Here is a 121,649-nt window from a genome sequence, read left to right as displayed (position 1 = left end):
AGTGAATTAGGATATTTGTTCCACAATATCAAACCATTCATTTCAGTGATCACAGAGAAGATACATGTGAAAACACAGTGAAAGTCAAAGAGAAGTAGGCTAATAATAAGCTGGAGGATGACTTCAATAATACGCTTGGAAATAAAGCACACACTCATGAGGGGGATATTTCGAGTAAAATCTCGGGTAGAGATGCTCTCTCTTCCCAGTTCAGTTGTGTGTTTTGTGGTCACCCCTCCTCCTCGTCCGTCAGCCAGACACACCTTTCCTCTGTGGTCCTCCAGCGTTTCTTACCTTCTTGTCGCTTCACTCAGCCTCGTTGTCTGGCGGTGAACTCTCACCCCAGCTGCTTGGGAAATGTCATACAGGCAGAGGCCCGTGCTGCAGTAGGGGGGCGTAAAAGGAGGAAAAAATAACAACATTTTTTACTGCCCTCACTGCATCTTTTATCCGCGTCTCTGCCGTGCGAGAGCCACATGCCGCTACCAGCAGCAGCAGCAGCCGCCGCCGACAACTAATCGCAGTCTCAAAAGCTTATTTCGCATTAGGGCTGATATATATATATATTTATATATTTATATATATATATATGTATATATATATATATATATAAAATAATCCGTGCCAGACATGTGAGTATATCAAACCATCGCTGTCGTCCTGACTGCTATGTGTTCACGCTGTTGTATCCTCTCACCAATGAGAACAAATGGTCATTGAACCGTGTCGTTGTGCATTCAGAGTCAGTGTGCTGGTTTCACGGTGGCTGAGCTGAAGTCTCTGCACACTGACGGGGCAGATGAAGCCTCGCTGTCGGCTTGTTTTTGGGAGCTCTGCGTCGGCTTGGCTAATTGAGCAAAAAAAAAAGAAAAGGCTGTGATTTTCCTGCTGTAAACAGCCCAGATGTAGGGGAAAGCCCATTCAGTCAATGGGATGTATGACAAGTGTCTGTAAAGTAGCCTAGCCTTCTTCTTGTTGTCTTTCTTTTACAGACTAGCTGTGAATTGGTGGTGTGTAGTCCAGCCTGGCATCTCCAGTCAGATGTGGAGGCCCGGGTTACAGTACACAGAATGCGGAGGTGTTGATCTGAGATCGGTTTGTAGGGATATGTGAGGGTGACATGGAGCAGAAATCACAGGAGCAGATGTGAGCAGCAAAAACAGGAGATGTTGCTGTGTGTTATTGTCTAATGTGTTATTGTCCAGAGCTCAAAGCACAGATGTCTAAGATTGTTTTAGAAGTGTTGTTTTTTACATTCCTGATTTAAAGATACACAGTTTGTGATTTCCAGTAAGAACTTTACAGAAAACTCTGTACTGTAAGAAAAAAAGCATAGTATTATTTTAATAATTTATAATATTTGGTCTGGTTTGTTTGTGATTGTACATACGGATGCACTGGTCAGCTATTTCTATCCCGATCCGGCGATGCTTGAACTCAGGCTATTAGCCATGTTCAGTTTAAAATCTGGTTACCATGTTTTTTATTTATAGCAACATGTTGTGGGACTTAATCTAAGCCAGCAGGCCACTGGGAATGTAAAAATGAAATGATTGATTTCATAATAAAATTGACAAATCAACTGAATACATGCCATGGCTGGTACACAATCTGCTAGGTAAGGTCAGAGTTGTTGGTGAGAGAGCATCCTTCCTTTTAACCACATCTCACGGTCTTCATCGTGGAATGAAGACATTAACTCTATTATTTAGTTGTGGGGCGTATTTCATTATGTTGACAGATGGGGAGAAACTCAAAAGCTCCCAACTGTCACTGTAACTTTGTTATTTTTGTCAAAAAGTAATATTGCTAGATGATTTGCAATCATGATTTTAAATGTGAGGCTTTTTCGGACATTTTATATTGACATTGAATAATAGAGAGGTGACAGGAAATGAGGGAAGAAAGCGGAAGGATGACACGCAGCAGGTTCAGGCCCCCGGGATGCCCCGAGTCCACGTATATTTACTGCTAAAAATGATATTTGGTGCTTGCTTGTAGGGGAGATTTATGTGCATAAAAGTTGTAAACCTGAATGTTGTTAACGGTTTCAGGGGGGAGAACATGATGCTTCTCTTGAAGATGTCAGTCCAACAAACTAACAGGCTTGTGACGACGATGCCCAGTCGAAGATCCTGGGATTGATACGTGAATCCCTTTACGCCGATGGCCTGGGCTGAGTAAGAAGTTTGTGTGTGTCTGTTCTTTGAAGCTGGACGATCAATGTTGTGTTGTCCGAGTTGGATAACTGCCATTCAAATGCTGATATTGTTCATGGCAGTGGGTGATGATGGTTGCTTCCATGACAGGTTTCAGCTGGCCTACTGAAGCTATGGGGAGCTGTTGGAGCTGTTTGTACAGAGACTCCATCCAAGACAACCATCTCACCAAATTTAAGGTAAATAATCCCACATTTACTTTAAATTCAACACATTTATTTGGATCTTTGGGCTAGTGTATCCCCACTAAGTGTATTGCAATAATCTGCACTTAAAATTCCTTCTCTCCATGTAATATATTTCTTCTCCCTGTGCCAGGTCACCAATGTGGACGATGAGGGCAACGAGCTGGGCTCTGGGATCATGGAGCTCACCCAGACCGAGCTCATTCTTCACACGCGTAAGAGAGACGCCATCCGGTGGCCGTATCTCTGCCTGCGCCGCTACGGCTACGACTCCAACCTGTTTTCTTTTGAGAGCGGCCGTCGCTGTCAGACTGGGCAGGGTAAGCAACTGTTTCTCTGCTTCAGTGCCACAACCGTGGAGTCATGATTAGAGCTGGGCCATATGGATGAAATCAAATATCACGGCATTTTTGACCCAATACCTCTATATCTATATTTAGACGATCTAAATAATCATCAGTAAAGTGGATATGGAGAATAAGTGGGTAAAGGTACAACAGTTTAAGCTCATGAAATAAGAAAATCACTTTACTGTAATGCAGCCTTTAAAACTAGGAAAAAACAACTTACTAAATCACGATGTCCAAAATCTAAGAGGATATCTAGTCTCACAATCACAATATCAATATTCCAGAATATATTGCCCGGCCCTGGTCATGATGATGTTTTTCTATTTTCTAGTTACAGGGATGTTGTCTGAATTCAGTTTCAGGGTCCTGTTATTGTGCACGCTGGCACACCGTCATGACTTACCGGGACACTTTAATAGAACAGAGCACACATGTTATTAGTGAGACCTGTGCTTTTTCTACTGTGACTAATCAAAATAACTGCTGTGAAAAAAGACTCGCAAATGTCTGAATCTTTTTACTTTCTCTCGTCCTGTTTGACAACTTTCATCATGAGTTCTGCGACGTTGACCCACAGGAGCATGAAGCGGGCTTTCGTGTACAGCAGAGTGCTGCAGGGATGACGTATTTTTGAAGGCCAACCCCAGAAGTTACCATCGCACTGGTCCCCTTGACAAAAAGCCAATGGGACAAAAAGCCAATGGGACATGAAGCCAATGGGACATAAAGCCAATGGGATTCATTTGAGATTTTTGCAGAAAATAAGCTTTCATGGCAAATGCAAATTTATGACACTTACAAGTTTTGTTCAGCAAGATAATCTTATCTTACACCACTTATTATGATTTTTTTAATCACAAATGCAATCGGCAGAATTAAAAAGCCAACGTTCGGCTAGCTAAACCACGGTCACATGAGCGTGAGTATACACAACGAGGTTATAAAGGTGAAGTCATGTTTGGCGTGTTTAGTAGTCTAATTTAGCCACTTGTACCCAGCTGCCTTTTTTGAGACATGTAAAAGCTCAACAATTCTCTAGAGGGGTATTTACTGATGTGTTTTATATCGTAGAACAAAACGTTATAAAATCTCGCACACATCCCCCCCAAATGGGAGGAAGGGTTTTCTAAAGCTTTTCGTCCGTCCAATAAGCAGTTCTAACCGAGTATACTGGCCCCTTTAACACGGGGAAGGGGAGGAGGAATGATGGTACATTTTATTACACAAGTGTTACACATCGCTCGTGTTTACCCATGTAGTGTTACTGGACAGCAGCATGGGTGGATTACCGAAGGGGCCTACCGGGCCCAATAGCTCAGGGGGCCCCAAAAGGATTCGTTGTCATTTCTTATAATAACAGGGCCCTAAAAGTCCTTCTGAAAAACTGAAGAAATAGCCCAAACATTCAATTTGAAGATGTAACAAGAAATAAACCATCACGATACATTTATTTTTGGCAAATTACATTATTTTGTAATGCGCCTATGGAGAGGAGGCATCCCATGTGTGCTTGTAACCACCTTGTAATGTAAACAGTACAAGATGTTAAGATGTTAAACCTTTTTTTGAGGGTTAGAAGGACAAAATATTACCTTGTAAACAAAGTGACATTTTCAGTATGGTGTGTTATCAGCATTTAAAAAATATTTTTTGTGACAATTGATAACTGACAATGTTAATTTGCCGCTTTGATTAGGAATCTTTGCATTCAAGTGTTCCCGGGCAGAAGAGATCTTCAATCTGCTTCAGGAGCTGATGCAATGTAACAGCATCAACGTGGTGGAAGAGTCTATGATGATGAGTCGCAGTGGTCACACACCAGAGATGGAAATGTCTCGCACACCACAGACTCCCAACAGTGAGTCTCACACACACACACACACACACACACACACACACACACACACACACACACACACACACACACACACACACACACACACGCACACACACACACACTCAAGTACAGCTAATTATACAGTTTAGGTTAATTGTAGAACTTGCATGCAGCAATAGAGCAGTACATTTAGAAGATTGTTTGAGTTACTAATAGACACTGAGTCACAGGTACAAAGGTATCCAAATATACCAAGTAAAGCCGAGACACAGACTGCAGCCCTAAACCCTTCATATGGCTAGTCAGAGCTGGGTGAGAAGTTGCTATTATGCCGCTTATATCCAGCTGAAAGATTGTGGCTCAAAGCACACCTGTTTAAATGAATATTAAGTTGAATTGTACCCGGTACGGTATCAAATTCAGATTGTTTTTGGATGATTTACCGGTATATTAATATTGGTCTCAAAAACCATTGCCAAGAAGCTACACTGATGTGATCCGTCGTGTTCAGAGCATCTATATCGAGTCTTAAGACAACAAAGGTGACATCTAAAATATTCTCACAGATATGGGAGTTTCGCCGTAAACAAAGTAAAGCGGGTGAACAGTTGGGTTAGAATTATAGGACTGATGTCATTTGTAATTACATCGGTTATGTCAGAATTCGTGATTTTATTTCTTCAGAGAACATGATCATTATTGTTAACGAGGTAAAGTATTTGCAGTTAAAAGATTCGCTAACATAGGAACTGAGACGTTCATCATGTATATTTGGCATATATGACCAACCTGATGAAGGCAGGATGGCTGGGAATATTTGGGGATTAAAAACCCCTTATTGTTCCATTTGAGAGGACCTGTTTTTATTTTCCGTAGCCACAATACATCTTTTTAACTATGCCAGGGTTTGGCTACATTTATAAAGCAAAAATATTTGAATAATGCTTCATGAAATTACAATAAATTGAGTAATTCAAACAAGAGAACATAAGAACTGGAGTGTAGATGACTAAATACGTTGATTGAAAGACAGTATTTACTTCAACTTCTCTGTGCCCTTTTTAAAGCTTGATACGATTCATTACATCATTTTCTCTGGGTTCTCTGAGCACGTTTGTCGGGCCATCTTGCATTTCATTTCTCTCTGTCGTCATATTGTTGTATAAATGTGTTTGCAGCTCCAGCGTTCCCTGTCCAGGCTTTTCCCAATGGATACCCTGGTTATCCAGTCAGAGGAGATTCCTCCCAACCCTCTGTTGCTGATGATCATGGACATGGCCTCATGGGTTTGGAAGACCAGGTAAGACTGATTCACGCTACTTACGGTTCACTGTATCTGTGCTAGTTCACAATGTGACTCTATTTTTGTTGTCCCCAACAGACCCACACCTATGTAAATACTGTTAGTATGGAGGGGGATCTCTCTATGCGTCACTGTGTGCACTCCTTGCCCGAGGTGCGGCCCGGCTCTTTCCCTGAACCAACACGAGGAGCCATGCCTGTCGTGGGTCAAGGAAATCCCCCGTCCAACGTGCGGTGCTGTCCCCTGGAGGAGCACAACGATCCTCAGGTGTTCTTGCAGCCGTCCTCGCAGGAGGTCAAATTCATGCTGGGCCCCACTCCGGCACAACGCCATCTGCTGGAGAGAGAGAGGGAGAGAGAGAGGGAGAGGCACAATCCTCACAACCTTCAGCCAGTAGAGGGTGCAACAGGCTCGGAGACGGAGGGAGACGAGCCCTCTATGCACCTCTGCAACTCTCACTCCTACCACCATTTCCATCACCACGCGCATCGGCACCCGGGCCTTGAGCACTCGGACAGCTGCCAGAGCGGCGAACTCACCTACGAGAACATCAACGGGCTGAGGAGCGGCCGTAAGCAGCGGCTGAGTCCCAGCAGCGTGTCGCAGTCTCTGGGTTCAAGCAGCAGTAGCAGCACTGGGGACAGTCACACCCACTCCCTCCTGCACCCACACGCCCTCGGCCCGTCTTCTCTTCCCCCGCAGGGCTACGCCTGCGAGAGGGGCATGGGTGGAGGTCATCGTCGGACAGCTCTGCTTAACTACGAGAACCTGCCCTCTCTGCCGCCGGTGTGGGAGTACAGCGCTCTGCAGCGGGACGACGAGCAGGAAGAGGAGGATGATGAGCAGGATGAGGAGGAATACGAGGAAGAGGAGGAAGACTTTGATGAGTATGAGTTCTCAGAGGGCCCTGGGACACCCAACGGGTATCACCAGGATGGTCGGGGCATCCACAGAGATGCCCTGCAGAACTATGTCAACACAGAGCAGGTCCAGCCGCCCCGGCTCCGACACGCCTGCCCCCCGCATCCACGGCCCTGTCAGCCAGACAGAGGGGGGCGAATATTTAGCTTTGATTTCCGCGGACGATCGAGGTCAGGGGTCGGCGGCTGTGAGCACGGCCACATGCCTCCATCCCGGCAGCTGAATTACATCCAGGTGGACCTAGAGGGAGAACCTCCCTGCCAAGCCCTCAGCAGCGGGTGTGCCCAGACCCAGCCACAGCACCAGCGCCTACCACCCAAAAAATGTGGCCCACAGGCACCCCGGCGCAGTGAATGCTACGCAGTCATCGACCTAAAGAAGACCGCTGCCATGTCCAACCTGCAGAAAGCTCTGCCCAGGGATGATGGGACTTCCAGAAAGACTCGCCACAACAGCACAGACCTGCCTCTGTAAACGCTGTTCAAACTGAAGAGGAACGATGAAGACAGACCAAGGCTTATCCTCATTTTAGCACACCGGACCCTTCACTGTCATCCATCCATTCAACTGTCGGGCTGACTAATACAGTGCAGGTACCTAATTAGAAACTTACTGAAACCTATCTGTGCGTATAAAAGGAAATGAGGAATCTCTGAGGAGAATTTGCCATTTTATTCTGTGTTATTTATTAGATATGTGTGTTTGCAGTGTTTACTGCAAAGCTGTTTGCTGGATATATGAATATTTATATATATAAAAGCATAAAATCATATAGATATATATGTGTATATATATATATATAAATAAGATTTTATGCTTTGCTATGACTTAGAGCAGAGACCTCTGTTTTCAGTGGAAGCTGTCATTGCCATACTGTATCAGCAGATTTTAATTCATAAATCCATCTCCACTCACACATAGTATTGTTCCTATCATTTAGTTATTCGACATCAACGGGGCTTTTTACTCAAATACTACGAGAGTCAAAAATGTGACTCTCACTACAATAGAAGTAGAGTAGTTGTTGACATGACGGACGGTTAATGGTTCCTCCAAGATACTGGCCAATATTCATACCTCACCACAAGCATTTACAGTCTGATAATGAGGCTAGTCGTAGAGACCATTATTTGTTACTATATGCCTGTAGAGCATTTTGCACACAATCCTATGGAATTGTATTTTATCATATTTTAGGGAATGGTTTCGTCCAGTCCAAGAATGAAATGAACAGAAGAGATGGTGATATTAGCAGAAGTATACTAAACTGAATGATGGTAAAAGTAGCACACATGGATTAAACGAGCTCCGCTCCCTCCTATCCACATGCAGCAAATTGAAAAAGTAGCATATCATCTTCGATCGCACCTCCTGCACATCATCCCGGACCTGCAGGAGGTCCACGCAGTTTACGCTTGTCACGTTGCACTTTTGACCCTGGGCCAGTGAAACGCTCTTTGTCTCTACTCCCACTCCGCTGGAGAGCCACAGGTTCGACCGTGTCCTTTTTACCAAAAGCAGGGGGCCAAATATTTCATGGACATTCGTAGTCGGCATCGCAGATAGGATTTATTTACATGTTTTGATGGAGACATCAACAACCTCAAATAGTGGCATTAAGCTATAACCTCACATAAAAAGTGCTGAATCTATAATTTGTCGGCTATCGGGTGCGAATGGTCTGGTTTGGTCTTAAAGGGGAATCAAGTATGTCACAAAGCCCTGCAGTGACGATTTATGTGAGGCTATTTATCAATCGTAGTCAGATATTTATCTATTTATTTATTTATGAATTTGTTTATTTCTAATTGTAATAATTTAGTTTTCCATTTGATGACCAGCGTTTTGTAATCCAGTTGGTAATATGGAGACCAAAGTTTCACCTCAAATGATCACTGGACTCTGGTGTGTTACTGTTATAACTGTGCTTGATTATATTTTCAAAAGGAAAGAAAAAAAAACAAAGACTGTATTTATATTTGAAGTGCCAAAACTTATTAGCAAACTGTGTGATGAATCAAATCAAACGTGCCATTGGGACTTGTAGGAAAGCACGAGGCGATAACGGTCAGGACACAAACTTTTTAGAAGAATCCAACTTTTTAAGAATAGATTAACGACACATTCCACCTCATCCACATTGACAGCCATTTGGGAGCGAGATATAAGAATGGTGATCTTGTAGTCTGATAATCACAGCCAGGGTGGTTTTATGCTGCTACATGTACATACTATCAGTAGCCCGTGTAAGCTACAGGTACTTGTCAAAATGAAAACGTACGTATTTTAACCTATGCGATGTCAGATCTTTCACCATATGTTTCATTGCTAATAGAAGTAGCATTGTTGTGTTCTTCTGAGATCATTTCTGAGCAGTAGAGATATTTAATGTACCATTTCAGAGAATATTTCATTTGGCCAATACTTCATTTCATTGAGTGTTTTCTTGACATGGCTGTCTGATAGGAGAGGTAACGGAAGCACAGGCCCACTGATGCTTTCGTCTTTTTGTTGAGCGCTCACATCAAGGTGATATTTTCAGCTGACGTAGGATCGTCAAATGTTCGGGAGTTACAGATGGCAGTGGCATTCAGCTGTTGATCAATAAGGGACGCAAATACAAACTCAAATTCTGATGAGGAGGGTTTTTTTGGCTTCTGTGTGACATGAGGTGCAAATCAAAGATGCTTTCTTTCAATTCATTCGAGCAAAACCAAACCGCTTCAAGTTTGTGATTGTTGCTTCTGATCGGTGCTTTATGGATATTTATTTTACATTTCAAACATTTTACTGAGATGTTTAATTACGAATGAAAGCTGAAAAGCAGTCAGATTAAAGCTAGATTCAGTGAAAGTTTGGCATCAGATGGTTCCCATCTCACACAGTCTATTATTATGTTATGTTCAGATGTGATACATTTTAATGTTCTCACATTTGGGGGGCCCATCTCATTTTGTCCAGAATTCAAAGAGATTCAATTTCCAATTACATACAACTGAAAAAGTGCACATAATTAAGCAAATGTTTGGCATTTTTGGTTTCAAAAAAATCGAAATGACTATTTTGTTCACAGAGAAAAGCAAGAAAGTGGTAATAAATGTCAGTTCCACTGGTTAGATGGAAGGAATAATGTGAGAGTTTTAGTTTCTAATCAACATTCCCAACACAGAATCTTAAAAAAAAAAAAACCCAAATCAAAAGTTGATGGTTTGTATTTTTGCTTGATCATCATACTTTAATATGACATTTAAAAAAAGAAGTATATTCCATAAAAGACAGGCCAACTTTTAGAGGACATGCTTGACTGTATTTGCAAAGATATTGTCATGATACATTGAAAGGATGTTTACATTTTTGCAATAATAGGTGAATTCTTTTTTTGTCAATCTAATTCAGACCAATGTGTGAAGTGTGAAATTTAAATAGTAGTCTATAGAGCTGTGGGCTTAGTGTATTTAACCGCCTGTTCTCCTGTGAATCAGCATTCTTATTCTTATTTCAGGTACAATGTTTACTTTTCAATCTTCATAGTACAATTCCAGCTAGTAAAAAAAAAAAAAAACTTAAAAAAAGATGCCTGTTTTCTTGATTGTCTGACACTGTGTTTGCTTGAACTCACATTAACGGTGCCATACAGTAGGTGGCCGTTGCCGGTAATTAAATTGAATTTCATTGTATTAATCTTTGCAAACCATGTTTCATACAGGAATCAGAAAGTGTTTCATCTAATTTCTCAGAATATTGTTACATGTGGTTTTATGGTCATTTGAAAAAAAATATCCATGTTGAAATATGTTAACTATCTTTGTTATAACGCAGTAACCTCACCACCACCCACACCAGTTAACAGTGATTACGGCATAATTAACACATACTCCTCTGTTTACTGATTAATAATCAAAATAAATAGATGTGTTTAGTCGTTGCTTTTCAAAAATACGCTCATGTGATCTCAGTGCACTTGAGTTCAAATGAAGTGCTGCTCCCACCCCATAACTTATTGGCTTGTTATTGCCTCGGAGTTGATGCTATCTCACAAACGTCTAGTTTTCATCACCTTCAGTGTTCATGCTCAAGGCGTTATTCACACAGGTGTCTGGGAAATTTAGATCGCACCTCTCACAGGTGTGATTCGTTCTGCAAGGCAAGGGGCCAAAGGTCGAGGTGACATCTATCTTTAAGTTCCCCAAACTGAATTTATTGAATGGGTTGTTCAACAAAAGGGCTTGCTCTGTGTTTACTGTACAAACATGAATGCTATTTAGTCCATTTAAAAAAACTCACTGTGCCTTTAATTTTCAAGCTGGAGTATTATTTCCTTTGCTGTTTGAAGAGGGCGACCTGTTGTGGAAACAAAGTGTGACAAAGTTGGAAGGGGCTTTACTCAAAGTGGTTTCATACTTCAAGTTGTAGTTGAAAAAAGGGCCCTCTCCTGATTGTTTTACACCATGCTGTTTTGTTTTTTAAATTGCCTGTTTAATTAAAGGAAGGTTTTACAATTTTGGGAAACGCATTTCTTGCGGAGTAAGAGTAGAAGATCGATGCCACTCTCATGTGTGTGCGCTTCATATAATGCTACAGCTCACAGATGGTTCCTTTAGCTTAGCATAAACACTGGAATCAGGGGGAAACGACTAGCCTGACTCCAAATCTGCCCACCAGCCCCTCGAAAGCTGTTAGGTCTCCTTTCTTTATTCCATTTAATATATAACAAAATGTAAAAACAATAAGTTGTGATTTTAGAGGAAGGGGTCAACAGTTAGCAGACAGCAGAAACTCCAGAAAGTCACGAATGAAATAATTTGGCACGAAGCTGTGATGCTTGGAGCCCTAACAGAGGTTCCTGTTCCCACAAGATTAATTCTCATTAATTGCGATACAATTAATGAGAATTAATTGTATCGATTGATTCTCATTTAATCGATACAAGATGAGAGTGGTATCAACCGACTCATCGAACTCTTTGCCAAGAACGTGAATATCTGAAAAACCTTTCCTTCAGCGTTGTCATTGAAGTTGAATGAGTCGTTGTTTTTTGAGATGAGTCATGATTTTAATAATCTGTTTAATGGTTTAGGAGATGCAATGAAAATAGCCAAACTCAGTGTGACTGAAAAGGTGTTAAAAAAAAGAATGTCATGTAGCATATGATGCTAAATATGAGTTAAGATTGCCATTGTGTTTGTCATTATAACGTCATGTGGCTACGGTGCACTCCACGATTCCTCATCAGCTGCCATTTCTTCTCATAGTGCTGAAGAATGTGAAAATAAAAGTCCCCTGAGACATTTCTTTTTCGATACTTTTCCAATTTGTAACCACTGAAAATGTGTAACGTACGTCAGATGAAACGAACATAATAAGAGCAGAAAGAAAAAAGGCCAGCGACACGGTGTGCACCTTCATCGGTGGTTTGTCATCAGCAACTCTTAAGTGATTCTGTATCATCTTTAAATTGACAGAACATCACAAATGACATCTTGTAAAACCTCAACTTCCTGTCCACGCTATGAGATAGATCTCTGTCAAAATACTGTATCAGATAATAAGTATCAGAAAACTGTAATATCTCTGTAATATTATTATTATGTTTGTTTTTTTAATCTTGTTGTTTTTGTCTGGTACAAGGGTGTGATCGCCACCAGAGGGTGATGTACATGTACGGGTCTGAGCTGTACATTTGTGTGTGTTTGCACACAGGTTGCATTGGCTGAACTTTGTCACTATTATATCAATTTACAAATTGACTGAGTGCCAAATATGCTTGAGCATGTCAAAAGCCGGTACCTATGAGGAACAGCAGGTACTTTCTGACTCATCGAATGAGACTCCAGTGACTCGCTGCTGTTGTAGACTCTACTTGTGATACGAATGCACAGCTGAAGGTTTTACCATGCTAAATATTTTTGTTGAAAGAGGGGTAAATTTCATATATTTGTTGTATGTTTCTATCCATGGCTTATAAATGAGTATGCAGTGATGGTCTTATCATCTTGTTATTAGAAGTGGATACAAAAAGCTGATTTGCTTCTATTGTTGGACTGTCAAAAAGAAGTATTTGGGTCATTTTCATTCCTGAATAATTCCAGACAACAGATGTACTGTATGTTATCTGACCTCCTCTTCATCCCACCCTGTCCCAAAACAAAGTGAGCCTGACGTTTGGTGGATTTTACCCTAAATTATAGTGTGGATTTCTCCAAGATGTAAAAGTAAACGTAATTCTAATATTAAAATGAAGCTATGAAAATATCCCATTGCGCACTAAACAGTCTATTTTTTCTTTCTTTACGTCAAACCTTTAATGTCTCAAAGAATCAATAAATGTATTTGAGTAAAACGAAGCGTTTTCTCTCCAGGATCACGTACCTCTTCAGTTTATTACATGTACAAATTTTAACATTACAACATTTACTAGATATTTTTTAAGGTATTCCTAGAATATTTTTATAAAATATACCTGAACAGTCTGCGCAACAATCAGAACCGTACAAAACTTAAAAAAAAAAAAAAAAAATCTTTTTTTAAGAGAGAAAGAAACGAGTCTGGTCGACACAACTTGTGTGAACACCGAACCTTTTTGAGCTGATCAAACCTGATCACTTTTGGAGGTGAAATGTTTTGTTTGCTCTATTTATTGTTTTCTGGAAAAACATTGAAGACGGACATAAAACGGTTTGACCGTGTGTAATACAATACTCAAACCATTGTGTGGATATAATCCTTCATCCTCCAGCCCGACAGCTGCGTAATAGATGTCTGTAACCCGAGGGGAGGAATTATGTGAACTGTGTGAACTCCATTCAGTAAAAGTAGATTTCCTTTTTGTTAAGAATATGTACAGCTATCCAACTCAGCAACCCGCCCAGGATAGAATACTTATTATCCAAGTTTTTCCTTTTTCCCATTTTTGCTCAAACCAGAAATGAAATCATGATTTTATTCCACAATTGTTTTTGCAGTTGAACATTAACTTATTTTCAGCATGTAATTAGTGTCTGCCAATGTGTAAATCATTTTAATAATTTGATGTACAGAGAGCATGGTCCTTGTTGGCTCTCGCGATTCACAGCGAACTGTAAATATATGCCTTAAATAGCAGCTGTCTTGTGTTTGTATGTCTGTCTTGTTTTATGGTTATTGAATCATTGTATCAAAAGAGGAGCCTCACAAATAAAGCAGAGCTTTTATTGTTTCTACTCTACTTGGTGTCACTAATGTTAAGTCTCAGCTAAAGCGCTCAAAAATTCATTTTGTTATAACAGAACACCGGTAGATAGACAATGCCTGCGCATGGCGTCATCAACCTCCATGAGAACACTACAGGTTGTCATTTGAGTGTTGGATTTCTTTCGACGACTGCATGTAGGCTATTCATGAAATATGATCAGCTGTTTCAGACATTTCCAGTTTCTCCCTGAGAGTTTTCACAACAAACAGTTCAGCCTCGCCACTGTGTAACAAACAGTGGCAGGTTCTTATGTTTGCACATGTGTGACAGGACATTTGGGGCAGGGCTGCCCAAATAAAGGAAAAGAGATTTAAGATACAAAACATACGTTCTGGTAGCTTCTGAACCGTAGATAGGCCAACTGAAATGTAAATTGCTGTAATTAGTCAAATGCAACTTAACTGATTGCCCTTATCCACAAATGATGTCAATAAAATAATCCTTTATTAGTCCCGCAGCGGTGACATTTACAGGATTACAGCAGCAGAGTGGATAGTGCAAACATGTGAATGTGGCAGACTGCAACATTGTTCATGCAAATGTTCATGCAAAATCCTGCTTCTCAGCCAGGTGTTCAGCCTCCTCTGTTCAGAGCACTGAAGCTGCCCTGCTTCAACAGAGGCTGCAGGTCATTCAGTGATACATTTTTCCAGAGCAGAATCAGCAGCTCGATCGACGTTCTAAACCCAAAATGTGACTGCTGGCCAAGGGATAGGCCTTAGCATATTCAGCACGATTTGAGAGGTTAAAAAAAATATATACCATTTTGAAAGTGTGTGTTTGAGGGGCGGACATGTTCGCATTTCCCCACTGGAAATTACGCCTCAGCTTTGAAGAGACCTCACACTTATGTGGTCTAAACATTGTGGATTTAATCATGCAGACCACAACAAGTAAGGAGTCAAAATGCTCCCAGTTCAGTGGAAGTGGTTGATCTTTTGCTGCCATATCACCGCCCTTATTTAGCAGAGAAACAACATTTGTGCTGCGCCTGTCACTGAAGAGAGAGCTTTAATTCGGCATAACATGAGCTGGGTTTTTCAGTCCAACCCTCTCACTCAATATAGAAGCTGTTTGTTTCATCTATCCACACATATCCATCATCAGATTGAGTGAGTTACATTATAGCTTTACACTGTAAACAATGTATTTTAAATATAGTTTAAATGCATCACTATGTTGTCTCACTACAACCAACCACCGAAAAAGTGTATACATATTTCAATAGCACATTACAGACTCAATATCAGATGTTATTTATAACGTTGAGATAAGATACACTTTATTGATGTAGTACAGTAAAGTTGACGACTATAACAGTTTAAGAAGGAAGTCAGTAAATATAGTATAGTATAGTAGAGATCAAGAAGACAACAATACAAAGAAGCATCAATTTTATGAATGGAAAAAACGACAGATATAAAGCCGTGCTTGTATTAAATAAGTCATTGGTATTTCACCGATTTATGCCCCTAAACAAATTCCCAAATTGGCAGATAACTGCAGCCTGTATGAGCACTGACATAACAGAAACGGCTCAGCTGATTTGGTTTAGTTGTAAGCAACTAATCGCAATGACTCACGCTGCTCTATCTCAGTGGAAAAATACAGCGAGGAAGTGGTATACCGTGGACCTTTGTCAAAGCGAAACACTTGGTGTGCAGACCGGTTCAACAGATAATCAGAGCGGAGACAAAATAAACCAGTTCATTTTTTTCCCCCTCACTCATGACATGTTTGTGTAGAGATCCTGTGGTGCACCCAGCTGAGAGGAATACTGATCAGTTTGCTGAAGCTGTAAGCAACTCTTGGGGGAGGGTGCTTTGTGATGGAGGGGTAAGTACCTTCTTGTTTTACACTTGGCTGCTAAATGCATCGCTTTAATTCTAAAATGTGCTTCAATAAGTGCAGCTTTCTGATAAACAGTTTCCGGTGAAAACTTTCCATTCCTGGTAATCCCACAAGCTCAAATTCAAAAAAATTAAAAAACAAAGCTCATAGGCAGTGCCAAACAATCAGTTGAGTAGTTTTGTCTCTGTACATATCCCCGGGCTACAACAGTTTCGCTGTACTTTCCATGAATGAGGAAACATTGGTGGCAGGTGTGCCAGCTGGGAGAGTGGAAAGATATTTCAGTTCAGATTCCGTCATTGCATTTGCTTATCTGCTGCTTTTCCTGCACGTCAAGACAATTCGTCAAAGGAAACAGCCTTGAGATGGCCGGCCAGGATAAAAGTCTGGTGAAGAAGACACAACTGTTGGATCGAGGCCAGTGGGGCAACAAGTTGGAATTTCTGTTTGCTGTAGCAGGAACCCTGGTTGGGCTGGGAAACCTCTGGAGGTTCCCCTATTTGTGCTACAAAAATGGGGGAGGTAAGCATGATTCCCATGCAACAACAAAAAAACATACAATGCTTTTACTATTCTGCAGCTGCACTTAATAAAAATGTAATAAGTCAACAATGACGAAAAAGAACTGTGGCGGCATTAATGGATTTAAGAGACAAGGCGACAGAGTAAAGCGACAATAAAAACATTACAAGTTATATTGATCAGAAAGTCATTCTATGTCTTGCTTTACTCTGCAGGCATTTCATCAGGTGTTTGATCTGTTTTAAGGATACAGATAGAGGTGTTTGATGTTTTACCAGTTCTTTAGAATTTACGGGATACATTCTATAAGAAGAACCCATGTGGGTTTTTACCGTATCCAGATGTTTAAAAAAAAAAAAAAAGACATGAACAACAATCTTCTTGTATAATCTCTACAAACAGAAATTCCCATGTGTGACGTTGGTCTTCATCAGATTTACAGAAGTGTTTTGATATGCTTGTCATGTTTCTCTCAGGTGCATTCCTGATTCCTTACGTCTTGTTTCTGCTCTCCTGTGGCATACCGATGTTCCTCCTGGAGACGGCCATGGGACAGTTCACATCTCAAGGATGCATTACCTGCTGGAGGCACTTCTGCCCCTTGTTTGAAGGTCAGTGTATTAAAAATAAATGCATCATGTGACTAGTTTGGAGAATCATCATCATTGACATATTTCACAATTACATGTGTATTATATAAAAAAAAACATTTCTAAAAGGAAATGTGTCACCCGTAAAGGGTTAAACTTGTACTTCCCTTTTATCTATACAAATGCTGGATGCACAGGTACATGGCATCTCATGTCATTTACACACACACACACACATATATATATATATATATATATATATATAACTTTACAGATACATAAAGACAGACTAATCTGCTTCAGCTGATTAAAAACAAACATTAGCAGGCACAAGATTGTGACAAACATTCTAAAGACTCCAGATTTCAAATTGTAAGGTCAGTGGGTTTCTTCAGGAGAGACATCGTTGAAGGTGCTGACATCGTGGATGGCTACAGATATTTTGGGTATTGTTCTGGATGACAAACTATGCTTTGAATCCCATGTTGATGCTGACTCAAAAAAGGTCCAGGGTTAGGGTTAGGACATCGTTTCAGGATACCTTTAGGAGAACTATAAGATTCCACTCTCTTTCATCCAAAAACGCTATCAATATGCTCAATAGCATATTCATGCTTTCATTCGTTCATGCGTTGTTGAGATCGACATATTGTAAAATTTGTATGGATTGATTATACTCTTGTGTTCTAAGGGACGCATTTGGCTCATCCAACTTGTCCATAGTACAGAGCCAACTGAGCCAACGTTTCACCAACTGAATGACGCTCTGTGTGCACACACGTGTCTGTTGCTGCGCCCTACTTGGCAAAATGTCCGACCTAATGTGACCGAGAGATTAGTACAGACTCTGAGACACGCCCAAAGATCTAGAATATAAAAATATAACGGACACATAAGGAAGTGTTAAAATCTTGATTCCCACGAATGAATGAATGAATGAATTTTATTTATATAGCGCTTGTCACAGACAGTAGTATCACAAAGTGCTGAACAGATCAGACATTTAAAAGCATAAAAAAACACAATGTGACCCAAGGGTCAATAAATTATATACACAGAGAAAATTAAAAAATAAAATAAAAAATAATAAAAAATAAAATAAAAATGTAAAACATATTTTAAGAGCAGGTCTAGGACATGGGTTTACTTTTACACAAACGCCAGCCTAAACAGGTGTGTTTTGAGCTGGCTTTTAAAAGTATCCACAGTATCTGCGAGGCGCAGAGTTGCAGGCAGAGCATTCCAGAGCCTCGGGGCCACTGCCTCAAAGGCTCGGTCACCACGGCTCTTAAATCATGTGCGTGGGACAGAAGACCGAGAGCGTTTGACCTGAGAGTGCGGGCGGGTGAATAGGGGCGAAGTAGATCAGCTACATAAGCCGGAGCCTGACCGTGAAGTGCTCTGTAAGTGATGGTGAGAATGTTAAAGTGTATCCTAGATGCTACAGGAAGCCAGTGGAGAGAAGCGACCCAAGTGACAAAAAAACATAAATTCATTAAACTTGGGTGTAAACTTGGGAAATCACAATTTCTATTTATTTATCTTTCTTAGTCGAGTTACACTACTACCGGTACTCTCTAAGTACTCCCTGGGGTACAAGTACTCCTGGCTGGGAATCACTGCTCCGGTGAGTTTACAGCAGCAGGATGTGGGATCGACTCAAAATAAACTACAGTGCACATGAAGTGCAAAATAAAGGAACATGTCGCCCAGAGCAACAGTGTGTCGGATTGATGTGTTTTAGCTTTTAGACAACAATGGAGGCCTATGGCTCAGATGATTAAGATCATGCAACACTCGTTAGTAGAATCAATTCATTGTTGGTTTTGGTCTTTTCATGGAATTTGTCGACAACAAGAAAAATATAGAGTAAAAACAAACAAACAAACACAGATTGGCAGCGTTTGCCTCCGTGACACACCTCTCACTTGGTTTCTCTTTCTGGACGTCTCCTTGCCATGCATGACAAAAAAAATCGGTCACTTAACTCTGGTTGTGGTGGCAGGTGTGCCAGCTGGCAGAGTGGAAAGAAACTCTGCACCTACAACACAACTTTCTTTAGGTATGACGATGCTATACGCCAGGGATCATTTCGTCATCAGGATCAGCAGCATGGGATGCCATTTTAAAGTGTTGTTGTTGATCAGTGTGCCTTATCAATGTTAAGTTAAAGCATGACACCACATCAAAAAAACGGATTTGTACTCTTATCCCATCACTATAAAGTGCATAGAAAAAAAATCTCCCATAATCAAGACTTTGTAGTTAAATATGAGATCACTTTACAAGAAGGCTGCCATCCTTATGAAAACATCCACATTGATCTGAGTTGACATCATTAACCGACCAACCTTCCACCAACCATGTACATCAGAAAAGCGGAGGCGTAGTCGTGTGTTTTTCCATTGAAAGCGGATGTGAGGAAAACAACATTCAAACTGCCATAAATAACAGGCCATGTCTTGTTGAATTGTGAGTGTGTTATTTGTTAAGCTGCTGTATTCATTCCACAGAAATAACCCATGTGGCCTTTTTACGGTATCCAAACGTATCTACGGCTGCCTACCCCTGCTCTAGACCTACATCCTTTATTATTTTGCCCGTCATTATTAATAATCTACATTGTCCACACCTTGTCTGTGTTTTCAGGGATTGGCTACGCTACCCAGCTTGTGATTGCATATGCTGCCGTGTCATACATTGTCATCCAGGCATGGGCCTTCTTTTACCTCTTCTCATCCTTCAGCGCTGAGATCCCATGGGCCAGCTGTGGAAACACCTGGAACACAGGTAGACATGCAGACAGGAGCAGAAATGAACTATGTGCATGACAGATGTCTGTGTCGACGTGTTCTTCATCATGGAAAACAAATCGCATATCTTTATAACAGCAGCAATAGAGAAACTGGCCCACACGCTTGGAAAATGGCTAGAGAAATACCAGATTCTCCAGAAAATTGCTTGAATTCTTGATTGCTTGATTGATTAATGAAGCTATTGGTTTCATAGAAGCCCTGTAGCTAACAAAAGGTACAGTTAGTTAACTAAAACTGCCACAGTGGAGGATCCTGCACAGCTAAAATGACTATTAAATGGTTGAGGATAATTTTGTATTTGGTGAGTAGAACTGTATCTGTCTTTATGTTTTCAAATATTCATCTACACTTTGATCGATGAAAAGATCTCCTCCTGTTTCTTTCCCAGAGTTTTGTATTGACTTTGATAAAACAAATGCGTCATCCAATTGGACAGCAAATGTAACAACGCCTGCAACAGAATTCTGGGAGTAAGTTTAATTCACACCTGTCTATCTTTATAGCCTATGTCACATGTTTTTAGAAGCTGAATCACGAACGGTGCATTGGCCCCCTGTTGTTTTGCGCGTTTGTCTTTGTCTTTCCTCTTTCTGTAAACAGAGTCTATTTGCCTGTTGAACCAATTCGTCAAATTACTACCAAGTGCCAAATTAGTCAATTCACTGAGGACTCACACAACTAATGACACTGACTACTCACGTGACAAAATGTCAACTTTAGTCTCCTGGATGCATCCACTCCCACCTGCCCTGTGTGGATTATATATATCTCTCTTCATACTACGTCAGTTGCTCTGACTAGTCTAATAATGACGTGGGTGGGTTTACATTAGAGTCAGTTGAAAGCGTGGCGCGTCGGGATCAGACGTTGAGGGGAACTGACCAAGCGTCGGCATGTGACGAGTTGGGAGTGAGACCAGGTCGACAAAGATTGAAATAAGTACAAATAAAAAGAGAATTTAAAAATACAAAATGAAATATGAAGTATATGCAACTAAAATAAGGGTAGAAAGTTTGCATAACGATACAAGAATGAACACGAGAAATAAACAGGAGACACCCCAGTATTAGAAAAACCTAATTTTGAGAAAACGGCCTTAAAGGTGCAATATACGGGATTCAGAGTATTCACAACTATGCCTACATTTAGCTCAAAGTACAGCTAAATGTAAATGTAAGCGTCACAGAGCTGTTAGCAAGGCTGTGGTCTTGTTTCATAATTCCAAGTTTCCAAACTTTACAATATTCTCTGTGATCGAAACAGAATTCTACAAGGAATCGTTGCCAATGCTTTCAAATATTATTTGGCAGCAAATACATAAAAACAGGGTGTGAATATGTTATTCCATTTATTTTGCAATGTCATGGTCAACCTTTATCAGTAGATAACATGTAGAACATTCAGTACTCTGCGAATGTAGCTAAGGCAAGAAAAACACTTTCAGTAATACGCCACATGAACAACTGTGTCCCTGCAGGAGGTTTTCCTATCCCCGAACCATTTATGATTTATTAGGTTGACTTAAGTTAGGTGATACTGTTTGAGAAACAGACTGTTTGATACTCTAAACTTGCTGGCAAAGCTACACATGGACAAACAAAGTACTAATCCATCCTTCCTCCATGTCACATGCTGAGCTGAAAATGAAATAATGTAAAAGTGAATTACCGGTAACACAGGGGCCAGATAAAAAAATGATACAAAATAATAATTGTACTGAGCTGATGGGTGTGCAGAGCCTCTCTAATGTTAAGTAGCATAATTAGTGGTTCGTTTTTAAGCAGCATTACTGTTTTAGTGTTGCCAAAAATAGCTTGATTACTCATTTCCACCTGAAACTGAAAATGTACTTCTGCAAGGCAAAAGATATTTGCTCATTTTCAACATGAATGTGGTGCAATGCAGCAATAACACCATGTGATCAGTCCCATTGATTCTTCACTGTCATAATAACCTTATTTATTTTATGAATGAATTATAGTCGTGAACAATGTTCCAAGGATTGTTGACTCCACACTGACTCTTTTGTTGACAATGTTATGTGTTTCTTTTCAGGAGACGAGTGTTGGGTATATCTGAAGGGATTGATGAGATTGGTAGCCTGAGGTGGGAGTTGGCCTTGTGTCTCTTACTGGCGTGGATCCTTTGCTACTTCTGTGTTTGGAAAGGAGTGAGATCCACTGGAAAGGTACTAAGTAGAGGCAACACCTCAATAAATGAAACAATAGTCATGCAGACGCCTGCATAGAGGGCTGACTGTACAGTGCAAAGTCTATTTATGCTTCGCACTGTGAACTGTTTCACATTTCTTAGACAATCTTTGCACTTTTCTGCACAAAACGATCACTCTTAAAAATTGCTCTGATCTTTTTTTAAAGGCAATTTTATTGAAGATGTATTTTACATATTTTCATAGTATGTTTCTTGTAATTGTTCTTCTATATTTGTTTCTTGGTTTTGTACTTACTTTTATTTTTTATTCTTTTTCCTCCTTACTATGTTTATGTTATGCACCAACACACAAAAAGAAAATAGCTGAAAACCTATTATGAACACGAAACTGGATTCTGCATCTGATTACATTATGTGAGAGAGTGAAGTACAAAAGTACAGTTAGCCGGTATTTAGCGTAGTGTTTGACTCAAGCGGCAACTTGCATGTGCTACCATGTTACATTACTTGGGGGTGTGTTCACAGCGTATCCACAATGTAACCAGGCGCCGCCTATTCGAGATAATCTCGTGCATAACCTACCATTTGAACATTAATATGATCCTGTACATAACTTAGGCTAGCCCTTTCAGATTGCATTGCTATCTGTTTAATTAAGCTCTGATGGATAATGTGTAGTTCGTTCTCAGGTAAAGGTAAAAAGGTTTATACGTTTTCATGACATTTTACTCTCATTTTTCATGTGTTTTCAATGACAGTGGGAATAAGTTATGAGAAGGAACAAGGGGAAATAATATTTCACAAATATTTCCTTTGATGGGATAATAATCAACCAATAATAATTGTGATTTAAAACAACATTTGAAAACTGCCTTTGTCTCATTTTGACAGGTGGTTTACTTTACAGCAACTTTCCCTTATGTGATGCTGGTGGTTTTGTTGGTTCGTGGAGTCACTTTACCAGGAGCTATGGATGGCATAGCATTCTATCTGTATCCTGACCCGACAAGGTTGGTGGACCCTCAAGTAAGTAATAAACTTAAGACGAGCTGTCTGCTCAATCGCCTCCCACTGAAAGCCCAAATACTGTAAAATACTTAAATTGCACGATATATGCCCTCTTACATTAGTGGTGAACGTTTAAAATATGTATGTTTTGACATCTGCTTAGGTTTGGATTGATGCAGGAGCACAAGTTCTTTTCTCGTTTGGGATTTGTCAGGGGAGTTTGACAGCTCTGGGCAGTTACAATCAATTTAATAATGATTGCTTCAAGTAAGTGCTCTCTGCTTTCCTTCTGCTTTTTTATCTAAATGCATCATTAAAACCTTTTTTAACCTGAGATTGTCGCAAAAAAATATGTATTTCTTGCTTTCTCTCACATAGTATTATGACTTATGCCTTAACTGTTACTGTCATTAAATGATATGCTGATTTGCTCTAAAAAAGATCAGAAATCATGAAATGTGAAGAATACATTTTCCAATCCAACATATTTGAATTGCTTGATTTGTCCATTTAACAGTCAAATCTTATCGTGCTGTGTTGTTCTATCTTAATGTATAATTTCCAACCTTTGGTCTCATTTGCTACCTAAAGTTGTGATACAATGTTTTTTTTTTGAAAACTTGAAAAAGATGCAAAGAGTCAGGTGCTCGATAAAGGATAGGAGGAAGGAGATCTCTAATGGAATTCTTCACTATGTAGAAGTATAAGGTGATCTCTCGGTGTAACCTGATGCACTCTATGTCTTGCTTTCAGCATGTTTCGCTCTCCACCACAGTGTCTTTTTTGAATGCGGCCATGGGGGGGGCACCAAAGTTAGAAATGTTGAGAGGGAAAGAGGTACAGTAAAGGAAAAGCCTTTTTTCAGTTAGGCATGTTAATCAAGCTGCATGCTCTTCATCGAGGCAGAGTTAATGAAAGGCAGATAATAACGGCTGGTTTCATATGAAGACGATCATCCACCGCATTACCGTTAAAACTCATCATCCCCGTATATATCTAGATAAACGTGAATATATCATTATAATAACTGTCGTCTTGAGCAGCCACTGTGTTCACTTTCACCATTATCTCCATCATGCTCTATTGTTTTCTTCTCATTGTAAAATGTTGACACAATTCCACTAATTTGTAAAACAGAGAACAATATTACCAAAGAATCATTCCTTAGCGAAACACTTCTTTGTTTTGTTGTTTCTCCAGGGACACGTTTATTCTGTGTTTGGTGAATGGAGGGTCAAGCTTTGTGGCAGGATTTGCCATCTTTTCAGTTTTGGGCTTTATGTCCTACGAACAAGGACTGCCAATATCTGAAGTGGCTGCTTCCGGTAAGACCACCACTACACCCCTTCTGTTACAGTATTTAATGATCTGTTTGGGTAAAGAGCTCCCACCAGAAATAATGATATACACAGGGTTGAGAGTTTAGCTGTTGCTTGAATATGGAGCCTGTAACTGGCTGAAAAATGTGTGTTAGTGTGGTTTTAATAGAAGTTCTCAAACTTGTATAACGTAAGGCCCACTACTGATTGTTAACAGATTTACTAGGTCCTCCTTTAAAAATAAATGAGGAAAAAAAACACAACATGACAAAACAGGTAGGAAGAATGAACTGGGCTGTACATATGTGTTATGCCACTGTCGGCTTTAATAACCAAAATGTGAGACAGGAGAATGGCATTGTTTGTAGATGCCTCCAGTCACTCACTGTGTCGCTGCATCCAAGGGCACGTTTGCTAGCTAACAGTGGCACAACTCGTTTGTCTCTTCATGATGATGTGAGTGATTGGTGTTGTGACATTCAAACGCAACTGATCATAGAAATTAAAATGCGAATTTTTGACCACATTTAGATTAAAAAATAATGAGCTTTGTAAACGACAAATTAAAATGAAGCTATTTCAAAGGCCAAAAGAGATTGTTTGTGGTAGTTGGAGTACAATAGCAACTGTACTTTGTCTTTGTTACATTATTACACAAGAAGATGAATATTGCCTCCCTTCAAAGTATATCGTCAAATCAAAAATTTGACTCTGCATGTTCTCAATTACAGGACCTGGCTTGGCATTTATTGCCTATCCACGTGCAGTAGCCATGATGCCTTTTCCTCAGTTATGGTCGATATGTTTCTTCGTTATGGTCATCTTGTTGGGTGCAGATACACAGGTGAGATAAAAAACAAACACTTGCATTAAGCAGATTTAAAAGTAGTTTTCCGATTTAACCTGTGTCGATTGCAGACAGCAGCTTTTTGTCTCCAAGCGTTTCCGTTTACTCATCGCTCTGTGTCTCTGGCAGTTTGTGAGTCTGGAGTGCCTGATGACCACCGTGACAGACATGTTCCCCACCGTGTTTCGACGAGCTTATCGTCGAGAATTGCTGCTGCTCTGCCTCTGCTCCGTCTGCTTCTTCCTCGGCCTCCTTCTCGTCACAGAGGTGAGAACTCGTGTTTGTGGTGTGTTCACACAATGAATAAAAGCAAGACTGTGCACCGTCCAAAAACAGGCCAATGCAATCTCTCCTGGACCTGCAGCGTGCTGAATCGCTTTAGTCATCTAATTTAAGCAACGCAAAAATGTTCAGCATCTGAACATTTCAGCAAAATTGTTGTGTTGTTTTTGTGTTTGATGTGCAGTAAAAATCTACCCTCTATCTTCCTGCAGGGAGGCTTGTATTTCCTTCAGCTTTTTGACCATTACGTTTGTAGTGGCAACAATCTTCTCCTTCTTTCAATGTGTCAGTCGATAGCAATCGGATGGATATACGGTGAGTCTTTAAGGTGATCCCGCATTAATCGTATAATGTTCTTGTTACAGCTTTTGTTGTTGTGCCTATTGAAATGATCTTCGGCCAAATTATTAGAAGTTGTAAAAGGTTCTGATCAAAAAGCTTCTCATACCGAGGTAGTTATTCTTTGAGGCAGATGATTTAAAAGCCTTCATTCAGTGGTTGGTCCTACTTTTGGACTGTAGTGAAGTCAAACTAAAAATTAAAAAGCACAAAAATAGTGAAGTGATTCTGTTGATTAAGTTACTCTTTTTTTGTTTACATTAGGGATGTCTGTAAACAGCAGCAGAGAAAACAGGCCCAATACATCAGTATCTGTGTATTTGTCGGCATAAAAGTAATAAGAAATGGCATTAAAAAAAGATTAGTTTGAGGTCATTTAGAATCAGTGGCTCTATTGCAGATTTAGTCAACAAACTAATTTGAGAGATTCTTATTTAAAAGATTATGGTCTGGTGTTGGTCCAAAATATCGATCGCAGACTCAAAAATCTTAATTTATATGCTGGGTTGGGGCTTAAAAGTACCATTGAATCAGGTTTAAGTTCAGGCTGGTTAAACAAAAGGTTAAACAACACTTAAATTACAGTGAAAACATTTGACTGTTGAAGTTCCCAGAGTTTTAAACCTACAAGTTGTTTGTTCATTACTGACTGAGTTGAGTGTTCACGCTCCGGGCCTTGCATAACTTACATTCTGTTGCCGCTATTGTGGTTTTACAACGAGGATTGCACTTCTACTTAATGCCCACCCCTGTGGTCAGATTTACTAGATATTTTGTGCACACCTAAATTCCTCTGGTCTCCTTCAGCTTTCGCTCCTGTTGGAGCTTGTTTAAGCCTGATAGACATCTGATCCTCTTGAGGTGGGCCGTTTCATCTCTTTGACTGTGAAAGATTACAAAAGATCGAGGAGAGCTTGATGCATTCACTCTATAAGACAAGTCCTTCGCACTGCCTCCTTGTCAACTGGGATTTAAATGCTAAATATTTTATATACAAATAAAACTATTGATAATAACAGATAAAATAGATACATTTTGTAACACCAGCACCCACAATAGGTTCTCTTAAATACCACCATTAACCATTTACATGCATGTGTGATTTGGAGCCACTGTCGGTTGTCAATATATTACATCATGCATTTGTTTGTGTTGTAACTTGTGTTTTGGGCGACTGTGCAGAATTTTTTTTCATATCTCAAGACTTTAGGTCAAAACAGGCTGTTTGTTTTCCTTTTCATTACCAGGTGCAGATCGTCTCTTTGACGACATTGAAGCAATGGTAGGTTATCGTCCATGGTCCATAATGAAGTACTGCTGGCTTTACATTACCCCCACCGTTTGTCTGGTGAGTAAAATACTTTCTTTAAATCTCTGAAAATCTGACCTGATTTCACTGAAAATGGTTGAAAATAATAGTTTTTTTTCCTTGACAGGCTACATTCATCTTTTCATTGGTGAGATACAAGCCTCTCAAGTTCAACAAAACCTACATCTATCCGACCTGGGCTTATGCTTTGGGCTGGTGCCTTGGACTGTGCTGCGTTCTCCTGGTTCCTCTGTGGATCATCTTTAAACTTACGCAGATGAAAGGCACTATAGGGCAGGTATGTACTCAATAAAGAATGATTCAATAAATAAAATAGTATCATTACCAAAAAACATGCAATATAAATATTTACGTGATCTAGGGCTAAAGCAATTAGTCGATCAACAGATAATTGCCAAAAAATGCTCCTCTAATGTGAATATTTGCTTGTTTTCTTGGTCTTATACAATAATGAACTGAATATATTTAGATTTTGACCTGTTGGTAGGACAAAAACATGCAATTGAAATGTGTCAATTTGAGCTCTGGGAAATTCTTAGGTGCGGTTTTTCACTATTTTTAGACATTTAATGATTAATTGTGAAATATAACAGCAGATTAATCGATAATGAAAACAGTCTGTAGTTGCAGCCCCAATGGGATCATTCCAATATTAGATCAGTTTGTGAATGCTTAGGCTTACATACAACCCGACTGATCTAATAGTTTGATTTTGTTCTCATTTTAGTAATCATTTTCAAGTGTACTTTCCATTTCATTGCTTTAATTCTTGCTTATCGTAATTACTTAGACTTTGTTAGAGAAGAAGGGAGAACAGTAGGTGATAAGACTGTGTGGTAATAACCTATGTACCTTTACGACTGAAACAATGGAGCATCGAAGGATTTTAACAGTACTTTAATACCATTTAATACCATGTACCGTAAATAGATTTTATGGTTGATTTGAGGCAGTGAAGAACTTTTATTGTCCTTCAATAATCTGAATCATAGTGAGGTAACAGTTCGCTCCTACAGTGCAGAAAATACAAGGCTGGTTACTTAATTACAAAATATTCCAACATTGAGAAGTATTTACTGCAAGAATTACAGTACAAGTGCTGTTGTACAACACGCAGAGTCCACTGACTGACATATAGAAGCTTTAAAGGTTTTCAAAAGGAACAGCAGTGGTTCAACGAGGCCCTTCAGCCAAACGTGCATGTCAAGGAGATGCAGCTGCACATACCGACAAAAATACTCAACATGACACTAATGAAGTGTAGAAGTGTGACAAATTAGAGGTGAGAGGCTTTCTTATGTAGCCTCGGTTTGTATATTGTACAGCTTCTGAGTGCTACATACAGGCTCATATTGTTGTCTCACCATTTTATTTGTCAGGTAAGTCTGTTGACAATAACAATAAGTCATTATCGGTTAGACAGTTATATTTTCTTCTGATTGCTTGTTTTTTTTAAACTACAATAGTTGCTGATTCATTTTTTGCCGTTCTCATCTTTTCAGCTCTACTAAAACCATCTCAAACTAATCGTCGACATACACTTTGACAGCACCACTTAAAGAATTTAAAAACCTCACCCTCGTCATCATTTCAATGTCAACACTGCATTGGCACAGCGAGGGTATGGGTGCAAAGCAACTTTTGCTGAAAAACTCAATGCAACATCATCCAGCAACGCACTGCGACCATAAAATACCTGCAAATTCCTGGCAGATTAAACCTCAGCCAGGACAGCTAAACTCTGACCATTAGATTTGACTGGTTGAAGGACAGGTCAATGGACTGAGATCATCATGTAGTTCAAAGCAAACAACAACATTTTGTTAAACAGACATATTTTACACTTGTACAGTTTGTTACAAATGTAGCAATACTTTAACAAATAGGAAGCCTTGATTCGGTTTGTGTTCATTTCCTCCTTTTCTGTATGTGTCTCTACTGACCATGTTGGGAAACCTACTGCACTGTAACTCAACAACTCCACTAACATGAACCGACTGATTTTGTTTCTACAGAACCTCAGGCAGCTTTGTCGCCCTGAAATCAAGACGCACGGCAAAGCAAAGCAACCTGAGCAATGCCCTCTGCACCCAGACAACTCTCTTACTGCTGCTGCCAATGAATACAAAGCAAATGGTGGAGCTGAGATGGAGATGCAAATGTGAGACCATGAACATTTTTGACAATGTTTCAAATGTGACATTCTGATTTTAAACTCCAGGTTTCACAAGTGAAGCATTTTGAAGAAATGATGATGAGGAATGACTTCTGAAGAGCAGCAGCTCTGTTGGGTTACTATATACCAAGTCTGCAACCTGCACAATAAGTGTCACTGTAAAATGTCTTTACTGTCTGTATATATCTATTTTTAGTTAAAGCAAACCTTTAATGTGTCAGATCAAGTTATAATTTTCATGTTGCAGTATGCCAGAGGATCAAGAGATGCCAATCTTGAACATTACTAACATGCACCATCACCCATCCCACAATATTAGATAGATAGTTAGATAACTTTTAAAAACATGTTAAGTACTTTAAAGATTTTGGATTAATTCAACAATGACACTGAAGTAGTCTTGTAGCAGTCTTGCAGTAGTTGATCTTTATTGCAACAACAAAGCACTCAGAACTTGTAACAATTGTGATTCAAGCCTCTGTGTGGATGATTTCCCCATAGCATAGGTGCTGAGGCTCATGGGAACTGTAGTACTTGGAACAATTATCTATACTAAACTGACAGAAAAGCAACAGTATACATTAAGTGGAAATGTTTATAACCAACAGCGTTAACGCTTTTGTATAATTCAATTCCTAGACCGCAGTGTTTCTGTGTTGAAGAACATTTAAGTTATCATCAAAATTACCTTCAAATATGATTGAAAACATGTGTATAGGAATTTAGAAATATTTCTGCCCACAGGAAATGCCTCCTTTGACACATGTTTTAAAAGGTCTTCAGTTAATGTTGTGCAAACAATATATTCAGCAGTGGCGGCTGGTCAATAGAGGGCCATGGGGCATGGCCCCATCATGAGCCACACAAAAACAATTTATTTTTATTTTTTTTATAATAATCATAAATTATACAAATTGTCAATATTTGTGTTTTTGAACTATGGAATGTACCCAGTAATGTGTGTAAAATATGATATCTGCGCAAAATATATGTTTTTCCTGCTCGTCCTCTCAGCCTGTGTGCTCTCTGCTCGTCCTCTCTCTCTGTGTGCTCGTCACTCTGAGAACGCGCAGCTTGGGGGGCCTGATCGTTTTGGCCCAAAAGAGACGGGTCTATGAAGCAGTTTAGCCAATTGCTGATTCAAGATATAAATGAGTGACATACAATTTAGCCAATCAGCGCCCTCAAATAGATTCAGCTTGGGGCCAGAACGATCAGGCCCCCTTGCTGCGCGTTCTCGTCAGGAGAGAAGTCTCTACAGGCGCCCGCGCCAGCGCGAGCACTCCTCGTGTCACTACCCCATCTTTTTTGTATTTCTATCTTTCTCATGTCAGACATACACGCTCATCTCACTCCGACACATCATTTTAGTCACACAGGACCTCACATTCACCAGTCTTGTACCATCCGTTCGCTCACTGCTCAGTCTCTCGGATTTTGGCTCCCGGTCCTCCATCATAGCTACTGTATTCTGCATTTACTCCCCGGTTCTGCTCACTGCGTCAGGAATCAGCAGCAGACTGAGGTGGGTGTTTTGAAGAGCATCATTGCTAGGTCTGAGGCTACATTGCTTTAGTATCTCTCTTCCTCGCTCACTGCTTTCTCCTCCTGCCTTCTTTTCACATCGCTCCATCAGTGAGTCGGGATGATCGTACTTGTCTGTTCCACCACCATGGATTGATAATTTCCATACTAGGCTAGCCTCATACAATTAAAAAACATGACATCGAAACATTTAACAAACATTTATTGAATAAAAAAAACAACAAATCGGTGTAAAAAAAAGAATCTGTATTTTGTTTATTTACTTTTGACGATTTTTATGTCATCGACTGGCCGATCTTGACCGTTAGTTTCTACCATCCCAATTCGGTTCAGCACTCCCATTCCCTGGGCTACTCTTCCAAAAATAGTGTGCTTTCCATCCAACCACTGAGTGGGGCCGAGAGTGAAGAAGAACTGGCTCCCGTTTGTGTCTGGTCCTGCATTGGCCATCGCCAAAATACCAGCACCTAATAGACGCACAAATGAAATTACAATTTCGTGACTTTTTGCTGTTAAACGTAGTATCACACAAATAATAAATGTCAGGAATCTGAAACAATAAATTGGTCCATTTAAATCAGATTTCAAATAAAGAATTTATTGAGGCAAAAATACAACTTTTGCTCAAATTTGGTACATCGACTTTAATAAATGTGTTAATTATTTTTATCATTAATTATGATTTGCTTGGATGTACCTCGCTAACAAATTCAGTTTAATACAACAGCCCTGCAACAATTCCTACCTTAATTTTTTGTCTTAAAAAATAACATCAAAGACTCAGATACTAATTCATGACTTAATTAAATAATTATAAAGGGTGCAGGAGCCTTTTCTTTGTTTACCAGCCTATATTTGCCTCCTCCACATCTACCACCTTGTATTTAATTAAGAGTGTTCCACTGCGATTACCTGTGAATTTCAGTTCTGGGTGCAGCTCATCTTCAAACTGTTTACCAAATATGGAGGCACCACCGCGACCTGTTGGAAGAACAAAGATCAGTAAAACACAGATTTATTATCAAGTGAGGTCACGGAACAAGACAATATTCAAGTATGAACATTTAACTGTGAGTTACATAAATAAAGAACCCCCCCCCACACACACAGGTACTGGTAAGGTCAGACATTTTAAGAACAACTGAGCAAGCACTTGATCCCATTCAGTTTGCTTACAGGCCACACAGAGTAGTAGAAGACGCCACAGTCACTTTGTTTGAATTTCAGCTTCTTCCTTCTAAACGGCGGTATAGGGTCCCACGGTGCAGAACAAAGCCGTATAAAAACAGCTTTGTTCCAGCAGCCATCACGCAGGTGAACAAATCATAGCATAGTGCACAGATGCTATAGAAACGTGTGTGTACTTATTTATTTACTTGTTGATTGATTTTTAGCCTTGTGTACTTTCATCATGTTTGTCTTGTTGTCTGTGCTGATTGTAATGTCTGTCGAGATGGATGCCTCTCTCTCTACATGATTGAACACAAGGCCTACAAAATGTACAGAGGTTTGATTGAGACACAAGCCAATAGATACACTACATATCCAAAATATATATGTCGAAGATTGCACATACAGGAAACACGGCTGCATCAGTGAGGTGGGGCACTGATGTTGGGCAATAAAGCCTGGCTTACAGTTTGTTAAACAGGTCTCTGTGCAGGCCAGTCTAGTTATTTCAAACTTGTGACACAATTTGTATATTTCTTTAAGTTTCACTTCAAAATGAGAAAGGACCTTCCCAAAACTGTTGCTATACATTTGGAGCCACACTATTATAAACAAATATCGTGTGATGTAGCACAGGATTTACCAGTAGCGCTATATTTTATGGGGCCCAATATTTCATTGTTAACAACTATGTTATTTAGTACAAATTTAAGGAAAAATAGAGACTAAGTTTTTGAGTTTAGTTTATGACCAGTAGTTGATTTCTAGACAAACTTCCTTGGGAGAAGTGCTCCATTTAAACCAAAATGAACATATGTTTGCCTGTGAATGTCACAATAATAATTGAACACTTTGACCTACCGGTATGACCCTAGTGCCAGTTTGTAGTTCTTTCCAGTAAACTATCGCTAGCACAAACCTTGAAAAACAGACCAAAATAACTCCAAAAGTACGTGGACACCCCACTGTCTGGATAATAGTGTTTGTGATTAACCCACCTGTTCCTGTAGGGTCTCCTCCCTGCACCATGAAGTCTTTGATTGTTCGATGAAACTTTGTGTTGATGTAGTAGCCTCTTCTGGCCAGCTCTGCGAAGTTCTTGCAGGTTTTTGGCGCATGTCTCCAGTACAGCTCCACCACAATCGGTCCCATCCTGCAATGCATGGTCAGTGTTAGTAGTTGTGTATTTCAACGGAACAGGCAGAACCCTGACGGTGTGTTAAGGATTACCACAAAGCCCTACAATCTGTTTTAGTATCAAGCCCAACGCTTAACTAACATCACCAAACCACCAACGTTACTGAGAGCTAGCTTAGCTGAACTAGCATTCAGCGGTTTTAATAAAAACTTACGTTGTGTCCAAAACCACTGTTGGCGGCTGCCATGTGTCTGCAGGTATCCCCGACATTATCACTCCAAACCAGTACCCTTCGATAGACTTCAAACAAACGTATTTGAATAAAAACTACGGGATTTATCAGACTAGCACGTTCTTTCGATTCATTTCAGGGTGCAGTTTCTTCTTCTGTGGTTGTCGTTCCTCTGCATGTGAGTGGTAGGAAGTCGGCATCAGTTTACCGCCCTCTAGTGAACACAATACGGCAGTTGGCATCTTTTACAATTACAATAATATTAATGTCCTTTTTTTACTGTCGTGTAATTAGTCCAGTAGTTTTTTTTAACTTCATTACATTGGCCTCCACTCGCCCTATTTTTGTTCTATTTTAGTCTTTATAAGTAGTTCCCCTATGTCTTGTTTTGTCAGTTATTTAATATCATATAAGAGTAGGAAAAGCAGGAAGTCTTCACATATGGAAAGCTGGAACTATTAAAAGTATGTCATTTTCATTTCATACAATGACAAACAATTAATAGATTATGAATAAATAATAGATTATCAACATAGCTATAGTTCATTTTGTCCTTCAACTATTTTTTTAATCATTTAATCGTTTCAGCTCTATTTATCAGTCTATTTTTAAAAGAATGAAAGGGAAGTGTGTTCCTATCAAATTCAGTCGCCACTGAGTTTATCTAAATAGTTAATGGTTCTATTAACTTGTCTTTGATCTGAAGTGAATTAAGTGAATCTATTTGCTCCTGAGTGATTAGGCCTGTCTTGTCTGCATCAGCAGTTTTATGGTTGACATGTTATTGTAATCAAAATATCATTGTGACTCCATGCTAGATATTAAATATACATTTTACTGCATTAACACAGGTTAGTTGTAGCTGCCAGCTTAACCGAGACCGATGCAGCAATTTCTACTTCCTCACTGCCATGTGATTAATCAGATGAGAAGGTCTAATCCAATTAGGAAAGTAGCATGCCTGTTAGCACTCCTAAGCTTGCAGCTAGGTCAGGGTATTTTTGTGAGTAAGCCACAAGGATGAAAGAGAGTAAAAGAGGTGTGCCAGTAGTGACAGAAAAATAGACCTCTAGACAGCGTTGAGTTTTAATTTGCATTATTCTTTTTTTGTCAGAGGATCGTCAGAGTTCAGACAGTAACAAGTTCATCTTTTTTGTCTCATCTCAAGTTCCTACACCATGTCAATTGTCAAGATCCACGCCCGAGAGATCTTTGATTCTCGTGGAAACCCCACCGTAGAGGTGGACCTTCACACTGACAGAGGTAGGCAACAACATGACTTATTATAAAATGTATAAAGGTATTGCCCATGTGCCGCTATAATAATATGTATTACATCATATTTAGTGACAGTCATGTCACCACTTGTGTGTCCTCTCTTTGCGCCCATGTACATTTCACAGGCTTGTTTAGGGCAGCTGTACCCAGCGGAGCGTCAACTGGGATCTACGAAGCCCTGGAGCTCAGGGACAATGACAAGTCTCGCTACCTTGGAAAAGGTGTGTATGCCATTTCATTGTTTTATTCTTGAAAAGATAAAAGTTGTTAAATGACAGGTGTGGTTTTGATATTTACCACCAAATATAAACAACCCTTATTGCCTTTGCAGTTCAAAGCAAATTAAATTTCAAGGAAAAAAACAATTTTATACATTTGTCATTTTCTCTATCTTTCTGTGTTGCCTCTCTTTCTCTTTGCCAGATGTGAAAGGGTTAGTGAGTTTCCATTGCCTGTCCCTCTCAATTAAAAACTAAAATTTGTCCATTCGACGGAAGAGAAAAATGAATGAGATGGTCATTTACACAACAACATAACAACTCATCATTGAATGCTTTTGGCAATCAACCAGATCTGATGTGCATGGTGATTTGTCACGAAAGCATGCTCTCACTGCATAAGTGATGTTTAGCCTGTTGATTGATGGACTGTGAAATAAAACATCATTGATTCGTTAAATTAGAGCAATTATTTTTGAATTGTTTGTTTATCTAAAACAAATTCTAAAAGAATTACTGTTGCATGTGTCTCTGTAAATGTGAACTAAAACTTGCATGTGCCCATGTTTGTATTATTGGCTTTACAATAATTGCCCATAATGCTGTGAAAGAATGATCACACGAATATTTCTGCTGCAGGAGTCTCACAGGCTGTAGAACACATCAATTCGACTATTGCACCTGCGCTTGTTGGCCAAGTAAGAAGATAATTCTCCCTCTCTGTCTGTGTTTTGTTTCTCAAATCTTATACAAACTAAGTTTTCACTGTTCATTGCTGTGTTGATTTTGTCTCCTCAGGATGTATCTGTGGTTGAGCAGGAGAGAATTGACCAGATGATGATTGATTTGGACGGCACAGAGAACAAATGTAAGTGACAATTAATCACACTGGTGTGTTTAATCTAAAACAACCATGCACATTGCAATGCAGTCTTCATAACTATCTGGATTACGGCAGATTTCTGTTCAGGGTCTGAAATTAATTAGTTTTTACTACGTCCAGCTGTGACAGGAAAGCTTTTTTTCACATCATTTAATGTGTCAAATGCTGGAATTCAATGTTTGATCTATTTACACAAAAACATTACATGCATGGTAAATTCCAGTGTACAAATTACATCGTGGCTTTCAATAAAACACAAACTAAACTTGCTTTTTTGGGGTCGGAGGGTACTATACACATGCATGTGCATACATGAATGCGCCTGTCTCCGTACAAAAATATTAAGCCTCTGGGTCAACAAAGAAACAGAAAACAATATTAACCTTTTATAATGTTTTGAAGCAAGACACAGGAAGTTAACCTTCTTGTGGAACTGCAGTGTTTATTCATGGACAAACTGAAACCTACACAGTTCCACTTGACAGCCTTACTGTTTATTCTCCACTCCGATTGCCAACAGCTATTCTTTCAGATAGTGTGATACACGAGGTTGAAACAGTAACGAGTGGCTGTGTATGTTTGTGTGCATCTTTTAATATATGGTTATTGATTAGAATAATAATTGTTGATGTTTTTTCTGTTCTCAAACAGCCAAATTTGGAGCGAATGCCATCCTGGGTGTTTCCCTGGCTGTTTGCAAAGCTGGTGCAGCAGAGAAAGGTGTCCCCCTGTATCGTCATATTGCTGACCTGGCAGGAAACTCTGAGGTCATCTTGCCTGTGCCGGTGAGGTTCTGTGTGCCAAATTACATGTCTCACAATAACCGTTTTTTATTCCACATTATTCAGTTCCCCTTCCAGTTCATTGTGAACTCACAGCTCTTGTCCCCCCCCCCTCCACCAGGCCTTCAATGTGATCAACGGTGGCTCCCATGCAGGCAACAAGCTCGCCATGCAGGAGTTCATGATCCTGCCCATCGGCGCGAGCACCTTCAAAGAAGCCATGCGCATTGGAGCCGAGGTCTACCACAATCTCAAGAACGTCATCAAGAAGAAATATGGTCAGGATGCCACCAATGTGGGGGATGAAGGTGGCTTTGCTCCAAACATCCTAGAGAACCAGGAAGGTATGCAAGAGGAATGCTGATCAATAAAAGTCTCTTACAACTGCAAAATTAGCACAGCTTTCAGGTTCCTTTTGGAAAAAAAAAGTTGCGCAGTGTGAAGTCAAACTACTTTTATCACATTGCTGTAAACCAAATGTGCAGCTAGTAAAAACAACTCTACTGATAAATTATGCACACGGTTCTACTTACTGTGCAGCTGTAAGAGAAACCTTGACTCTATATGTTGCATTTGTCTCACAGGCCAAAGCTGTTGTTGCACTTAGAGGAAACCGGCTATAAATAGTGGCGAAAATGTGGAAACAGGCTATTTTGTGAGCCTGTGTGCCAACATCAATGAGCATGACTACAAGGAAAGTTCTACGAGTTGCTTGAACTGAAACAAAAACCTGTCTCGTGCACGGTAATACGCCGTTTACCGCGTCACATTTTGCGTTTGTTTTTGTGACAAAAACGTAGTTTTGGAGACCGAGATACTCATCAGGGATTCCTCCCTGTGAAAGAGCTTATAATGCATGACCCCCTGTCTTCAAGTCTTTCTTTTTGTTAAGACTTTCTATGGTGCACGTTGAGAATGCAGTTGGTGTTTTAATGTTCTCTTGAAAGGCATTTCTAATATTTGGTCCTCTTCATTTACATGCATGGTGGAGCAAAAATATTAGACCTTAGAAAATACTGCAAAACACATACAAGATAAATATTGAATAATGTTAAAACAACATTGTTCTGACACAGAGTCAACAGATAAGATGTATGTTTCGTTGGTAGAATTTGTTTCAGGACTGTTGGATTGCATTTCAGTGTTCGAGTCAGTGTGGAAATCATCATCGTTCATTGTTTTCGGTGGTGCTCCATGCAAGCGTAAATCATACTCAATACTCGATTGTTTAACTCTGCAGCGCTGGAGTTAGTAAAGGAGGCCATCGCCAAAGCAGGATACACAGACGAGGTTGTGATCGCCATGGATGTGGCAGCCTCTGAATTCTACAGGGAGGGAAAATACGACCTGGACTTCAAGTCTCCCGACGACCCGAGCCGTTACATCACTCCCGACGAGCTGGCTGATCTCTACAAGAGCTTTGTGAAGGATTATCCAGGTAACCTTCAGACGTTTTCTCATTTTACACTCTATGTAGCAGGCGAAGAGCAGGACACAGTATAATAGTAATGTCGGCTCCAACATAATCTCACAAGGGAGATTCAGCTCATGGCTGTTCTGTAACTATCGGGTACCTTTCTTATCTTTAATCTGCTCACTCTCCAAACTAATTGATTGTGTTTTAGTATACACTGGTTTACTACACCAAACATTTGTTTCATCCTTGGAATGCTTTAAAAAAACAGCAATTTTCAGAGATCATCTCTGCTTTTTGGATCTTCAAATAGATCATAGAAAGCATTGATCATTGAGAAAGCTCAAGTCTAACAGATATAACTTTTTTTTTGAATTGAAGGAAAGCAAAGGCTGAAAGTCATCTTATTTTTGAAGCAAGTAAAACCGAATCAAAGCACTTGCTAAAATGTAGATCAGACAGATTTGTGCTTTGACTCATCAAGGCAAGCGCCTGTGAATTTCAACAGGAGCTTCAATTCAATCTTTGTCACAACAATCTTCTCTGTTTGTACAACAGTATTCAGTGCTCCAATGACGTGATCGTAGCTTGATATTTTTGACAAAATACAGCTTTCAATATTGCAATGATATTGTGGGGTTGATCATTGTTGCGACGAGACAAGATTGTAATAAATAATCATCAGTGTGTGATCTATAATAATAGAACACTCTGGTACGTTCAGAAGATTGTACTCGCTGTAATGCAACCAGGAAAAGACAACACTTTTGTCATATTATGATATGACCAGATCCAACACCTACAATATCTAGTCTCGGATCACAATATCGATATAACATTGATATATTGCCCAGCTCTAGTTAAATATTTACAGATGTATTTATGTACATTAATAAATGACCCTTTTATAGCATGTTTGTACCTATAAAGAGTTTACAGTCTAATGTAAATACACTGTGATGTTCCAATTTCTCCATGATCCTTTGAGAATGAAAGGATATTTTGGTTTTGTTTCGGTCTTATTTTCCTAATTTTGGCCGTGATGCCTATCGGTGGTAATAACATTGTCTGAGCAGGTTACCTGCAGGGAGTTCTGCGGGAACATGAGCGTTCAGACGATCGCACGGGTTTTCAATAAACCCTGAGGTTTGGCAAACACATTTGGAAAGCTGAAATTGTGAACATCCATCACAGTTCATAGATGAATTTCTTGGTTCAACTTTGAGATACAGTACTTGGCCTGGCACAGTTGTCCTGTGTAGTGGGGGACTTAACAGACATTGTTGGGTGTGCTCACTTTCAGTTTTACCTTGAAATAAAATGGTTTACTCCAGATAAGCTGGTTAAACTGTTGACCTCCTTATGACCCTGTTGAATTGTCCGATTGTCTCATCGTTCATGTTTCCTGCCATGTTGGATCAAGAATATAATTCAATGTTTGATTACAAACTGTAATTGGTTAATCTGTTTGAAGGATCTTTTGAAACATCAGTTGAACGTCATCAGAAATATTTCACTCTAAGCCATATTGATCATCTGTTTCACTATCCAATGAGGAATGCCTGCATATTTACACTTGCAGTGGTTTCCATCGAGGATCCCTTTGACCAGGACGACTGGGCGGCCTGGACCAAGTTCACAGGAAGCACGGACCTCCAGGTTGTTGGAGACGATCTCACAGTGACCAACCCTCGTCGCATCAGCAAGGCTGTGGAGGAGAAGGCCTGCAACTGCCTGCTGCTTAAAGTAAATCAGATTGGCACAGTTACTGAGTCCATGCGAGCGTAAGTCAATGCACCCAGGTTCATTTTAAATTCAGACTTGATGCATACGATGACATGTAATGTCTAGAAGTTGATGGTCTCCCATTTGTCTTCCTCACAGCTGTAAGATGGCTCAGGAGAGTGGCTGGGGTGTGATGGTCAGCCATCGCTCTGGTGAAACTGAAGACACCTTCATCGCTGATTTGGTGGTCGGCTTGTGCACTGGACAGGTAAAATCAGATAATAAAACTGTTTATTGTAGAAGTGTGTCTTTTGAAAAAATGATATATTAGACTTTTATGACAAAAATATTGATTAATCTCCTCTGTTCACATTGGGAAATTGTTGCCACTCTATAAACTACTTTGCTGAAAGTCAGATTTACAATGACTTGGATAAAGTTGAATGGAGACATTAAATCCCTTTGGTTGAAATCATTGTACACATTTTGTCCCTTTCAGATCAAGACTGGGGCACCCTGTCGTTCTGAGCGTTTGGCCAAATACAATCAGATTCTGAGGTAAGTCTCGTTCTTATACAAAATAAGGATTTTTTTTTTATCCATTTGTGCAATTTTTAAAAGTATAAAATGTGATCTTGCCTGTTATGTTCTTTCATTTTTCAAATATCCCCCAATGCCTTTCTGCTTAACTACAACTACTTACTTGTGGTGTATGAATGGAAAACTACATACATTATACTGTTTTAGTAGTTTGTGCATTAATCTCAGTTTGTATCGTTTCTGATCTGTTAAACAGCTTTGTGTCTGTACTTTGCTCAAATCTTTGATGGAGATGTTGAGTTAAACCTGTAATGTAATTAGATACAGGGGGAAAGACCTACTTGTTGTAAAAGATAAATGCATACATTATAAAGAGGAAATTAACTTTTAACTTTTCTTTCCTGTAGGATCGAAGAGGAGCTGGGAGACAAGGCTCTTTTTGCTGGAAAAAACTTCAGAAAACCATTGACGGAGTAAATGATGATGAAGCATTTACTTCACATAGAAATGGATTCATGCATGCAAATCCATAATGATGCATTGGATAACATATCAAAACAATAATGGATAATGTAGAGCTACTTGTGATGGTGTAATTTATAGAGAGAACTTACTGTAGTCACTGAAATTGTAACACTTGACTATCAAGTCTTCGACTGTATTCTGCCATGCTTTTTCATGTGGAGTAAAATAATAGATCTCACAAACGCTGCACTTGGAGACGGTTAATAAAGTTTTCTTAGTGACCGAATTGATTGTGATTATTTCTCCCATGTTTCATTTTATTTTGCTGTGGTGGTAGATGCTTTGGTGACTGGAGATTGACGTCCCACATCTTTTGATGATTTCGCCAGTTTAAATAGATGTATAATAAAGTGAAGCAACGGGACAATTCAATCTGATTATTAAAGAGAGGGACCTGCGGAGCCCTAAATAAACCCCAAATATGGAAAAAGATGAAAACTATCCCAATCTGCAAATGTCTTAACAGACATTATTACAGTAATGCAGTGTTATTCAGATGATGTTTGTTCCTGTGTTAACAGCATACTATATAATACTAACTACTTAAGTCTTAAAACCTTGTGGTAAATCAATGATAAACTTGTTTATCTTGGGGAATTATTTTGTTGCATTTTCACTGAACTCCAGCACCTGATGCTCTTTTCTATCTCTTACTCGTCTCATTCGCACACACTCATCATTTTAAAGTCCTCTGCACCTTTGCAAGGAGATTCATAATATTCAAGCTTGTTGTATGCTGCTACATGGATATATATATTTATATGTGTATATATATATATGTATATATAAGTGTATATATATATAGTGTGTGTGTGTGTGTGTGTGTGTGTGTGTATATATATATATATATATATACACACACAGACTATACACATTTACATATATACACACAGTCGGGCTGTAAATACGAGAAATAACGTGATATTATTAGTCAGTGTTTTTCCTACACCACAGTGTCACATGAACAGCACTGTTCCGGTCGGTGGTAGATTAATGTCATATCTTACATAATAATGTGTATTAACCTCAGCACACACACAGTGTGATACGTTGTTTGATTCATGGAGGCCCGTGTGTGTGTGTGTGCAGCAGCTGATGATGAGCAGGCTCCGTGGTTCCTGCTCCTGCTGCTGATCCGCGGCACATGCTCAGTTATGTACACCCAGACAACTTTGAAGGCTTAGCTGTGGCTGCTGAGGTCATTGCACTGGGAGAAAAAAAAATAGACTGACTCGCTCCACTACACCGCCTCCATTTTGAATAGCCATGTAATAGGGGATTCGCATAGTTTTTGTGTGTATCGCCCACTGCGCTACGCAGTGTCAACAAGCCACATCCAAACATCCCTCGACATGGACGACCTGTTCAGTCCGCGGAGGTAACTTGATCAACTTAACCGTGTTTTAGTTATTTATTGAATACGTCTCGAAGTGCTTTGTAGCGTGACTTTAAGAACCGTTTGTATCAAACAGTCGGAGTGTCAGTGGTCACGAAGTTCGTGCCTGGCTAACCAGCTAACGTTAGCCAAATACCAGCGTAACGTTACTGTCTGATAGCAGCTAGTAGCTCCTGTTAATAATGGATATCTGTGCGCTTTGGTGTTAGCTTACAGCTCTGGTCTGCAGCTTTTATTTTAAATAATGTCAGTAAAGCAGATTCACGTTGTGCATCCTTTTAATACATCTGTTCGTCCCTCTGGGCTTGACGTGTTGACACTGGTCGTTGTCGGTATTTGTGTGTCAACGACATGTTGTGGGACGCTAACGTTGATATTTATTATCGATCGCATACTTTAGCTGAACAGTTAGCCACGAGACGGAGTCAGCCAGCTTCTGTCAACCTGTTAGGATCTCCTAAAGTAGCACACACTGTTCTCGTAATGGTGACCGGAGAGAATTAGCGGCTCGTGTATGATTGATTGACAGTCTTTAGCGGTAGCTGGCGTCGGGTTTCATTCATGTAATAAAAGGAAACGGCGCAGGTCACAGCTGAGATTGGCTCGCAGTGATGGAGGGGCGGGATGTTATTCTGCTGAAATCACTGTGCAGTGGGAGGTGAAGCTGCTCTGACAGCCAACTCATACACATATCGATCATGCGTGTGTGTGTGCGTGTGTGTGTGTGTGCACGCACGCACGCACACCGTGCGGCGTTAATCACCTGATAATTCACGCTTCATACATGGCCGACTGCCATTAATTAAACTGAGTTTACTTTCCCTTGACTCTAAAGACTTTGCCAAAGTCTAAACTGTGCGTTCAAACGAGTTATTAATGCATATGATGCAGCGTGTGATGCTTTTTTTTTTTTACCATTTCAGGAGCCTGAACAGCACACAGGGCGAGATAAGAGTGGGACCGAGTCATCAGGTGAACTGATTTATGTCTAGGACTATGTTAAAGAAGTGTGCCTGCTGAGTGTCTTCGTGTCCTATTAGGCTCATTATAAAACCGGTCAGACCTGCCTGTTCAGTTTGAAACAGATTCTAGCAGGTACTCTTACGAAACAGCAGCAATATCTGTTTGATGATAATAAAATATTGTATTCATTTAATTATAATTCATTACACATTGCAATACGGCACATTATTGACTCTTAAAATGACTTTTTCCCCCCCCAAAAGGGAGTCTTGAAAACCTCGTGAATATGTGTGATTTAGCCCTGTAATTCTCCCCTTGTTAAACATAAATCTTTGCAGGATGTTCTGTTGCAGTTCTTCAGCTGGTCTAATACGTTTTTGATGGTTTCACTGCAGGCCAAACTTCCAGAGATGCAGCCGCGGTCTGCTCCTGGTTTACAGACGCAGACGGAGGTTGAGGAGCTGATGTGGATGCCTGGAGTCAATGACTGTGACCTACTCATGTACCTCAGAGCTGCCAGGTCAGTGTTTGCACTACACTGGTACTGGTACTGGTGAAATAACAAGTGTTACTATCTTTTTGACAGTCCTTAGAAATACACCCTCAATATATATTTTGCCCTTTTTGTTTTTTAAGGAGCATGGCAGCGTTTGCGGGGATGTGTGATGGCGGATCCACGGAGGATGGATGTTTAGCAGCCTCCCGTGATGACACCACGCTCAACGCACTCAACATGGTGCGGTGCACAACTTAAATTATACTCATCAGTATCCAGTAAAGTCAAGGAACTCCAATAATGCCTTGCAGATTTACAAACTTCTTTTGTTTTTTTTCTCAATTGTAGCTACATGCAAGTCATTATGATGCAGCCAAAGCTCTCCAGCGTCTGGTGAAGAAGCCTCTGCCGAAACTGATCGAGAAGTGCTGGTCGGAGGATGATGTGGTGAGACGCCTTTAGCTAGTAGTGCCGGTACTGCTGTTAGTCCTGAACAGTGTTTCTGCAGGCTGATAAAAAGGATGCAAACTGTTGATGCATTATATGCTTATCATATTGAGTGAGTGTAAAAATATAGTTCTCTGATCAGAAATATGCAGTTTACTCATCTTTGTACACTAAAATGTGATACAAGCCTGCACTAAAAGTTTTTTTTAACCCGCTACCTTAGTTTTAAATGGCAGGTCAGTCTAGTACTTGTTTAACAACTGCTGCTATACATCACAACATGCACATGATCTATACTGGAGCCTTTTGACTGGCAACTGTATATCATTTAATCTGATCCACTACCCTCCCTCATGTTTCCCTCCAGAAACGCTTCATCAAAGGTCTGAGACAGTATGGAAAGAATTTCTTTCGGATCCGGAAGGACTTTCTGCCCAGCAAAAAGACTGTAATTTAACACCGCTTTTGCAATGCAGTGCTGTGATTTGCTGTGATTTTATGAAGGCTGTATTGTTCTTGGATTGCTCCTAAAAGTTGTGGTATCTTCTCATCAGGGGGAACTGATCACCTTCTATTACCACTGGAAGAAAACTCCCGAGGCTGCAGGCACGAGAGCTTATCGACAGCAACGCCGACAGCCGTCCTCTCGCAAAGCCAAGACCCGCTCTGCTGCCGTTCCGGTCACCCCATCGCGAAATTATTCAGGTGAGCTCCAAGTGTTCCCCATTTTTCATACAAAGTGTGGCAGTCGTGTGAGCTGGACGTCTTCATCGAACCTGATCTTTTCCTTTGCAGTGGATGCGAGTTCTGCGAGTGAGGATGATCTGGACAGTGAAGACAGTGAACAGGAAATCAAGAGCTGCAGCCACTGTGGTACAACAAGTAAGGGCATGTCTTTATTTGCGATTTACTTTTTGGAATACTAATGTTTGGCAGGTTTCTGTAAAAGACTCTTTCCTATGTTGAAAAAAAATACCTGATAGTGCATTAAAATGTTTGGAAAACTTGTGTCTCACGTGTTTGTTTTTTTTTCCCCGATTCAGATTTGAAGGATTTGCACCAGGGGCGAAGAGACAACCCATTGCTGTGCACTACTTGTCGCACACATGAAAATAAACATAGATGTCTGCTGCCAGCACCAAAATCCGCAGGCGCCCCATTCTTGTTTAAACCTGTCAAAGAGGAAGAAGAGGTGAACAGCAAGCATGGCATGAGGACACGAAGGAGCAGAGCACCTGTAAGCCTGAGGCTAGCAGAGCAGTCACACTGTTTACTTCCAGTAATGAACATTCACAAGAAAACGTCTGTGCAAATGCAATTTTGCACTTCAGATGTCATTATGATGAACAACAGATTTCACACCCTTATTGAATCTGTCAAAAGTTTTCACTGTGACTCTTTAGCTAGGAACATACCTCGTACATTCGGGCAGTTATTCCCAAACACTGGTGTCCAAACGACGGGTGGGTCGCAGGGGATTTAATTAGGGTCGCTCAGTAAATGGGCAGAATTTATTGCAGTCTTTTATTTAACATTTATATCTGCAGTACACCTTTGAGCCGCATGAATGTTTGCATTGTGAAAATTGTAAAAAAAAAAAAAAAATGTCTGGTTTACTTTTTGATGTTAATATAAGTTGGTTGGGGATCGGCAGTAGAAATGATCAGGAATTCGCTCTTCTCATAATTTATAGATCTGGCCTATTGTGAAATTTAAAAAGTGAATCTCCAGAAAAATTGTTTTGTAAACTCTGCATTCATGTTATTCTTACATGTGTTTTAACAACATTAACTAGTGAATGTTATTTTACAGCAGCTGTCATCTTTAAGAAGTGGCCACAGGAGGCTCACAGGTTCCCCCACCAGTGAGGATCATCAGTCCAGTAGCCAGCCCTCCCCGAGTGTGACCACCTCTAATTCTTTGAGATCGTCTTCCACAGATATTAAGAATGAATCCAGCAAGAAGACCAACAAGGTAGACATAATCTACACATTTCATATACATTTTGCACTTGTATGACGTCTCACCAGACCAGCAGGGTTGTTTGCATACTATCGTCTGATGAGGAATTTTTCAAAGAAACAACACACGCACATTATATGTAATATAAAAAATGTGTCTCTTGAGAATTCATGTAATACTGCTGCAGCCGTGGATGCTTGTCGTTCACTTCCTGAGGTTTTTGTGTCCGTAATTAACACCACTGTGTGTAAATGTCATGCTGTGTCCACAGAAGATAAAAGAGGAGGTAACGTCACCAAAGACAACAAAACGTGTCCGGGAGAGTCCTGCTCAGGAGCCTGACGAGGCTGAGAAAGTTGCACCCAAAAGGCCGAAGACACGGGTGAGAGGGAACACTTAATGTCAAACACCATTTGTGTAAAAACGTATTTTTGCAACATTTACATTCTGCAAAATGATGGCGGTCAGCTGAATTGTTTACATCATGTATTTGTTTGTTCCTCCAGGATCCCCGGAGCTCACGGTCAGATGGAGAGGCCGAGGTGGAGGAGGAAAGCTCTTCAGAAAGCCGCAGTGCTCAGGACGACGGCAGCAGTGACACCAAAGACATCGATCAGGACAACCGCAGCTCCTCTCCCAGCATTCCCAGCCCTCAGCAGGGCAACGAGAGCGACTCCGACTCCTCCGCCCAGCCGAACGGCGTCCCACCAGAGCCTGTTGCTCCGGCTGCAGTGTTGGCTGACGCGCCAATCCCACCGGCCCTCCCCTCTCAGGGCCATCCCATCGCTCCTCAGCCAATGCAAAGCAGCCCTCCAGCTGGTCCTGCTCAGAGCCCTCCTCCTTCTCCAGACCCCCGTCAGTCAGCTGCCACAGCGGGCTCAAACAGCCGACCCCAGCCCGCTCCTCACTCTCTTTCTGGTCCACCATCTCTTCCATCAGCACTGGGTCAGGACTCTCCTCTTTCTACAGCGTTTCAGCTCCCACCTGTTCTTAACTCTGCACAGCCTCTGCAGCCTCATGGCCCGTCACCTCAGGCCCCCCAGCGACCCACACCCTTCTTTAGGGAGTCTCAGCTCCCCCAGCCTCCTCCATCTGGCCCACAAGTCAAGCCTCCTCCCACCACTCCCATTCCACCTTCACACAAACAGATGCCCCACCAGTCTGCTACACCTTTCCCTCAGATGCCCTCTAACCTGCCCCCTCCTCCTGCTTTAAAGCCGCTCAATATTCTGCCCAACCAGCATCCTCCGGGTGCTCCCCCTCCCCCCCTTCAGCTCATGCCACAGCTTTTGCCAATGCAGTCACTCCCGACCCAACTTCCAGTGATCTCTCAGGTGCAGACCCACCCTGGAAAAAGCTTGGCTTCCTCTCATCCACCTGCTGCAGCCTCACACCCTCTCACCTCTGCAACATCCTCCGCTATTGGCCCTGTCCCGAGCCTCCAGCCGTCATTCCCGCCCCTTCCTCCGAGACCCTCGGCGAGCCCCATGGCAGGAGGATGCCAAATTCAGATTAAAGAAGAGCCACTGGATGAGATGGAAGAGGCTGAGAGCTCACCGTCTCCTCCTCGGAGTCCCTCGCCAGAGCCCACCATAGTCAGCGTGGCAAGCCATGCCAGCCAGTCTGCACGGTACGCCCGGAGACATTCTTTCTCAGGAGAAGGTTTTTACGTTCCTGTGTATTGTTGTGAACGCAGATAGAACCGTGTTTGAATGCAGATTATGCCCGTTTTATTTACTTTTATTGAGAATCCAATTTGAAGAAAAATTCCACCAGTTATGGTGCCATTTTACTTACAGTATGGAAAGCAACACAAGTGGTCAGACAACCGGACGTTTCAAACAAATCCCTCAGTTTCAATCTGCGATAACTGAATCGTTTTTGGCCACTTGGGGGGGCAGTGAAACCAAGCTGACATATTATCACTTAATAAGTGGATAAGGGGAACTTGTTAGCAGACAGTTGCCTATTTACACATCCAGCAGATTAAGAGCAACACTAGATTACATTGGGAGGTACTGTGACAAATATAAGTGTCCAATATTTGTTATTGCATAACTACATTCATTGTGGTTGACTGAGTTGAAACTGTTTGCACCAGCAGGTTTGGAGCCTGAAATGTCCTTATAGCTGCCAGGAATATCACCCAAAACTACCATTGAATGAATCATGTTGCTATTTTTATCAATCACACTAAAAATAATGGCCATCTTCTATTCCTTTCAGGTTCATCAAACATTTGGATCGCGGTTACAACTCCTGTGCCAGAACAGACCTGTTCTTCACTCCACTTTCAGCCTCCAAGCTGGCCAAGAAAAGGGAGGAGGCTGTTGAAAAGTCCAGGAGAGAAGCGGAGCTCAGTGCCCGACAAGAACGCGAAAGAGAGAAAGAGAGAGAAAGGGAGGCAGATAGAAATGCTGTGAGTCATTCATTCTGTTATTAAACATCGTCTCTGTCATAATCATGTTTGAGTTGTCTCACACGCTGTCTTTGCTTCCAGAGAGCCTCCAGCTCCTCCCACGACAGTCGTATGAGTGATGTTCAGATGACGGTTCAGGTCCACGGACGCCACTCCTTTGAGCAGCCGCCCACCACTGTCGCCGCGGTGCCCCCCTACATTGGCCCCGATACACCAGCTCTGCGCACCCTGAGTGAATATGCCCGACCCCATGTCATGTCGCCCTCCAACCGCAACCACCCTTTCTACGTGTCGCTGAGCCCTGGCGACCCCTTGCTGGCCTACCACATGCCCGGTCTGTACAGCGCTGAGCCCAGCCTCAGAGAACGCGAGCTCAGGAACCTGCGAGAGAGGGAGCTCCGCGAGAGGATGAAGCCCGGCTACGAGGTCAAGCCCCCAGACATGGAAACGTTACACCCCTCGGCCAACCCCATGGAGCACTTCGCCCGACACGGGGCGATAGGTCTGCCTCACATACCCGGGCCTCCCCACCACTTCGCAGCCTTCCATCCCGGGCTGAACCAGCTGGAGCGGGAGAGGATGATGCTGGCAGGACATCAGCTGCGCCCTGAGATGGGTTACGCAGAGCGACTCACTGCCGAGCGGCTCCACGCAGAGAGGATGGCATCTGTGGCTTCAGACCCTGCTGCCAGGCTGCAGATGCTCAATGTGACGCCGCACCATCACCAGCACTCTCACGTTCACTCACACCTCCACCTGCACCAACAGGATCCCCTCGGTCAAGGTGAGTTTGGACTGATTGACTTGATGGCTTGTGAGAAGTGAATTAGTCGGTTGATATATCTGGTGGTGAGAAGTTGACCTGCATTTACCGTATGATTTTATTTCTTTATCCAGGTTTAAGCCCTCATCCTCTGGACGCCCTGGCACCAGGACCACGTCTGGCCCGGTTTGCCTTCCCCGGCGGCCCGATCCACAACCCGTTACTCAGCGATCTTCCTCATGATCATGAGATGCTGCGCCACCCAATGTTTGGTTTGTAATCTCAACTCACAGCCTACAACTTGAGTATCTTTTTGAGTCCAGTTCCTCCAATTTGGTCTTTCTGTATCTGTGTTTTCCAGCTGCATATCCCAGAGAGCTGCAGGGCCACATTCCTCAGATGTCTGCTGCTCACCAGCTCCAGGCCATGCATGCTCAGTCTGCAGAGCTGCAGAGGATGGCTATGGAGCAGCAGTGGCTGCATGCGCATCACCTGCATGGAGGCCCTCTACCGAGTCAGGAAGATTATTACAGGTGAGGATTTTCAATGTCCTATCTAGTGCACAGGCTGAAACAATTTACTTTAGGAATAGACCAGAGAGTAAAGAATGTGTTTCCGTGATTAAAAGCATCACATAAAATACTTTTAGTATTTGTGCAGTGGTCATTTGCTCCACGATGGAGACAAATCATTCCACATTGCTCAGTTAAACTAAAATGTGTTTCCTTGTTTCTTTTCTCTGAAGCCGTCTGAAGAAAGAAGGTGACAAACCATCTTGAGTGCCAGGTGGTGCATGCCCTGAAAACCCTACACTCATACCCAATCGAATACTGTGTACTTTTTAAGACTTTAAGAGAATATTTGTGTGTCTTTTTCTTTTGCTTTAATATATTTTAGAGAAATCTTTGTGGATCTTTACGTGCATTCCTTGTTCAGCACTTAATGAGACTGTCTAAGTCCGTCTGAGATTTTCATGTCGCTTAAGACTTCATACTAGTTTTATTCTCAAAATAACGAACAATCTCACGCGTTCATGTGAGATTTAAAATGACAGATTTTCTCTAACAAACTGTTAAAGTGTTTCATACGCAGTGATATGAATTTGCTAAACTATAGCTCTTATAAAGGATGTGGAAACTGACTGACTTCGGTCCTAAGTTTAAATATCTATCTATGATTTCCTTGTACATAATAACATTTAAATCTGTGTCTGGATGATTGTAACGACCTAGCATGACTCAACCTTCATTTTTCACCAAACTAGAGTAGCAAGTTGCATTGTGGTGTTTAGACTTTGAAAGCATAGTAGAGGTTGGTTTTACTCTTAAATCTGCTAAATATTTGTCTAAATCCTAAAGTTTTATATATATCAAGATATCTTTTCACAGTATAACCGAAGCTTTTATTCGCTCATTTTTGAGATTGTAAATATTACATGTTCACAATATTCTATATGAATGAGTACTATTGATATAGCAGTAGACGTGAAAACCTGACCCTCGATTCAGCACGATAGCATTAAATAAATCATAAGCTAAAACAGTATATAGTATTATAAGGCGAGACAATTGTTAATTGGACCATGATCTGTCACTACAGACAGAAAGTTTCATTAAAATAATGTGTTTACATCGTTTTAATGGGAGTAAATGAATTGGAGAGAAACAAAATCTGAAGCATTTTAATGAATTTTTAAAAGAACGGCCTTTGAATTCAATATTTATGTGACATCATTTGAAAGTGTATCCATTGCATATTTATTTCAATAAATATTTCTGCAATGACACCTGATTCTCTTTGCACTTGGAGTTCCTCTGAAACAACAGCCTGTGGTATTACCAGGTTATTAGGTACACCTTGCTAAAACTACTGCCGTCTATTACAACAGTCCAACAGTACATTGTACCTTCATGGAAGTCGTAATCAGTTTGTGTTGGTACTGTTTTAGAGAGATTGTGATATAACTGTATGGTCATGTTGGAGGATATAGTGTCTGGTGCTGTTGAACTGAATTGCATTGTACTGACAGGTGTTTCTGTTATTTTGTCCACCCCGTTAATATCAATAAGGGCTGCATAGCAGGAACACCTATTTTTGTAATATAATGTTTTAAACTGCATTGATTTTAGCTAGGTGTACTAAATAAACTGGCAAAAGCGTGTGTGTGTATATACTGTGTGAAAATGACAGTATGGGTTCATGTTAGCGCTGCTTCTTCCTGCACACGTCAACTTAGATAGAGAGGAGCGGGATGTATTCATGACTTTATTGCATTAAATCACTCATTGCACAAACTCTGTCATATATGTAAAATCATATGTACCCAGTCAATCATTTTCACAAAATGTGACAGCCCCAGCAGCAGATCATTTACGGGTAATACATGAAAGCATCTGCGACAGCAACACATACGGGATATTATGTCAATTTTATTTTACTAATATGTATAAAGGCAAATATACTAAGCTTTTCTACAAGCTTATATTTTGTATCAACACAGGATGTGACGGGTTCGCTGGCCTTTCCACTACACAGTATCTTAGAACAGTGCGTAAAATCGACTACACAGAGTTACATTCTTCTCTGTGTAGTTTAATGCGGTATAGTTTTACTACTCCAGACATGGCTAACATTATTCATATCGAGTGGTACTACTTAGACGATGCTTACCCATAAAGCACAGCTCATGCTACTCACTTACTCAACCTTTTCTTACAACATGCATACAAATCAGACCAATATCTTTCAACAAAACAACTTTCTTAAAGTTGAATCCCCTTTTTTCATGCTCTACAAAGACGCCCCACAAACACTTTGCATGTGCTGAAGAACTCTACAAGCTGCCATTACAACTTAGCTTGATGACGTACAAAGCCATGACGTTCACAAACGGCACCTGTTAAAAAGGTATGAGCTTCTGCGCTTACATAATGGTCCACATCAACGTCAGTTTACCCAGAGCGGATAACTCAAAGTTATTCAAATGTTTACATGTTTCAAGAATAAGTCTGGTGATCAGTTATATTTTTCTTATTGTCAACAAATCCAAAGAAAAGACCAAAAACCATCTGTGTTAGTCCATCCCTCAATACTTTCCATCTTTTTGTTCCTATTAGGTCTCGTATACTGATTCAATTCAATAAGAAATTTAAAAAAAAGCGAAACAACTTCCTTCATCAACTGGGCATTGTAGTTTTTTTGCAAATGTAACCATTTAGGATGATGTGAGCGAATATCTTTTTTAATTATGTTGTCTGCCGACAAATGTGACGAATACATTTTTACCTATGCTGAAAATATGCGCTTCAACATGTATCCATATCTATATTTTATTCTTTGAAAATGTATCTTTTACATTTCATTTTCCCAATCCTTATTTTTAACTTTCATTCTTATTATTGCAATAAGTATTGCAAGTAAGCATTTTAGCACATTGAATACCCCCCCCCCCCCATCTTTGAAGGATAAATAAAAAAGGATCTAGGATCTTGAAATAGTGCATTTGTTGGGAAATATGTTTACGACCTTGATTTGTTGGTGAGTTCTGACGGCAGCAGGATCTTGTATGTGCGACTCACTCTGCAGCGTCCATATTCATTGTAATGAAGTGTATTTGGACAACAATGGAGGTCTTAGAGGAATAGGCCACATCTATAGACTTCGGCTACACAGACCAGTTATTGAGATCAATCCGTTGTTGGTTTGTCTCTTGGAAGAACAAGAAACCGAATATCACCAGACTTTAACTTCCTTTAACTAAAAATGTCCAACTATAGCTTCAGACTGAAAATAACTCAAAACATAAGTTTGCAAACTTCTACCTTTACAATCTGTATTGTAACTTGGAAACCAATGCATACTCTGAGGCAGCAGAAGTATTACTGCAACATATTTATACAGGAGATACAATTTCTCCGGATGGACCCAGGTGAAACTGTTTGGAAATGACTTCTCTTCACTCTTTTACGTATCAGGGATCATCTTAAGAGGGATTCTTCTTCTTCACATACTGCCGCAGGTACTGGATGGCCGACAGCGCACTCACATTTGCTAGCACAGCTAAACAGGATTTCAATAAAGGTCACTTTGAAGAATTGAATGTCAGTTCACTAAGTTATACAGCACTCTTCATGTTCAACACCTAAAGCCCCCGAGGACATTGTGCACAGAAATCTGTGACATCACCTTTCAGGAAGAAGCTGATTGGGGAAGATGTTTCCAGGGGTCTTTAATGTTTGTATTCTAGATGCCAGGTTTTAGTTAAATTAATAGATTTGTGAGTGTAACACAGACTATCATTGCAAGGAGTTCCATACCTGCTTTCCAGGCATCAGCAGCTTCTGGGTCAGAAGATTTTAACACCCAGGAGGCAAAAGCAATGCAGACCAAACACATATCTGACTGCTTCAGTGTGGAGAAGATGCCCTCTCGTCCTGTTAGAGACAAACGCACACAAAAAAGGAGGTTTTATTGAATTGTAGTTTTGCTTTGAGTGTTTGTTACTGTCGTATATGAGAGCGCTCAGACTTACTTGTTGTCTTTATAGTTTCCAAAACTCTCTGCTGTACTGCTAGCTCTCTAGACAGCTGAGAAGGAGTAAAAGAGACTCTTCTCTCAGTTAATGGTGGATCTGCATTCTTGATGGTGATCCTCTCAGCCTCAACTGGAAACACCCAGGCGCCAGATCTCCTGCACCAGATGCTACCTTTGTCCGGGAAGCGAATCTTCCTCATCAAATTGTTCCAACTGTGAAATCCAGTTGTGGGGCAGGATGCTGCTGCCCCACAATCACTGCCCTGGATGAAGGAGTGAGACACGACTCTGAATGGAGAGATGTCGTCCTCCTCCTTGCAGTCTGCACCCAAGAAAACATCGTGAGGATTTGGGAATGTGAGTTCTCTGACGATGGGATGAGAACATGAGAAAATGGGGATGGGTTTCTCCTCGCTGCGCTGGAAATGGTGGAGGGAAGAGAATGACATTCCATGCGTCCAAAGAGGGAAGTCAATCACAGGAGCCACTGAGATGTCCTCTGGCTCATAGATGGTGACACAGCGGAAGTCACTCTTTGTTTCATCCTCTCTGAAAACGCATTGAAACACTTCAGGGCAGAATATTTGATAATGTTCTTCCATAAAAGGTGAAGGTTTAAGTGCTAACAGGCTGTCGTGCACTTTTAAAACCACGTTTTCCTCCAGAGACGGACAGCTGCTGAGAAACAGACTGCTCTCGTCATCACCAAGTAGCAAGTGCAAAGATAAATCCTCTGTGTTGAGAGCTTGTACATTGTGCACGCTTTTGCTTTTTGCTATTTGTCTCGGCCGTGCAAGTTGGCTTGAAATTATAGCATTTGAGTCCTGATCCTCGAAACACTTCCTCGCCAAGTCTTCTGAAGGCACAGGAGTCACCTTTCCTTCAGAGCTTGTGGACTCCTCTTCCTCATGTGCCAAGATAGGAGAGTCTCTCGTGCGTCGTTGTTTTTTGCTTCGAGGGTCAGGTGTGGGGTTCCTACTGGCGCCGAGAAACTGCGAGCACTCTTCTTCAATATCGGAGGTAGAAAACTCACAGCTTGAAGGATCTGGCTTGGATTCATCCGGCTGTGTGAAATAGTCTGAGTCAGCAGTGTCGGATGTGTCCATCAAACCGACATCAGACAAATTACACTCCACAGTGTCATCCAAAGACCTGAGATCATCTATGTTCGGTGTCACGGTTTCTTGTGCTTCCCTGGGAGGGGTCCTTCTACCCATCCTGAGCTGCAAAATGTCATTTATCGTCAATTTTTCCATTTCATCCCAAAAGGCAGAAATGGCGTACACAGGCCGATTGTGGCCCGCAGCTTCGGCATATGTTTCAGGGCTGTCGGCCACAAAGCAAGGTGTTACAGTTAAATCAGGAACGGGGAGTAGACGATCTCCTGAAGAGCAACCAGATGCTGAAAGACTCGTTTCATGTTTGTGGAGTCCGCGTGTATCCGAGGGCAGCATGCTGTGTGTGTCGTTATCACACGTGGCGTTGTCATCTGGCATTTTGTCAACACTCTCGCCGGCAGATGGGAATGTCAGTGTGGGCTGAACATCGGCACTGTCATGACCTTCAGAGTTAGTAGCTGTTACATTGCAAGAGAGAGTGCTATCACAAGAATGCACTTCTCTGTCCCGCGTATCGTCTGCGTCGGTGTTCTCGGTGAGATTGAACAGATTGTTGTTCCCCGTCAGAGATAATGAGCTTTGCAATTGCTGTTGTTCCACGAGAAGTTGCTGCAGTTCCTCTACTGATTCAGCAGCGGACAGATAGCTTTCAGAATCAAAACTGTGAGTGGAGAAGAACTCAACGACGTCAGACTCCACGCTGTCCGACCGCGAAGGGTCTTTGGGTGTAAATGTGTCGTGTGATATTCTGTCTATCGGCTCAATGATATTGTATCTGGGGAAATGAGACATCACCAGTTTTTCTGACAAAAGGTCTTCTTCACCAGAGGTTAAAGACGTTTGTGATGCATCTGAAATGATTCCCGCCTGAGTGCTCTCAGGATCTTCTTCAGCACGTGGATACCCTCCTGATTTTTTCACAGAGTTTTGGTTTTCTGGTGTGACATACTCTGTGTCAGTCCCTCCCTCAAATTCATAATTATCTTTCATTATCTGTAACTTTAAGCCATTTCCAACTGATCTCTCCTGTCCAAGTCGGCACATGTTATTGCTCCTACGAGTTTTTGTTTGTCTTCGTTTTTTTTTCACAGAGGCGGCACGCGGTCGCTGTTGTGCAGGACTGTCATTCACTGTGACGAACCAGCGCTCTTTTTCTCCTCTTAAAGCAACGGCAATCACATCCTCACTCACAGCTCTGTCTGAAGTGTGCGACTCCTTCACATTTATCTCTGCTCGGTTGCAAGAAGGTGGGTCACGTTTGAATTCACGAATGTCACTCTCCATTTGCACATCTCCATCTTCTGTTTTCAGCTCTGCTGGTTCTTCATCTGAATACTGCACACTCGGTTGCTCCGTTTGCAGTGTGGCTGTGGTGTTGTCATCTGTGTCTTCCGTGCTGTGCCCTGTTGTGTTGATGGCGGTTCCTACAGAAAGATCAAGAGACATTTCACATTTTGTTGTAAGATCATCTTCTCCTCCTCCTGTACCACTCTGAATAGTCTGCCCTGATATATACTTTACACAACCTGAGTAGTTCTCTTCCTCCATGCAGCATCCTGCAGCGCTGCTTTCAGCTGCATCACTGTTTGCAGCAAAGTTTCGCTGGGGCCCCTTTTGGCCTGTGCTAAAGACTGAACTTGAGTTTCCTGAATCCTCTGAATCACTGAGATTGGCGCTATCAGGGCAGGCAAGAGGGGGTTGATGCAGACCACACTCCTCACTCTCCTCATAGAAGCTTGTCCAGTCATACTCTGCAATGTGCATGCTGTGATCTAAATCATCCATTTTGATCCTCACATGCTCCTCTATCTGAAAATGAAATACAAATACACAAACAAAAACGATCAGTGTCAGACCGCTGCAGATTCAGGTATTTTGCATGAATAATAATGAAAGTGACTTTATGTAATGTGTAGCAGTACATCCTTGGTTTCACCCCGAACTCATTGTTGAAGTTCCATCAACACATTTGAGTTAAATATCGAGCGGGTCTTTATCTGAAGCTTAACATTGCTTGTAATCAGCTGTCATTAGGAAACTGTTGTGCAGAACGCAAACAAACTGCTGTATTAGTTCAAAGCTTGAGAGTTGAAGACCCCAGAGGGCAGCAAAGCAACACCAGAGTATCCTGGTCACAAGATCCATAACAGACCCCGAAATACTCCGGTCATATGACCTGAAAAAAATTCAGATGTCCAATGTCAGGGCACAACATACTGTATCATCTTAACAAACATACTCAGTGAGGGTCATTGATGCAATGTGATTTATACTGTATGTTGAAATATCATCTTAATTTAAATTACAGCAACTCAAATAACACTCAAATAAGTTTATAGTAGTTTTTCGTGGTGTTGTTTTTCGACAGGGTCAGGTGTGGGGTCATTAGGATCGGCGATAACCCCGCTCAACTGCTCTACGTCAAAGTCGGTAAATGTCTCGTCTTTTACATTGTTGTTACGTCACCAACACAACCAACACAAAGCATATAGCTACACTACATTGTTGTTAATGTGTTTCTGCAGGAGAAAGAAAACCTACCTTTTGCAGAAGGACGAAGTGTCCAGTTTGAAGGTGTTTGTACTTTCTCCCTGCAGGGACATTTCAGCTCTGATGTCCGTCTGTCCTTGCATATGTGTCACCGGGGCCTTGCACTCAGCTGTTATAAATAGAGTAGTATGTCCAGTCACATGCAGCTGCAAACGTCTGTCCCTCTATTACCAGTGGTATGACATTTCAGTACCTTAAAATACAAGCCCTCGTACAGTTATTAGAGGTGAGATCGATACTCAATTCCGTTATTAACGCGATAGCCGTTCAAGGACACATGACACATTTTGGATGGATCATGGATATTTTATAGTGTATTCATTAGACAAATGACAAAATCTGAACTCATGTCAAATCTTTTCGACAAAGTCATGCATACACTATTTATTTGGATTTTTTTTTTTACCCCAATTATAATTAAGTTAATTTTTTATTATCAGACAACTTTTCAGGTCAGTCCCAGTAATCCCAGAGTATTTAACATTGAGCCTTCGTCTCAAATATTACACAAAAAACAACCTCGAAAGCCCTTTGAAATAAGTAACACGATTGCAGATTTTCAAAATGCACCATCAATTTTACGACTTGCTTTGATGTCTTGTTTGCCACTCTGCTACATACTGTAATGTTAACAATCAAGAGAAGTACAGTACGTCAATTGCTGTTGATCTACTCGGAGCCAATCAATAAATTCAATAACCCAACAGGGACATTTTAAATCCTCTCAGTAAACTTCTCATTCTTGTAGAAATATATTCTTGTCTTGCTCACAATGAAGCATTGTTCATTATTAGCAGCAGAAATCACAAGAGATAATAATAAGCTTTATTTGTATCGCACCTTTCATACAAGAAACGCAGCACAAAGTGCTGTCAAATAAAGCCATATAGATATAGAATAAACACAAACAACAACCTTTAGTGGAGGTAATTTGAGACTCAATAAACGTTAACTCATCTGAGGACAGAAGCAAACTCAGAACCTTGCAACTTCCCACCAGACACAAATTCACTACAGGTCTCGATTACCCCAAAATAAGCCGTTTTCAGCCATCTCAGAACATCTTCGCTATGGGTTTAACCTGCAGGTCTCATCTGTGTCCAGGAACAAACAGAAAACACCCAGTGTGGCGCTGTGGGGGTCCTCAGAACACACACTCAACACATTCAAATTGTTAAAATTTGTCTTTGAACAATATGAAAATTTAAGTTAACTCGTGTCGCATACAAAAACAGCAGCGTGAGAGCTCAAATAACCGCACAGAGAGATGGATGGCAATGGAAAGGTGCTTTATTTCTCCAAACATTACATCTTCAGAACATTCTTCATGGCATTAAAACTAGAATATGTACATTGTTACAAAAACAATACATCATTTGTATAAAACAATATGTACATGTCTTCAGCTTACGGCTGTCTGTACAACAGCAGACACATTATGCAAAAAGGGGAATATTCATGGTTGATCGCAGCCTTTTCATCTGGTTCACTTCATGTTGCTTCACATATAATGAAGGAGGAAAGCCTTAGTGTTGTCAAGATATAAAACTAGATGTAATTAAATAGCACGTAGCGAATAAAACTAGGATACTTGTTTTAGAATAGTGTACAGTAAATATAAAGGCCACTGGATATAATTCAAATACCCAATCATTCACCACATGATGACTAAACATTTCCTGGCTGCTTTTAACGCTCATAATGGCACAGTAATCACAGTAATGGCACACAGTAAAATCCATTTTCTTCAGACATTTGGCAAAGGTTAATAGTAGTCAAGAAAATGTCACAATGCAACAATAATGTTGCCATCTGTACAACAAAACAATCTCACTTACACTGAATGGCAACTAGTCGTGTATAAATAAACATTAGCTGATGACCTCAGACAAATAAAGTGCACAAGGATTCAGTCATTTTGAGGTTCTGAGATAAAAAAAAATCGATTGGACTTCAAATCTACTTTATGGAGCAAACATGGCATTTTAAAAAGATGTGTACGATCACAGACCTTCCAGTGAAAACATAATGATTCGGTTGTTGAGAATGACTTCACCTCTTTCATGTTGGACTAGGTCTGTTGTGGATTCATGAAGTATGCAACTCCGATACATGATTTGTTGTACTTGAGTAATACATTCACCTGGCTTAAGCAAACAAAAAAATGCAAATGAAACAATAAAACCAAAAAAAAACAATCAAACAGCACTCTCCCTAAAATATCCCGGCCCACCTGAAGAACTCTACTATTAGACACGTCATTTATTCTGTTGGTCTGACTGTCATCAGTAAAGCTCAGTGCACAGGTACAAAATGTAAATAAATATCACGCATGTAAATATCCTATTTAGCAAACACAGGCTTCCATCAAATGTCACTGGGCCGTCACTTTGTCCCCCACAAACAAATCACTGCCACAATTCATCTTAAAGGAATAGAGGGAAATATGCTCACACACTTTCTTGCAGCGAGTTAGGTGAGAAGATCATCTCGGATCTGTAAAAAACATGGCTATCGCCAGCAGCTGGTTAGCTAAGCTTAGCATAAAGACAGGAAACAGGGGGGGGGGGGGGGGGGGGGGGGGGACAGCTAGCCTCTGTCCAAAGGCAACAAAGTTCACACTGTTACATCTGGTTTGTTTAATGCAAACAAAAAACAAAGCGGAAAAATGACAATTCACCCTTATAGTCCGATAGAGAATTGTGTTTTCGCCACTTTTTTTGTGTTTGTGTGTGGGGTGGTATACGGCTTAAAATAGATAACATGTGTTCATCAGATAAGAGAGTGAATACTTGCATTTCCCTGAATGCCAAACTATTCTTCAACAGACAGGTCGAGTGATCCTGAAGTGCTGCACGAGTGGGAGGAAAACACAAGCCGACACGGGAGGTTTCAAATTTACATGGCAGCACTGAAACTATTTTCCTGTGATGATGAAGTTTTTTCTGTGAAAAAAACAAATGTAATATCAGAGAATGTGTCTAAAAGATTGACAGGTTAGCTGGTGGATACTGCAATAGAACACTCTTATTGTTAATTAGAGAAAAAGGAACAGCCCGTGTGACAAGAATGGAAAAAAAAACTGACATCGTTCCTGAGCGTCCTCTCGTACCTGCGCCGGCCCTCCCACGACTACACATTATAGACCTGCGTGGTGGATGTGGTGGGTACGGTGGCACTATTCAGTGTTGATGTTGCAGAGGGCCGCTCCCTTCTGACATATCTTGGCTTCCTCACTTCAAAGGAAACACAAAACAAAAAGGAACATATAATCACATGTGAGGAAAATCAAGACGAGACATGCACTGGAATCACTCGTCCAGTCTCAATCTTTGAGCTAACTGTTAGCATGTTTCGTGCTTTTAAGCACAACTTCTATGCACCTCTTTTTGTGAACACAAGCCCGTCATCGCTACAACAGCCCTAAAATATGTCAACACTCCTCACCAACGTTGCCTAATACTTCCGTGTACTATTTGACTGCTTTGCATTACACCATCTTATAACCTGTTCCTCGAGGTCAGAGTCACAGCTGAAAAACAGGTAATTTACAGATTAAGACGGGGAAGTCGTCTTACCTGTCGAGGAGGGGATCATGACAGCCTAGTAGGGGGGAACAAAAATACAAATTATTACCATCTATTTGAGACATATTTACAAAGAATGTCTTTGTGCGAAAAGACAACATTGCTGAGGCGACAATAAATACATTCAGTCTCCACACAAGGCCACAAATGTACTGTAGTAGGTGATTACCTGTGAAACTAAGAATAAAATTGACTTACTGTCTCACTCGGTTGGAATATGAAGGCTGTAAAAGTACAAAGAAATTGTTACATTTGGGTTTAACTGACTGAACGTCAAATATGAATCACTGAAGCAGAGGAATAACATTGCGTTTCTATGCTCTCGCAGCACTTGCATGCTTTATTATAATGTGTTTAACGGGTGTGGTGCGTCGATAAAACCCTGCTTTATAATTACAGTGCATCAGAGCTGTGAAGTGCTTACCCTTGTTGCGGCGGTAGAAGATGTTCGGGAGTCGGTTGGAGCGTTTGAGGTAGAAAAAGGAGGCGACAGAGAGGATCAGGAACAGGCTGATCAACAGCGTTCCCAGAAGAAGAGAGGCCGCCACACCCGGCCCTCCTGCTCAAAAACAGCACAAAACAGAAAACAGTGAAGAGAAACGTGCTGATTATCTTCATCATACACAGACTTTTACCCACGGAAAGGGGTAATACTCTATTATCTAACTTAGACAGTAACAAATAATGACCATATTGCAGTCGGTTCCTTCAAACACATTACCTTGAAAATAATTTACAGGTTTTTTTCTCGTAATTTAAACTCATAGAAACATTAAAGCTAAGGCCAAGAAAATTTGTAAATCAGTTATTAATGACTGTGGATTTGATTTCTTACCAATTTTAGGAATGACAGTTGTTACGGTTGTGTGGTTTTTCCTCTCCACTGTGTAGTCTAGCGAGCACACAAAAGGGGAAAATATATATATTTTTTAAATAACGTTCAGTTTTTTTTAATTCTCATTAAAAAACAGATCTCCGTCCTTACTGTAGGTGCAGACTGTTATGTTCTCCAAATCCACAGCTGCTGAGTCACAGAATATGCAAACGGTGTTGCTGTTCTCAAGGACACGCAAGAAGCATCCTGAAGAAATCAAAACAAGAACATACTTCACATTTTTTGCCCTTTGACACCCAGATACCAACAAAGTATTAATTTCACTCAGCGATTTTGGCTCAAGACGAACGAAAGCGAAAGCATTTGCCAAGAATGTTTTCATAAATCAAGAACGAAAGTTCAACTCAAGGATAGAAGTGAACATTAACAAAATAACATGCTTTTTACATTTTCTTACATTGCTTGCTTTATATACTGTATTTATAGTAGATGTCTTGGTTTTCATCAAAATAGAAACACTTTACTAAATTAATCTAGTTTTTTAAAATTGCTAGTTTAAAGTTAACCAAAAACAAAAGATTGTTTTCCTTCTTCATACGTTGCCACGGATAAGAGTAAGCACAGGGACGGGCTGTTCTAGTGCTTGTCACCGTGTCCTTGCAGGCACAAATTCTCTCAAATTCATACTTTCTCTTCTATTAAAAAGTACAGACATTAAACTTGATTCCGCACGACTGCAATGTTTGTACAGTGCGTCACTAATGCTCTGTTCTTGGTAGATTGCCGGTGTAAAGTATTTTAATACGTCAATACTTCACTCCTTATGCCTTTAAAGGAACTCTGAATTCACCAAAGTAATTATACAAGATAAATCGATCAATGGTCGTAGCATTAGCTCGCTCTGGCTAATCTCTAATTGATGACGATAAAATAATAGTGATGTGAAAAAATTCAAAAGGAAACATCCACATTACCTGGTTCACAGTGGGTGTCATTTGAACACGAGTTGTTCACCCTCTGTTTCTCGCCACAACACTCAAGTGAGTTCTGATGTAAAGCCTACAGACAGAACATCATTCACTGATTAACAAATAAGCATAGCCCAGACAAAGCACACATTGGCTCAGTGACATCCATCTTCTACCTTAGTTACAGGTGTCTCGGGTCTGATCAGAATCACAGTTGCAGCAAAGACCAAAAGGAATGACAGAGCCATATTCAACCCTTAAAGAGCAAACAGACCTGAATTAGATACACATCAACGACTTTGACGAGGCACATTGAAGGAGAAATACATTATCACAAGACATTTCACATATTCTGGCTGAGGAGAGGTTAAGCGGAATACTTGTTTGATGTGGATCTGTGATGCAACCAGTGGCACTTATATGACAGCTCGTGGCACTATACTGACACCTATATATTTAGGCCAGCTACATAGATTGACTGCTTCTGACCATTGTGTTACATTTCGGAGCCGATTTCAATGGGCATGTTTATATTCAAGGGTTTTAGATCTATTTGTAGAGGGAACGTTTTTTTCCCAGTTAATTTGAATGTCTAGAGTTGTGCGGTTGTAATCGCTGCTCTGCTCAAGAGTAGAGGGCTTGTTCAGGTTTGCGTGGTGTAAAATAATTCCAGTGTTGTGCTTCGACTAACCGTGCAGTCTCCTCAAAGTAAAGTAAAATAGTGGTTGTATAACATTTGGTAACATTTAAAAAAAATAAACAAATAAATACAAACTAGTCGTGTAATATATTATGAAGTGAAATGTAGTAGTAGATGTAAATTTAGTCTTAGATAGATAATAGATAAATAGTATATAAATAACAGTATAATATAATACAATTGAATAATAATAATAATAATAATAATAATAATAATAATAGAATATATAGGCTGATAAATACAATATATAATGGTATGTATACAGTATTGTGCAATTAGGCAATATATTATCTCAAATAATATATATCAATTTCAAATTAGTCTTGTATCGTTTCTATTATTTTTTCATTATTATTTGTATTTTATAAGCTATCTATCGATCAGGTTCATGTTGAAACTCTGTGCTCCACAGAGGTTCGTGGTTTCATTGGAATCGGATGAGAAATGTAAACACTTTAGTGTAAAAACCGGTATACGGCAGTTGAACTGTCGTGCCAACAAATTGCGGCTCTCAGGAAGTATGGCCCCGCCCGCTCGACGGGTGCCGAACGAGGTCCTCCTGCTCGCCGCTGTCCTGACACCTGCCTGACGCTCGCTACAGGCTTGCCATTGCGGAGCCAGTGCTACAAGGAGGATCTCCCTGTGAACTCTGAGCACAATCCATTGTTTTCACTCAAGTAGAAATCAACCAAATCCTTAAGAATTGTTACTTAAAAGCGTTAACATTCAGCAACATGCCTCGGAAAATGGCATGAAAAACGTGCTAACGTCAGTCGAGTAATGCAGGATACAACCAAGGTGTTTAGCTCGCTAGCACCTGTCACTGGGGTGAAGTTAAATCGTGTTTGTGTCAGCGTTATAGAGGCAGATTTGCTAATCCATTTAAATCTGTTCAACAGTATTGGGTATGTTTACAATGACAGACTCATAACAAAAAGTTAACTCACCAGCCAGGCACCAGGCTTTGGGCAGACCAGACTCCTAGGTGTGGTTTAAGCGACGTCAGGTCCGCTGCAGAGGTATTTTCAGAAAGTCACCTGTAGTTTTGGCAGATTTGTCCTCCACACGCCTCCGTAGTTCAACCACCGATATTCATACAGTGCGTAGCTCATAGCTACCTGATTTCAATTCATTTAGCACGGACACTTCCGGGTGCAATTTTCAAAATAAAACCGTGTGACAGTGTTCATGCTTCATTATCGTAGGACTATGTCTGCATAGTATACATGAAATAAATGAATACAAATACAATATTTATAAAAATATACTATTACTGCTACTACTGCTGATAATAATGAATATAATAACAATAATATTAATAACATCATATAATATCATCGTTATTAGTTAAAAATAGCAACTCATGAAAGGATCACCACAGTCATTCCATTAATTTGCGGTAATACTGGAACCCGTTATAAAAAGATAAACAATAATAGTTACATCTGGTGTGTCAAAAAAGGCCCACTGAGGACAAAATCGATTTACAATAAAACTTTCTCAATCCCGTTCACAAAATATTTTTTAATACAATGTTGTGAAATGAATTGAATGCATGTTTCTGAAATTGATGTCACGGCAACTTGATTGAATTTGAATATCATTGAAATTAAAGGATAACTGTGAATTACAATATTTTTTAATGAATTGTCTTTTTTGTTGTTGATTTGGCTAAATATGCTGAAGAGGTTCTGGCTAATACTTCCATTCAGATCATTTTTACTCACAATGTACTCTTTGGGAAGCCTATTATATGATACATAATACAACATTAAAACCATTCAACACGTCTTGGCAAGAAAAGGCACAGGTGCAATTAATAACAATAATTATGGCTCCATTACATTGCCAGTTAGCCTGCATGCTTGTTGGGTTAGTGTCACTGCACCTAAATGAAATGCAGCCAATAAATCATTGTATTGGCCAGATTAACCTGTTACAGGGCCCCGCAAACACTGTTTTTAAACTATTGGGCCCCTACTGACACCACACCTAGTCCATATGTGCATTGTATATGTACCCTTTTGTTAAGCTCCCATTAGATCAAATTACACGCAGCATTACTATGATACTATAAGTTTAATTAATTATAATTTAATTAAACTATAGGGCCTGGCTTAGTTGATATCCAATCAGAGTCAGAACTGTTTAATTGCCAAAGTATGTTGCACATACAAAGAATTTGTCTGGGTGGATGGTGCATAACATTAAACAATCAACACAGTGCAAAATACAAGACATGATTTAAAAATAGAAACATATTGAAATTTACAATAAAATATAAAACTATAGTAACTAAACAAATAAATAAGAGTATCTTAAAACAAGTATATTATTAAAGTGTCAAGTGTATATTAATTGGGAAAGGAATGCAAGGGTGTTTAAGAAGAAAATGTCCTGGGGGTGTAAGTGTAAGAGTCAGTGTAGGTCTCTGGCTTTGTTAATGTCCAACTGAAGACGGGATGAAACTGTATACAATACACATCCAGTTAAAGACAGTATTTAGCGCTTTTGGGGGCCCTCAGTCTATGGGGCCCTCTGGATTATCAGATGAACTATCGAGCATTGATAGTAAACATTTATTTGTTGAATTAGCGACAATAATGTACCACTTCATCTAGGGCTGGGCGATAAATCGATTTAATCGATTAATTCGAATGTGTGCTTTAAGGCGATGTGTTTTATTGAAAATCGAGAAAATCGCCCCCACCCCTTTTTCCCGTAGTAGAGTGCGCGCGCATTGTTTACAAACTAAAACAATGGCGGCCAGCAGCTTCACTGCTGCCGCCGCCACCTCACAAAAACAACCCAGCATTTTGGAGACATTCACCAACTGTACTCCGCATGAGAAGAAGAGTGCCCGGTGGAAAGCCATCACGGATGCAGTCGCGATGTATATCGCAAAATATATGGTGCCCATATACACCGTGGAAAAGCCGGGGTTTATTCACCGTCTCAAAGCTTTGGACCCCAGGTACGTGCTACCAAGCCGTAAACATTTTTCTGACGTTGCCTTGCCTCGGCTGTACAATAGTACACGCCAAAGGATCTCTGCGGAGCTGGAGGGGATGTCATTCTACTCCGCAACAACTGACCTGTGGTCCAGCAGGTTGACCCAGACACCGATCCACTTGACTGGTGGAAGCGTCACCAACTTAACTTTCCAAGGCTAAGTACTTTAGCAAAGAAATACCTCTCTGTGCCAGCTACAAGTGCCCCCTCTGAGAGGCTTTTCAGTGTGTGGGGGGGGGCATTGTTACATGCCACCGTGCATGCCTGAAGCCAGAGGTAGTAGACAGGCTTGTCTTCCTGGCAAAAAATATTTAGAAAAAACATGCACTACTGTTTAATACTGTTGGTTATGTTGTGAATGCACTTGATTTTGTTTACATGCACTTATTTACTGTGCAAAATATGTTATGTTGATGTTAGATCAGATGTTGCACTTTTGAAAATGTGAATGTTAAAGGGTCATATACATTTTATTTCATGCTGTGTTTGTATCAGTGTATTCAGTTAGAAAAGCTTACTGTAAAAAGTTACATTTGCACAGTTGTTTACAATGGAAGGCTACTATTTAATGCCATTTAATGTTATGTTTAATTTAATTTTATATTTAAATGATTCAGGCAAACAAAAGAGTGACCAAATACTTTTTGTATACTACAGGCACCTTTCTACAATGTTCAGGTTTTGTTTGCACTTTATTTTTATCAACCTACTTGGGAAAATCATCACAAAATAAAAGAAAAAATTGTTTTCAACAGCTTCTGTCATCTGCAAAAAATTTTGGGGGAAAAAAATCGATTTAAATCGTGAATCGGATTTTTTGTAAAAAAATCGGAGATTTTTTTTTTAGGCCATATCGCCCAGCCCTAACTTCATCATTTTCTTATATCATGAATTGTTTCTACCAGTATGTGGTAAACCAAAGGACACTTTTCTACAATACAGTTGCTAACTAACTAATAAACTAATTTTTCCGAGGGACCCTGAATGTAGCCTCGCTGTTGAAGGAGAAGGTCACATGGCAGGAGATTTAAATCCTCGCGAGGTTACTCTCCGTTGTCAATCTCCCACTCGTCATCGACACGGTCTCTGCGGAATGTGAGTCAATTAAAAATATAGTTTAGTGTGTATAGCGTATTTAATCCTTAAAGTATTTGTATTTAATCCACGACAACCACTGCACACAACGAGATTTAAGATGAATAGCAAAGTTGATTTTGTGACCAGATTTTCTAAATTTATATCGACTCCATTGTATTTAAAGTTCGCTAACGTTAACGTCAGCTAGTGAAGCATTTTCTAGATTAGCGTCAATGCTAACAAACGCTAGCTCGCACATTGAATTATGCCCGAAGACATAGCCAGCTACAATTACTACTAACTTGTTGTCTTTACAGGTACTCAAACGCAATGAATCATACGAGGAACATAGAGGAGATCCTGAGCATCCCAACTGGAAACAGGTAGTTAAGTTAACCTTGAGTGTGCTACTTAACTATGACTCCTATTAGCTGTTTAGGTCACTTATCTGTGAACAATGTTATATGAAGCTGTGAATCATAGTTTGATTCAGAAAAACACTGTAATCAAGCCCTACATTTGTAGAGCAATACTTTACGTAAAACACACAGTGTGTTTTTACCTGATTTATACAAACACTTTCTCTGTTTTGCTGCACAAAGAAATTGTTGTTTTTGTGTTTTTCTTTCCTCCTCAAACCTTGTGGGGATAAAACAATCCACAGAAATGGGGCTACCAGCGGCTACTCCAGTTTCACAGACTCTCAGTTGTTCTTTGGGTCTCAGTTTTGGCCTGAAAACTCTCAAGGCCTGTCTCAAGATATGAGTTTGTCATCCAGGACCTCCCAACAAAGTTCACAAGAGGTGAGGTTTATCAACTCAATTCTACAAGTGGCAGTAATATGTGTGAGTATTTTTCATCTGTAGTCCCAAGACTTATACCTGGTGTAATATTTATGCCAGGTGCAGTAATGGGTCGAAGCTGATGGTATATTTACAGATGTGTTGTACTGAGAGAAAAGTAAACAAGATGTTTACCTTTTTGTGCTTTTCAATTTAGTAACTTTATGCATAAAAATATGAATATACTTTTTAATAAAAGAGAATTTGTGTGTGCAGTATGGAAGTATATACGTGGAAACAATAGACATTTATATAGTATCAGAGATTGTTATATTGCTTGTTAGTAACAAGCAAATGTATAGTGCATTCCACATTATTGTGAAACTCTTTAGTCCACTTAACACATGCCATCATATGAAAAGATTGACCCACTGTATAGGACCACGAGTGCATAGTTTTATTAATCATCTCTCAGATTATGTGAACATTAGTTATGTCTTGTGTCTACAGCTCTTAACTTCATTTTACTTTGTTTAATTTAGGGAAGTGACCCAAAGTTTTTGAGCAGTTATCACACTAAACCGTTCCTGTTTGGAGACTTAAAGGACAAGAGCAAAACTTCTGGAATACTGGATACATTTGAAGAGGCGAAGAAAAGGGCAAAAGAGAAAACGGATGGGTGTGACTTAAACATGCTACTCACTGTGAATTTACACGATTATAAAAGAAGTCGGACTAATCACTTCTGACATTTTAATATCTGTCCTTTGCTTTAACAGTGATATTTTAGCCAAAGAAAGTACTCATTTTCGAGAAACACTCAACAATGTAAGTGATGATAAGCATCCATTCTGTTGCCTTTTCGATTTTGCGGTTCCTTTTTTGTAGATTAAAAGAAACACTGCCATTTTTTTCAGATCCAACAACTGGTCACTGGCACAGAGAGAAACACTGCTGTGTGTCAAACGGTCCTTCACAAATTTGACAACTTTGCATCAACATGTAAGTTTCCTAATTTTTTTAAATGTATTTTTTGTTGGAATGGTTGAACTTCCAGTTGCTCTCTGCATTCTGTAAAGAAAGGCCAAGCGCAAACATGTATTATTGCCAGTAGATGGTGCTCTTGGCACAATAATTAAACATTGGTCACCCATCATTTCATCTCATTTGGACATTATATATATACTGTTCCATACTTTTTTTAAATTGTATTGAGCAGATTTCTGTCTTTTTGTTCATTCATCCCAGTACAAAATAGTTTCAGCAGTCTCCAGAGTGACATTTCTCTGCAGTTTGAGACTTTACTGGCTAAAGTGAACTCTCAGAAAGAGATGTTAACTGAATTGGGGGAGACTGCGCAAAAGGTTTGTAGCATTTGGACAAGATTGCTGAAGTTTCAGTTGGCTCAAAGTAGATTTTGGTGGTGAATAAATGTTGTCGATAAAACTTATTTTTTACCATTTAGTGTGGGGACACCACAGCAGAACTGGGTTCAAATCTGCAAAGCTTAAAGAGTACTGTGGAGAGTCTGAGAGAGGAGCAGGAGAGAGAACGGAACATGCTGGAAGAGGCTCTGAAGCTGCTCAGCACCTTCGTCTCAGAGCACTCAGCCAAAGCCAGCCCCAAGAGAGTGACGGACAATGCCAGCCAGACGTCACCAGAGCTGGAGCAGCCGCTCTCCACCATCCTGCAAAACGACAAGCTGGAAGGCATGCAGCTTAGACGCAAGTCGCACAACACTGAACACACGAAGGCCGAAGTTCCCCCTCAGCATCCCAGCGACGTCATAAAGAAGAAATTCACTCCGAGAGGCCACAAAAAGCGCAAAAAGAGACCGTTGGTGCTCTCACAAAGGAGTAAGTGCACTGTGACGAAGGAAAACCGTGACCCTCTCATGAACTGTGACAAACAACAAAATGCTTCAGCATCTCTCTGTGAGCGTCGGGATCTGAACATGTTAACCAGCCAGCAGAGTCTCAACCCAGACTGTCCTAAAAGATCCACAGCTGAAGGATGTTTCATCACCCCTCTCAGCTGCTGGTCTCAGGACAGCAACAGCTCCGTGTGCCTCGCAGGAATCGAATCCATTTTAGAGACTCTCTCATCGGAGTCCGAGAGAGGGACCCCAGTGAAACATGAAAGCCTCTGGCAGTTGTTTGACAAGGACTGTTATTCAGCCTTTTAGCGGATGAGTGAAGGATTCAAGAGTGACTCATCTGTGCTCCTATGTTTGGAGTAAAAGTCAGAAAGGTTCATTGTGTTATTTGTCATTACTTATGACTTCTGTTATAATAGTTGTAGAGATATTCTGTTTCTTGAAGAATGAAAACATTGATAAATATTGTCTTATACTTATGTTGGAGGGGTCTAAAAGGTACTCATGATAAGTACCTTTAGCACAGACTCACACACATAAAATAACATATTTAAAGTCATCCAGCTGACTAAAATACATATTGTTTACTAAACTGTCTGCTTATTTATTTATATTTATTTATTCTGTACTTATACTGTTGATGTGACAAAATAAACAAAGAATTGTCTGTTTCAAATAAACACTCATGCTCCATAAATGTTAAGGTGCAGGAAAACATTTTATTATGCTTTAGCAAGCATTCCACAAAAAGAACAATTGATTGATACAAGAAATATTCAATTTGGTATTCTGTCAATTTAATTTATTACAAATCGTATTTACACTGCAGTAGATGGATCAAATACTTTTCATCTTGGTATAATTTGTATCAAAGTCCATACTTATAATTGGAGCTACATTATCATTTAAAGTGCAAACAATTAGTTTTGTTAATTTACTATGAAATGTTAAATTGTCAAATTTATTCACATTTTCTGAGAAGCCATGTCTTCAGTTTCTTTCGTTTGAGAAGCTGGACTCAGACGTTCAGTGTTTTTGCTTGAAATATGACACACAATTATTCCGATTCATTTTGTCAACAGACTTATCGTTGAAGCTCTAATTATAACAAAAATGTATGTCTGGTTAATTTCACAAGGAATAATGTCCTGGTGTTGCTGATAATAATGTGCCAAACAGCTGCAGGATTCCGGTGATCAATCTCTGCAGATGCTTAAGATTTAAAATAACAAACACTTTATTTACAAGTTTTTCTGTTCTCATTGACAAGAGAATCTCTCATAACAACGTGCAAATCACTGACCGCAGATCCTCTTTCATGTTGGGGAGTAAAACTTTCTGCTTGAAAAAAAAACAATGCCTTTGGCCCAGCAATAAGTGCTTTAATAATTAATAATTATTTTCCTTCGCTAATTCTCCTACACAGACTTTGACTTGCTCTGACAGGGGTGTCACTGTTTAACCAAGTCTGCCGGTGGGGACATGAGTCCCCTTGGGTTGAGATTTGCCACTAAACAGACGTCATAGTTGTTGTGCATCAGAGCTTGCCGAGCCACCACAGTCCACCGGTTCTCCCATGGGTCCAGCTCCAAAATATCTTTCGTTATGTCATGATGACGATCTAAAGGTTGTTAAGAAACAGAATGGGTAATGTAGTCTTCATTCATTGAATATGATTAGATATGTCTGTTCTTTCATTACCTGCTCCTTTGTAGTATCCACACACGTAGATCTTGCCTCCCACCACTCCTGCGTTTGAGGCGTTGGTGCGCAGTGAGAGTTGTGGAGATGGGAGAGGCGGTCCATCCCTCCAATAATTTCCATCTGGGTTGTAGATCTCTACAGCATCGAGGCAGCGGCGTGATTGTCCACGATCCAAACCCTCACATCCAATACCCCCTGCAAAATAGTTTGTTTTGTCACCAAAAATAATCCCTTTGAAAACGTATGTAACTAAGAATTGTTACAGTAATCAATGCAGCTTAATTTATGTCACAATATATGCATTCCAAGAGAGATTTAAAAGATTACAACAAAACAATATCACCCATCACGAATATTTCTCCATTGTGTACAACAGCACTGCAGCGGTACTTTGAGAGCTTCATGGGACCGAGCTCTGTCCACTTATTTCTGTTTGGATCGTACTCCAGGAGGCGGTTACTGAGACGGTCTGGCTCATCATCCATCCGGTATGACTGCATGGTTGAAGGGGAGGGAGGGGGTGATGGAGCAGAACAGGTGCAGTTAGAGAGGAGTCGCACGCAGACACCGAGCTTATGTCAAATGTGTTCAAGTCTGAATCTTTATCTTTCACAGTCATTTCTAAAAAGTTAACACGTGTAAATATGTTTTGACATCACCTGTGGAGTTCGACCACCCATCACATAAAGGCGATCTTTCATCCTGACCACGCTGTGATAGGCTAACGGTATAGGCAGGGGTGCTACACTGCGCCAGGGTCCTCCTTGCAGAGACCATCGCTCGACACAGTTGGTGATGAGAAACTGGTTCTTCAGCTTCATCTGCCCACCCAGCAGGTACAGAGTGTCACCCAGGGACCCCAGAGCGTATGAATCACGGTACTCGGCTGACGTCAGGCACTCCCAGCTTCCTTGGGCCTCTACTTTGTACCTGGCAACCCAAGATAACAATCAGTGCCACCTGTGTGCGTGCAAATACAGAGTTATCAAGTGTGTCACCTAATATCTGACCTGTAAATCTTCACATTCATGTCCTCCTGTCGGGCCATTCTTCGTGCGCCTACCTCTCCTGCCACTATGATGTCATTTCTTTCAGTTACAACCCCGGCACACACATACCCCAGAGCCTCTGCATAGCGAGGTGAAGTGATGTAGTAGATTCGGCCTGTGGATGGGGCATAGCAAAAGCTGCGCTCAGTGTAGTTGCCGTATCTTGTCCTGATCCCGCCGCTGTCGTTTCCAACACAGAGCAGCAGATCTGTGGTCTCCATGCCGTAACGCAGCTTTAGTTTACGTGGTGCAGCTGAAGGATGCATCGCTGTGACCTCCAAGGCTTGATTGAGAATCTCTAGACATTCAGCATCTGCCAGCAGCGCCGTGTTCCTCTTCATTGCCTCTCTTAAATAGTCAGCATTTATCAGTGGCAGACGGACTTTCCTCAGGAGCTCTGGAAGGTGCAGATTACGGACCTCTCCATCCATCAGAGTGGTGTGTTTGACCCAGCGCAGGACAACATCCAGGATGGTCTCTTCTTGTGAAACATTGAGGTCGTCGGAAGTCAGGAGCTTTCCCAGCTGATGGGCCTCCAGCTCAAGGACCTCCTCATTTTGGCAGACTTGGTCAAAGTGCTGCCGCAGGTAGCGCTGAGCATGGTCAGCCAGTTCCTCCGCACCGAGGTCACGGGCAAAGTAATACACACCAAGGCAGTTGGAGGCGTCCATGTTCTCGGTCATGTGCAGCTGGCAGCGAGTGAAGACGGCATCCATCTGCAGGAGAAAAGCTGCAATAGAGATGCCTTGTACATTGGCATTAGTGAGCGGAAGATCGGAGCAGTACATATAGTTCAAGAGGAGGGCCAGGCTGTCTGCAGGGGTGTCACGCAAGAATATTTCTCTGTTGCTGCACTCACGCAGCCCGCATGTGAACATTACACGGAAGTACGGGCTGAAGGCGGACAGAACGACCCGATGGCATGGAAAGCTGATGCCCTCGGCAACCAGCACCACATCTGTCAGATGCTCACCCTCCCTCATCTTCCCCAGCTGGTCGAGCAGCACCAGCCCATGTTTGGCCGTGAAATCCATTTTCCCTCAACTGTTTTCGAAACAATATTTTAAAAGTTACAGGACGTTGTCTCTGGAAAAACAAAGGAAAAAAGCAGAAACAAATGCATAGCAGCCATCAATATATCAGACAGCAGTTTAATAATCACATGCTGGTGTGAAATGTATACCGGTACTTGTAATGCTATAACTGCTCGTCAAATCAACTCTTTATTTATGGTCATTTGGTCATCTTGGTACTCTGACAATGAAAATGTAGATAAAATAATTAAGTAATTATTGTATTACTTGATTAACCATAAGAAATCAATGTAACAATACAAAGATTCCATGAAAGCATATTAAGTAATACAATACCACATCCTAGTGGCTTAAGTAATGGCAAACCTGTAAACATATTTCCATGAACTTATGTAATCTGAATATCTAATTAGCTTTCGATATAACAAATACTACCAAAATTCACCATTGTCCAAATAACATGTCTCATAAGTTAGCACTACATCTGCTCACATCATAAAGCATTCACTTGTAAAATGCCTTACCATAGTCTCCAGCTCCTCTGCTCTCTTTGGTCTAAAAAGACAAGTAAATATCCATGTTTTTCATGTGCTGTTGATGTTGCCTAATGTATCAGTCAGGGGGGTTAGCGACGGTCTGAGCTCTGGCAGGAGACAAAGATATGTACCCCCTACACTGTTGTGGCCCTCTGAGCTGCGAACCCAAAATAGACACGGTTGAGGCGGACAGCAAGTAGGTCATGAAGGGTTTGAGTGACCAGGAGAGTGTTTGTTTTTAAGCCATGACAGTGACAAATATTGTGAATCATTTTGACATTCCTCATTTGACTCATTGGCATTATGTTGCACTGTGTTATTAAAGTAATTCTTTGTTCCACTTAGTTTGCCTCGGTCACGTGCGTGCAGCTCTGGAATGACTGAAATGACACATTGCTCCTCGCTCGGATTCAGATTTCATGATGGCACTTTCTTAAAGGCCCAGTGTACTGTATGCCCACACGGTGCAAGAATCAGACCTTATCTATTAACTTTGAATCATAAAATCTGAATTATTAAAATGATTGTACTAATCATAATAATAAAGGTTGTATACTATATGTATTTATACATTTTACTTTCTGGCTTGCCAGCATTGTGTTGGATATTAACTGACTAGTAGATTCGTTTTTAGATATTTTAAGTATTTTGTTCAGAAGTTGCCGTCATAAAGATTCACTTGTCCGATATAATTCGAGCTTAAGGTTACACTTCATGGGTCATTAGCTTTACTTTTGCAAGTGAATGGGGAAAAAAAAGACCTGGAATCATGGGGGAAGTACCTGTCAAACATCCGTTGAAATTCAACAGAGTTAATATTTTTCTACTTTAAGACTATAATTACATCCTTTGCTTCTTCCGGTCAGCCGTCATTGTCATGAAGAGGCTCTGCCCATAAGGGCCTGACTATAGTTAATCATTAGGCGATATGATGTACATATGCAGATACAGTTGTCCTCTTGACAGTTTGGTGAACCATTTGTAGTAAAGACTTGGAATAAAGCACCTTTACTGCATATTAAAAGAGTAAAATCATTGAAGTTGCACAGATATTGACAGATTCAGCCCAATGGACTCTACACGCAGAGTTGGGAAATACAGAGTGGAGCGGGAAGTGCTTGATGAGCAGAGACTGGAAGAGGTAACGCAGAGAAAAACATACTCTGACACTCACCCTTCTCTAAGTGAACGCCTTAAAGACTCCTTAAGGTAAGGCACATTTTATGGCTTGATCTTGTAACTTTGATGGAGATGTCGGGTCTGATCTTTTTGTCAAAGTCCCCAGAAAAAGAATTTCAGTAAATTTATGCTTTAACATATCAGCCAATAAAAGACTGAAACTTTTGTCAATGTGTATCCTTCAAATCTCTTCCAGATGTACAGCACCCAAACTGAAACAAAGTGTGATGAGCAGCTTGCCTGTGTTGTACTGGCTGCCCAAGTACTCAATCTGGGACTATGGCATGCCAGACCTCATCTCTGGCATCAGTGTGGGCATAATGCACCTGCCACAAGGTATGACAATAGTCCATCATGGTCGAGTTTATATCCACAATACTACAGAAAAAGGTCCGATTTTTTCACATGTCATCACTGTGTGAATTTCATGACATGACAAAAACCTAATGTATCATTTTGACTCAAACGCAATATGTTGCACAAAGATGTCTTATTACGTTTGACAGTAATACTACAGAAAAAATGGTTCTTAAAAATATTCATTCGTAAAGTGAGACAGGTGAAACAGAACTTCTGTTTTTCACAGGTTTGGCATACGCATTGTTGGCTTCTGTACCTCCTGTATTTGGGCTCTACTCGTCCCTCTATCCAGCGTTGATCTACTTATTTTTTGGAACGTCACGCCATATCTCCATTGGTAAGTAGAAAGAGAGAGAGAGAGAGAGAGACACGTAACTGTAGCCATTATAACCCCTGTAATGATATGTGCTGCTGTCTTTCATTGTGTTCAGGTACATTTACTGTGCTCAGCATCATGGTGGGTAGTGTGACAGAGAGACTTGCTCCAGACTCGGCTTTCCTCATAACGAATGGGACCAACGTCACTGCAGAGGTGGACATAACTGCCCGGGACTCGTACAGGGTGCAGGTGGCGGCTGCTACCACCGTCCTGGGAGGACTTATTCAGGTCTGGACACAGCATCCCACAGAAATCATGATGTTGTGTACCGTTGTTACAGCTGCCAATACTCATTCACATAAATGATTGTTTGCATAGGTGGTACTGGGGTTGGTAAAGTTTGGATTTGTGGAGACATACTTGTCTGAACCTCTGGTGCGGGCTTACACAACAGCAGCCGCAGCCCATGCTGTGGTGGCACAACTCAAGCACATCTTTGGAGTTTCACCCACTCGGTTCAGCGGGCCCTTTTCACTGGTGTATGTGAGTACTGTTAAGTATTTGGTTTGATTGCTGCATTTTTTGTTGATACACCAGCACTGATATGATGTCATAATGTAAAAACATGTAAAAACATAATGTAAAACATTCAAGACACAAATAAAAAACGGCACTAAATCGTAGAAGAATAGAATAGAGATTTAAAACAAGCTCAAATATAATAAGGCAGGAGTTGTAATAAAAGTTACACTGCAAGAAATTTATAATTATTTGATTTAATAAATAGCAGCGGCCAACAGAAAAGTCTTCAGCCTTAATTTAAAAGAACTGCAAGTTGCAGCAGACCTGCAGTTTTCTGGTATCTCTAAATTTCTAAGTATCTCTAAATTTTGTGTTTATTTTAACATAAGTGTACGTTATAGATTGGTGAATAAGTTAACATTGTGGGTATGTAATCTTATACTGAATTCTGACTTAAAAACTATAAGTTGTGTGCAGCTAAGCATGTGTGTTTCAATGCGTACGGTAGTAAGCTTCAACCATCTCCTGCTTTTCCTGATTCCATTTTTAGATTCTGAAGGATGTTTGCATGTTGCTGCCACACACTCATCTTCCCACACTGTTGGTCAGCGCTGTGTCCATGGTGTTTCTAATTTCAGCCAAGGAGCTCAACTCTTTTCTCAGTCCGAAGCTGCCAGTGCCGATCCCAGTGGAGCTCATCACGGTCAGTTGATAAGATGAGGACACACTCTCTTTATGTGATCACCGCTGTGCTCTGTGTAGCTGCTGATGTTGCAGCACTGAAAAAGCACAGACACTGTGGAGCTAAGCAGCTGAATCAGCAGTAGTGCCCGGGCCTCTGCATTTGTGCAGTTCACAGCAAAAATGAACTATTTATGGCTAATAATTAGGTTCACATCTAGCATATGATTCACCAGATTTGTAATTATTGAAGGTCTGACGTGTTGTGAAATTTGACTTTTGGTGTGAGTCTGTGTTTATGATCTGTATGCTTTCTGTTATGGCTTTAGATTGTGGCCGGGACATTCATATCAAGCTATACCCACTTGAACAGCAACTACACTATTTCAGTTGTTGGGGAAATTCCTAATGGGTAAGCATTGGGGTCCAAGTTATACCGCTGTAATTATCTGTTGAGTCATATTTACAGCTTGTTTGGTACGAACTCATTTCCTTCTCCTCTACCTTTGCACCAGTCTAAGTTATCCCAGTGTACCAGATGCAAGTCTTTTTGGAGAAGTTATTGGTGATGCTTTTGCATTGGCCATGGTTGGATATGCCATATCTATTTCACTCGGCAAAACATTTGCACTGAAACATGGATACAATGTGGACAGTAACCAGGTAAACCACAACTCTTATTAAAGTACCTTTATCACACTTCTGCATTCCTTTCTCTCTGTGTTTTCCTGCTCATTCTTGGGTTTCTTGTTCTCACCCTGCTGCAGGAGCTGGTGGCACTGGGTCTCAGTAATGCAGTGGGAGGCTTCTTCCAGTGCTTCTCTGTCTGCGCCTCCATGTCTCGAAGTCTCATCCAAGAGACCACCGGAGGAAAAACACAAGTGAGTCGCAACAGCAGTAAAAACATTACATCAGCATGGCCTCACATGTACTGTGAACATGCAACATGCAGTAGTTACACTCCAAATGTATAATACATAATATGACCCATTTGAGGATGATTGAGATCGGGTAAAAAATAAATGATCCTGAAGAAAACATAACCACATTATGTTTATAACAATCATGTGGAAATTCAAAACGGAGACTAGAAGATGTACTGTAGTTTTTACCTTTCAACATGTATTATGCATTAATAGTTAGTTTTATTAGTTAGTTGGTGTGTGTGTCCACATGGACTTTATTGAAAAACAATGTGGTTGCAGTGGTGACACATTTGTCAGACATGAACATAACTTTAGTTACATTGCAAACAAACAACTGCCCATGCTCTACAAAAAAATCAAAGGCTCTGGTTGAAGGACTCCTCTAGGCTCCTCTAGTGACTAGACCATAGCATTGTCATACAAGCATAAAGTTATACAGTATTTATTGCTGTAACTTAGTTTTCTTTTTGTGTTTCACATGTAGCCTACATCAATCTGACAGTGGTGGTTCACCAAAGTGGCAAAAACATTATAAATGTTGCTGTTTTGCATATAATCCACACTGTAAATAGTGTCATTTTGCTTTTCACAGAAGCCATTTCACTGAATGGTGCACATTATGTTTTCTGCTCGTTTTATTGCAGATGTCCACCAGTAAAATAAGCAACTCAGTCATTTTAATGTTAGTTTAAACTCCTTGGTCACTTTGTTAGGTACGATATAATCTAATACAATCCACTACAACAGCTCAGATGTGAATGTTTAGTTTTTGTTAAAAACTTTCAGAGAGGTGTTGATTCAACTACGTGTTTATTATTGACGTTGAAGTTTGCAGTGCTGTACATGCATCTATGCATGAAGCCATTCATGCACACATCGACACACACTTATGGAGTCAAACACATATTCATTGCCCAGAAATCTGCAATAGTTCATACATCTCCTTTTAAGCAAACAACCAGAAATGGAAAATCTGTGTATGTCAGTGTGGAGATAGAAGGAACCCGTGGTTGGACACATTGTCCTTTTTTGTTTGTTATTGTAACACAATTCAACATGACACTGCATTTTACCTTGAAGCCATACCAAATACAGTTTATCCTGATGTTAGTTTCACGGGCATGATGCTGTTGCTATCGCTGTTGATCGTCCACAGTTGTTCTGTAATCTTCTGACGTCGGCTGACGGGGGTGTGAGCTCGGCCTTTAAAATCTCCTGCGATATCAAGAGATTTGAGATCGTGCTGCAGGCGGATGTTTGCGCCCAGTACCACGCTTGTCTCTGTTGAACAAGTCATGCTGACTCCTTACACTCATGTCATCATGATTAGGAAAGGCAACATGAATGAAATGTATACTTTAAGTAATTGTAGTGGCAGTAGACAAAAATATAAATGGGACTGTCATAAAATTAGATTTTTTTAACATGCAAAAAGGACAATTTCAAAACTCTTACAAAATATTAAAAGGAAATGATGATGAAGATGTGCATAAACAATGAAAAAAGGAAACATAACTACATTACATATGAATGAATAATCCATGCAGCTCTCTGGTTTTTATGCTTCATTTTTACACGTTGACTTATACTTTACCCGATGAGTACTACAAAAGAGTATTGAAATGATGTGACAACTGATATTCGATATACTGTAACACCAATTTTGTTTTTGATTACACTGCAGAAACGCAATTTTTTGACTTACAACAATTACAACTGCACAACAATTACAACTATATATATATATATATATAAATAAATAAAATTTGGGTCGTGGGTCCCGGCTTGTCATTAAGGGGTGATGGTGGGTCGCAGCCAGACCAGTTGAGAACCACTAGTCCATGTCGATGTGTCCTTGGGCAATACCCCAAATTGCTCCCGAAGGCTTTGCCATCGGTGTGTGAATAGGTGTGAAGGGAGACCAGTAAACCTGTCTAATTTTAACTAATGATAATGTACCAGAACGTTGTGTACACAGAGATGTTTTTTGTTATTTATCTAAACATTATATCAAATCAATCAAGTATTAAAAATCTGACTTCGAAGTTGTTAGAGTACCACTAAATATTGGTAATATGTGCTGTCAAGATATTCTCCAACGATGGACTTAATTTCTGATGAACAAACAAATATGTTAACATGCCTGTTAAACACAAATATTTCAATAAAACCAGAAACGACCTTTGTGATGTTCTTGCAGATGGCTGCAGTGGCCTCAGCTCTCATTCTGTTGGTGACGATACTGAAACTTGGACCTCTGTTCCAGGAGCTGCCAACGGTTCGTCGCTCTACAACTCATATTTTCTGTAGATTTGCAGTAAATATTTATGATGCATGACATATTTTTGTGTAATGTAAAGGATTTTTTTTTATTTGCCTCGTTCCCACCTCTGTGTACACATCTGATTAGTCACGTAACAATGTGGGTGTGCTTGTTTCAGGCTGTCCTTGCAGCAATTGTCTTTGTAAATCTAAAGGGGATGTTCAAGCAGTACGCTGACATTGGCACACTGTGGAAACACAGCAAGATTGATCTGGTGAGAAGTTTATTACTCATTTAAAAAATGAAAGCAACTGCGACAGAATTCGCTGTGGTGTTGAATCTGGAAATGTGTCATTCTTGTTTCCTTTTCATAATCATACTAAAGAATGCGTAACGTCATACTGCATCCCCCAGGTGGTGTGGTTGGTCACTTGGGTGTCAACCTTGCTGCTCAATCTGGACCTGGGTCTGGCAGCATCGATCATCTTTGCTCTGATGACTGTTATCTTCAGAACCCAGCTGTAAGACTCCTCTGCACCTCATCATAGTATATCTGAGTCATACTGTGTGTGTGTGTGTGTGTGTGTGTGTGGTAGAGATAATATAATAGTAACTGATGTTAGGCTGCAAGAACTGCCAGATTCGACAAAATCCTATATAAAACATATTGCACACATAATAATGTTGTTTTTACTCCATTCAGACCAACATACTCTGTTCTGGGAAATGTTCCAGGTACAGAACTGTACGTGGATATGGAGACCCACAGAGAGGTGAAACAGAAATATAGAAAATCATACATTATAGCTTCTCGCTTCGCAAAAAAAGCGAATGACTTTTTACTTTTTGGCAGGCGAGAGAGATTCCAGGTGTTACTATATTTCGCTCCTCTGCTACGGTATATTTCGCCAATGCTGATCTCTACCTTGAGGCTCTGAAAGAAAAGGTTTGTTCTCCCTCCTCGTACTATAATATATATACTCTAGGGCTGCAACTGATGTATGTTTTTCATTAATAATGAGTCATCTTGTGATTCTATCTCTAGAAAATGCCAGAGCAAAGTCAAAAATGTCCAAGGTGTACAAAACCTAAAGATATTCAGTTTAATATCATATGTGACAAAGAAAACCATGACCCACAAAAATGTTTAGCATTTTTACGTGAAACCTGACTAAAACCAATAAAGGGGAAAAAAAGGCCAACTTTTGATGTGGATCAGTGTAAATGTTGTCAATTGAAGCAATAACTTCCTCAGCGAAAGGGAACAACATCTGAGTTCTCCTTCTCTCACAGCTGTGCCAGCAGTGGCAGCAGTGCCAACATATACCAGGATGCCTTGTGCACCAATTCTGACTCCCGGAGAGTTCCCGCCGGCCATATTCTCTTGCGCGGCTAATGCAGCCGCAGCCTCGGCCTCTCTCCGCTGCATTTATTCAGCTGAATACTCTGGCTTGAATAAATACAGCTGAATATCCGAATCAGACAAAACACTGTAACTCTCAAGAGACGGAGACCAGAAATCCAAGATGAAATAGTCTGTAGTTCTTCCTTCCATCCGGCGTCACTGTCATGTCAAATGAGGGCGCTGGATGCAGGAAGAACAGATTTTGCAGCTGCAAACTGCACTGCTTTCTGCGTCAGTACAGCACGCACAGAGGAATTTATTGATTCAATCGACCGTCAACATTGATAGGACATACACAAAAAAGGTGGCAAATTTTCCCTTTCACCTTTTGTCAAAATACTTGCCGATTCAATTTCTGACAATCAATTAATCAGCTAATTGACTAATTGTTCCAGCTCTAATCTCTTCTAATTTCTTCTTTATCAAAGCAATAATTTCTTGTTTTTGTTCCCTGTTATATTTTAATAAGACGCAGGTGATGTTTTATTTTTCTTTATCTGCTTTCAGAGTGGGCTTGACATCAGTAAGATGATTATCTACAAGAAGAGGCAGGAGGCCAAACAGAGGCGTAGAGAAAGGAGGGCTGAGAGACGGGCAAAAAGGCAAGCCAAGAAAGAGGTATGTGTGCTTTAAACTATCAATTGTTTATAGAAAATGTACAAAACATTTTATGGACCACACTATTTTTCCTGGTGTTTGGCCTATTGGTCACCTTATCCTCCATGTGGCACCGCAGTCCTGTGTGTGAAAGCAAGTAGTTGTCTGAAGAGTGCCTGCTGTCACACTGGACAGAACGACAGTCGGTGACCAATGGCCAAGCTACCAAAAAGTCAACGGACTCAAGTACTTAACAGAAGTTTGAATAATTTCTTTCACATACGACTCTGCAGAGACGGGCACAGAGAGCTGCTAAACAGCTGTCTGGAGCGCCGGTGGTCTCTGTGGAGGAAGAGGCCGGCCGCTGGGGGGCCACACAGGAGCAGGGCTGGCCTGAGAGGGAGAACGGGACAGTGTTTGTCATCCCGATCACCCCTCAAACACCAGACGGCCCCTGCAGATGGGAGTACCTGAAGGGAGGAGAACCAGACTCCACCAGCTTAGGGTGGATGTCTGAGCTGCAGGACGGGGACACCACCACTCTGGGCTCCAGCAGTGAGGACACGCTGAGTCACGATCTGGAGCGGGTCTCTCTTGGGTCGCTGGGCAAGTGGACCTGGGACATTCACTCCATCATTATCGACCTCTCCACGGCTAACTTCATTGACACAGTGGCTATCAAGACGATGAAAAATGTAAGTACAACAGGGACAAATATCCCCTGAATGAAACGTAAAACATAACAAAAAAAGTCTTCATTGACACATTTTCCCTTGTTTTGAAACCTCAGAGGAACAGCCTTTTGCTTTCAGGTCATCCAGGTGTTGAATCCTTTTAATAAATACTGTAAGTGTAATTTGAGAAGCTTACAAGTAGAGCTTGGGAGTTACCGTATGTTTTCTTATTAACAGCTAATTTTACAATGTTGATATATAGATTTAAACACGATGAAGAAAAAGATTCCTGTTCTCACGAGAAAGGGAAAGATTCAATATTTTGGTCTGGGCAAGTTCTGATGTCACTGAAATGGGAATTTATTAACTTCTAGTTACAAATTATATTTTACTGTTGTCGTTAACTTAACATGTGTGATTGACTGTGAGATAGATTAGACTGGATTAGAAGCGCTTTAAAGATTGTTAAGTGGTAACGAGGATAGATATTCTGTTTTTACATTATTGACAGATTTTCCAGGACTTCAGTGAGATTGATGTCGATGTCTACATGGCTGGTTGTCAACGTGAGTGAAATCACTTCCTCTACTACATGAAAAGGCTCATTGCGGTGGTCATTTTTTTTATTTTAAACTGTTTTCTCTTCAGCCACTCTGGTGGAACAGTTGGAGCTTGGTGACTTCTTCTGCGAGTCAGTTACTAAGAGGCATCTTTTTGCCTCCGTTCATGACGCTGTGCTCTACTGTCTGAACCACCGCGGAGCAGCATCCTTCCCCAGATACGAGCCATCAGTGGTGAGTATATTCAGCTCATGTTTAGGTGACACTTCAGTTGGATGGTCCAATGTTAAAACTCGATCATTTTGAACTAAAAACGTTCCGTTTAATCATGTCATTTTAACTAAATCTAAAAACTGTTTGATTTCAGGACACATACAGCGCCACAAAGCTTTAAGGACTTCAACCAAACTGGATATCCAGCACTGCAGATGGAACAACTGTCTCAACATAGACTGGGAGCAATATCAGACACTTTTAGGACATTTTATTTGTAAATTAATAGATACCAGAGATGTTCCGATACCACTTTTCCTTCCCGACACTGATTACAATACCAGTGCGTTACAAAACAAAAATATATATTTTATCATTTTTGAACAGCTGTATACTACCAACCCTGTATGGATGATGTTATTGCTATCGTTGTTGTACGACCTGGCTCAGGTCATACAACATAATGTCATGTTATCAAGACAAGATAAATTATATATATTTATAAATCTTGTCTTTAAAGTAGGAAGACACATGAGTTTAATTTAACTTTATTCAAAGTGGGAGGACAGAGAGTGCATTTTTAGAGAAAAATACAGGTAATAAAATTAAACCTCAACAATACCTTTCAAGAAGAATCTGTCAGAAAATAATTCAAGGAACAATTACAAGACAACATGCATCACACGGACAGTGTGAGCCTTTTTTGTTAATGGCAGCATTGACAAGGAAGGACATTGAAATGTTTGCAGGAGCCATTTCAATTTTTAAGTGCAATTTCTGCTCATAGCAACAGCAAACAGACAATCTGTGAAGCTAATGCATGCAAAGGGATTCTTTTTGTCTCAACTGTTTTAATGTGTTTCTAGTGCAACATTCCTAAAAAGGGAAATTATAAGAGATTCAAAAATAGAAGTATAACAATAGGGATGCACCGATCTGACTTTTTCGGTCCCAATACAGATACTGATACCAGTATTTTAGTTCATAAGCTGTATGCCTCACTGTGTGGAAGTGACTGGGACCAGTCTTTTATCTGTGAGGCAACATCAGACCTGACTTAAACATTGCTTTCCTAACTTTGTTAAACAAAATGTAACAAATAAATATATAGATATAAATGTACTGAACTCTTATTTATTAAAATAATGGTATCTGATCAGCCTATTGTTGATACCTGATCCGGCTATTTGAGTCATTATCAGACAGATATCAGTATTGGTGCATCTCTAGATAACAATATACAATCAATATTTAACAAAATCATCTCTTTACAGTTGCATAAACCCACCGTGACCTCATTCCCTGAATAAATCTTGTCTCTACAAACTGGACACAGAGGATCTTGCCAAAGAAGTTGTGCACATGACTGAGGAAGGCTAGGTCGATTTTTGTTGTTTTTTTTGTATAAATTTGGTTTATGAGCTACAAGTCTTGATGGATATCAGAACTCTGTAGGTTCGGGTTCAGAGTCGGACCTTCATCATCCTCATCCTCTGGCTGCTGTGAAACCAGCTGCTGATAGCGAACCTGCCGCTGGTAATCCGGATCAATGTTGATCCATTTATTTGCGACCCACTTAGTGCCATGGGTGACCACGCAGCCTCCATGCAGTGCATATTCATCCTGCTCTCCCACCCAACCTATTAGGGAAAAAATAATAATGATAATAATAATTTAATGTTTGTTAGCAACATCCTACACATCATGGCACCATGTTCTTTAAAGAGCTCACACTGATGTTATGACTATCAACCACACTCAACTTGTTGGTCGATATTAATTAATTGTATTCTCTCGACGAACATTTCATTTTATTTATTTGTTTAAATGAGCCAGAAATCTATTTTAAATGACCTGTTTCATAGAGCTGTATTCTTACTGTGTGTAGCTGTCTTTCTAGATTACCTTTCATTTTTACAATGACAACAGTATGGGCTTGAATCTCAACCTTTTGACTGCATTTCATACGTCGACTTTTACTCTGTGCCAAAAAACATGAAAATGACATGTTAATTGCCAAGATTAATTGAATTTAAATAAAATAATATAAGAAACTGCAACTTCAGATTTTGTGTTTTTAGTCCCGCTAGCGCGGTAGTTTAAGGGATGCAATGTCGGCCTCCCACTATGATCCAGACTGAACTCTGTAACTATGTATGAATTGTGATAAAAATGTCGGTGAACCCCGACCATTTCACCTAGTGGCATCATAAAGTCAAAGTTCTCACTTGAAATGTCTCAACATCTACTAGATTGATTTTATATAGATATTCATGGGTCCTTGACAATGTATCTTGATGACGTTGATTGTCCTCTGATGTTTAATCTGGCGCTACCATGAAGGTAATTTGTCCACTTCAGTGGTTTATGGCCAAATAGCTGCAACACTCGATCAGCTGTACTTTCTGTTTGGTGATAAATACCAAATGCCTGCATGCTAACATGCTAAACTAAGATGGAAGATACATTACTGAACACTGCATCTGACAAACATCAGTGTGTTAGTGTTGTCTTCACGAGCATGTTAGCATGCTGACGTTAGCATCTTGTTCAAAGCACCACTGTGGCGAAGTGTAGCTTCACACAGAGCCGCTAACAGGGCTGTAATCTCTTAGTCTTGTTTAATTTGCATTATTTTGTGGTAGGATTTACAAGACTATATGTTAGTAAATGGGCTTTAACTTTGTGTTTTAATATTGACAGACAATGTGGCACACAATGTGTATATCAGAAAAATGTTACTTTTGAAATAAAAATTCTAAATATGCTCCTACATCAAATGACAATGAAATAGTTGCTGATTTGCATCTTCATTGCAACAGTATGGAAACAAAGTTCGCAATCCTACCTTTTCCATCAGAAAGGTAGTTGTACCAGAAAACAGCTGTCCCTTTGGTCGGCTTCACCTTTAGGTTGCTCTTGTCACAATTCCTTCTGGTGTCCAAAAGATCAACGTCATTCTGTATGAGAGACTACAACGACACATTCAAACTCAGTGACACAGTCTGTTCAACGCCAGGGCCATGCACTCACTGACAAACGTGTGAGTTAACACGCATATGAAAGACATGCGCAGTATGTACACATTACTTTTGCAGGGCTCTCCCTACACATTTCCAGACCCACACACAATTACGCACCACTTCATCATAGGTCCTGTTGTCTGCCACAGGGAATGCGGTCTCCCCACCCCCCTCGACAGAGTTCAGGTAGAAGAGAACTGTGATGTACCTATAGGTGTGCAGCACAGATTTAAATTGACATACATGTATGGTGCAAAACAAACACACACACATACAACACTTTGCAAACAAGAGGCAGGCACACACACATTTGTACAGGTTGACAATGTCGAGTCACACAAACTAACATGCCGGCTGTCACAATGGAGTTTAGTAATCACACTGCGCAGGTGAATTCAGATCTGGACATTCATAGATATCATTGTAGCCAAATTCAAGACTGTGCACCTCAGGGATCTCACCTGCAAGACGTCTCAAAAGGAGTGGAGGTGTTCGCTGCGAGGCGCGTGTGTGTGCATGCTGTTTCAGGATACACAGGGCCGCTGTCGTGGTGGGCGTGGTAGTGTCCTCCCTCCTCATAGCGAACCACCTGGAGGGGCTCACTGAGGTCCACTAATGCGGGTGGGAGCCGAGTGAGACGAGTCACCCTTTGGTGGAAAAAGGTAACGAAAAAAATTTGAAGTCTGGGAAAAAAACTGTCCTTTCGATTTGTGAAAAACCTGATTTATATTTCAGTTATTCGAGCACTACGGCAATCGGAGAAGGTGGTTTGACTTGCTTGCCTCGCCTTGATGTCTTGGAGGACCTGATGTGCTCCTTTGCCCTGATACAGCCAGGTGTGTCTGCTGTTCCTCACCAGCTGACTCCTCTTCACCCCTCGCTGCAGCAGGAAGCGCTGGAAGGCATCATTGCGCAGAAGCCTGAACTCTTCTAGACTTAGCAAACCTGTCCAAAATACGAGATGTACATTTTCTGATGCCTGACGTAAGTTTTCATTTCTTGAGTTACTGACAACTTGTACCATAACTTAGGGGAAAAAAGTTTTTTATTACACTTTGGTATACTGTGTATAATCTAGTTTAGATGTGTTTAAATGAGACCTGCTGAGCCAAAACAGTTGGGAAGCACATTATGAGTGATTTAAACAATGAAGACTATGTAAGACTACTGAGGTATGCCGTGCAGTCAATGTATGCACTTCTTACTGTGTTTAAACACTAAAAATAGATTACCATACAGAGACAAACAATATTCGTTGTTCTTGCCTAACATTTGTGTCAAAACTCACCACTGTTGTCCCTCCTGGCGATGTAACACTAGGTAGCACTTTTAGTAAAGTGTATAAAAATGGTTACGATTATTTCTCAAATTATACTTAAATTTAAGAAGTACAAATATTTACACAAAATAAATAGTCAATCAAAATAATAGCAATGCAAATAGATGCATTTCTGTAAAAAGGACAACGTTGATTCCTTACCATTACCGTCCTTGTCAGCTTTGAGCCCAGCATAGATTTCTCTCAGATTCTCCGGTGTGAGCCAGATTCCGTCCCTCACTCGAGAATGAGTCAGTATCTAGTGGAGGCACGATAGTAACGACAGGATGAGTTCACCAAAAAAAGCAGTGCATGTCATACAGTCCATGCTCACGATCCACTAACTGACATTCACCTCATGGAGCTGCAACTGTCCATCCTGGTTGATGTCAAGAAGGTTGAAGATCTCTTCTGGGCTGAGGTTGAGCTCCTTGGCCAGCTCTTCCTGGCCGTCTTGCACCATTAGCTGACTCTCCATTAGACCCTTTAGCTGTGCAAGTTGCGTTACCACACGGCACTCATCCTCCGACAGAAACCCAGGAATCTCTGTGGAAAAACACAGACGGACAGTTAAACACAGAGTCAAATCTCTTGGCTTAATTAACAGGATTGCAGCATTTTCTCTGCTGCATGCTTCCTATTTTCTGATTTGCAACCGTATCATATTGTATTGTAGTTGTATCTAGAAATCCAGACAATTTTATTTATGTAACCCAACATCACACATTTGCTTCAAAGGGCTTTACAATCTGCACAGCATACGACACCTTCTGTCCTCAGACCCTTGCTTCACAATTTAAAAAGAGTAAAGCTAAAGTGATAAGTCAATTAATCAATTAGCAAAACAACAGAAGATGAATCAGCAATTATTGCGATATTCAATTAATAAACCTTTTCCAGCTACTTCACTTAAAGAATTTGCTACTTTGTCTCACATGAAAAGTCCCGATCTGTTTATATGAGCTCTTAACTGGGGTAGTAGCCTCAGGACTTATTGACCATTTTTCATGTAGCCTTGATTGACCTGAGCGTGCACATATGTTTAAACTTGGCCACGTGCTTGAGGGTGATAGATATGAAGATGAAAACACGGACGAGTGTATGTGGTGAATGCATGTTTGCTTACATCATCATAAGAAGAGGAAAGACTCTTTGGCCACTCGAGGCTCATGTGGGTGAGCTGCAAATGTGTTTTGACACATGAGTGTTTCGGCTCTTACCAAACAGCAGCGGTTTCAGACTCAGAGTCCGCATTTCATGCACTTTGCTTGGCACCAGTGACACCTTCTGGACGTGTCCCACCTAAGAGAAGAACCAGAGAAGTGATGTGGTGGTGCTTATTGTGTGTGAGAGAGAATGCACAGGGAGTGATGCATCATCACATTACTCACCCGTATCCCCTCGATTCTTGTCAGGGAAACATCACGCAGAAACTCAGGCTTTGATGGCGGACGTCGCGACTCGGGGTGCTGGTGGTTACTGCTCGGAGCATCACGACTCTGGTTGGCATCTTCCGACCCGCTGTTATAGTGAACGTAAAATAGCAGTGCTATGACATTAATGATGTAGACGTGAAAAAAGACCATCACTACCACGAAGTAGGAGCGGGAGCACACGCTGCTCTTGTTATAAGGGAGACGGTCGCACGGCGGCCGGAGCGGCAAGGCCGTGCTCCCGGACGGAGTAGTGTCTTCCTCGGCATCTGATGTTTCCTGGTTGTCACTCATTTTCCTGATTCAAGAAGGAGTTGTTGCTTCCTCGACAGCAAACGTCCATCTGATTAATCCAGCGATAGGATGACCGTTTTGCTGGCTACTTTAGTTAGAAATAGCAGATGTGCCGTCTGACAGATGTCCAGTTGAATTAAAAAAAGAAAGCCAGATTCTCCGCTGCAGATATTAAAGTCGTTGCGCACTGAAGAAAACAAAAACACGGAGGTTTCATTGTGAAACCGTGCTCGTTTCAGATGAAAAGTCAACTCCCATTGACACTGTGTCGTTGTCGTTTGGCCCACTGACAGCAGCGCTGCAGCGTCGGACCGTCTTGTTTACACTGCAGCAGTCCCAGTCAGCAGCGGACGCAAAGCGGCGCACTGCGCACCCCAAACCACAGCGGGGCTCATCTCAGAAAAGCGGGTCCATACACCTGATCCAGCATCAACCGAGTACAATAATCACTAACTACAATAAACGATCAAAAACCATGAAGAACATAACATCACGGTCTGCAGTATATCCTAATATATATACGCCATCGCCCGAGCTCTATTTACGGCAACAGTCTGCCGAACGCTCAATGGTGACGTCTGGTGACCTGAACAAATACCACACTCCTGTCTTTACACATTTATCTCGTCCTGTCTGTCTCTTTACATTGCCAACGTAAGTGTAAAACACTTACGTCCAATAATAAAGATTTACTAGACAGACACATATGTATGCATGAACATATACTCCTCTCTCACTTGCAATTATTTGGGTTTTATGGCCAAAAGACAATGTATTTGACTGACCAAGTCCTGATCTCAATCCAACTGAAGAGTTAAGTATAGATGGGTGAACTAAAAGTATACAGACCAGGCAAAGAAGTATCAAAGAAAAAAGCAAGTATATGCTGATAGCAGCAATGTCGATAAGAAGGCAGTTGATTGCAAAGGATATACGACCAAATATTAAATACAATTACTTATACATATTATTTGAAATTGTTTTTTTTAAATAGATGTTTGCAATAAAGGAATATAACATAAACAAAGTATGTTCAGATAAATGGCCAAGACTTCAGTAAATAGAAATTGATACAAATATTTGACCATATTTGATTCTTACATTTTATTACATAACTTACTCGTGTTACTATGTGGTTTAAGCTGCACAATGAATCAAAATGTAAGCCCCCAAAGGCTTGGAACATTTAAGTGTGCAAGACTGTTAAATATTCACTCATTAAATCAGTCATCAAAATGAAAGGACACACAAGAAAAAGATGAAACAAACTACTTTTTATTTGCTTTTGGTTTTCACAGTATGGTTAGCATACTAGAATGAACAAGTAACAAGAGACTCATATTTTATGGCTTCTTGCTGTATCATCTCGATTTCTTCTTCACTCTGCATCTTTGACCTGAAATGACAGAACAAAAGCATGTTCAACATTTGTCCAGATCATTTTAATTGAAAGGTCCAGTGGGTAGGTTTTGCGGCATCTAGTGATGAGGTTGAAAATAAAAATAAATGCTCCACAATGGCCCTTATAAACAAATTGCAAAGTTGTATCCTGATATAAAATGAGCATTTATATTGATTCAGCTCAGAAAGTTATCTTTTACCTTGACAATTTCCCGACTCTTTGCTCTCAGCTTGTTGACCTGAGACTCAGCGATGTCAGCACGCTCCTCAGATTCCTCCATCTCATGCTGCACCTTCCTGTACCTGGACAGGTGAGTGTTGGCCTGCTCCTCCTGTATGACAAGCCACAGTGATGTCAAAACCTGTGGACTGAGTGACATTTGTGTCGTCATCAATAATGAAGTGTACTCACAGCCTCCTCAGACTGCCTCTTGTAGGATTTCACTTTCAGCTGCAGCTTGTCCACCAGATCCTGAAGTCTGACAATATTCTTCTTGTCCTCTTCAAACTGTTGTGAATCAGGAATAATATAACATTGTAATGTTGGCCCAACAGTAAATTAAGCCTACTGTTTCCATTACCATTTTTATCATTAGGATTTGCAGTTTTTTTAAAGTTTTAGTATTTTAATTAAATAGCAATTTACCTGATAGGTAAGCTCCTTTACTTTCCTCTCATATTTTCGCACTCCCTTGATAGCATCAGCACCCCGCCTCTGCTCAGCATCAACTTCAGACTCCAATTCTCGAACCTTGAATGAAGAAGAATTGAGTGATTTTACAAAGCAAGATGTTGTCTTGACTTTCAGTAAATATGAACAGGTTTGTCCTCATGCCACTTACTCGAGCCTCCAGTTTCTGGAGCTGCTTCTTGCCGCCCTTCATGGCCAGATTCTCAGCTTCATCAAGGCGGTGCTGCAGGTCTTTCACTGTCAGCTCCAGGTTCTTCTTCATCCTCTCCAAATGAGAGCTGGTGTCCTGCTCCTTCTTCAGCTCTTCTGCCATCATGGCGGCCTGAAATGTTGTTGATTTTTGTATTATTGGATATAAACTTATTGCAGTCTGATGTATCGTCGATCTCGAGTATCCACGATTGGATGATATGAAAATAGAAACAATCGCCCAACCGTTAAGTTGCGTAAGGATGACTCACATCAGTGATGGCCTTCTTGGCCTTTTCTGTAGCATTTCTTGCTTCCTGGACAGAATCTTCCACTTCACCCTGGACCTGAATGAGGTCAGCCTCCAACTTCTTCTTGGTGTTGATGAGACTGGTATTCTAAACCGATAACAGTTTAGGTTGGATTACAAAGTATCATTTTTGTTCGTTAAGGGTTTCACATGTGATTGTTTGAATCTTCGCTGAATCTTACCTGAGAGTGCAGCAGTCCCACACGCTCGCTGGCATCAACCAGCTCCTGTTCAGCCACTTTGCGGCTTCTGTCTGTTTGCTCCAGTGCAGCTCTCAGCTCTTCAATCTCAGCCAGCATCAGGGTGTTCCTGCGCTCCACCATGGCAACCTGTTCCCTCATGTCTTCCTGACCTCTAATAGCGTCATCAAGGTGCAGTATCGTATCCTTTATGAGTAATTATAAAAAAAATGTACTAATTGCCATGCAGTCTGAGTAAAGTAAACTTTAATTTAATTATTTTCAGCAAGCCACCATACCTTAAACTGTCCCTGCAGGTTTCTCAGCTGTTTCTGGGATTCAGCTGCCTGGCGGTTGGCGTGGCTCAGCTGAATCTCCATCTCGTTGAGGTCTCCCTCCATCTTCTTCTTGATTCTCAGGGCATCATTCCTGCTCCTGACCTCGGAATCCAAAGTGCTCTGCATGGACTCAATCACTCTCTGGCTGTTCCTCTTGATCTGATCGATCTCCTCGTCTTTCTCTGCAAGTTTTCTGTCAATTTCACCCTTGACTTGGGTGAGCTCAAGCTGAATGCGGAGAATCTTGGATTCCTCATGCTCCAGGGTAGCCTTGACAGAAAAAGGAAAATGTATATTGTGTCGCCCGAGGCCTCAGCATCATTTCAAGTTGCATTTAATGTGAGAAATTTTCCTCGAAAGTACCTCTGCCTCTTCAAGTGATGTCTGGAGTTCGCACTTCTCTATCTCTACAATCTTTTTCCCTTTCTCCAGTTCATGAATAGTTTTTCCACTCTCACCAATTTGCTCAGTTAGATCGGAGATCTCCTCTGTAAGAAACAAGGTTCAAGCGGTATGTAAGTAGGTGTAAGCTGAATTATTTGTTTTGTCTCCTTGGTAGACATTTGAATTTAGTATGCGGCACACTTCATTCACACATTCATAAAAAAACTAACTGCAACATTGCATTTCATTGGATGTTAGATTGAAATCATAGATCATGCACATTAATCATGTGTTCCCACTGGGGGGCACACTCTTCCTCCTTTCCCTTCATTCAAAGCAAATGCCACAGCTTCATTTACCGGTATGTACTCTGGAAATGCTTTTAATTAGTGGCCTATTTGAGTATTCTGCTTTTTTTTATAAGTTTGCTTACGCTGCAGGTTCTTGTTCTCTCTCTTCAAGGTCTCCAGGTGGTCCAAAGCTTCTTCATACGAATTTTTCAGCTTGAACATCTCAGTGCTGAGAGAACGAGATTCTTTTAAAGCTCCTTCCAGCTCTGCCTGGCTTTCCTCATACTTCTGCTTCCACTCTGCAAGAACCTTAAAAGATAAAAAGACGCATGTGTTTCAGTAATTGACAATTCTAGGGTCTTCATTTAAGCAAATAAGGCACAAATATAAATCTAACCTTGTCAAAGTTCCTTTGCTTCTTGTCGAGGTTAGCAGCCAGACTATTAGCTCTCTCCACGTCAATCATCATGTCTTCCACTTCACCCTGAAGTCTCTGTTTTGTCTTTTCCAGAGAGGAACATTTTGCATTCACAGCCTCGATGGATTCTTCTGCATCCTGAAGACGCTGGGCGAGCTTTTTCCTGTTCAACCATACATGTGATGAGTTATTGATATATGTGATAACAGACTCAAAGCTCCTATGGAGGTGAAACCCTCCCAAACAACCAACTGAAAGTGTGTTCAGTGCTACAGTAGAAGAGCTTAAATTTGTCATTGAAAGTGTTCATACAAAGTTAACATTGTAATGACTTACTTAGCCTCCTCCAGCTCCTCAGTGCGCTGAATGGCATCAGTCTCGTATTTGGCTCTCCACTGAGCCACCTCGCTGTTGGCCTTTGACATTGCCCTCTGCAGCTCAGATTTGGCCTCCTGCTCCTCCTCGTACTGCTCTCTGAGCAGGTCGCAGTCATGACGAGATGACTGAATAGCATGAGCCAGGGCGTTCTTGGCCTTACAAATGAATAGAGACCTTTTTTTATTCACTGAAACGTGTGTAACTTAGCGTTGCAGTTCTGCGATCGTGTTCGTGGTTTCAATGTGCAAATACCTTTGTTTCCTCTTCAATGTGCCTCTTGAACTCTTCAATTTGCTGGGTGTAAGCCTGCTTGCCCCTTGTAAGCTGAGAGATCAGGGATTCTTTCTCCTCCAGCTGGCGACTGAACTCACCTAAGGAGAGACAGAGATTTAAAACGAATCAAAATGCAAATATGGGCATTGTATTGGAAATATAAGATCAGGACCAGTAAAAAAATACATTATGTATGTATATATATCTCACCATTCTCTGTCAGCAGTCTTGCCCTTTGCACCCCAATGTCATTCAGCTGTCGCACATGTTCTTCACTTTTGGTCTTCATCTCACTCAGTTGATCCTCAAGAGTACGACACATTTTCTCAAGATTAGCCTGAAATTGAAAGTTGTGTTCAGTGTAAGCAGAATAAAGGCAGCGTAAGTTTAGTTGACGCTGTTGCAAGTGACATGTTGTTACTTTACCTTTGATTTGGCAATGGACTCCATATTGCTGCTGAGGTCATCGATCTCCATCTTGTATTCGCTTTTCTCTTTCTCCAGCTTCTGTTTGACTCTCTGGAGGTTATCAATCTGTTCTCCCAGCTCTGCCACACTGTCAGCCTGCTTCTTGCGGAGAGCTGCAGCGGTGGCCTCGTGCTGCAGGGTGGACTCCTCCAGATCACGACGCAGCTTCTGAAACTCGGCCTCGCGCTTCTTGCTCATCTCGATCTGAGCAGACGTTGCTCCACCAGCTTCTTCCAGCCTCTCGCTGATCTCCTCAAGTTCCCTGGAAAGATCAGACCTCTGCTTCTCCACCTTGGCCCGAGCAGCCCGCTCAGCCTCAATCTCCTCCTCCAGCTCCTCAATGCGAGCCTGAAACCCACCGAGTTCAAATTAAAATCTTTCAATATATTTGAATGTCCCTGTGACCTTCGACTAGGACTACAAAATGTTACCTGCAGTTCTTTTATCTTTTTCTGTAACTGGATTCCAAGAGTCTGCTCATCCTCAATCCTACTCAGAAGCTGGCTTGTCTCAAAGTCCTTCCTGCAGGGGACAGAATAAATCATTGCATTTAAGTAAGAAGTGCCTCCAATGAAATAATTGATTGAAAGTAGGTAAAAGGATGACGTTTGTTTATTCTTACTTCTTTATTTTCTCGTCAGATTGCTGCTTGTCATTCTCCAGATCCATTAGAGATTCCTGGGCCAGTTTCAGATCTCCTTCAAGCTTCCTTTTGGCTCGCTCAAGATCCATACGGAGTTTCTTTTCTTGCTCCAGAGAACCTTCAAGCTGGCCACGAAATAGATGTTTTATACAATTGAAGTTATAATCGTTATTATTTTCAGAAAATCAAACTCCATTTTTGACGATATGTATAGTTTGGTACACTTTTGTCCAGTTGGTAATAGCGTTGGTGTTTACTGTTCACTCTTTTAACACTGTGTCAAAGCTGCATAAGTCAGTGTTCACTGTGATAGATAATCAAAATGTGTCTATAGAGCAACATACAGTCATATCGTCAGTGCTTTTAAATCAGTAACCACGGGTGTCACCAAATCAGCCATGACTGAGATCATAAGAAAACTAAATGTAAAGAGAGATTTTTGCTATTTTATAAGCAAGTTCAACTTTTGTTTTTAATGCAGAGATTACTCACGTCGTCCACTTGCTGCTCCAGCTTGGTCTTGGCCTTCGTCAGACAGTTGACTTTGTCTTCCTCTGCCTGCAGATCATCAAGGGTCTGCTGATGGGCCTCTTGGAGGGCTTTCTTCTCTTTGGTCAACTTGACAATGGTCTCATCTTGAGATGTAATTTCCTCAACCAGGTTTTTAACCTGTATTCACAACATTGTGAAAACTATTTTAAAGGGTTTAAGCTTTTTACAAGATCCGATTTCAGGCCTTAAGGAAGATTTACCAACCTTGTTCTCTGTGGCGTGCTTCTCCTTTTCTACTTTGGCCAGGGTGAGCTCCAAGTCATCAATGTCTTTCTTCAACTCAGAGCACTCGTCCTCCAGCTTCCTCTTCTTTGCAGTCAGCTCACCATTCATTTCCTCCTCATCCTCCAGTCTCTCAGCCGTCTCCTTGACTTTGGCCTCAAGGTGGATTTTTGATTTAATGAGAACCTCACACCTTTCCTCTGCATCACTGAGGGTTTCACCTTCCTAGAGTTGATACATAACATCAAAATGATAATTAATTAACTTTAAAAGCAGGATCTCTGAGAAAACAATTCCCACTTTCTTTGTAACGTACAGCCTGAATTTGTAGCTGCAAGTCATTCTTCTCCTGCAGCAGAGAAACCATCTTCTCCTCCAGTTCTTTCTTCTTAGCCAGAGCCTTCGCGAGATCCTCTTTCATCTTTCCAAAGTCCTCTTTCATTTGGACCATCTCTTTTTCAGCCTCTGCACTCTTCAGCAGAGGCTTGATCTTGAAGTACAGCTTCATCCATGGCCAAGTTTTGACATTCATGAATGAGCGGATGTTGTACTGGACGGAGTAAATTGCCTCCCTGGGTAAAACAGGGATCAAAGTGAATAAACTAATAATTTTAGATTCTTAAAGCTGTATTGATAAGGGGCTGTGGGATTTGGACTTTCAAAGTAAATATTTGGCTTGAAAATTACAATCCGGTTGTCATCTTCAAATGTGTTTGTGTAGGTGCCTTCTGATGTATAAAGCTATCTGTCTACAGTACCTGCGCTCCATCATCTTGACAAACTCTGTCCTCATGAGGAAACCTCTGCAGAGACCTTGAGTCATTGTGACCAGGGAAGCAAGCTTCTCATCTCTCATCTCCTCCAGAGTTCCCAGCAGACCAGCTTTGAAGAACACCTAAAACAAAGAGTTATTTGACGTGATGGTTACGCTGACTTACAGTATCAGGTTAAGTAGATAAAAAAAGAAAACACACATCCATAACAGACAAATAGATTACCTTTGTGTGTCCAAATTTGTATTGAGTGTGGTCAATATTAATAGAGCCTAAGAGTTTCTCTGAGGCCTTTTTGTTGTCGATGAAATGTCCTTCAGGAATGATACTGGCATTCAAGACTTTGTATCTGATTGGAGGGAAATTAATCAACAATGAATAATTGGTCATAATATAAATAAAGACATGAATAATCTTAATAATTACCTCTGCTTGAAGTCACCATAAAGGATTCTGCTGGGAAAGCCCTTTCTGCAGATCCTGATACCTTCCAGCACGCCGTTGCACCTCAGCTGGTGGATGACCAGGAAGTTCTCCATGAGACCTTAAAGACATGCCACATTCAGTCTTGTGTTGCATAATTACAGTAGTGTTTGAATAAATGAATGAATACTTAAATTAGGCTTACCAGGAGTCTTTGATTCATTTGGAATCAAACAACGTACAAAATGAGGATGAGTGCACCTTAGGTTGCTCATCAACTTGCCTAAATTCTCCTGAAATAGAAAAAAAAAATCAAATTATTACTGAATAAAAAAAAACGACATGGCCTATTTCCCTGGATGTTACCGTTGACAGTATTTGGAAATGTATTAGTGTACATATCGTATTGTGGTTATGTATTGAGGTAGTCATTTGTGATACTTACCCTGAACAGAGCTGATACGGTCTGGAAAGACCCACCCTTCTTCTTGCCGGCTTTTTTCCCACTAGCCTCAGCTGTACCATAAACATTTAATTTGAATTATTAACTAGAACAAAGTTGATACATTTTTATTTACTACATTTTATTCATATTGGATAGTGAGTACTGTAGCTACATATCAATAAATATATTTAAATTTTAATGAGAACGCCTCCAACTTTTGTTCTTTCAAATTATTACCTTCTGATCCGGCATGTAATGCATAGAGGTGACACAACAGTTTGGCCGAAGACTTCTGGTAGAGCTGAATTACTGAGTCGTTCAGGGGGTCTTTGTTCTTCTCCAGCCAACCAGTGACATTGTAGTCAACAGTGCCGGCATAGTGCATCAGGGAGAAATGGGCCTCAGCTTTGCCTTTGGCGGGTTTGGGTTTCTGGAAGGGAGCACTTTTACCAAGATGCTGGTCATACAGTTTGTTCTTGAAGGTGACGTCTGATGACTTTGGGAACATACACTCCTCTTCAAGGATGGAGAAGATGCCCATTGGCTGTCATGATGAAATGATTATTTTAAACAAAAGTTTTCAAGTCATCGGATAGTTTTCTGTGTTTGTGAATATTCAGCGTGTCTCTCACCTTCTCAATCAGCTCAATGCAGGCAGCCAAGTCCATGCCAAAATCAATGAACTCCCATTCAATTCCCTCTTTCTTGTACTCTTCTTGCTCCAGGACAAACATGTGGTGGTTGAAAAACTGTTGCAGTTTTTCATTGGTGAAGTTGATGCACAGCTGCTCCAAGCTGTTGTACTGCACAAATTTAAATATCGAAGGTCAAGAAAAGGCCTTAAGTGACCGCTTTAAATGAAGATGCATACGATTATGTAGTATCAATCAGCCAAACATACTTACATCAAAAATTTCAAACCCAGCAATGTCCAGGACGCCGATGAAGAACTGTCTTGGCTGCTTGGTAGCCAGCATCTCATTAATTCTGACGACCATCCACAAGAACATTTTCTCATAGACAGACTTGCAGAGAGCCATGACGGAATTGTGGACCTGAGACAAATCAGTCATACTATATTAACGAGGATGTTGTGAAAATTAACAACATTTATTCTACATTTCGAGGCTTAAACAGGTTAAAAAAAGCATACAAAGGTGTAATCCAACAAACTTTAAGAAAGCCATAATATACGTGAGTGTCTTAATTGAGAAAATAGAAGACAGTCATCTGTCATCATGTGTAAACATTTTTTCTCATTGCGTGGGTGTGTGTGTGTTCTTGATGACTTCCCATACCTGAGGGACTGTTTGACCTTTGGTCACATACTCGTTTCCAACCTTTACTCTGGGATAGCATAGTCCTTTCAGCAAATCAGCAGAGTTCAGACCCATGAGGTAGGCGATTTTATCTGCCACTAGAAGAAGAACACAAATAGTCATCTATAAAACCTGGTCTAGGATAGCTTCATGAATGTACTTTTAAATCACGTGTTCTCTTTTACATGGCAAAAACTTGACCACTACATTTAAGTTCATGGTGTTTAGGTTTCATACCCTCATTGCCATCGGGCTCAGCCTGCTCTTCACGCTGCTTTTGCTTAAACTTCATGTTTCCATGATGCATCACGCTTCCAGTCAGCTTGTAGATGTTTGCCTTCTCTTCTAGAGTGAAGCCCAGGATGTCAATAGCAGCCTGTGAAATAAAGAGTCGGATTAAAAGACATACCAAGATAAGTCTTGGAGGTAAAAGCTGCAATACATTTTACTTTGATTTAAAGCAAACAGCAGCAGGATTTTGGTAAAAATCCAAATGGTGTATTATTATTAGTTCCATTCTATCGCCTTCATTTTAAAATGAACTTTAAATAGTGATGATATGTATAAGATATCACAGATTGTTAACTCAGTGCACGTTATAGAAAATAGTAATCATAAAAGTGAACATAAGACTGATTTGTAGTATCTGTAAATGACGGTAAATGAAATGAAATCAAAGTGAAGTTGTCATTACATCAGTGGCGATGAATTCTTCAATGTCATCGATACTCTTGACGGCGATTTCCCCCTGACTGATCATGTGATAGTCATAAGGGTTTTTGGTGATCAGGAGAGCCTCTAAAGAAAAGGGAGGAAAAGTATGTAAATACAACAATATTGTGATGAACCATTGTTCACTTTCTGTAGAATAACTGACAACATTATTTAATAATCTCACACCTAACAGCTCAGGTTTGTGGCCTGTCATGAGCTGATAGAAGATGTGGTAGCTCCTCTCAGCAGACAGCTGGAACGTCACTCGAGACTTCTCCAGCAGATCTGTATTGATTTAAGTTGTGGACAAACAAGGGAAATCTCCAGTGAAGCACGGTTGAAGGAGTTGGCCATGTAATAAAACAGATTATTCTCTATGAGTTCCTCAAAAAAATCGTACATGTTTCAATATCAGCTGAAGCCAGCTTTCCCGTTGTCCCAAAGTGAATTCTGATAAATTTTCCCTGTACAAAAATAGATTAACATTTAGATTAATGTGAATTAGTGAATAACACAAAATAACAAACAATTTCAAGTGAAAGAGAAATACCCCAAAAAACTTACAAAACGTGATGAGTTGTCATTCCTCACAGTCTTGGCATTACCATAAGCTTCCAACAGTGGGTTTGCTGCAATGATTTGATCCTCCAGTGAGCCCTAGAAATAACATTCATGTTGTTGATGTACTTGCAATCATTTTAAAAAATGTATACATTTCATATTAATGTTGTCCAACTTTTCTGACCTTTATCTTGCCAGCAGTTTGCTCAGGTTGCTTCTTTCCTCCAGCCACTGCGATTGTCGCAAAGTACTGGATGACACGTTTGGTGTTGACAGTCTTTCCTGCACCAGATTCTCCGCTGTGTTCATAAACATCAATGGATTTTACAACAGTTTCTAAGACTTGCACTGTAGATAATATGTAAAAATGTCACTTACGTAATCAGGATTGACTGGTTTTCTTTATCTGCAAGACATCAAAATGGTTAGGAGCTCTCCTACAAATGCACCTGCTATATTTCTGGACACGCAATGGCTTGCAAACTGAGTGCCTGAGTACCTTGGAGCATGAACTGATAGGCGTTGTCAGAGATGGAGAAGATGTGGGGTGGAGCCTCAATCCTCTTCTTGCCTCTGTATCCTGATACAACCACTGAATCATACACTGGAAGCCACTTGTAGGGGTTCACAGTCACGCAGAACAGCCCTGAGTAGGTCTATAACAATATGAAATGTGAAACAATGATACATTTTTCTACAAAAACATTTATATGCAGTAAAAGTTATATCTCTCCTCCACAAAGCTCACGTAGATCATCCACGCTGCATATCGCTCTTTGAGGTTATACAGCACAGTAGCCTCACTGAGGTGGGTCATCATGGCCATGTCCTCAATCTTGTCGTATTTCGGAGGGTTCATGGGGAAGATTTCAGTGTCTTTGACAGTGAGCGTCTGTTACAAGGACAGAAAAGGCACGGAAATAAGATTAGTTGTTAGATTAGTCATGTGTTGTCTAATGTCAGATTTAAAATCTTAGTAACTGATTACAAATTATTCATGTCCGTCGGCAAACCAATTTATGACAGTAGAATTTATATATAGTTACATACTTCAAATAGTTAACATGTCACAGCTGTCCGGATTCTACATCAAAAATGTTCAGCACTCTAAAATGGTTAATTCTAGTGCATTCATTCTCACCTTTCCAGTGATAGTATCCACGGTGGCTTTGCCGCCTTCTTTCTTAGTGAGTTTCCCCTTGAGGTACATCTCTGCCGGCTCGGTCACAAAGTATGCACTTTTAGCATCAAAGGGAGAGTTTTGAGCTTCAATTCTCTCCCGTTCTGGCTTCCGGAGGTAAATGGACGCCGGGCCAAAACACTGCATCTCTGGGTCGATATTCATGATGACCCCTTACTGCACAAGAGACAAAAATACTGGTCATTCATTTTAAATACAAGGGAAGACAGATGGGTGCCCAAGTAGTGACCTCTGCAACATCCTCAAATAAATGCTTGACCATTACGATTGGTTAAGTAGGGACAGGTGCTAGCATACCAGAACTCAGCAATGTGATTTTCATAGGGGACAACCTTCAGAATAGAGTGTACTAGTAATAAAACCAATCAGATATTCTTTCAAAATCATTCAGCTCTGTAATTTACCTTGAATGATACCAGGTGAGCCGGGGGTTTTTCTGACAGACTTCAATGCAGACTTCTGCAAAATAAAAAGAACAAACATGTAAGGTTCAGAGAGGCTACATCAGAGAATTGATCATATTTTATTTTAAAATAAGGTTAAAAATTAAAAATATAAATATATTACTTCACAAACGTTTTTTAGTAATACAATGTTTATCTTCAATTTTTTAAGCACAATAAGTTGATAAAAATGATGCATGGTAGTATAACAATATCTTCCAGTAGTTTAATGACTCTAAATATGTCTGAGACACTAAAGAAACGTACCTTTGCTGGGTCCCTGTCCTTGGTGAAGATTTGCTGTGCCTTTTTATACAGTGTGATGGGAGCCGGTCGCACGGGTATTTCTGTATTTGGTCATGTTGCATGGCATCATGCTTGTGCAGTAAGTCTTACCTCCAGCTATCATATTACACAGTTTATGGGATGTCCTCCTTGCTGGATCATTGTCAGACTTTGAATGTGCAGTAAATAGAGTTAAAAATAATTATATCTGTATATTATCCATTTTCCCGTGATTTATGGCAAAAACTATTAGGCGTGTTGTGCTACCTTTAGTAATAAATGTCATCAATTGTGAAGATAAGAGCAATATTTTGAGATGTACCACACGTTTGTTTATTTTTTTGTACCTATTGACACATTAATGTAGCAAGCAGATGTGAAGTTGGTTCTACATCGTAATACTGCTGTGTATGCAAAAAAAGTAGAAGTTGCTTCAGTTTTTGCACAAGTTTAGTTCAGCAGTAACAGACAGTCCAAAGGTGTGACTAATGCGTCATTTTAACCTCCTGACACAATGGTAGTCCCATGCCATGCTTTGGAGAAGCTTTTGAAAGTCACTGATATACTGTTTCAGAGTCCTTACGTGTCAGAAATGATTAGACAATGAAATAAGTGCCAATGAGCTTCAAAGAAAAGGAAACAATTCCCAAGGGATTCATTGTTGTGCCAACAGCTGTTCTGATTCTTGATCTTAGGGGATAAACAGGGGAGACTGAGACCCTGAAATGTAGAGCAGCTGAGTGATGGATTCCAGCAGGACCTCTTTTATGTTTTACAAGTCACCCCACCGTGACCGTCTTTGTGTATCACTTTTCCTAAAGTTTAGGGAATTCAAACTGTTTTGTTTGTTAAAATCTGCAGTATGTGGGTAAGAGATGTTTTTGTTGATGGCAAGTGTACTCTTCCGCAACGGCAAATGTCTTTGCCAAGAACGTGGCACAGAAAAGTGTGGGTAGACGGCTATTAGGCACTATTTCCATTGGAAAGAGTATTGGGTAGTGATTAAGAAAAAGAAATTCTGAAGTGGTTACCAACAAGATATAATGAGCCTCTGTCTTCAATGAACATGTGTTACATGATACCTGCTCTGAATTCATTTGTCTTATGAGGGCAAAACTCAAAAATAGCACCAGGCTTGTGTTGATGCTCAAACCAAATGCTCTAGAGGTTTATTGGGGTTTTCATGGTCCTTTGATCTCCGTGCGTCAGTTTCTTTATTTGCCAAGCAGCAACAACTGGACCCGGGATAACAAACCAATGTGAGTGTTGAGGAACATTCCAGTCTACAAGTTGGTCACAGAGCATGGATATGCATTTACAGTAACAGTAGCATCCATATCTAACATTGTAAGTACAAACATTTTTTAATACTTTTGTAAATTTGTCATTACAAATCTGCATTGTTATATTTTCATTTACATTTTAGAGATGAGTGCTGGTGTGCCTGCGTTTTGAACTTCAGTAATTGGACTGACTTTCAAACCCTGTATTTGAGTTTGACTGTATGTTGTGGTACGGCAATCATTCTGACTATTTGGAATGGTACTTATGGTTGTTTTAGAAGTAAAACAATTCAAACTTTCAGTGCATGTGTTTGAACTTTATTACCATCATAAAAGTACAACAAAATTGCAGTTGTGTCAGACTTCTTGGAAATAAGCTGTTTTCAGCCTATTTTTGTGTGAGAATGTGTTCTGTTTAAGAATGTCTGAATCAGAACTGCTTTGGTGTAATTCATGCATCAGGACGTATACATCGTATTTGCAATTGGTGACTTTCATTTTGAAAAATGTCATAACTTTTTGTTTGTGACAACGTTTAGGCTTTGTTGGTTAAAATTAGGTCTCAGTGTTGGGTTCTGACCCTGCTTACTTATCCATCTTGCAGTAGAGCTCCTGGGATTAGAGTGAAAAGTTGGTGGTGACTCCAACAATCTATTAGTCATACATGATATTTTTGAAGCTTCTGACCACACTCATGCCACTCAGAAAATTAAGTTTTAAAGTTTTTTCGAGATACACTGTAATTGGCCTTTCCGCATCACTTGTATGATGAAAATCAATTGCTCTTTCGAAAACTTTGTACAGTAACAACTTCTCTCAATGCTTGGGGGTGCTGTCAGTTCATTGGCAGTGTGAAGGACTGTCACAACAAGGATGTGTGTGTACTCGTGTTTGTGGTGGGGGTCACTGCCATCGTATAAACACCAGAGGGAGCCTCAAGTTGCAAAGGTGCAAACAGGCTGCTTATGACACCAGCTACTCTATCTATCATCAACCTCTAGTGTCTTGGCATTACACCATGTCACCAACTCATGCGTTAAGTAGTGAGTTAAGTATCCTCATACTAAGTCATTAATGATACAAAGGTGTGAATACTCATTTAGAATTATGAATTTACTTATGTTTCGTTTTTACTTTGTTCCTGTCCAGGGTCACAAAGGCATGTTGGGATCTCTTTCACCACACATTGGACATAATGCAGAGAAAAACCCTGGACAGTCCTTCATAACCCTTTTAAGATGGTGGTTCTAGTACATGTCAGTATTTCACTGTTCACATCTTTGCCTGTTTTCATTTAATTCACTTTGAAATATGGAAATTATGATACAATTCAATTCATTTCTTTCCTGTCTCCGGTTGTAGTTGTTAATTCATTACTTCACTATTATCTAATTTCAAAAGTGGTGAACTACTGTAGTTTATTATTTACATTTATATTGGGAAGCTCTTGTATTGCGTTTTTTGAGAATATGATTTAAAATGCGCAACTAAAATAAAACCAGTTCAGCCAGTCGCAGAGTTTAGTAACAAGGTTATGTGTCACCTACTGTATACAGCTTATGTAATGCACCCAGTATAGACACTTAAATATTCATTAAGCAATTCACTCAGACTTTAGTGCATCAATCCCAAGGGGAAAATAGCATGGCAGTTATGTTTTCGTTAAACAGGAACTCCAGCTATTACACATCCATTTAAATTGGGAAGTCACAAGAGACAGATTAATGTAGAGGTTGGGGCTTAAGCAGCCTGAGTTAGACTAATTACAAATGCCAAGCAACAGTCTGTTTAGGAAAACAAAATTCTGTCTTTGCATTTCCAAAGACAAGTGTTTACTATTTCAATATTCATATGGGCATGTTACAAGTTTCAAGAACATTGTGAGCCTATCCTTTCAAAAGAGGGATGGTCATTATCAAAGCAGCCTGACTTTGAATCCCTAATATTGGTCAACCACCAAAAATACCACTTTTTTGCAGTTTGTAACGCAGGTTTTCTGTTAAAAATAAGAAGATATTTCACAGAAATTGTCACAGGCTGTGTTTTACTCAACTTAACCAAATGTCATGTTTAAAATGGGTTGACTTAACCTCCATTTCACAATGACATACAAGATAAAGCTAGCCCTCACCCTTGATTTGCACTTTTCCAATCAATAAAACCAATTATCTAACATAGAAAACAATCAAACTAATGTTGTATTATTCCTCATCTACAGAAAGTGGAAGAAGAAGAAAAGAGACCTGGGTGAGATGGATCGATGTCAACTGACAGAAACATCAACGAAAGGTTTGTGAGATAGCTGAATGTATGATATTTATGACTTAAATCTGTTGTAAATCAGATTTTTGGAATTTATTTGCAGAACATCTAAAATTGTTCCAGGAACAATGACAAAATACTCAATTATAAATAAAACAACCCTCAATGAATCATCCAAATTAACTTTATGTACCGGTAATAAAAAGCATTTCTGGATGAAGATGAAGAGTCAAACTCTTTTGTAGCTCTCGACTTATCACGATACAGAACCTAACTAAATGGAACTTGATGAGGTTATGACCGAGTCACAATACTGATAGTCTGAAGCAAGAATAAGGAGCTTCACAGCCTGGATTTTTTTTCTGAGGTGCTTAGTAACAGGATGCTGAAATACATCTGACATGTAATTAACAGAAGCATTCAATGCATTTGTCAACAATTGCAATAGTAAGACCATGGGAATTAATGAGCTGGAGGCTATATTTGCTTTAAGTCCTAATAAGTCGAAAGAAAGGCCAGAGGTATTGAATGTCACCTTTTATTGCAACATAATCACACAAGAGAATACTTTCACAGCGGCCCAGGTGTCATCTGTCTTTGGAGAGAAAACAGTACACAGTATAATGGACCATAATGGTATCTTAAATTAGCCTTAACTGAACACTTGGCCCTATGCTCAAGACAAAGTAAGGTATGTAGACATCTATTGTTATGTAATATAACAGACACAAGTAATGTTAACGCTACAAATCCTCACTCTTTCTTTCATTATGGCACTGCACATTCTCAGAATGAATTCTTCACTGTTTTGGTGCAGACCCTCACTGCAAAGGACGATGACATCTTCCCCATGAACCCTCCAAAGTACGACAAGATTGAGGACATGGCCATGATGACCCACCTCAGTGAGCCTTCTGCGCTGTATAACCTCAAAGAGCGCTATGCAGCATGGATGATTTATGTAAGACCAGTGGTTGCACTGTTTATACAGTGTACATTGCAAGTATGAAGATGGTATTTAATATAAATGTCCTCTTACCTATACTCAGGGTTGTTCTGCGTGACTGTGAACCCCTACAAGTGGCTTCCAGTGTATGATTCAGTGATCAGGATACAGAGGCAAGAAGAGGATTGAGGCTCCACCCCACATCTTCTCCAGCTCTGATAACGCCTATCAGTTCATGCTCCAAGGTATCACTCAGTTTTTAGATTGCAATTTTTCTTGAATCTGTCACTCTATAAAAGGAGGCAGTCTTAACATGACACACCGTTTTGTATTTTCACAACAGTTTGTTGTCACTAGAAAACATACAGGTCATTGTGACACCCTGACTGCTGAAATATAAAAAAAAAAGGAATGCAGTAAAATGATTTTGATAAATTAATGCAGTAACACAATGTACATGTAGAAATTTAACTTTCTCAACAGATCGTGAGAATCAGTCAATCCTGATTACGTAAGTCAATATCAAAGTGAGCAAATTTGGGCTGATAATTTACAGACTGGTTATTTCTGTCCCGTATCATGTCGGACTTACACCCATACATGTGTCATATAATTATCTGCATTCTAGCGGAGAATCTGGTGCAGGAAAGACTGTCAACACCAAAAGAGTCATCCAGTACTTTGCGACAATCGCAGTGGCTGGAGGAAAGAAATCTGAGCAGACCTCTGGAAAAATGCAGGTAAATAATATTATATACTGTAAACATGTAGAATATATATGAAAGTGTGAATACAAACACATGTCATATGACATTGTTTTAAGGGGTCACTGGAGGATCAAATCATTGCAGCCAATCCCCTGCTGGAAGCTTATGGTAATGCCAAAACTGTGAGGAACGACAACTCATCCCGCTTTGTAAGTTTTGGTTCACAAAATCCTGCATCTTTAATATAGTGGCTGTTTTTAAGATCTGCTAGTACTCTTTACTCAGTATTTGTCTTTACATTATAGAATGTAGTACAGTATCAAAATTGAGAGGCATGCTGTTCTTGCTTGTATAGTACAGAATAATAACTACCAAGTATAAGACAAATGTAAGAGCAGAGTGACTCCAGTCACAAATATGCCCACACTGATCACCGCTATCTTCTGTAGGGTAAATTCATCAGAATCCATTTAGGATCAACTGGAAAGTTGGCTTCAGCTGATATTGAAACATGTAAGCCTCCAGCCTATCGTTATCCAGAAGGTTTGATGAAAGCACAAACTGTAAACCAGCTTATCATCACCTTGTTTTACAGATCTGCTGGAGAAGTCTCGAGTGACAGCTGTCTGCTGAGAGGAGCTTATACCACATCTTCTATCAGCTCATGACAGGCCACAAACCTGAGCTGATAGGTGAGACGTTTTGCCATAGATCATTTTGTAGTATAAACACATGCGTCACCTGATTCTGTATGATGAAACCCAATAAATATTTTTCAGAGGTTCTCCTCATCACCACCAACCCTTACGACTTTCCCATGATCAGTTCCAAAGATGTCATTATTATGTCTTGTTGGAGCAACTGACAGCACACAGTGAACCAGTAAACCTTTGTATGCAATGAGGATCCTTTACTGACAGACAAAATATTTACAGAAATCTGGGTTTCTGCAGACTGCCATTGATATCCTGGGCTTCACTGGCGAAGAGAAAATAGGCATTTACAAGCTGACTGGAGCTGTGATCCATCATGGAAACATGAAGTTCAAGCAGAAGCAGCGTGAAGAGCAGGCCGAGCGCGATGGCACTGAAGGTAAACGCTTCTTTATACGAAACAATGAATCATTACAAACATACTGGAATGTTTTTTTTTTGTCACTGCATACATTTAATCAGAATTTCACTTATATTCTGTGTATTTGTTTATTCAATCATGCTTCCACAATTGAGAATAATGGCATTGTAAAAGTTAGGGTGTCTAGGGTGTCTCAACCTTAAGGCCAGGCTGAGGGGGCCACGGAGCTCAGAGCTACTGGTCCTTTGGATTAACAGGAGCCAGTTGAGGTGTTTTGGGCATCCGTTGAGGCTGCCTCCCAGATGCTTCCCAAGAAATGTATTCTGGGCACATTCGACCGGGATCAGACCCTGGAACCGACCCAGAAAATGCTGGATCACTTCTGACTTGGAAATGCTTTAGGATTCCCGGGGATGCGCTGGAGGATTTGACCGAGGAGAACAATGTCTAGCATGGCCTGCACTTAGCCTGCACTTATTCTGCACTTAGCCTGCACTTAGCCTGCTGTCACAGTGACCTGGATCCAAACAAGCAGCACAGGATGAATCGATGGATTTTGTAAAAAATACTGTCGATTTTCATATCGTCCCCAATCACCGTTGTAACTTATTAGCATTATTGAGTGATCATTTTGGGGGTTTTTGTTTTTCAGAGGCAGATAAAATCGCCTACCTCCAGGGCCTGAACTCTGCTGATTTGCTCAAGGCTTTATGCTACCCAATGGGCCTCTTCTCCATCCTTGAAGACGAGTGTATGTTCCCAAAGGCAACAGACATCACCTTCAAGAGCAAACTGTATGACCAGCATCTTGGTAAAAGTGCTCCCTTCCAGAAACCCAAACCCGCCAAAGGCAAAGCTGAGGCCCATTTCGCCCTGGTGCACTATGCCGGCACTGTTAACTACAATGTCACGTGAATGGTCTGGGTTCAATCTTCTGATACAGCTAATTGAAATTTCATTCTGATTATCTTCAAAACATTTATTATTAACAAAAAGTCTGAGGTAATAGCAAAAACATATGTATACATTGAACCACATGATCTCTTTCCTGCTCTGGAGGAAAGGGCAGAGAAGAAGTGGTTACTCAGCTCAATGGGTTCACATCTGGGGTGCCTTTTGATGAATCTTCCTACATTGGCCAGGAGTTCCTCAGCTAAGACTTCAGTCACATAGGTCAATTGTCCACAACACAGTATCCTGATTCCACAATGCTTTGTTTTTAATTTGTTGAGATTTAATTTCAACACACAAAAATGGGTGTAAGGTTTGCAGCAATAAGAAATAGTTTTTTTAATAATAGCATCTGTTTCTTAAAAACTGGATTCTTGTTTACCCAGGTTAATTAATTATCATTTTGATGTTATGTATCAAATCTAGGAAGGTGAAACCCTCAGTGATGCAGAGGAAAGGTGTGAGGTTCTCATTAAATCAAAAATCCACCTTGAGGCCAAAGTCAAGGAGACGGCTGAGAGACTGGAGGATGAGGAGGAAATTAATGGTGAGCTGACTGCAAAGAAGAGGAAGCTGGAGGACGAGTTGTTATGTGGGAGTTCGCAGGTAGGACCCAAACGCAAGACCACAGGAGACAGAAGTTACTATGAACAGGTTTTATTTCGAATGTGTGAAGGTGTGGAGCCCGTGGTCCGACACCAGAGTGGCAGAGCGACGGTGTGAGGCCCGTGGCTCGACACCGGAGGGCTGGCAGCTTGACGGCGAGAGTAGTCCGTGTCAAACAAGGAGGGCAGAGCGGCGGAGTGTAATCCGTACACACAAGGAGGGCAGAGGATGCCACGGGGTTGACGCGGGTGAAAGACGGTACGACCTGACAACCGCAGACTGCAGGGCCAGAGCTTATGTAGTGACAGGAGACTCATTAGTGGGCCCTGAGTCTGGTGTGTCAGGCAGCAGGAGGTGATCGGCTAGAGTGTCCTCAGCTGTGCACACTCAAGGGTGTGGCCATGGGAGGCGTCTGGAGGCAGAGGACAAACAGAGAGCACATGGCACACAATAACAAATGGGGGAATGACAGAAGACATGAGGAGAGGAGATCAGGGGAAACAGAGGTAACACCGAACAGGTCAGACAGGGATCCTGGATCCTGACACGAGTGCTCTGAGTTGAAGAAAGACATTGATGACTTGGAGCTCACCCTGGCCAAAGTAGAAAAGGAGAAGCACGCCACAGAGAACAAGGTTGGTAAATCTTCCTTAAGGCCTGAAATCGGATCTTGTAAAAAGCTTAAACCCTTTAAAATAGTTTTCACAATCTTGTGAATACAGGTTAAAAACCTGGTTGAGGAAATGACATCTCAAGATGAGACCATTGTCAAGTTGACCAAAGAGAAGAAAGCCCTCCAAGAGGCCCATCAGCAGACCCTTGATGATCTGCAGGCAGAGGAAGACAAAGTCAACTGTCTGACGAAGGCCAAGACCAAGCTGGAGCAGCAAGTGGACGACGTGAGAGGCTGTGTTTTTGTTTAAAACAAGTGCACCAAAGTATTTCTGTATTTCCACTTGAACTGTTTACACTATATGTGATTTTACTAGATTGAAGGTTCATTGGAGCAAGAGAGGAAACTACGTATGAATCTTGAGCGATCAAAAAGAAAGCTTGAAGGAGATCTGAAACTGGCCCATGAGTCCATAATGGATCTGGAGAACGACAAGCAGCAGTCTGATGAGAAGATTAAGAAGTATGTTATAATGAATCTTTATAACAATTCCCAAATTAACAGTGCGCTTCCAACATTTCTCATTGTTTTTTTCATCTGAGGAGGGACTTTGAGATGAGTCAGCTTCTTGCAAAGATAGAAGATGAACAGTCACTCGTTCAACTTCATAAGAAAATCAAGGAGCCACAGGTAATGTGTAAATATATGGTCAGGCTTTGTTGAGGGAATTTTTATTGAATATCAGTGATTGTATCAGGCAAAAATATGTAAAAATATATTTACAGTAATCTTCTGAAAGTGACTGGATGGATGGAATGAAATTCAGGAATGCAGTTAATCACTAAAATATATCAACAACATTTTTGTTTCACTTGCATGCTGATAATTAAGCTATTTGTAAAACCATAGCCATAACTAGGATTGTGAAGAATGAATTACCGGTATTCTGATAAGCGTCAATAATCAGTGCAGGCTTTACTTGAGACTTATAAGTGTTTGTCACAGGCTCATATTGAGGAGCTGGAGGAGGAGATTGAGGCTGAGCGGGCTGCTCGGGCCAAGGTGGAGAAGCAGAGGTCTGATCTTTCCAGGGAACTTGAGGAGATCAGCGAGAGGCTGGAAGAAGCTGGTGGAGCAACGTCTGCTCAGATCGAGATGAGCAAGAAGCGCGAGGCCGAGTTTCAGAAGCTGCGTCGTGATCTGGAGGAGTCCACCCTGCAGCACGAGGCCACCGCTGCAGCTCTCCGCAAGAAGCAGGCTGACAGTGTGGCAGAGCTGGGAGAACAGATTGATAACCTCCAGAGAGTCAAACAGAAGCTGGAGAAAGAGAAAAGCGAATACAAGATGGAGATCGATGACCTCAGCAGCAATATGGAGTCTATTGCTAAATCAAAAGTCAAATTTAGAAATGTTTCATTTATTTAAAGAATTAAATGAACACAATTTCTGTTTTATCGTCGCAGTAGCATTATGACTACAGGGAACTTAACGTTGATTTGTGTCCGTAGGGTAACCTGGAGAAAATGTGCCCAGAATGAAGAACATGTGCGTCAGTTAAATGAGGTTACTGTTCAAAGATCCAGGCTGTTGACTGAAAATGGTGAGAGCAACATTTAGGATGAGAATATTAAATCAAACTGAACCTTCAACCTTTCAGAAAACATTGCAATGTAAGTCAGCACAAATCACACACCTAAGAAAATGTTTCCAATCAGGGGAATTTGGTCGTCAGTTGGAAGAAAAGGAGTTTCAGAGCTAACAAGGGGAAAACAGGCTTATATTCATCAAAGTGAGGAGCTCAAAAGGCTCCTTGAGGATGAAGTTAAGGTTTTGCAGTATGCTTTTGTTTAATGTAGCAGCAAATCATCTATTGTATTTTGTTTAAAGAAGAAATTCGATTTGCCTCATTACGTATTTTGTCATTATTAGGCGAAGTGGAGGACATGATGATTGATGTGGAGAGAGCTAATGTGAGGGGACAAAACACACTCAATTCTTTGTTGTACTTTCAGGTTCTTGCAGAGTGGAAACAGAAGTATGAGGAGAGCCAGGCAGAGCTTGAAGGAGCTCTGAAGGAGGCGCGGACATTAAGCACTGAGATGTTCAAGCTGAAAAACTCATATGAAGAAGCTCTGGACCACCTGGAGACCTTGAAGAGAGAGAACAAGAAGCTGCAGCGTAAGACATCAAATACTGCATGTGATTGTTGAAATGAAATGCATTCTTTACTTAATATTTGAAACATTCACAATTAAGGAAAAACAATCAATGTGAGTTGAATTGTTTTTATAAACATAACACTCAAAATATTGAAGTTTGGGCTCCTGTGATCTGAAAATTTGAAACATAATTCATGCAATACGAGAATTACACTTAAAAAAATGTAACTTTACTGATGTCTTTTTTTTGCATTATATGTGAATTTTGTGTCGTGTTTTTTTTCCAACAGAGGATATCTCTGATTTGACTGAACATATTGCTGAATCAGGAAAGACAATTCATGAGCTTGAAAAGGGGAAGAAGAGAGCAGAAAACGAGAGAGCAGAAGTCCAGACTTCCCTAGAGAGGAGGCAGAGGTATTACAATTGACTTGTTTGCAAAGAAAAAGCCAAATGAGGAACTCTGGAGTGAGGAATCTTGGTCTTGATCCAAAAACTGCAACTTTCTGTATATTTAATTACTTCTAAATTCTGCAGTTTTCCAACATATATTTCATTTTGTAGGCTTCACTGGAGCACGAGCGTGTGGCAGAGGAACTGTGCTGCTTTAATGACATCAGTCTGTGACGCCTACACACCAAGAAGTAAAGCGCTCCTCCTGTCACAGCACACGCTGCAGATTGAGTTGAATATTCACTGTTGATTACTAGCAAAGCTCCGGAGCCCCAAAAATTGTATTTGGAACAGCCCTGGCACTGTTGAATCTACAACTATCCTGTCGCAATCTCCCCTTTTGTTTGGCTTACAAATTAGGTGTACGTATTTTCTTTGATCATTCTGCTCGTTGCTCTTCTTACAATCACTTTATGTTTTGGCTGCGATGATGGCAGAAGAGCTGAAGAATGAGCAGGACACCAGCTGTCATTTGGAGAGGATGAAGAAGAACCAGTGAAAGACCTGCAGCACCGCCTTGATGAAGCTGAGAATCTGGCCATGAAGGGCAGCAAGAAGCAGCTCCAGAAACTGGAGGCTATAAGTTTGTTTGTTTAAGTTCCTTCTTGACTCTATGCTCTTGCAATTTGGATTTGAAATGAAACCATGATTGGGGTTAAATTGCTGAATTTCAGCTTTAATTTCAGGGCCTTTACAACCTCCAGCATTTTCTACTTGTAACAAACATGTTACCCAACAAGCTCATGAAATATTTGTTATCTGTTCAAGCATATTGAGTCCTGTCACCATAAAATCTGCCTCTTATTGTCAAGGTCCGGGAGCTTGAGTCGGAGGTCGAGGCCGAGCAGAGACGTGGAGCTGAAGCTGTGAAAGAAGTCCGCAAATATGAACGCAGTTTAAAGGAACTGACTTACCAGGTACAGAGAACCACAACATAAAACTTGTATTGTGCACCAATTCAATTTGAATAGGGACACAACTACTTCCTGTCATGAAATGTGTGCTGCTAAAGTCAGACTGGATGTAGAATATGATTCAAACCTCTAGAGGGCATTAATTGCCATCATATGTCTGAAGCTCCGATATACTGAAGTGATTAAGAGAGGAGCTAAAAATAGGCATTCTGCTGCTGCAGCTATAAATACATGTGGTTATGTGCATAGATTAGTATGACCAAATGATTGATATTTATAGATATTTTTACAGATTTACACTATGAAAAATTGTAAAGAGAAGGAACGCTTTCATGTAAACCCAATTCCCACAGGCAGCTTGATTGACAGGACTGAAGGATTCCAGACAGACATTGTGTAACTGTATCTGCTGTTGTGCTTTAATTCATATTGTCAGAGTTTGTAGCATGTTTGGTTGCTCTCGACAATTTTTCTGAACTGGCTTCCTGTTGGAAGATGTCTGTTGGATGGTACTGAATGCTGCAAAGATCCTCCTAAAACACGTTGGGAGGATGGTATTGGCTTTAGTTTTTGTCTGACAAACCGTGCTCTAGTCTGAGGAGGACAAGAAGAATATCGCCCGACTTCAGGATCTGGTGGACGAGCTGCAGCTGAAAGTGAAATCCTACAAGAGGCAGTCTGAGGAGGATGTGAGTGTGAAATATTTGACACATGCAATGCAAATAGGCATCACACCAGTGACACCTTTCCTAACACCATGGGACTGACAGCATAATGGGGCGTCACTTAATGGTTTTAATCTCATATGTTTGGAAAGATTTTTCAAAATATCACCTCTTTAACTTTTTGCTTTCCAGGCGGAGCAGGCCAACTCTCACCTGTCCAGGTACAGGAAGGTGCAGCATGAGATGGAAGAAGCTGAGGTGAGAGCTGACATCGCTGAGTCTCAGGTGAACAAGCTGAGAGCCAAAAGCCGTGAGATCGTCAGGGTATGTTCATTTTTATCTGTTTTCACTCTGTACACCAATATGATGATATTCAAGGAACTTCTGTATCTTTACAGCTTCACAAACTGTTTAGCCACTAACTTCTTACTGCCTCTTTTGTATTGATTTAAAGGGAAAGGAGGGTGAAGAATGAGCATCAGACATGACACAGTACAAGAAATCATACAATATGATGTTTTTGTCTGATGTGTAACAAGAAATAAATCTCCATGCAATTGAATACCCTTTCTGTGTCATTAATTAGGGGTGTAACGGTACGCGTATTCGTATTGAACCGTTCGGTACGAGGCTCACGGTTCGGTACCGAATACGCTTGAAAAAAAAACAACCTTTATTTAACCAGGTCCCATTGAGATTAAACATCTATTTTGCAAGATGTAAGTAACAATACAAGATGTAAGCAAGATGTAAGTAACAATACTACATAACATTAAGGAGCAGTTTTTGTTTTTTATGCTTATGTGTTGCTAAGAAGACACCCCAGAAGATGGGTCACTCAGGTATAGTTCCATCATTGTTGAAAGTCAAAGAATAACTTTATGATGTTAGTTGTAATGAATAAATATATTTTAAAATAAAGTACATTTCTCTGCCATTTATAGTTTTCTACTGTACCGAAACGTACCGAACCGTGGCTCCACTGTATCGCACCGAACCCAACCGTGAGTTTCGTGAACCGTTACACCCCTATCATGAATATATTGGTTTCACTTCACACTTAATTCAAAGGATGTATGGCGGTAATAAAACACAAACATTACAAGCGGAACGTTCAAATGTAAGTCATATTCTTTTAAAGTACACAGAGAATACTATTAAACAAATAAGCCAATGTCTCAACTCTTAAGGATTATTAATATACCAAGTGTTACATAAAAACAATTCCTCTCCATTCATTCACCAACTACATGCAGAGATTCATTTAGCTGAAGACAATTATTGATATTCTTTATACATTCAAAAAAAGTCAATTAAAAGAAATTAGACGAATCATCAAACTTTTATCAGGAGAACATAAAGCTAATTACTACTAGTAACACTGGAGAGAAACAGATTCTGAGTTGTGTATTTGGTGTTCAGGCGTGAGCAGCAGCGCGTGTAGCTCCACCATTCAAACCAGGCGGGATGTCATCGCCACCTGTTATCATGTAAAAGTCCTGAGGGTTACGATAACTGCAAATCTTTGCCTCGTGGTGATAATGTTACTGACAGTCTCGTGACCTTACAGTTTTTATGGGCTTCAAAACACATGTTGCACCGTGTCAAGTTGTGATGGAAATAGACCTATTGGGTCAACCATGACACACAATGATACCTCAGTGTGTCTGTGCACAGTGCTGTCTATGGTTAGGTAACTACACTGTAGGTTCATTATAGGAACTAAAGCATTTTGATTTTCACTGAAGAGCCAATAAGGAAATTACAACCTCACTTGATGCTTGACAAGTTTTCTGACTTAAAATCTTGATCTGCATCAAAAGCAAAATACTTTACGGGCAGGATGAAGTAATATTCGAGTACTAGTAATTCTTAAAAGATGAAGTAAAGAAAACGATAATAATTGACAGAATGAACCTGGTTGGCATGTATTTCTCAAATCCTACAGTTTAGAAATGGTTTTACGAAGAGTGGACTGGAGCAAAAGGACAGAGAGGAGAAATGAATCAGTGTTGAACTGTTAGAAGGAAAGAACAAAGACAAACTTAACTGGAGGAAGGAATGCTAACGCTTCCAAATCGACAACATGAGGAGATATGCATTTGTCTAGCATCAGATATTTTCCTCTAACATTTATACAGATGTAACTACTTCTTAAATAGATTTAATATTGAGGCGTTATGGGCAATGTGATGACGTTTCTTGAGTTGTCAGGTATTTAATCACTTATTAGCCAAAAACAGACATTTCAAACTAGTTTAACAGATTTTCTAGAGAATGCAGAGAGATATACGTTGATGTTGTAGCTACTTCTGCAATGATAGATCGTTATATCCCTATCTGTTCAGGACTTTTTAATACTTTATATGCTGTAAGTCATACATCACGATTTCCATATTTTCTTTTTTAATTCTGTTATTACTTTTATTTGAGACCTAAAGCTTGTTGGACATTCATATAAATTCGACAAAAGCGGTTGATCGTTCCGTCTCATTAATCAGTGATCCTTTAAAATTGTGTTTATTTATCTGGTATCGGTGGAAGCAGTTGCTGCAGCAGAGTGCTGAGTAAGATTTGACACACAGTGAATAAACACAATATGATTTTAAGACGTAAGACAACGATATATTCTTATAAGCATCAATGTGTTTGTTATATTTGAGACTGGGACCACCGAGGAAGGGAGTGTTTTATATCAAAGGTTGTCCCACAATAAAACTTGAGGCAATGACAAATGGCTGAACTCTGAGAGCATTGCTGAGGAGACAGCTATATTTGTATTTCTTCCTAATAAGCACACCCGGGAGCACAAGAGGGTGTCAGGTTTCACATTTTTATTGAATATATAGACCTCTTTCATAGGGTGTGAAGTCCTCAGTATTTAGCTCCTAATGCCCTCTCCCCATCTTTTCCAATTTAGGGTCATCTCTCAAAGGGAAAGAATGCAAACTACTACACATCATATCACATGATCCCCTTCTTGCCACACATGGGGAACAAACACTTGCCTTAAGGGAAGGTCAAGCGACAAGCCTGGCCTTGTCTTCAGTTCATCTGTCAGGACACACTGTACAACAAGACCATTTAAAGAAAGGGTTTATAAATACATCCGCGCCCTTGAGACAACACAAGTGCCTGACTCAAACAACCTGGAGACACAAAGCGAATCACCTGTTCACTGAGGATTTCACATTGGACAATAGAGCTGTAAGCTTACTGACAAATAAAGCAGGAGACTTTATGAAGCACAACACGTAGCACTCCTCAGCCACCAGCCGAGTCACAAGAGCCACCGGGATAAGGATAGGTGGTTGTTTCTCACGTCTGATACGCACTGTTGAGTTGTTAAGAACAACCCTTCAACCCTTTGACTTTCAGCAGTGAGGAGATGATAGGTCATTGACTAACACCCCCCCCCCCCCCCCACACACACACACACACACACACACTGGTTATATGTCAGAAATGCAGACGTGTAGTCTGATATGATAGAAAATATAACAGGTTAAAGTGACAAAACAAATATTAGATGCACAAATGTATTTTGTTTAAATGTGTCAGGATGAGGTAAGTAAGAGACAAATAGGGATTTGTTAAAATCAGAAACTTTTATTTCGGTTTTTTCAGCATACGTTCAAAGTTCTATTGTTTATGTGAGCAAACTAATGCTTAGAGGGTCAAAAAGGAAACATAATTAAAATGTAGAAATTAAAGTGAAAGAGTGATAAACGTAAGTGACTCAACTGTGATCATCATTTGTGCTACTAGATTATTAAACCAACAGGAAAGTCAGACATCTGAGCCGGCAGACCACTAAATATTTGTCATTCTGTTGATTCACAAGCTTGAGATTTTAGGGCCAATTGGGTCAAAAATAGTAAAGATGAAGCCTCAGACTGTGTTAGAGCACTGCCAGTAGATAATTAATACAAGGTGTGTTGACACCTAAACACACTTGTGAGAAGAGTACTGAATGACATTGTGGTGTTTACAGATCTCCTTCTTTTCCATGACCCAAGTTCACACAAAAAGCTCAAGCTCCACACCAGCTCCCTTCACTTTCCAGACGGCAGTAAATCAAGTTCAAGTGGATTTGTGTTGCACATTTTCATACAAATTACAATGGCTCAGACTGCAGACTTGCTGGAAAGTAATAAGTACATAAATAGAAGGTGGACCGCTGCAATCATTGCCTGTCTGTTCCTTTATGCACTATAATCAGGCCAATATATGGCTCTGGAGCCTAAAATATTCCTCAGGAATTGCAAACATTCTTTGGGATAATATGTCATGTCTAAAAACAGGACTGCTTTTGTTAGACCAGTTCAAAGGATATCTCGTGAAACTACTTCTGTATCCCCCAAAAAAATGTGTCAGAGAAGATAAAAAATGTCCAACTTTTATGATCCCCTCTCTATTGCACAAGTGTGTTATATCTTCTATTATGTGGTTCAACTGTGTAGCTATACATTTGGGTAGCACTATTTAGTGTTCATTACAATTATACAAACTTATAATCAATGCTTTACAACACACAATGTAGTTGTAAGCAGATATGTATTTATGTTTATTCATGTCCAGTATTGTCAACAACTTCTCCTATGAAGACATATTTTACATCATTAAAACGGTGTTTTACTATATTCATAGTCATTCGTTATCTGTTTATGCACCAGCCTCTAGTTATGTAGTTGTTGACAAATACATGCAACACTGTAAAACTACATTGTACAATAGTATATTATAAACCATTTATTGAGTGTTTATGTACTGCGCATGAATGCAAAATACTCAAAGTAAAGTGTTGCCATCATTTGTAACAAACTAAGGCATACAAAAGTTCTACTTGACCCCTTGTCATGCATTTCTCACTGGGAGAGTGTGATGCCGTGATGGGGGCATTTGGAATCTTGTCACGTCAACTCAAACGTTGGCCGTGCTGCAGAAGATTCCCACCGTTGGTTGTCATAATGAGATAATTCAACACTTTGGCAGGCTTTGTCACTCAAAGTGGAGTAGTTTTTAGGATTTCATGTCATGACACTGCCGGCAGAATGTCACACTGAAAATGAAGTATTGAAGTACATAATGTGTTTGAAAATATTGTGAAATAGTAGCATTTTTATTTGCATTTTTGGATGTAATGACACTGACATAACAGTGCCAAATGGGATTTGTAGTGGAGTTTTGTATCAATGGAACTTCAAAGCAAATGCCATCACCATTTGTTTGTCAAGTTATTTTCACAGGATACACATGTCATGTTTTACTGGATGAATTAAACAACAAAGGAAATTAAAGCGCTATAAATACGAGTATTGTTCTTCTTCCCATTTTCTTTCATCCCTACAGAACAAATTAAATTAAGTTTAGGATTTTGTGAAACGCAGACCTCGTCGAGTGTTTCTGCCATCATGAGGTATCATTATTTTCACAGGTTCTTAGATGAGCAACTGTTCGGCCCAATTCTGTCCCTTTGTCACAGGAAGGACTTGCAAGGCTTCTGCAACAGAATACCAGTGACACATGAGAGCTTCTCCGCGGCTAAAGTCGGATCGTCTGCAGTGCCAAGGTGCATAAAGGAGATTATTGTAAAGACCACAACAATGTCTGAACTTCAGTAACCCGTACGGCTGCCAGAAAAAATATTTACACTGGGTTAAAAAAAACGCTGCATTGTGTCTTGATCTATTTATACACCTTTAAATTCAGTATGTTGTTTAACTGTGACTGTGTGGCACCATGCTCTTTCTAAAACAAACAATTCTGATTACAATTCTTATTAATGAAAGAG

At 40.4% G+C, this 121,649-nt stretch overlaps 12 protein-coding genes and 1 pseudogene across 15 annotated transcripts; 7 read left to right on the top strand and 6 right to left on the bottom strand.

The window, feature by feature from the left end:
- Positions 1-2,057: 2,057 nt before the first annotated feature.
- On the top strand, positions 2,058-7,644 carry frs3 (fibroblast growth factor receptor substrate 3). Its single transcript, XM_079265312.1, has 6 exons — positions 2,058-2,180; positions 2,310-2,398; positions 2,538-2,724; positions 4,451-4,612; positions 5,770-5,891; positions 5,973-7,644. The coding sequence occupies exons 2-6, from the start codon at positions 2,333-2,335 to the stop codon at positions 7,287-7,289; spliced, it is 1,854 nt and encodes a 617-aa protein (XP_079121438.1). The 5' UTR covers positions 2,058-2,180; positions 2,310-2,332; the 3' UTR covers positions 7,290-7,644.
- Positions 7,645-15,820: 8,176 nt separating this feature from the next.
- On the top strand, positions 15,821-30,898 carry slc6a11a (solute carrier family 6 member 11a). The gene is made up of 15 exons (XM_079265313.1): positions 15,821-15,882; positions 16,235-16,419; positions 16,896-17,030; positions 19,659-19,799; positions 20,214-20,295; positions 21,881-22,013; positions 22,889-23,023; positions 23,169-23,272; positions 24,206-24,330; positions 25,056-25,168; positions 25,301-25,438; positions 25,666-25,768; positions 27,040-27,140; positions 27,229-27,399; positions 29,138-30,898. Exons 1-15 carry the CDS (start codon positions 15,875-15,877, stop codon positions 29,285-29,287), a joined length of 1,824 nt encoding a protein of 607 aa, XP_079121439.1. The 5' UTR covers positions 15,821-15,874; the 3' UTR covers positions 29,288-30,898.
- A 129-nt stretch (positions 30,899-31,027) lies between these two features.
- On the bottom strand, positions 31,028-33,541 carry ppil1 (peptidylprolyl isomerase (cyclophilin)-like 1). The gene is made up of 4 exons (XM_079265323.1): positions 33,366-33,541; positions 33,012-33,166; positions 31,756-31,824; positions 31,028-31,310 (listed from the first exon to the last, which is right to left on the bottom strand). The coding sequence occupies exons 1-4, from the start codon at positions 33,419-33,421 to the stop codon at positions 31,099-31,101; spliced, it is 492 nt and encodes a 163-aa protein (XP_079121449.1). The 5' UTR covers positions 33,422-33,541; the 3' UTR covers positions 31,028-31,098.
- Positions 33,542-34,561: 1,020 nt separating this feature from the next.
- eno1b (enolase 1b, (alpha)) lies at positions 34,562-40,700 on the top strand (the record flags this gene model as incomplete). The annotated part of the gene is made up of 11 exons (XM_079265782.1): positions 34,562-34,646; positions 34,787-34,882; positions 35,519-35,577; positions 35,678-35,747; positions 36,414-36,547; positions 36,666-36,888; positions 37,785-37,982; positions 39,541-39,742; positions 39,843-39,951; positions 40,183-40,241; positions 40,631-40,700. 11 exons carry the CDS (start codon positions 34,562-34,564, stop codon positions 40,698-40,700), a joined length of 1,305 nt encoding a protein of 434 aa, XP_079121908.1.
- A 1,322-nt stretch (positions 40,701-42,022) lies between these two features.
- On the top strand, positions 42,023-51,352 carry rereb (arginine-glutamic acid dipeptide (RE) repeats b). Its single transcript, XM_079265438.1, has 17 exons — positions 42,023-42,126; positions 43,068-43,116; positions 43,503-43,627; positions 43,744-43,843; positions 43,952-44,050; positions 44,418-44,498; positions 44,605-44,755; positions 44,846-44,932; positions 45,094-45,287; positions 45,863-46,024; positions 46,284-46,394; positions 46,519-47,642; positions 48,239-48,431; positions 48,513-49,215; positions 49,329-49,466; positions 49,556-49,727; positions 49,940-51,352. The coding sequence occupies exons 1-17, from the start codon at positions 42,101-42,103 to the stop codon at positions 49,971-49,973; spliced, it is 3,549 nt and encodes a 1,182-aa protein (XP_079121564.1). The 5' UTR covers positions 42,023-42,100; the 3' UTR covers positions 49,974-51,352.
- Positions 51,353-51,434: 82 nt separating this feature from the next.
- perm1b (PPARGC1 and ESRR induced regulator, muscle 1b) lies at positions 51,435-57,458 on the bottom strand. Its single transcript, XM_079265439.1, has 5 exons — positions 57,387-57,458; positions 56,372-56,654; positions 53,726-56,269; positions 53,511-53,627; positions 51,435-53,253 (listed from the first exon to the last, which is right to left on the bottom strand). The coding sequence occupies exons 2-5, from the start codon at positions 56,628-56,630 to the stop codon at positions 53,177-53,179; spliced, it is 2,997 nt and encodes a 998-aa protein (XP_079121565.1). The 5' UTR covers positions 56,631-56,654; positions 57,387-57,458; the 3' UTR covers positions 51,435-53,176.
- Positions 57,459-60,363: 2,905 nt separating this feature from the next.
- Positions 60,364-61,674, bottom strand: cUnh1orf159 (chromosome Un C1orf159 homolog; the record flags this gene model as incomplete). Its single annotated transcript, XM_079266103.1, has 5 exons — positions 60,364-60,631; positions 60,974-60,998; positions 61,181-61,206; positions 61,407-61,541; positions 61,650-61,674. 5 exons carry the CDS (start codon positions 61,672-61,674, stop codon positions 60,528-60,530), a joined length of 315 nt encoding a protein of 104 aa, XP_079122229.1. The 3' UTR covers positions 60,364-60,527.
- Positions 61,675-66,682: 5,008 nt separating this feature from the next.
- Positions 66,683-70,901, top strand: ccdc36 (coiled-coil domain containing 36). Of its 2 annotated transcripts, none has more exons than XM_079265302.1 (8): positions 66,683-67,592; positions 67,892-67,957; positions 68,239-68,382; positions 68,904-69,035; positions 69,136-69,184; positions 69,274-69,358; positions 69,605-69,720; positions 69,822-70,901. In XM_079265302.1, exons 1-8 carry the CDS (start codon positions 67,513-67,515, stop codon positions 70,539-70,541), a joined length of 1,392 nt encoding a protein of 463 aa, XP_079121428.1. In that variant the 5' UTR covers positions 66,683-67,512; the 3' UTR covers positions 70,542-70,901. The 2 variants fall into 2 exon arrangements, with proteins under 2 accessions (XP_079121428.1, XP_079121427.1); XM_079265301.1 differs by having other exon boundaries at positions 66,687-67,592; positions 68,239-68,377; positions 68,899-69,035.
- Positions 70,902-70,942: 41 nt separating this feature from the next.
- Positions 70,943-74,661, bottom strand: kbtbd12 (kelch repeat and BTB (POZ) domain containing 12). The gene is made up of 6 exons (XM_079265469.1): positions 74,544-74,661; positions 72,947-74,071; positions 72,596-72,866; positions 72,280-72,430; positions 71,934-72,131; positions 70,943-71,853 (listed from the first exon to the last, which is right to left on the bottom strand). The coding sequence occupies exons 2-6, from the start codon at positions 74,017-74,019 to the stop codon at positions 71,684-71,686; spliced, it is 1,863 nt and encodes a 620-aa protein (XP_079121595.1). The 5' UTR covers positions 74,020-74,071; positions 74,544-74,661; the 3' UTR covers positions 70,943-71,683.
- Positions 74,662-75,624: 963 nt separating this feature from the next.
- Positions 75,625-84,637, top strand: slc26a6l1 (solute carrier family 26 member 6, like 1; the record flags this gene model as incomplete). The annotated part of the gene is made up of 19 exons (XM_079297292.1): positions 75,625-75,764; positions 75,931-76,070; positions 76,321-76,431; positions 76,526-76,701; positions 76,792-76,956; positions 77,486-77,638; positions 77,946-78,028; positions 78,132-78,279; positions 78,384-78,497; positions 80,743-80,820; positions 80,984-81,079; positions 81,220-81,326; positions 81,509-81,578; positions 81,659-81,751; positions 82,718-82,828; positions 83,101-83,502; positions 83,993-84,047; positions 84,130-84,275; positions 84,409-84,637. 19 exons carry the CDS (start codon positions 75,625-75,627, stop codon positions 84,433-84,435), a joined length of 2,415 nt encoding a protein of 804 aa, XP_079153418.1. The 3' UTR covers positions 84,436-84,637.
- Positions 84,638-84,977: 340 nt separating this feature from the next.
- On the bottom strand, positions 84,978-90,418 carry p4htmb (prolyl 4-hydroxylase, transmembrane b). Its single transcript, XM_079265474.1, has 9 exons — positions 89,987-90,418; positions 89,816-89,897; positions 88,951-89,141; positions 88,758-88,854; positions 88,060-88,222; positions 87,739-87,924; positions 87,395-87,485; positions 87,103-87,226; positions 84,978-85,894 (listed from the first exon to the last, which is right to left on the bottom strand). The coding sequence occupies exons 1-9, from the start codon at positions 90,320-90,322 to the stop codon at positions 85,677-85,679; spliced, it is 1,488 nt and encodes a 495-aa protein (XP_079121600.1). The 5' UTR covers positions 90,323-90,418; the 3' UTR covers positions 84,978-85,676.
- A 1,481-nt stretch (positions 90,419-91,899) lies between these two features.
- LOC306775499 (myosin heavy chain, fast skeletal muscle-like) lies at positions 91,900-102,650 on the bottom strand (the record flags this gene model as incomplete). Of its 2 annotated transcripts, XM_079265944.1 has the most annotated exons (38): positions 102,435-102,650; positions 102,042-102,185; positions 101,793-101,949; positions 101,672-101,699; positions 101,478-101,592; positions 101,297-101,389; positions 101,133-101,196; positions 100,919-101,017; positions 100,713-100,816; positions 100,256-100,394; positions 99,998-100,116; positions 99,605-99,754; positions 99,332-99,502; positions 98,937-99,243; positions 98,700-98,770; positions 98,460-98,547; positions 98,258-98,375; positions 98,057-98,180; positions 97,817-97,953; positions 97,375-97,630; positions 97,041-97,283; positions 96,777-96,953; positions 96,264-96,409; positions 96,073-96,163; positions 95,600-95,989; positions 95,384-95,510; positions 95,153-95,271; positions 94,859-95,055; positions 94,502-94,685; positions 94,248-94,413; positions 93,794-93,918; positions 93,392-93,700; positions 93,096-93,299; positions 92,876-93,001; positions 92,566-92,736; positions 92,370-92,474; positions 92,136-92,231; positions 91,900-92,055 (listed from the first exon to the last, which is right to left on the bottom strand). In XM_079265944.1, the coding sequence occupies exons 1-38, from the start codon at positions 102,636-102,638 to the stop codon at positions 91,900-91,902; spliced, it is 5,820 nt and encodes a 1,939-aa protein (XP_079122070.1). In that variant the 5' UTR covers positions 102,639-102,650. The 2 variants fall into 2 exon arrangements, with proteins under 2 accessions (XP_079122070.1, XP_079122069.1); XM_079265943.1 differs by having other exon boundaries at positions 100,713-101,017.
- A 4,937-nt stretch (positions 102,651-107,587) lies between these two features.
- On the top strand, positions 107,588-116,353 carry LOC306775642 (annotated as a pseudogene). The gene is made up of 25 exons: positions 107,588-107,728; positions 107,807-107,958; positions 108,197-108,224; positions 108,342-108,453; positions 108,537-108,629; positions 108,870-108,933; positions 109,016-109,112; positions 109,200-109,271; positions 109,341-109,512; positions 110,147-110,400; positions 110,872-111,030; positions 111,603-111,686; positions 111,774-111,950; positions 112,041-112,186; positions 112,267-112,354; positions 112,670-113,059; positions 113,173-113,264; positions 113,380-113,491; positions 113,677-113,842; positions 114,114-114,240; positions 114,694-114,867; positions 115,089-115,193; positions 115,784-115,879; positions 116,048-116,179; positions 116,310-116,353. The product of its transcript is annotated as an uncharacterized misc_RNA (transcript).
- Positions 116,354-121,649: the final 5,296 nt, after the last annotated feature.

This window comes from Melanostigma gelatinosum (assembly GCF_949748355.1).
Source record: "Melanostigma gelatinosum genome assembly, chromosome: 3".
NCBI classification, from domain to species: domain Eukaryota; kingdom Metazoa; phylum Chordata; class Actinopteri; order Perciformes; family Zoarcidae; genus Melanostigma; species Melanostigma gelatinosum.
This window is presented reverse-complemented; position numbering and strand designations above follow the sequence as displayed.

Bases quoted from the DNA above. Each gene is read 5' to 3' on its own strand.
- frs3 (XM_079265312.1), top strand. From the start codon at position 2,333: ATGGGGAGCTGTTGGAGCTGTTTGTACAGAGACTCCATCCAAGACAAC. The intron at 4,613-5,769 runs GTGAGTCTCACA...ATGTGTTTGCAG, and splicing joins CACACCACAGACTCCCAACA to CTCCAGCGTTCCCTGTCCAG. The intron at 5,892-5,972 runs GTAAGACTGATT...TGTCCCCAACAG, and splicing joins TCATGGGTTTGGAAGACCAG to ACCCACACCTATGTAAATAC.
- slc6a11a (XM_079265313.1), top strand. The intron at 16,420-16,895 runs GTAAGCATGATT...TGTTTCTCTCAG, and splicing joins GTGCTACAAAAATGGGGGAG to GTGCATTCCTGATTCCTTAC. The intron at 24,331-25,055 runs GTAAGACCACCA...TCTCAATTACAG, and splicing joins ATCTGAAGTGGCTGCTTCCG to GACCTGGCTTGGCATTTATT.
- ppil1 (XM_079265323.1), bottom strand. From the start codon at position 33,421: ATGTCGGGGATACCTGCAGACACATGGCAGCCGCCAACAGTGGTTTTG. The intron at 33,167-33,365 runs GTAAGTTTTTAT...CATGCATTGCAG, and splicing joins ACAGTGGTTTTGGACACAAC to GATGGGACCGATTGTGGTGG. The intron at 31,825-33,011 runs GTGGGTTAATCA...TTCTTCCAACAG, and splicing joins AGGAGACCCTACAGGAACAG to GTCGCGGTGGTGCCTCCATA.
- rereb (XM_079265438.1), top strand. From the start codon at position 42,101: ATGGACGACCTGTTCAGTCCGCGGAG. The intron at 46,025-46,283 runs GTAGACATAATC...CTGTGTCCACAG, and splicing joins CCAGCAAGAAGACCAACAAG to AAGATAAAAGAGGAGGTAAC. The intron at 47,643-48,238 runs GTACGCCCGGAG...TATTCCTTTCAG, and splicing joins CATGCCAGCCAGTCTGCACG to GTTCATCAAACATTTGGATC.
- perm1b (XM_079265439.1), bottom strand. From the start codon at position 56,630: ATGGATGATTTAGATCACAGCATGCACATTGCAGAGTATGACTGGACA. The intron at 56,270-56,371 runs GTTGTGTAAAGT...ATCTTTCTGTAG, and splicing joins GGAGGAAGAGAACTACTCAG to GAACCGCCATCAACACAACA. The intron at 53,628-53,725 runs GTAAGTCTGAGC...TGTCTCTAACAG, and splicing joins GGAAACTATAAAGACAACAA to GACGAGAGGGCATCTTCTCC.
- ccdc36 (XM_079265302.1), top strand. From the start codon at position 67,513: ATGGCAGGAGATTTAAATCCTCGCGAGGTTACTCTCCGTTGTCAATCT. The intron at 67,958-68,238 runs GTAGTTAAGTTA...AACAATCCACAG, and splicing joins AGCATCCCAACTGGAAACAG to AAATGGGGCTACCAGCGGCT. The intron at 69,359-69,604 runs GTAAGTTTCCTA...CATTCATCCCAG, and splicing joins TGACAACTTTGCATCAACAT to TACAAAATAGTTTCAGCAGT.
- kbtbd12 (XM_079265469.1), bottom strand. From the start codon at position 74,019: ATGGATTTCACGGCCAAACATGGGCTGGTGCTGCTCGACCAGCTGGGG. The intron at 72,867-72,946 runs GTCAGATATTAG...TTGGGTTGCCAG, and splicing joins ATGAATGTGAAGATTTACAG to GTACAAAGTAGAGGCCCAAG. The intron at 72,132-72,279 runs GTGATATTGTTT...ACTATTTTGCAG, and splicing joins TGGAGAAATATTCGTGATGG to GGGGTATTGGATGTGAGGGT.
- p4htmb (XM_079265474.1), bottom strand. From the start codon at position 90,322: ATGAGTGACAACCAGGAAACATCAGATGCCGAGGAAGACACTACTCCG. The intron at 88,855-88,950 runs GTGAATGTCAGT...TGCCTCCACTAG, and splicing joins GACAGTTGCAGCTCCATGAG to ATACTGACTCATTCTCGAGT. The intron at 87,925-88,059 runs GCAAGCAAGTCA...TTTCCACCAAAG, and splicing joins CTCCAAGACATCAAGGCGAG to GGTGACTCGTCTCACTCGGC.